Source organism: Lepidochelys kempii, chromosome 23 (genome assembly GCF_965140285.1).
Source record: "Lepidochelys kempii isolate rLepKem1 chromosome 23, rLepKem1.hap1, whole genome shotgun sequence".
NCBI lineage: Eukaryota > Metazoa > Chordata > Testudines > Cheloniidae > Lepidochelys > Lepidochelys kempii.
In genome coordinates, this window is record NC_136402.1 from 12,038,528 (window position 1) to 12,182,706 (window position 144,179).

The 144,179-nt window shown below is 43.5% G+C and overlaps 1 protein-coding gene and 1 non-coding gene across 8 annotated transcripts; one reads left to right on the top strand and one right to left on the bottom strand.

Moving 5' to 3' along the window:
- The first annotated feature begins 1,662 nt into the window (after positions 1 to 1,662).
- On the top strand, positions 1,663 to 76,169 carry LOC140902055 (butyrophilin subfamily 1 member A1). 7 transcript variants are annotated; one of them, XM_073321696.2, is made up of 27 exons: positions 1,663 to 1,864; positions 6,967 to 7,064; positions 8,763 to 9,113; positions 25,662 to 25,946; positions 26,612 to 27,040; positions 33,175 to 33,450; positions 37,820 to 37,888; positions 38,480 to 38,500; positions 40,205 to 40,225; positions 40,839 to 40,859; positions 44,844 to 44,864; positions 45,186 to 45,206; positions 46,352 to 46,372; positions 47,300 to 47,320; positions 49,178 to 49,198; positions 49,666 to 49,686; positions 54,882 to 54,902; positions 56,281 to 56,301; positions 61,405 to 61,431; positions 64,048 to 64,080; positions 64,992 to 65,012; positions 65,748 to 65,768; positions 68,480 to 68,500; positions 69,595 to 69,615; positions 70,686 to 70,706; positions 73,673 to 73,699; positions 75,562 to 76,169. In XM_073321696.2, exons 2-27 carry the CDS (start codon positions 7,001 to 7,003, stop codon positions 75,960 to 75,962), a joined length of 2,298 nt encoding a protein of 765 aa, XP_073177797.2. In that variant the 5' UTR covers positions 1,663 to 1,864; positions 6,967 to 7,000; the 3' UTR covers positions 75,963 to 76,169. The 7 variants fall into 7 exon arrangements, with proteins under 7 accessions (XP_073177797.2, XP_073177792.2, XP_073177794.2 ...); XM_073321691.2 differs by having other exon boundaries at positions 37,823 to 37,888; XM_073321690.2 differs by lacking the exon at positions 1,663 to 1,864 and adding an exon at positions 4,879 to 4,957.
- Positions 76,170 to 92,417: 16,248 nt separating this feature from the next.
- Positions 92,418 to 111,982, bottom strand: LOC140902056 (uncharacterized). Its single transcript, XR_013634929.1, has 3 exons — positions 111,841 to 111,982; positions 98,645 to 98,753; positions 92,418 to 92,652 (listed from the first exon to the last, which is right to left on the bottom strand). It is a non-coding gene; the product is annotated as an uncharacterized LOC140902056 (transcript).
- Between the last annotated feature and the right edge of the window lie 32,197 nt (positions 111,983 to 144,179).

Genomic DNA, 144,179 nt, shown 5'->3' on the forward strand with positions numbered 1-144,179 from the left:
CCCCTCCTGCATCATGAACTCCCCAGCCCTCACCCCTGCACCCCCTCCTATCCCCAAACTCCCTCCCCCTTCCCACACACCCCCTCCTGCCTCCAAACTTCCTCCCAGAGCCTGCACCCCAGTCCTTCACACTCCATCCCAGAGCCTGCACCCCAGACCCTCCCCACCCAAACTCCCTCCCAGAGCCTGCACCCCCACCCCCAGCCCAGAGCCTGCACCCAAACTCTGTCCCAGAGCCTTCACCCCTCACCCCCTCCTGCACCCCCAGCCCAAAGCCTGCACCCAGCACCCAAACTCCATCCCAGAGCCTGCACCCCAGACCCTCCCCACCCAAACTCCCTCCCAGAGCCTGCACCCAAACTCCGTCCCAGAGCCTTCACCCCTCACCCCCTCCTGCACCCCCAGCCCAGAGCCTGCACCCAGCACCCAAACTCCATCCCAGAGCCAGCACCCCAGACCCCCCCAAACTCCCTCCCAGAGCCTTAGGCAGGTGGGGGGGCGGAGTTTGGGGGGCGGGTTCTGGGCACCACCAAAACTACAAACCGGCCACCCATGCGAGTCCCACCCCCAAAATCACTTGTTGTTCCTCCCACCCCAAAAAGTGCTAATTGATCCTACCCCCATAATCACTCACTTTCCATCCCTCATCCCAAAATCACTTACTGCCCCCCATCCACAAAAATCAACTCCTGCACCTGCCACCCACACAATGTGGCAGCTGCCCTGACCAGTGTCTATCTCCCCCTGGCTATTGCTATCCCTGGTGCCAGGACCTGGGTGTGTCTTGGCTCTGGGCTAGGATCCCTACAGGGGGCAGATGGGGGCAGGAATGTTTGCATGGTGTCAGGGGTCTGCATGGGCTGTATCTGGGCAGGGGCTGCTGGGTATGAACTGGCCCTTGCATCCTGCGGGACCCGGACCAGAGCAACGGTTGGAACCAGCCCAAAGACACGTGGGGATGGGTGGTTCCATGGCAGCTGGCAAATGGCAGTTGGTTGGGGGAGGGGCTGGTGCCTTAGCCCAGCCCTGGGGGTGATGGGGGAAGGGCTTGTGCCTAAGTCTTGCTCTCGGGGTGATGGGAGGGAAGCAGCTAGCTACTCTGCCTTGTCCAGAGGGTGACGGGGGGAAGAGGCTGTTGTCTCAGTCCAGCCCCAGGGGTGACGGAGGGAGGGGCTGGTGTCTCAGCCCAGCCGTTTTACTTTTCACTAATGTCAATATTATGATCATTGCATAAAACAGCTTTGCTTATTTTGGGTATTTGGAAATAGTAAGATTGACTGTACCCACTCTGATAACAAAATTTGCTACTATAGCACAGTATGAAGGGGTAACATCCTACTGGATGTGATGTGACATATATTATGATTTAGTTGGGGATTGGTCCTGCTTTGAGCAGGGGGTTGGATTAGATGACCTCCTGAGGTCCCTTCCAACCTTGAGATTCTATGATTCTATGATTCTGGTATGTTCTTGTAGTGGTCAGTCTATTAACCCTGCTGTCTTGGACAAATTACAATTTTGTTAACCAAAGCTTATCTACATAAATTCCCCTTGTAGTTTCAGGTGAATAAAGAGTTAACATTCCTGTTCTAACAGCGTTGTACTTTGTACTTTGCATAAGGAAGTAATTGATATTTGAGTTCCTTATGTTTGTGAAGTCTTTTGGGGTGAAAAATACTTCAGTAGCTGTAAATTGTTACTACATGGCCTGATTCTTGAAGGCTCACTCATAGGGACTTCCGTACTTCTACTATGCTCCCTCTTTAAATAGGATCTTATACAAGGTGCGTGACTATCATCTGAGTAGCAATTCAATCAGCATTTCTGGGGAAAGAAATGCAGCAAATTTACAAGACAATATAAGGTGAGTTTGAAGATGAATTTTTTTTCTTTGAAATTATTTTTGTGTTTGTGAAAAATTCTTATCTGAGCTTTCTGCCCCTGCTCTGCCTCTTTTCCCGAGGCCCCCACCACTCATTCCTCTCCGCCCCTCCCCTGTCACTCCCCCTTAAGGCAGGAGGGGGCAGAAAGGAGCAAATGGCAGTTGGGAGGTGCTTGGGGGAGGAGGAGGAGAGGAGTGAGTGGCGGTCTGGTGGAGCCTTGGGAGCGGAGAGGCGCAAGCGGCAGGCAGGTGGGAGGGAGAAGCCTTGGGGAAGGGGGCAGAGAGGAGCGAGTGGTGGTGGGGGGCCTTGCGGGAGGAGGCAGAGCAGGGGTGGGAAGAGGTGGAGTGGGGGCAGGGCCTCGGGGGAAGAGGCTCAGTGGGAGCAGGGCCTCGGGTCGGAGAGGGGGTGGAGCATGCACCGTCAAAAACAAAAGTCAGCGCCTGTGTATTTGAGATCAATGGAAACTAAATCCCTTTATAATATCTGAGCAGAAATAGTAAAAGAATAAGCACAAATTCCCCAACCGAGATCTAGAGAGACCACTTTGGGGAATGTCAGGTTATGTCTATATAAGCCTCGTCCCGCAAAGGACCAGAGTACTACTAATTTGCTCTTTTACTTTTTCATGGGAACATTTTTCTGTTAGAAACTTGGCTGGGACAATTGGCACATTTCACATAGTCCAGAAGAGTCATTGAATGGTGCTAAGTTTTTGTCACCCACAGCTTGGTCTGCTTTTGATCTATGCTGCCACTGACATTTTGTGACCCCTTCCCCCATAATTTCCTGCAATTGTGAACATTTAAATTGATACATATAAAAATGTTAAAAACCTATAATTCTGCAAAACTCTGAAAATTTCAATAGATAAAAATAGAATAAAGTAATTAAAAATAAACATTGATATTATACATCAAAATTATTTTAAAAAATTGAATTCTGCCAAGTCTAGCCCTAGCTCTGCTGTCCACCTCCCCATGCTGGCCAGCCACAAAATAAAAAACATTTAAAATGAATCAGTGTTTCATTTCTTAGTAGCTTATTTCTGACAGCTATTTTCCTAAATGGCCCATTGTTATTCTGGACTGCTGGTTAATTAAGGGAATAAATACAATGTTCACCAGGATGTCTCACTTATACTGGGATTTTATATAAATCTGGGGCTTTATTATACTTGCTTGAAATATTTCCCACCGTTAAGAAATAAGAAATTTTGCCATGTAACCCTGTTGCTGACCCTCCTGAATGTAATAAAAGATAAGCAAAATCTGAACAACAGGTGACTATTTGCCCTCTCTGAGAGTCCAATTCTGCCGTGTAAGTGTTCGGAATCAAGAAATCACAGTATCTTGCCGCAATGGTCAACTAAAGATGATGTCCAGCAATACACAGCCTTCTCTACTTCTACAGCCTCCTCCCCACAATAGTATTTAATGCCAAGATATTATCTTAGGGCCTGATTCTGCAACCCTTATTCATTGTCAAGTTCTATTATAAAGCCTTTGTATGAAATATAGGTTCAAACTCTGAGAAATGATTCTTTAAAAATGGTCAGACTCCATATTTAGTGTCTCTCAATGACTAGTGAAAATGTGTTCTGTCTACAAGTAACCAGGTGCTCTGCAAACTCAGCATGAACTCTGAAAGTCAAGCTGGGCTCTTGCTGTTTCATGAATGATCGGCAACGAATATTGACACTGAAAATTCAGTTTATAGTTCTGTTGCTGATGCATGAACCAGAAAAAATCCAACTCAAAATGTACATGTTAAATTTACCCTGGAAATCAGATGAAAAGCTGTTAGGTCACAGAACACAGGTGTTTCTTGCATAACACCTTTCTTAATAGGCAGCACACTAGTGTCTATATTAGCTGCAGTATTTACAGAATTGTTATTGTATAAAACATTCTCTACATCATAGTGTCCCACCTGCTAACTGGCACAGAGGCCAATAGATGGGAAGATATGACTTGCTCACAGTCTTCAAGTATGTACAGGAGAAAAAGATGTCTGATAGTAGAGGGCTCCTTAATTTAGGATTAAAAAATCATGAGACCTACAGCCTGGAATCTGAAGATGGACACATTCAGAATAGAAATAAGGTGCATGTTTTTAACAGTGAGGGTAGTTAACACTTGGAACAAATTACCTAGGGATGTGGTGAATTTTCCATCACTAAAATAAGACTGGATGTCTTTCTCAAAGAGATGCTACAGCTCAACCAGAAGTTATCAGCTTGATGCAAAAATTGCTGGGAGAGGTCCTCTGGGCTTTCATACAGATCAGAGTAAATGATCTCAGTAGTCCCTTCTGGCCTTGAAATGTAGGAATTTTCAGATGTGCATGTACTCTTACCTGAGTAAGGGTATAGCAGGAGTCCCTACTGGGGGACTAGTTTGTCTTTAAGGATTAGGGAACCCTTCACTTCATCTTTTGCTGGATAGTTTGTGACAGTCTGACTGCACCTTGGACTTTAAAAGTAAGAGGTGGGAAGTGGTTTAGGGAAGCAGCCTCAGGGCCCTCCTTGATGTCATTTCCACTCCTAGAGCCCTGGGTTGGAGCCTGCTAGAGAGGGAGGGCCCAGGCTATCATACCAGGCAGCTGTGAGCAGCTTTCCCTACCCCCTGAGATAAGGGGAACAAGGACACTGGAAGCCCTGCAGTAAGAGTGTGAGGGACTACAGCCACTCCAACAGATGCCTTGAGATCTGTGGGAGGGCCCCAAGTTGCTGGGACATTTCCATGTTTGCAAAGCCAAAGCTTAATCACCTCTGAGGGCTCACTCATCCTTATCCTTATGGGGGAGATTGTGCATTAAGACAATTCATCATTGTCCTGCACATTGTGTAATCACATACACCCATGTACAAATCTTGGTGATCTGTGGATTCTGGGAAGCAGGAGGGGGTAGGATGCAATCTACACACAAACACTGATGGCATTTTCTTTCATTCACCTTTAGTCCCCTCCCTCACATGTTTCCTGAGTGCTTTTTCATGCCCTTTGCCCACACCTGCTTTTTATAGTCCAACGGATTTTGGCGGGCTTATTTGTGTCTGCTGAGAGAATTCTGAGGTGAGTACACAGATCTGCTGTATGTGAATGTCATTTATAATCCAGATAAGTGATTTCTAAAATATGTTTCTTATATTTATGTAGCTTTGGGATTTTAAAAAGTTACTTCTTGTTTCTGGAGCAACTGGAATGACTAAGATTAAAGTTTAGATGCATTGCAGGGATGTTTTCGTAACTGAAGCTATGAAAAAATTGCAATTCATTCATAAAACAGTGGTTTATAATTGGAAGGAGTTCTGTGCAAATACAGAGTTTGGACCAACATTTATCTGTATTCATTGGATCTTGCTGAATGGGAAGATGAGAGAAATAGATACTAATTTCCTTGTCACATAATGTTTGATTTAGAGTTGTAATGCTAAGGGGAGGTAGGCACTTCACTATTTTATTTTATTTTTTTTCAAGAGAGGAAAGTTGTAACCAAAACCACTCTCCTTTTGCTATCGGAGCTTTAAGGCAGGAATCTGCTCTGAGGGAGCTGTGGAGATGGCAGAACTAGATGTGTCTTTAGAGCTGTCAAATACAAAAAGGACTTTCATTCTTAACAATAGATTATCACATTGGAAAGTATATCTTGGTGTAAAATATACTACTGCATGTGCATGGGATGGGCAGGCAGTTGGTGAAAAGAAGAGGGAATAAAAAGGGGCTTGTGAATTTTTCTTCTTGCGTTGTGTTTAACTGGAGGTGCTTCAGAGGAGGAGATGCATATTTCACAGGATTAACAGCATTGCTCTACTGGTAGTTGGCAGTTGTCTTTGGAGCATAAAGGGGGAAGGAATTGGGAAAACAAACAAATGGGGAAAAAAAAAAACCTTAACAGTTTTTTGGGGTCAGTTGGATTATAAAGTGTATATAGGAAAGCTTTAAAAGAGACTGAAGATCAGAGCTGGTCAATCTCCCCCAATTTTTTTTTCTATAGGAAATTTTGAACAAATATATTTCATTTGAAATGTTTTAATTTTTAATGGAAAAATTCAGAATGAAATAAAATAAATTTGTTCAATTTCTATAGAACATTCTGTTTCAATCTATGGTTTCAGGCACCACAACATTCAGATTTTGCTTTTTCCTTTATTTTGAGTTCTGTTTTTCTCCCTCTTTCTGTCCGTTTTCTCTTTTTTACATTGTTACACTTCTGTCCTTTTTGTTTTCTGTAAATTTTCCAAAATTGGAGAAGTTTTGCAAAGTTACAGAGTGCAATAAAAAACAACACAGGAAAAAATATAAACAAGCAAAGAAACCCTAGACCTCACTCAGTCAATCTATTGCATTCAGTGGCAAAAAAGGAGAAAAGAGAAAGAAAGTGGAAGAAAAAGAACTCCAAATGCCTGATTTTTTTAAAGATGTTCTGGTTATTAAGAACTGGAAGATTTCGACTTGAAATGAAACAAAACAAAATATATATTTATTATCCCTCAGGATTACATCGTGAGGATTTTTTAAACAAATAGCCTTTTTTTGATTTTATGATTTTTAACCATAAAAAGGGGAAAGCTAGTGTCTAAAATTTATCCCCATGAGTCACCAATAAATCCTGACTGCAAATTGGCTCTGTCATTAGGCACCTGTTCCTTGGTGCCTAATTACAGCGATTCTTCACATCGCTCACCTAGGCCTCTCCCACTGGCTTGTTTAAACAAGGAGCCACTTAGTACGTGGGCTTTTGGGAGTCTCTAACTCTTAACTCCTGAAGTCTCCCTGGGCTGCATAGGGAGTCCCCCAACATTTGGGGAGTCCTCTGATGCAGAGCAGGAAACCTGCAAATCCTGAGAACCCTGGGTCCCAGGCCTTGGTGCCATCTATATGGCAGTGCCATCCTAGAACCATGGATCCTGGAAGCCCAGACTCTCCTGAAACTGGTGAGGTGTGCTGTTTCCGTGAAATATTTTGGTATTGACAAATCAACATTTTCTGATGCAGCCCCATTGTAGAAGAATTCCTGACCAGCTCTAGTTGTGTGTAAACCTCATGCCACAGTTTGTGATGTTTTCTATTTCCATTGGCAGAGAGTTGGATGGATGATATTGCAATCACTTCACAATGACTGCATGGATCAAATCAATTGCCATCCCATTTCTTTATATCATCAGCAAATGTCTTTGGGGTAAGAACATCATTTTTCCTAAGTACTGATCAGGAAATAAATTCTGTCTGTGTAATCCCTGTGTATGGAAACCATGATGTAATCTGAAGTAGGGAAACCCAAACCAAATGTGGGAGCTCTAATGGCACTGAGCTGGGATTAACATCATTGTGTGCTGGAACCTGTCTACCTCCCTGGTTGTTTTTACATGCTCTCAGGTGTATGTAAAGTCTCAGTGACCCTGCCTCATTAAGCAGGGGGAGTAACCATACATTGTCTCTGTCTGAACACAATGCTAAAATTCTCATTACTCACCCTCCTCAACCTATGAAAAAGTACTGAGAGCCATGATTAGGATGAAAGCACAGTGACACTGATGCTTAGATGGGAATCATAGAATCATAGAATAGAATCATAGAATACCAGGGTTGGAAGGGACCCCAGAAGGTCATCTAATCCTACCCCCTGCTCAAAGCAGGACCAATTCCCAGTTAAATCATCCCAGCCAGGGCTTTGTCAAGCCTGACCTTAAAAACCTCTAAGGAAGGAGATTCTACCACCTCCCTAGGTAATGCATTCCAGTGTTTCACCACCCTCTTAGTGAAAAAGTTTTTCCTAATATCCAATCTAAACCTCCCCCACTGCAACTTGAGACCATTACTCCTCGTTCTGTCATCTGCTACCATTGAGAACAGTCTAGAGCCAGGACATTTACCCTGTCCAGGAGTATTGTTTGGAGAAGTCTAAAATAACAGAATGGTTGTTAGTATTCCAAAGTGACAGAAAAATTGTTACACACAGACACACACACACTTCACACAATGGTGGCCAGGTACAATTGCTTTTTCTGCACGCAAGGATTTCTCCCTCCTACTTCTTACAGAGGCACAAGCCACCCAAAGGGTTGGGCAGAAAGCAGGACAATAACTAGGCTTAGATTTTTTATCATTAAATGCTGATAAATGTTGATTTCTCTGTATGCACACAAGCTGATGAAAAATATTTCTATCGCTGCAAACTATTCAGAGATACAAAGTAAGAAATTGGAGTTTGATTTCAGGCTAAACTTTTGATATATTCTGTTGACAATTATGTTTTAATGCTTATAAGCTTTAACTTTTTGAATCACAGAATATACTGTCATTAAATAATAATCTGGCCTGATCCCATTGTGTGTCCCTCCATAATTTCCTGCAACTCTGAAAATTTAAATTGATACAAATACAAAAATTCTTAAAACCCATAAGTCTGCAAAACTCCTAAAATTTCAATAGGAAAAAAATGATAAAAAATAAACATTGATATTATCCATCAAAATTATTTAAAAAAATAGAATTCTGCCAAGTCTAACCCTAGCTCTGCTGTCCACATCCCCATGCTGGCCAGCCACTGAGAGGAGAACACACTGTAACATCTTCAATGATGGCACCGGTTTCTGCTCTGCCTGGAGCTTCAGGAGGGACTATGCATCCTGCACCTACCCCTCAGAAGTTCAGTCTGTGCCACCTCGTGCTCAAATCTGTGCATAGCTGAGCTACCAGTGAGGACCTCAAATGCTCTCTCCATTCTGAAGGGGGATAATTAGGTTATCATTTCTACCATGAAACATAACACTGCTGTTGTGTCTCAGTAATTGTGTCTAGTTTTTTTTGTTCTCTCAACATCAATATCAAGCTTTTGAAGAAAATCAATGATCATGATTTATTTTCTTTCTTGCAGATGGTTTTACTGTCACTGTACATGTTGATCCTGCAATTGCCTTGGTTGGACAAGGTGTGATGTTGTCCTGCCAGCCCGGAGGCCACAACCCCACTAACGTTCAAGTGCATTGGTATAAATGGGAAAGGAGCAAAAATATGACGTTATATTTTTACAATAGCACAGAAAATGGTACTGAGCTGGGCCGGGTTGGGGACCAGCACAGGAGTGACGCTCCCAGAGGACGATATGAAAATGGAATCGTTACGGTGAAGCTCTTTCCAGTGCAAGTAGAAGATAGTGGGCAGTATGTGTGTGCGGTGACAAATGATGGTGTCTATCAAGAAGCTATCGCCCAGGTGATTGTTGCAGGTAAGCATGGATATTTTCATACAGAAGTGTTGCTGGCTGTGAACAATGCTGCACTTATCACAGTGGCACTGATTGTCCATTGCAGTGCACTGTGTGTGGCCAGCTGTGTTTCCATTTAATCCTTTCCTCCCAATAGAAAGGGTTCAACGGCTGGCAAGGGAAGGAGAAACAGCATCTGTTGTAGACGAACATCCATGTGTGTGCAACGTTATGGGAGGTGGGCAGAGGCAGCGCAGGACTGGGAGTCAGGGAAGCTTCAGCAGTTTGGTGTCCATCTCGCATAGTATATGCAAATTATACCCAGTGTATGCACACAACATGAACACATCATGTACATTTTCTCTGTCTTTTTGGTAGTGGCATGTGCAATTCTCATCCACCTGCCTTGTGTGTGCTGCTGACGCACAACAGCAATAAAATGAATAAAACGCAGGGGCAAAGCTGGGCCATTACCTCCCATCACACACACATATGAATCCAGGCAGTACATTACAGAGTCTGGTGGAACTGTGAGGTCACTGTCCACCTGTGGTTTGTACACACTGCCCCTGATTCTCAGTTACACTAAGGCCCTTTTACGTGGAAATGTACCGCTGACATTACCCCTTGTACAGAGAAGGTTCTCCTTGGCCAGTGTAGTGCTGATGTAAGGGCTCTGTAGTGGCCTTGCTTCCAGACGTGGTGTAAGGGGCATGTCAGGATTGTGGGAGAGAGGGAGCAGGCTAAGGGCTGGTAGGGGTATGAGTAGTGTAATGGCCCTACTGTCAATCAAACCCCAAATCAAATCAAATACTGTCAATCAAATCAAATAAAATCAAAAGTTTGATTGACAGTAAGGCCATTATACTACTCATACCCCTACCAGTTCAGAAAACTGGTGGAGGCTGAAGCCGCAGGGGTCCTAAAAGAAAGGGGGGCTGGAAAGGGTGGCTCTGATCAGGCCTGTCTAGGTGTGGAAAGGGGTACCTTCAAGGATGCACATCAGCTCACGTGTAAACAAAAGGGTGGACAGCGCTTGGGGGATAAACAGATGTCTGCCAAAAAGTTCCAGGCCAGGGTCGCTGTAAAAATTTTAAAAAGGGCTAAAGAGGTAATGAGGAAAAAAAACCAAAACTTGTATAATGGCCCTACTGTCAATCAAACCCTAACCCCGCCTCTTGACCCATTCATAGAATCATAGAATCATAGAATATCAGGGTTGGAAGGGACCCCAGAAGGTCATCTAGTCCAACCCCCTGCTCAAAGCAGGACCAATTCCCAGTTAAATCATCCCAGCCAGGGCTTTGTCAAGCCTGACCTTAAAAACCTCTAAGGAAGGAGATTCTACCACCTCCCTAGGTAACGCATTCCAGTGTTTCACCACCCTCTTAGTGAAAAAGTTTTTCCTAATATCCAATCTAAACCTTCCCCACTGCAACTTGAGACCATTACTCCTCGTTCTGTCATCTGCTACCATTGAGAACAGTCTAGAGCCATCCTCTTTGGAACCCCCTTTCAGGTAGTTGAAAGCAGCTATCAAATCCCCCCTCATTCTTCTCTTCTGCAGGCTAAACAATCCCAGCTCCCTCAGCCTCTCCTCATAACTCATGTGTTCCAGTTCCATTTTTGTTACCATTCGGTGGACTCTCTCCAATTTATCCATTTTATCCATTGACCCCTTAGCCCCGCCCCCAGCTTAAGGGGGCCCTACCATCAATCAAACCCTAGCCCCGCCCCTTGACCCCTTAGGCCCGCCCCTTGACCCTTAGCCCCACCCACCAGAAGTCCCACCCTCATGAGTTATTACTTCCGGGGTCAAGGCCGCCACATGACCGGAAGCAAGGTGTGTCATGTGGTATGGAAAGGATTTAAGAAATCCTCAGCGGACAGCTCATCCCTAGTTATACTACATGTATGGTAGCAAGGTGTGTCATGTGGTATGGTAGTGGAATAAGGTATGGAAAATGGTTTATGGAGATGATTTTAAAATAAAACCGGTTGTTGCCCCTTTTCGAAAAGGCGACCACGTGAGACTATCTAAAACGAAAGGAGCTTTTGAAAAAGTTTATGAACAGACATTTACCGATGAGATGTTCATAGTGGACGAAGCCTTAACCAGGGGTCAGAGACCTGTATACCGATTAAAAGACTATGAGGGTGAGACAGTTACTGGATCTTTTTACCCTGAAGAATTACAAAAAGTAAACCCCAAACGAGACAGGATTTACAGGTTTGAAAAAGTTCTAGCGGAGAAAGGAAAAGGGAGAAAAAAGCAACTACTGGTAAAATGGTTGGGGTGGCCTGATAAGTTTGACAGCTGGGTGAAAGCTTCTCAACTCTGTGACATTTAGACGCAAACAACAAACAAACAAAAGTTATTCCTCCCCGCAAAGTCAGAGAAGATGAGCGACGGCGGGTTTTACATTACTTTGCCCAGCAACGCCAGCTCTGCAGTTTTTCCCCAAAACACCAGCTCGAACTTTACAATACGGCTAATTAAGCCCTTGGATCTCCGGGGTGCCTGGGAGGTGGGGTTAGTGGAAATACAATACCCGCACAGCTGGAACACTATCAACGAAGACACCCCTTTTGATGTCACCTTTGGAGATATGGCATGGAGTTTCATTCTACGACGAGGTTATTATGCGTCCATACCCGATTTACTGGATCATATGAACAGTATCATAGCTCGTCACCCCGGACTGCCTGAGATGGTCATGAACTACGACCCTGTGGATAGAAAAATTAGACTTAAATCTGCCACTTTTACTTATATGTTTTCTACCAGCGGGGAGCTAGCTAACATTCTGGGCTTGGGCCCCAAACACAGCGTCCAAAAATTCCCTTTCTCGGAAGACATTACAGGGGGTTTTAATTCCTTGTATCTGTACACGGATATCGTAGAACATCAGTTTGTGGGGGACTTTTCTGTTCCCCTGTTACGTTGTGTCCCTGTCCAAGGAAGGAACAACGAGTTTGTCACCATCACCTACCATAAACCTCATTACGTCCCTATCAGTAAACACCACATCGACACCATTACCATTGAAATAAAGACAGATCAGAACAAAAGCGTCTCATTTCGCTTTGGCAAGGTGATCATCAAGCTACACCTGCGCCCCCGGAGAGAGCGAGTTTTCTAAAAAAAAGCAAAACAGTATTATGGCGACCCCAACGTCTACAGAAACTATTACAAAGCCCAGGCGGGATACACCCTTCCCGGATATCATGGGGCCCCCATGATGTATGGGGCAGGCGTGGGTGGAATATTCCGTAGCCTCTTTTGAAAAGCCGTACCACTTTTGAGGAGGGGGCTAGAGATTATTAAACCCCACATAAAAACCGCCGCTCAAAACGTAGCTAAAGACATGGTAGGTCACGTCTCCCGCGCTGTTCTGGAGAAGGTGGGGAACACAGCTTCACAGGAAGGATCGGGGCTGATGTACATTAAAAGGAGGAAGAAGAGAAAGAGAAATGCGTCATACCCGCGACGCGCAGGTCCTCCGAAACCCTTTAAAAGAAGGGCTTTGACCCGCAGGGTCGGCCATAAGCGAAAGTCCAAGAGGAAGCCTGGGCGAAAGAGGAAACGCTCGCCGGCTGATACGAGAGATATATTTTAATCAACATGGCTTTCGTTCACTGCGGGTCTGAAGAATGCACCAAATCCGAACTAGACTTGTTCCAAATAGCCCCTACGCAGACCAGCATTAAGAAAAGCATCTACATTGAGGTGCCACCTCTGTCGGCCGTTACGGAGTCTGCCCCCATTGACTTTTTTTATAGCAGGGAATGGCATAGATTATATGGATTTAAACAACACACTGCTGTACCTGTGTTGCAAGATTGTAAAAGGAGACGGAACTGAACTCGAAGCGGACGCCGAGGTGGGCCTGGTGAATTACCCAGTGGCCTCTATTTTTAGTCAGCTGGATGTCACACTCGGAGACTGTCTTGTAAGCCAAAGCAACAACTGTTACCCTTACAGGGCCTTTATAGAATCGGTGCTCAATTACAGCAACGACACCCTCGCCACACAATTTTCCGCTGGCCTCTTTTACAAAGACACTGCCGGACAACAGGAAGACACAGACTTGGATGGCGAGAATCTAGGGTTTGTGAGGCGTGCAAAGCTGACCGCTCAAAGCAGAACAGTAGAGCTTCTGGGTCATCTACACAGCGACCTATTTTTTCAAGAAAAAAACTATTGTTGAACGGAGTGGATGTGAAAATTAAACTGACGCGCAGTAAAGATCCTTTCTGTTTAATGGGCAGCGGAACTGAAGGCTTTAAACTGCGCATTCTATCAGCATCCCTTTTTGTGAAGAAAGTACGGGTGGCCCCGAGCGTTCGTCTGGGGCACGCCGAGGCCCTGCTTATCGCTAATGCCAAATACCCCGTGGACCATGTGGGAATGAAAGTGTTTAGCATCCCTGCGGGCAGCAGGGTCAGTAACCAGGAGAACCTGTTCTTGGGACAGTTACCCAAAATGCTTGTCCTGGGGTTCGTGGATAACGATGCCTTTAGCGGAAGTTACGCTAAAAATCCCTTTCATTTTAAGCATTACGATATTAATTTTGTGGCCTTGTATGTGGATGGTGAGCAGATACCGACCAAGCCTCTGCAACCAGACTTCGAGGCAGGACGCTGCGTGAGAGAATACATGAATCTGGTACAGACGGCCGGTAAACACATGAAAGATCGTTCTCTGTTAATCGGCCGTGAGGAGTTTGCACAGGGTTACACCCTGTTTGCCTTTGACCTGTCCCCCGACCAGGAATGCGCCGATCACTATTCCCTGATTAAAACCGGGAACCTGAGAGCAGAAATTCGTTTTGGGAAGGCTTTAACCATTACCGTCAATATGATCGTGTATGGGGTTTTTGACAACGTCATAGAGATAAATCAGAGGAGAAATGTTCTGTTTGACTACATGTGAACATGGACACCGTGCAGCTCTCACGTGTCTTATCAACGGACCCTTACACGAAAAAGAATTTCTTAGACGTGTTTCCCTGCGATTGGCTCCCTGGCGGCAAGCTGTCTCAGAGACCCCTAGGTTTTGGTGGTCAACACGCATCCACACAGCCGACCGGGTGAACACTGGCTTGCCGTGTATCTGGTGGAGCGTAACCTTGGAGAGTTTTTTGACTCATACGGGCATCCCCCGAACAGTGTGTTCTTTCCTAAAAGCATTATGAAATTTTTAAACAAAAATGCCACAGACATTGTGTTTCACAACAGACAATTACAAGACCCCAGCTCCGTTGCCTGCGGCTGTCACTGCGTGTTTTTCTTACACCATCGTAGCAAGGGTTTATCTTTTGACCGGATTTTAAAATTGTATTCTAATGACTTAGTGCAAAACGATCGGACGGTGATGAATTTTGTAAAAAATAAATTTAAATACTTAGCCATGCCTAGCCTTGCTCAAAGCATGTTTCAACAAGCCCAGACATGCGTATCTTGCAACGATTTTCATAGTCATGTTACCCAATAAAGCACCCCAGGTAAGGGGTTAAAGACAATCGATGTTTGGTGTGGTTTTTAAAACAAAAAACAAAAAACACAATGACCCAATTCAGAAATGTTTTATTTAAAGCAAAACATTACCAGTTTTAAAAAAAATAGAATGAGAAAAAGATCACAAACTGAGCCATTCAGCTCTTTTAGCCAATTTTCATTTTTTAGATGGCAAAAAAGGGGTCACTGTTTCTTGGTCCACTCCGGTGTCGACGATCGAGGCCTTGAGGCGTTCCAAAAGATCTCTGTTGGTCGCGTTGCCCATGACGGAAGATGGTATGTTCAGTTCCGCCATGGCCTTCATAAACACATCCCATCCTTTAGGTACATGTCTGCTAGGAACAGAGTGCGTCTGGGTGACGGCCCTGACTAAGTCGAGCATGTTAGAACCATTAACCACAGAGCCTTTGTACACAAAAGACCCTTTATCGGTCCATGAAGAAATGTTTTTATCTTGGCCCAGCTTATTTAGCAATACTGATGCATTTTTCTTATAACGCTTATTCACGTTATCCAACACCTCCTGAGCAACAGAGTCTGAGGTCTTTGGTGTTTCGGAGGGTTTGGCAGTCACACTCTGTTCCTGTTCTGGTAGAAACAGACTTATTTTTCCTTTGTCCATATCGCTCTGCTTCACGTACGTTAGGTACCTTTGAAGCACGGTGCTGTAAAGTTTAGCCTTTTCATATTCACCTAAGTCAGTTCTTTGAAGAACAGATTTCATTTCAGCATCCAGTAAGCATGTTGCGGTCGTTCTGATATTTTCCTCTGCCGGAGGGGGAGCACTTAATTGCTCCAACTGCCGGCTGGGCACCAGGTACATTTTTTCTGCATACTCCATTATCGATTAGTTAAAAGTCCCGTTATCAGAGGGATAGCAAAACTTAACAGGGGTCCTATAAACCCCCCAGACTGCTTCACCAGACGCTTCTTTCTTTTAAGTGAAACCCTTTTATTACACAAAGTTTTTATAAGCGTGTGTTTCTTTTTCAGCACACGCACTTGCTTTGGCATTAAAGGTACGTTTCCTTTTAAGGTGTTGAGCGCTATTTCTGAGATGGCTGCTACTAGATCGTCAGAGGCTGAGCACAGTATAGCCCTTCTTTGCTGCGGGGACGATTTGCTAAGTAATTTTAAAAGGCCCAGGTTTCTTTTCACGCAGCTAGACATGTTTTCAGTCAGCACCCCCGGCTGCTAAAAAGGGGCCTGCCAATAATTCATCTCTTTTTATACTGGGCTATTGTTCTTTTTAAAGTATAAACTGCCGGCCAGTCTGGAGGGAAAAGACCAGTTCTTAGCCTATAAGCTTCTGGTGTGGAAGCATTTAAATCCACCACCAGGTAGCCATAAGGCCTTTTGGTAGCATCCTCAAAAGCTTCTAGAAAGAACTGAGCTTTGCCGGGGTACATTTGCCAAGCGAGTGTAGCAATTTGTAATCTGTCCCTGGGGTTTTTTAACAGAACCATGTATTTTGTGTTTAGGTTAATAGTGCGATTCTTCTTTCCCTGGCAAAATACGTTCTGAACTATATACATAATGCTCAGGTTCCTGTGATGCACGTACTTGGTAAAGGCTTTCTCGATTTCATCGCTTTCACTAGCGGAGTTCATCAGATCGTCTATGATAATCATGTTCACTTTATTGGTAGGAAACAAACGGTCATCATCAAAAGCATCAGGCAGACCCTCCACAAAATTGATAAAGGGGTATTTACAGAACAGTTCTTTATACAGAGGTTGCCAACAACTGTAACACCACACAATATTCTCAGGCGTAACAGACAATGTTTGTTTGGCATTATCCAATACATTTTTTATAAAGTAACTTTTCCTGCAGTTGCTAGGCCCCGCGAGAATTGCAGAAAAGGGGTGTTTCCACCTCGTATCCATTTTTCAAAAGCCGTAGGGCAGGGTTTTAAACCCTTCTCCTAGGACCCTCTTGTTGTAAATGACTTTCTGTGTTTTTTTAAGTGTTTTTGTCTCTATTTGCCACTGATTTTTGTTTCTTACAATAGAGGGTTGCTGCACCTCTATCTTTTTTGAGGGGTTCTCTCGCAGACCCGTGCAATAGTTCAGGACTAGATCTTTCAAACTGTCAAAGTTGATCTTTTCACAGTTTGCTACGTTCAGGGTAATACCTTTGACCTTCATACAAGCCTTTCCTCCCGACAGTTTATACCCGTATGTTTTTGGGCCTGCCGACACAAACTCGGTGATGTGTTGATCTGGTGGGATCTCGCTCGTGAGGTCCCCTAAATAATCCCCCAGAGGGGGATTCCAGGCCCCCTCCCTTTTCACAAATATCACCGAGTCAGTGTCGTGGTACAGGCACCGCTCTTGCAAGCCGTCTAGGAGGTTGTATAGTTCTAAGCGGGCATAAGCGGTGGTGAAACAGGCTATGAAAACATTGGTATTGCCAGAGACAGAATAACGGTCTTTTGCGTGCTTCCAAGATACACACGCTGTTTCATCGTCGATAAACTCACAGGATGAAACCTCGTAGTTGGGGGAAAATAGGTACTGAAAGAGTTTGTCGGGGTCTCTCACGATGCTGGTATTGGGTAGGTTGGTTCTTTGGCCGAATTTACCCCACAGAGAATTTAAAAACAGTTTAGCAATTTGGCGTTTAGCGGGGTTTAGCCTGATCTCATGTCGGCGTAAAAGCACGCCTTCTTTCTGGTAGAAATCGTTAACATACTTATTTTGTTTGTCTTCGTCTGTGCACCAGCTGGGATACCCTGAAGCCTCTTGTTTCTGACGGAGGTGTAATTTTATGTTCTCCGAAAAGAGTTCATCAGATTTTTCATTAAAATGCCAGATTTCATAGATTTTAGCCACCACGTACCCCTTCGCTATGGCTGCGTTCAATTCCACAGTGCACCAAGTCCCCAGGATGGCCCTCTCCTCATCAGTGTGGGTGCACGTCTCCCGCTGCATGGTTTCCGCGCAGGTTCGGCATAGCGGGAACATAAGCTTGCCGCCCACTCTGACAGGTAACAATGGGAAAAAGAGGCCTCGTGGGGGGTACACTTTAACTTTTGCAATTCCAAAATAATTTGCAAGGGGTCCAAATTTGTCATAAACTATATCGGGGTGCCCGATAGGGTAGTCTTTGGTTTTGTTTACAAAAGGGTACAAGCTGGTAAAATCATAATAGTGGATTTCTTCGCCGGGCTTAGGTTTATAATATAGACGGATGGCGTTCGTCCTCCCCCCCAAAAAGAGCATCCCTAGGCATGAGAGGTTGGGGTAACTGGGCTCGGTTTAAAAAGCTCACAAGCTCCCTGTCTGTTTCTTTCATCACCACCCACTCGTGCTCCCAAAGAGTCCTCACTACAAAACCAAGCCGTTTTAGATAGTCGGTCTTGAGCTGCGTCTTGTAATAAAGAAACCCAAAAGTTGTACCCATCATAGGGTTTTGTGCTTTTTCACAATGACAGGTGACACAGCCGTGAAAAAAACACCCATTAAACTCAAAGGCTGTGTGTACCCCGTCAATATTGGCATAACCATCTAAAAAGTAGGGACCTACTTGTAGTTCCCCACCCTGTAAAGCGTGCCGTATTTGTATATGTTCTTTTTGAGAGATATACAACAGCCACTGGATAGATGGGGTCGAATATCTCTTTTTCTGTCTGTGATAGTTGTCTGGAGGGAGAAGAGCTACCGTGTTAGGCTCCAAAAACATAAACCTGTACATAGCCATGCAGACGGATGCCAGCGTTATGTACCGGAACGGATCTATACACAGTTTTATCTCGGTGAATTTACCGGGTTCTCTCTCTACTAGATCGACCTTCTCCGTCATATTCATAATTTCTTTTCTGTATAGGATACAAGCCTGTCTCAAAATTTTTACATCCTGCTGGCAGTAATACGCAAGCTCTTTCTGCAGGTCAAAAGTCTCAGAGCTGTGGTCTTGATACCAGTCGAGAAACTCTGCTTTTTCCCTGGGCATCATGCTTTCTACACCATAGTGCTCCACACTGGGCATAGGCCCCACATAATTTTGATTTTCTAAAGTGTTAAAAAAATGTGGAAAATACCCTTTGCAACCTTCAAACCCCATCGCCTGTGGGAGCTTGCTAAGCTTCATGGGCAAGAAGTTTAAAGAGTCTATAAAACGAATGCCAAGGGCCTTAACTTCCACACACATTAGTTTACTGCCCTGAGTGATCAGTTCTATGCACATCTTTTCCTTCAGTAACTGTCTAATGCAGAAATATGCATCATAACCTTTGGAATTGTGCACTAGGAACGTGTAGTCCCAGAACTCTTTGCCAATAAAGGTCTTAACAAACATAGAAAGACATTCGTCACCCTTAAATTCCCAGGATTTTTCCGGCTTTAGGGACATCGCAAAAATATAATTGGGAGTGTGCAACCCTGTCTCCTGCATGCATTCAAAATCATAAAAAATATACTTTTCTGATGATTCGGGCTTTCTAAGGCTGTCCATAAAACAGAGGTGAACATCTACATCTCCAACGATCAAACCCTGACACTGCTTACAGCGCCTCCCTTTACACCTGTGCCGCTTGTCCACGTACGCCTGACACTTATCGCCCAAAGTTTTAGACAGGCATTCAACTTGGTTTTTTGACGCACAGTTGACATGTCTGTCTAAACACTCTTTGGACCGACAATACAGTTTACAGCTAGGACACCTCAGCTGCACACCCACGTTGTCAGAGCATGTTGCGCTCAAGCAGAGATGGCAAGAATGGTCGTGACTGTACACCGTGTGGCAAAACTCACAGTAATTTTTTGCTCCAAACAACTTTTTCACATCCAGAACCCCATAGTAATGTTCATCGTGCAACAGGATAAAATAAGTCTTAGGGTACACGGGGACCCCCTTTTTAAAAAAAACCCCAGCCACCTTTCACCGCATACAACACCACCTGTATGTTAACTCCTAAATGCTGTTCAAACTTTGCTACGTCACTGAGCATAACCTTTTTTTGATCTGACCACCCCAGTTTCTCGTGCAACTTTCTCGCCTCTGCTAACAATTCCGCATCCGTTGGTTTATGACCAGCCATGACGGCCAAGAGCCCTCCCGCAAAACATAGATTGGTACCGGTGTAAGTCAGGTCTACTAAGCATTGTCTCTTTTTATGAATAATCTGACTACTAAGGATAGAAATTAAAACTCTTCGAGCGCCCCCACCCCTATTTTTTACAACTGTCACAACGAGGCGCAACGTACCATCGAGATGCAATTCTCTATTGCTCTGAAGCAGCTTTGAGGTCTGATTTAAGAAATCCTCAGCGGACAGCTCATCCCTAGTTCTTCTGACCGAAAACAAAGGGTTAGTTAAACGACGGCTCTCTAAATGTAACTGTACGTAATCATCAGGGCCTACCCTACCATTAATGTCATCGAGAACTAGCTGTATCCCTCTATGTATGGCTTCAACAGCCTGTTGAGCTGAATTTATTTGCTCAAGATGGACAAAACGAAACTCCTCACAATACACCAACCCCCCAAATCTAGGTAATTCACGTTGCCAACTTCTCACTCTCTCCATATACACCTCTGCATTTTCAGGGTTACTTGGGGGTTCCTCTATGGAACCATCAATGGCATCTTCTACATCAGATACTAATTGAGAGTCAGACCCTGAGACTCCTCCCTGTGGGTCATTGGGAGTAGATGGGACACAATCTAGAGAACTCGCTGGGGAATTTTCTAAACCAGAGTCTGATTTTGCCTCCCCATTTTCAGACAGGCCAGTCTGAGAGCCTCCAGTAGGGGGCGTCTCTTTTTTTTTCCTCATTACCTCTTTAGCCCTTTTTTAAATTTTTACAGCGACCCTGGCCTGGAACTTTTTGGCAGCCATCTGTTTATCCCCCAAGGGCTGTCCACCCTTTTGTTTACACGTGAGCTGATGTGCATCCTTGAAGGTACCCCTTTCCACACCTAGACAGGCCTGATCAGAGCCACCCTTTCCAGCCCCCCTTTCTTTTAGGACCCCTGCGGCTTCAGCCTCCACCAGTTTTCTGAACAAAGCGTATTTTTTCCAAATCTTTTTAGAATGTTGTGGTTTTAGACCCCCCGAGGATACAACATCCATCAGTTTTCTGAATGACACATCAATCTCTCCCCAAATACTATCATATGGGGGATCTGTGACAAGCTTATGGTTTTGGGAGAATGGCTTGTCGGTCCTTGGTTTTTTATTCACAGCCCCTAGAGCGCCTGCTCCGGGTTTGTGAATGTGTGTGTTTCTGCGCACACTCAGAGCCGCTACAGCGGGCGCTCTGGGTTTGTGAATGTGGGCGTTTTCGCTCACAGTTTTCTCAGAGCTTGGTGCAGCGGTGGCCGCTGAGGAACTGGAGTTGTGTTTGCAGGGGCGTTTTTTACCAGAGTGTTTTGTTTTGTCCTTGGGTCTGACGTAAATGAGGTTTGGACTGGCCTGATGCTTCATCTGCACGCTTGTGCTGCTTTGCGCTGTTAAAGGTCTCAGAGCAGATTCCTGGTTCTTTGATGGTTCTCGGGGGGATGTCCTGGTAGCTCTCACTACAGCCTTGTCAGAGGGGCTGCACATGACTGATTGGGGCAGGGGGAAAAAAAGAGCATTTTACAAAAACATAACTTTGCCACCTCTCGCACCTGCACCTATGTATGTACTTAAAATACAAAACCTCATAAATTAACCAGACTAATAAGCAAAATATATTTACCCAGCTTCATCCATCCATCTGTCACTGATACTGGTGAATTTTTCTTTTCAGTTGTCTCTTTCCTTTTTCTTTTGAGCATTTTTACCCCCCCAGGTTTTGACCGTGCTGTAAAGCAAACCCCGTTAATTGGAAACACACCATCACCATCAGTTTGTAAAAATCACTTATGTTTTACATATACACACAAAACCCCAGCAGCTTTATAAACATACCCTTACCATCAGTTTAAAACAGTTTGCAACAAAATACTTTTCAATACCCCCCTCACCCCCACATGCTTTTAAAAAGACCCCTGGTTGTTCTGTCCCCCACCCCACAGCCATGTGGGCTTGGGGCCTTTGGCTTTTAAAAAAAAAACAAAAAAACAAGCAAAATGTTACTTAGTATTAGCCCCAAATCCCTATTCAAACTAAGTAATACCTGAAGTTATTACTTAAGTTATAACTACACTTAAAATGGTTTTTACCGTGGCCTGGTGATGAACTGCAACTTAAAGTTACTGGTTCCATTGTAAACAGATCACACTGTAATAAAGATAAACATCCTTATTTACTCAGACAGCATGGCCAAAGCATGGCATTATAGAATATATATTTTCAATGTTAAAAACAGAGAACATACCTCCACTTGCAGTCCAGCAGCAATTCAAGAGAGTTTCTGTTGAAAGAGACAGTCTCCAAGCTACCTGAGGTTTTTATACCATCCTAACTCTTTTGTTTCAAAGTAGTTAGCAGGTTGATTGGATCACTCCTCCCTAGCATTCCCTTTTTTGTGATCTGGGAAAGGGGTGGGTATAAGTTTTTTCTTTTTTTTTTCCTTTTTTTTTTAAGTTCAAATACATTTTATTTTTCCCCACCCCCTTTAGGGCCTTCTTATAGTAACCATTTCAAGTGAGGGACCCTTTGCAGATATCAATGAATGTCTTGGGACTTGTTTGTATTTTTTGGGAGGGGACCACCTCCCTTACTATGGGTGCACCCCCATCAAAATTAACCCTATGACAACCAGGATGAGTAATCACAGTCACCCTGGCTATTCAGTGAGGGGTGGGGATGGTTAAACCCATTCAGTTCAACAGAATAAGTCAGTTCTATTGTACTCAACCACATGTCTGAACCATCCCTGTTTGTTTTATTGTAAACACACTTTTAGGATTTTTTTCCCTTCCCACAACATACATTTCAGCTTTTTTTTTTTTTTTTTTTTTTGCTGTAAATGAGTCTCTCTTACACAAAAGACACAAGAGCTAGGTTCTCACAAGCAATTTTATTTTATTTAAAAGACATACAGCTCCTTGAAAACAAACCAAGATGCTCCATTAAAAAAGAAAGAAAAAAAGACTTTAAGCTCCCTTAGGGGCCAGAGACCTTTTAACAGAAATACAGATAGTCACAAAGCCCTTTTCAATAGATTTTTTTTAAAATTTATAGCTACCAAGTTTTATATCGCATCTTTGGCCCCTCACCATTTTCTAACTTAATCCTTTTAGATTTCTTACAAATAGAAATCTTTTCTTTTTCTTAAGCAGGGTTTTGTAACTTTTTGTGCGGACCAGACGGTCAATATAACGCTCTAAGCAGGCATCTTCCAGTTTGGTCATTTTCTTTAAAACATGGTCAGGGTCTCCACTGAATTGCACAGCATTTATCAAGGTCACCCCTTGTGCTAAATGTTCTTGGGTTAGGCACAGACATTGCATAGCATAACCTATGGCAATCACAGTGTTTAATAAGCTTTCCAAACACAGCTCAGCGCACAGGCCCCGGAACTTGCAGTTTATATCCACTGAAGTCCAAGTCACACAGTCATGGTGCCGCCTGGTGCACCTATGACACAGCCCTCACAATCTTCAAAAAGCTTTTGCCTAAGACAGTGATTAAGAACAGAATAAACAGCAACGCGTACAATAGTCCGCATGACTTTTTTACGCTCACAACGTGGTACTGGCTCAGTCAGTTCCATGCCAAGCCTCCTCCTAAACTCCTCATAGCCGTCATCCTCGGAGTCCTCTTCAACATTTTGTATCGGCGTTGAGCAAAAACAAGGTAGGCCCGGTTCATCTTCGCTGCTTGGTGCAATGCTGTCCAGAGTCTCCGGGTCCTCTAGAAAGGCATCATCGAACTGTTGAGAGATTTTTTTTCAAAAAAGAAACAGCATAAGCACACCGCTGCTTGGTTTTTGATTTACACAATCCCTGGTTCCTAGCCCCCGTTACACCCCCACCCCACGTCACTTCTTAAGCATTCATTTACCTGAGTCACGTCTTTTTCATTCACGTTGTCCGCTCATAACTCCCCCAAGCCGTGATCACTTTCCACCTCTCGGGGGGTGGACAACAAGAGGCCATCACGCTCATCGCGGTGCCTCACAAGCGGTTGGGTTTCAGGTTCCGGTGTATCCATCAATGGCTGGGCCAAAGGGCTCCCCTCAATCGCCCCCTCCTCCTCGGAACTCTCGCTGATGTAGCGCTTTCTCCGCGGTTGGTTGAATGATGGGATAACATGGTTTTGGTAATTAAATATTCATGGTAAATAGGCCCAATGGCCTGTGATGGGTTTTTAGATGGGGTAAGATCCAAGTTACCCGGGAAAGAATTTTCTGTAGTATCTGGCTGATGAATCTTGCCCATATGCTCAGGGTTTAGCTGATCGCCATATTTGGGGTCGGGAAGGAATTTTCCTCCAGGGCAGATTGGAAGGCCCTGGAGGTTTTTCGCCTTCCTCTGTAGCATGGGGCACGGGTCACTTGCTGGAGGATTCTCTGCTCCTTGAGGTCTTCAAACTACAATTTGAGGACTTCAATAGCACAGATATAGGTGTGAGGTCTTTTTTAGGAGTGGTGGGTGAAATTCTGTGGCCTGCGTTGTGCAGGAGGTCAGACTAGATGATCATAATGGTCCCTTCTGACCTAAATATCTATGAATCTATCTATGAATCTATGAAGGCCCTCGGGGCTAAAACAAAGTCTGAAGTTCTCACGGGGGTGGTGAAGGAGTCCATGTTTCCACGATTTCTAAAACACGCGCTCTCGGTAAAAGACAGCCTCTTCTGCCCGACGCTGGGCCTTATGGGGTGATGGTGCTGTGCTCTGACTGGCAGAGGGGTCATACGCCCCTATTCTGGGCGGTTCACCCCATCCCAGAACCTGCCCTATTTTGGTCAAATCTGCTCTCGGGCCGGCCTGATTGGTAGAGGTTGGTGGGAGGAGTTGTTAGAGGGGTCACACGAATCATTTCCGGACGGGTCACCCCGCCCCCGGAACTCATCCTAATTGGTCAAATCTCCTCTTGGTCCTATCGGAACAAAACCCCTCCTGATTGGTAGCGGAGTGTGGGGAGGAGTTGTTAGAGGGGTCACAAGACCCACTTCCAGAGAGGACACCCCCACCCCGGAACTCGCCCTGATTGGTCAAAGCTCCTCTCTGGGCGGTCCTACAGGGGCGAAACCCATCCTGATTGGTAGAGGGCAGTGGGAGGAGTTGTTAGAGGGGTCACATGACATACCTTGCTTCCGGTCACGTGGCAGCCTTGACCCTGGAAGTAATACCCCATGGGGCGGGACTTCCGGTGGGGGGCAGAGGTCAAGGGATGGGGTTAAGGGGTCAAGGGGTGGGGTGGGTGTCACATGACACACCTTGCTTCCGGTCATGTGGCGGCCTTGACCCCGGAAGTAATAACTCATGAGGGTGGGACTTCCGGTGGGCAGGGCTAAGGGGTCAAGGGGCGGGGCTAAGGGGTCAAGGGGCGGGGTTGGGGCTTGATTGATGGTAGGGCCCCCTTGGGCTGGGGGGCGGGGCTAAGGTGTCGGGGTCAAGGGGTCAAGGGGTCAAGGGGCGGGGTTAGGGTTTGATTGACAGTAGGGCCATTATACTACTGGTATGGCTGGAGCACACTGTGCTTTGGCTATGCTCTGCTTCCCAGGGCTCATAGGGGACCATGAGAAGCAAAATGTATGTTAGAATAGACTTAAGGCTGCTCTGACTTACAATGGGCCATAGCGGGGCCCCTGAATGAGCTCAAAATATGGGGAGCAAAAAGATGGATCTCCCCTTTTCTGAAAATACTGTTTCCTTACGGACCTGCTGCCATCCTAAAAGTGAAGCTGTCACATACATACGATGTAGTCATGTCTACATACATTTTGGGATCAGCTTGTGAAGTGTTTGGTGATCTTTTGATGTGGAAATCTCTCTGTATGAATTTAAGATACTTGGAAATGCAAAATTATAGGTCAGTGTAGATTCAATAGGACATGGTGATTGTAATGATAGTGGTGATCATTCATCATTAGCACTCTTTGTTTGGTTTGTTAGCTAGTTCTTCAGCCTGTTTAACATTTTCTGAAATTGGTTTTCACTCTAGGTTTTGGATCTGCACCTCACCTAACTATAGACCATCAGCAGAATAATTCAGTCACTCTGAGGTGTACGTCCCAAGGGTGGTACCCACAACCTGAAGTATGCTGGACTGACAGCACAGGACAAAACATAACTGCTATGGCTGAAACAAGAATCCAAAAAGATGGGACAGATCTGTATCAAATCCACAGTATGCTCAGGGTCGCAGATACTGCTTCTGACACTATCTCATGCACTATAAGAAACCCCTTGCTGAAGAGGCACCTCAAAAAAGTTATTGCAATTTCAGGTAAGAGATGCAGTACTGTCAAAGTAAATATTCCTGATGTTACTTATGAAATCGGGCTAAACACATCTGCCTTGTGGCCAACCATGTCATTCAAGGCTTGCCTACATGGAGCACCAACATGCATTATTGGGGTGTGATTTCTAAAGTGCATTAATGGGTTCCACGTTAATTAGTCCATGTAGACTCGCAGCTGGTGCTCACTAAAGTTTCCCTGGTGTGCTTTACTGTATTATTGTTTGAAACAGTAATATGGTAAATCACACTAGAGAACTTTTAGTGTGCATCATCAAGGTCTACACAGAGCAATTAATGCACAACACATTGGTGCACTTTATTAATTACACTTCTGTAGTGCCCATTACCCCACTGCATAGACAAGCCTTTGGTGTAGCATAGTTAAGACCTGTACCACTCACCATTTCTTTTCAAATACTATCCTTGAGATCACCAAAGATGTAAAAGACAGTAGAGCTCTGATTCTCTTTTCATTTATCTGTGTGTATATTAGGAGTGACCCTCTGAAGCTAATGAATTTACACTATTGTAAAAACAGTATCAATAAGAGGAGAATTAGGGCTGCCTCTTTTTCACTCTCTCTCTCTTGCACATTAATATGAGGCAGTATGTGCTGCTGGTGCAAATATAACCCCCTGAACATTTTTCAGGTTTCTTTGATGTGGAGGCAGAACATGACACAATTACTACGGTAATTGGAGAAAATACCATTCTTCCCTGCCGGCTGATTACGAAACATCTGCCCCCTAGCATGGAGTTGCAATGGAGGAAAGTTGGACCTGGAAAGGATAAGATAATCTATTTCTATCTCTATGATGAAAGCAGCCCCCAAGTTAATTCTTATCCACAGAGTGACAAATGCCCAATGAGCTATTTATCTCCAAATGGAGACAATAGCAGAGAATGGCTCCGGAAGGAATATGAAAAAAAGGCAGAAGTTTTTAAAGGAAAAGAGTTTGGGAAAGGAAATATTTCTCTGAAACTGAACAATATTCAGATGGAAGATGAAGGGAAATATGTATGCTCTGCTTCAGCCAACTTGTTTCACAGAGAGATCATCACTGAAGTCTTGGTTATAGGTAAGAAAAGCCTGGAACTGGAGAAAGCAAATGTAGCAGAACTCTGTTATTCTATCTCCCCAAGAGCCAGCACGGGTTTGTCCCTTCTCTACAGCACATTTTCTATTGCTTTGTCTATTATTGCTTTAAAACTCCTAAATAATGGAGTTTCCACTTCTTCTATTGAGAAGCTACTACATGATCTAATGCATCTCACTGTGAGATCTGTTTCCTGGTTTCAGAAGTGATTTCAGACTGTCTGCTGTTAGAAAAGATACCAATAATAATCACTCTCCCCTTTACTTTCCTTTTAAAATGCCAATTCTTTCCATTTAATTAATTAATTAATTTAATTAATTCAATTAAAGGGATGTTAGAGTGCAATTTAAATTACTTTTTAATAAACCTTTTTGAAGCAGAATAATGATAATAAGCTATAACAACATACAATCAAAGAAATGTAGGGCTGGAAGGGACCTCGAGAAGTCATTATGAGAGTTATTATGGCAACAGGTTTCAGAGTAGCAGCCGTGTTAGTCTGTATTCGCAAAAAGAAAAGGAGTACTTGTGGCACTTTACAACAGAGAACAGATGTTTTTCGTTCTACACTCAGGTTGAAAAATTACATTTTATTCCATAAGGATAAAATTTTCAAAAGTGGCAAAAAGATATAGGATCTTGAGTCCCATTTTCAAAAGTTACTTAGTTGTTGTCTACGCAGAGGCACTCTGGAAAATTAATCCCAATTAACTAAAATTTTAATGTAAAGTTGTCAGGGTTCATTCCCCACTCTGAACTCTAGGGTACAGATGTGGGGACTGGCATGAAAGACCCCCTAAGCTTATTTTTACCAGCTTAGGTTAAAAACTTTCCCAAGGCACAAATTTCTCCTTGTCATAGAATCATAGAATCATAGAATCATAGAATCATAGAATATCAGGGTTGGAAGGGACCCCAGAAGGTCATCTAGTCCAACCCCCTGCTCAAAGCAGGACCAATTCCCAGTTAAATCATCCCAGCCAGGGCTTTGTCAAGCCTGACCTTAAAAACCTCTAAGGAAGGAGATTCTACCACCTCCCTAGGTAACGCATTCCAGTGTTTCACCACCCTCTTAGTGAAAAAGTTTTTCCTAATATCCAATCTAAACCTCCCCCACTGCAACTTGAATTTTGGGGAAACAGGAAGTCCAAGTCCTTGAACAGTATGCTTGTCCTTGAACAGTATGCTGACACCACCAAGTGATTTAACAAACAATCAGGGAATGGACCACTTGGACTTCCTGTTTCCCCAAAATATCCCCCCAAACCCTTACACCCCCTTTCCTGGGGAGGCCTGAGAATAAACAAGATGAGCACAAACCAGCCTTGGGTTTTTAAGACCCAAAAAACCCAATCAGATTCTTAAAAAAACAGAACTTTTTATTAGAAGAACAAAAAAAGATAAGAGAACAACTCTGTAAGATAATCTTACAGGCAGTCAGATTCAAAACATAGAGAATCCCTCTAGGCAAAACCTTAAATTACAAAAAGACATAAAAACAGGAATACACATTTCCTCCAGCACAGTAAATGTCGCAAGCCAAAACAAAGAAAACACATTTTCCAGATTACTTACTAACTTTACAGAAGTTGGAGGGCTTGCATCCTTGATCTGTTCCCGGAAAAGGTATTACACAGACGGACAAAAGCCTTTCCCCCGCCCCCTCCAGATTTGAAAGTCTCTTGTCCCCTCATTGGTCATTTTGGGTCAGGTGCCAGCCAGGTTACCTGAGCTTCTTAACCCTTTACAGGTAAAAGGACTTTGCCTCTGGCCAGGAGGGATTTTATAGTACTGTATACAGAAAGATGGTTACCCTTTCCTTTATATTTATGACAAAAGTGGATTAGTTTAATTCTGAATAGAGATGCCCATACAGGGGGTTAATGAAATTTAAGTTGCCTGAATTCAATTTGTGAACTAAGCTAAATCAAATTAAGGCCACTTCTGAATAAGAATGTCCACATGGGTTTACTGTGGTTTAACTAATTAATTTTAAAAGTTGATTCAGATTAACTCTCCTGAGTGTTCCCATGCAGACAAGTCCTTAGATACTTTGGAGACTAAATCCCATTAATTTTTCAGGAGACTTAGTCTGGGTCGACACTATAGATCTATGTCAGTATAACTATGTCACTCAGGGGTATGAAAAATCCACACCCCATGCGACATAGTTATACTGACCTAACCCCCAGTGTACACAGTGCTGTGTCGATGGAAGAGCTTCTCCCATCGATATAGCCATTGCCTCTTGGGGAGATGTATTAACTATGCCAATTAGATGTAGGAGTGTCTTCATTTAAATGCTACAGTGGCGCAGCTGCATTGGTGTAACTGCACCAATCCAGCATTTTAAATGCAGACCTGCCCTTAGGCATAGAAGTACATCATTCATCTTTGAAAGTGGGACTAAGGTGCCTTTGAAAATTTTACCTGAAGATTCTATATTATTATTTATTATTTATAATTATTGATTACAATTTGTGCGAGACAGACAGGCTAAGAAACAGTCCCTTACCCAAAAAGTTTATAATCAAATAGACAAGACAGAGAATGGGTGGAAGAAAGGAAGTGTTATAATTCCCATTTTATAGAAGGGGAACTAAAGAACTGAGAGATAAGTGGCGTGCCCCAGGTCGCACTGGAAGTCTGTGGGAGAACCAAGAATGGAGCCCAGATCATCTGCATCCTAGTCCAATGAAATCCTTAACCGTAAGCCGTAAGTATAATGTTATATTGAAATTGTCAGATTTCAGAGTAACAGCCGTGTTAGTCTGTATTCGCAAAAAGAAAAGGAGTACTTGTGGCACCTTAGAGACTAACCATCTGATGAAGTGAACCATCCACTAGGCATCCGATGAAGTGAGCTGTAGCTCACAAAAGCTCATGCTCAAATAAATTGGTTAGTCTCTAAGGTGCCACAAGTACTCCTTTTCTTTTTGCGAATACAGACTAACATGGCTGTTACTCTGAAACCTGTCATTATGTAAGGCACTGCATTTAGCCGTATGGAGTGGAAATCTATCAACTGCATGAAAAAACTTGTACAGATACAGACAGACATCATCTTCCTTTCCAAATGCAAACAGATGGACATCGTACCAAAAGGACTGAAGGTAAAAAATCCATTACAATCTACATACCACACAGACTATGCTGACAGCTTGTGCCACACGCTCTCAAAGGCATCCGATGAAGTGAGCTGTAGCTCACGAAAGCTCATGCTCAAATAAATTGGTTAGTCTCTAAGGTGCCACAAGTACTCCTTTTCTTTTTATTGAAATTGTGTGCTTAATGAATATTAATATGTGGTGTCAATAAGTATTATTGACGATATATATATATATATATAGAGAGAGAGAGAGAGAGAAATTATTTGGACACTGATGGGAGCTAAGATTTTTCTCTTGGTGGAGTACATTCTTCTTAGTGAAAACTTGTATGGGCAAATTCTGCCCTTAGTTAAACCCCTGTAGCATTACAGACTTCAGAAAGGTCATACAATGGTAAATGAGAGCAACTTCTGCTCAATATTTTCCCCAATGTGTTTATGTTAAATCACTATTAAAATAATCTACCAGCATACACACACACTTTTTTTGGTATAAAAAGGAAACTGATTTGGGCTGAAGCAGTGAACAAATATTCAGATGTCATGTTGCTGAGATCTTTCAGCAATGTGTCCTTCCTGAACATTGTCTTTTTCATCTCTCTGAACTAGAAGATGTTTTCATTGTGATAATGAAGCCTTTCTTACAGGGATAGGGGATAAACCATCTCTGCAAATGCATCAGAAGGAGACTGTATGTAGGTATAGATGTAAATCAGGAGGATGGTATCCAAAACCTAAAGTCCTTTGGAAGAATCCCAAAGGGGAAAACATAATCTCAAAGGCTAAGACAACCCAAGGGAGGATGAGCAAAAACTTTTCACAGCAGAGAGCTCTACTGTGCCATGTGTGACCTCTGAGGTTACCTGCACCATCATCAACACAGAATTAAAGATCAGTCAAGAATCAAGCACCCACCAGTTCGGTATATGTAACTTTTTATACCAAGCTATTTTTTCCACTTTGTTAGTTTTTGTTGCTAGTGTTTACAGGCTGTTCCAGGTATACAGTGGGGTTCTTGTTCTATTTGGCCCTTATGTATTACATTATCATGCCTACCAATAACCATGGAGGCTTATATTCTGAGCTGTCTACTTAAGTCATCTCTATCTCTATCCCCAACCCCTGGTCAGTTTGGACTTTGTCCTTCAGGATGCTGAATGCCTTCTGCAAGTCCAGCATCTTCTTGCAGGATCACTCTCTAGTGAGAATTGTTTGCTCCTTAGCAATTGAGGCTTCAGTTGTCAGCATGAAATTTTCTGGAGCTGCCTTCCATGAGGTGATATGAAATGTTCATATAAGAATATGATAAGAAATCATTATATAACCACATTCAATTTGAACCCTCAGTTGCTCTGGCTTAGAGCAGCCCAGGTCTCCAGGCAAAAGCAGAAGGGCAGCTTTGCTATAAACAGGGAATACTGCACAGAGGGGTTTCAGTTGTTCAGGGCATAACAATCTAGAGCCCAGACACCTTTGCTTTCGCACATCACAGCCTAAAGGGTAGTTTTAATTGCTGGTCCCTCCTGCTGGAAGGTCATCTGGTTGCAAGGTCTGCATTGCTGGCTTCTCTGGATGCGGCCAAGTTAGCTGCCAGAGTCATGGTAATGGGAGTTACCATCTGTTGCTCATCATGGCTTCAGTCATTGGGGATTCCTGTAGAAATACAACAGACCATTGAAGAGCTCCCCTTCATGGATTGTAGTTTATTTTCTTTGAAGACGGATACAGCACTGCCAACACTAAAAGATCCAAGGGCACTGCTGCAATCCCTGGGTTTGCATACACTAGCCCTGAGAAGAACATTTTTTCCTCCGTTTCAACCAAGGAAGCAGATGACATGTCTAGACAGGCAGATCAATGCATGTGGAAGCACAAGCAGCAAAGTTGTGCCATCCACCTCTGCTGCCACTTCCTTCTGGCCCACTCTCTGTCCATCCCTTCCCTACTTTAATCTAGCTGTTTCACAAACATTTTTCTCCATTTATGTAATTTTGTTTTCTGAATTGCTCATCTGGAAACTTGAACTCACTTATCTATGCGTTGATGGATCTAGATGTTATTGAAGAGATACAAAAGCAAATACACAAAACCAAAGGCTGAGAGTAGCAAATGAGTTATGATGGAATTGTAGTTTTCTCTTAGTGTGTGAAGTTAAAATTCGTAATAAAGAGATATATAAGATACTCTGGTTCAGTAGGGGCCAGGAAGGAGTGGGCTCTAGAAGAGGGTTGGAACAGATAGAGGATTCTGTAACCCTAGTGTAATATATTGACATACAGCAGGTTATGGTCATTTAACTGCAAATAGAGTCCTGTGGCAATTCCACATATTTTCTTTCTTTTCCTGCCATCTTATTAATATAACCTATTTATCTATAAGCAGAAGGTGGTAATTGCACCCCTTTCTTCCTACACAAAATGACTCCTTCATGTGCCCTTTTGCTGAACTATGCCAGGGTTAGTATGGCAGCCATCTATTAATGACAAAGAACAGCGATATGTGTCCATCTTTTCACATTAAGGCTTATTTTTGGCTTTGTTTTTTTTTTCTTTTAAAGTTTGTAAAGTGTGATGAGTTATTCAGGGTGAGAGACACTATGTAAAGGTGCAGTGATTGGGGATTTGACTGGAGCTCAGTCTTTCTCGTTGTGGAGCACATTCTGCTCAGTGTAAATATTTGAGGCAAATTCTGCCCTCCATTAACCCCATGGAGAACTGTTAGCTTCACTGGGCTTGTACAGGTATAAATGAGAGCAATACTTGAACCTTCATATTTGTTCAGGCAGAGCAAAGCAGATCTGCTTTTGGAAACAGGAAAATTATTTCCCATTGTTTCTACTGGGATTTATCTTAAATCATATTAACCAAAACATACACTCTTTGCTTTGAGATGAAACAGTGAACAAATGTGTAGATGCCCCTGAGATCTTTTCACACTGTACCCTCTCTGAGCATCTCTCGACATTGTCAGACATGCATCCATTGTGATAATGCTGCCTTTTTTACAGGAGTAGGGAATGAAACTTCTTTACAAATGCATCTGCAGAAAGTTTGCAAATATGAATGTAAATGGAAAGGGTGGTATCCAAAGCCCATGGTCTTCTGGAGAAATCACAAAGGACAAAGCATAAACTCATTGGCTGAGACAACAGAAGTGCAGGATGAGCAAAATCTTTTCACAGTAGCAAGCACCATTGCTGTGTCATGTGATACCCCCGAGATTACCTGTGCCATTGTCAACACAGAATCAGAGATGATTCAACAATCAACTGCTCAACACTTTGGTATGTAACTTTGTATGTCATCATTATTATTCCAGGAAACTTGCCCTCTTCTGAGCAAGGGTTACTGCTTTTTTTATTTGGTCTATGGGGCATCATCCTGCCTACTAACAAACACAAATCTTTACATTCTGAATCTTAACTCATCTCTATCCCCAAATAATTCATCTGTAACAAGTTAGGACTTTATTCTTCAAGATGCTGAGCATGTGTCTGTGACCTGCTCAGCACCCTCATCTCCCATCGTATCATCTTGCAGTGTTAGTTTTGATTGTGGCTGAGAATGGGTTAAAGGGGCAAACGGACTCTCTGAAACCTGTCATCTTGAAATCTATGGGACTCTAACAGATGAAGGGCTTGCAGGATGATCATACTGCAGCATGCAGTGTTTCTGATATAGAACTGCTTCTGCACTCCTCTCAGATGTGACTGCATTTCTATGATGGGTGAGGCATTTCTACTTCTAGAGGGATTTGTTCAATCTCATTCAAAGTGTTGCAGTTTGTGCCAGTCAGGATAGAATTTGGCCTTTCCTCTGTTATGAGGTCACTCAGGATGAGAGATTGTTTAGTGGGGCTTCTGCATCACCAAGGAGGGGTAGCTACATGCCAACAGTTTTGTCAATGGTCTAGGAAAGGAGCTACTGGAATAGTACATACATGTATACAGTCAGATCAGAGAGCTGCTACAACCACTCTGGCCACCACCAGTGTATTTCTTTCTCTCAGAAACACATACTCTCACACACACTGCCCTCAAAATGTAGAGCTCATCACAAACACCAATTGCTTAAACTTTTTGGGATGAATTTCTGCCATATTTATGTACCCAGATAAATGACCTCATTTTCAGAATTGTTGCGCCCATGCATATGCCATGGAAGTCTATGGGAGCAGTGTGTGCACAGCACTCAAGAATATCTGCTTTTATTTTGGTCTCTCTTTAGGTCCCAACTTTGAATATTTTGGTCAAACACTGCAAATCACTCATATTGTACTAGGGCTGGTCAAAAAAATTTCCATCAACATTATTTTTGGTAGAAAATTGGAGTTTTGACTAAATTAATTTTGTGTGGAAAGTGTCTGCTTCCCTCTAACTTTTTTGATGTTTTATTAGACACCCCAAACCTAATATTTTTCAGGCAAAAACTGCTGATTTTTTAACAAAATTAGGAATTCAGAATGTTCACAAATGCATTTGTGAATATTTTATATCTGAGCTTCAGCTTCCACGGTATATTGGTTAAAAAACTCAGGTGGTATTGTTTGTTACGTGACTAGATTATTCATGAGACAAGGTGGGTGAGGTAATATCTTCTATAACACCCTCTGTCTCCCCGGTTACCTCCTTTAGTGCCAGTCTCCTTACAGGTTTTCATGGACATGCCTGGGTTCATCTGGATCCCGCCTCCAGCTCAGTAAGGTGTAGCTTCTTTGTTTTCTTCCTGTATGAACTTATTTGGTGGTGCCTCCACCCCCTCACACATTCCTGCATTCCTGGCAGGGTCACCAGGGCAGCTAAGAAGGAACATTCTTACCACAGAGTAACTCCCACTTACATGCCAGATAGCTGGAGTCTCCCAAGAAATAACACAAATGCACAATATATTCAACAAAGTAATTATATTAAACAGGAAGTAAATATAACATAACTGGGTAAAACCCTACTCTCCAGGTCACAGGTGCCCATACTGATAATACCCATGAATTCCCACAATCAGACATCATTTTTTTTATCCCCATACTGATAATACCCATAAAAATTAGTGTTCTGTTAGTATGTGTACTTTGTAGGGGCCTCTGATGACCTGTGACCATGATATCTTCTGTGCAGCAGCAGTTAGCGATTTGGCTAACTGGGCTCAGTGCAGCCCAAACGACTCACATGTGGGATAAGGCAGTAAGTCCCACCATGTGTTTAACAGGCAGCAGGTAGTGAAATCTCCAAACCCTTACCCCCTGGCTTGAGGACACAGTTCAGGGACTAGGGGGTCTCCCAAACAATCTCCCTGACTATCTAACTAAAGGATGGTGCACTCACAACTCCATGAATGATCCTCAAGTTCAGAGCTGGATCTGGCCTCCTCAGTCACAGCAGAGGGGCTGATGATCGCTGCTGGCAGGAGTTGGGGTGCTTCTGGTCCCAGGATTTCCCCTCACCACAAAGGGGTGCAATGCTCAAGGTGCAGATTACAACAACTCTGCTAAAATCCCATCTAGTCCAACCCTCCTTTTGAGCAGGGGGTTGGACTAGATGACCTCCTGAAGTCCCTTCCAACCCTGATATTCTATGATTCTATGAAATCCTCACTTAAGTCTCCCACCCTAGCACTCAGACACACTTAAAGCAGGAGGCAGCCCTGAACCATCAGCCAGAGCAGAGGTGCCATGTGGTGACTGCTTTTCCCTAGGGAGCTGAAAGGCTAACTCAGCCTGGCTAGGTGGGAAGTTTTCCCAACAAAACTGTATAGACCTGGAGTCACCTTGAAGAGGGAAAGGGCCAAGCTGTGGGATTTTGCTGCCAGGTGCCCAGATGCCAGTTCTCGGGGGACTCTGCATGCAGGCCTGGGACTCACCAGCCCCCACAACTAGTCCCGCCCTTTCTGTGGCTGACCCCAGACTCCTCAAAAATGGTTTCTACTCTCTCCAGGGGAGGGCATCTCACTTCCTATGTGTAAGGTTAGCTTTTTTCTCTGGGCTTTCACTTGTCAGTCATTTGACTCTTCCCCCTCCTTTCTCTCAGACACTGCCCCCTCCTCTAAGCAGGCAGACCTGCTACTCTTCCCACGCCGACAGGGCTCCTGTTGCTCTAAATAGTGTCTCCCTCTTGGCTGCCAACAGACTCTGAATCTGCCCTTGGCCCCCATTCCTCTCAGGGTCAGTGCTTTTCCCTGAATTACCAGGACACAGAACCCCAGGAACCTAGGTAAGCGCCTTGGTGGTTACACTTTTATTGTACCATCTTCTCTTGGTGAGAGTTTTCGAGCTCCATAGAGCTCTTCCTCAGACCTGTCTCTCTCACCAACAGAAGTCGTTCCAGTAAAAGATATTACTCACCCGCCTTGTCTCACTAATTTCCTGGGACCGACAGAGCTACAACACTGCATAGATGATTTTTGTAAAGTAACCAGCACAGGGTGTATTTTTGAATATGACAAGTGGTTCTGAAATTCCAAACACACTTTATAATAAATATAAGAGAATTCAGCTTTAAAATTTGTTTTTCCTGAGTATTCATACTAACTTGAAAGTTCTCAGAAAGGAAACACAAGAGGGTTGAGACCATGGCCAAATTCAAATTAGTCTTTAAATTTGAACAAATACATGTGAAATATTCTTCACAAGTCACTCATCTTTAGTGATAGCCCATCATAATACCAAAGATAAATAGGCTTGGTAGAATTCGATTTTATTGTTTTATAATTTTGACGTATAATAATGCTAATTTTTAAGCATTTTTTTATTTTTATCATTTAAATGTTCATAGTTATGCAAAATTATGGGTTTTAAGGGGTTTTTAGATGTTTACCAATTTAAATTTTTACAGTTAGGGAAAATTATGGTGGGTTCAGACAACAGGGGGTATCAGACAATAATCATTTAATGACAGTAGATATTGAAATTCAAAAAGATAAAACTTTATAACCACTAAAATACAAATTGTGAACATTGTATGTCAAAATATACAAAGTAAGATATCCTTAATTCAGACTCTAATAAATTCTCAAGCAACATTTTTCTTTCTTTGCCTATTTATACATTTTTATTATTATTGGTAGAAATGTTTTCCCTCAGTTTGTTTGTGGACGGTGAAACCGAAGTTTATTGACATTTATCAATAAAAATTGAATCCTTCCGAACCTAAAGACTAGCTACGTGGCAATAGACATTTGGAAGAGACACTTTCCATCATGAGAGTCAGGTCTCACACAAAACCAGAAGAATGATAAATATTCTAGATGAGGGCCAAGTTCACTATTAAGTGAATTGGAGGTTATTAGAATACATAAGATTGGGAATGCAGTTGTGTGTGAAGGAAAAAAGAAACATTCTGGGACTGGCTGTTTAGCTCATTTATAAGCTTAATGTAAATGTTCACAGTGTAGTCTGATAGAGCATTAGCAACAGAAAAGTAAGTACATGTATTTTGGATTTTGTTGTAATTCCCTGAGATGCTGAAGGCAGGCCTCTATTATTCCATATGAAATATATTCTCTCTCATTCTCTATCAAGGTATAAAGAGAACCGTACTTGAGAGAATGAGAAAAAAGTTCATCATTGTTTAGGTCCAAAACTGTAACACCTAGAAATACCTCCCATGTTTGAGGCTATTTTTTTACATTGTGGTGATAGTAACATGTTCTATCTTTCAGTAGGTTTCTTAATCTGTATCTTGCTGTTTATTGCTGTGACTGTCGAACATTTTTTTGGAAAATGCAAAAGTAAGTTAACTTATTTTTTTTTGTTTTAATTTGCATAAGGTGTACATGTTTAACAGTGAGGGTGATTTAGTTGGAGATTGGTCCTGCTTTGAGCAGAGGGTTGGACTAGATGACCTCCTGAGGTCTCTTCCAACCCTGACATTCTATGATTCTATGATTAATCATTGGAACAATTTACCAAGGGTTGTGATGGAGTCTCCATCCCTGACAATTTCTAAATCAAGATTGGATGTTTATCTAAAAACTCTGCTCTGGGAATTATTTTGGGGCAGTTCTCTGGCTTGTGTTCTACAGGTGATCAGACTAGATTATTAGAATGGTCTCTTTTGGCCTTGGGGTCAATGGAAAAACTGTCATATTGCAAGTGAATGAGTTTAATTTTCCTTGAAAGAAACAAGGAGAAGCTGACTGAAAACAGCAGAGAGAACACAATGCTGGTCAAATTTGCTGATAGCAAAACTACTGGATCCAAATATCTGTCCTCATGAACCTCACTGAAGGTGGCTAATTTTTGATGTTCATGATGTTTAAAATGCAATTAATGAATCTGAACATGAACTAAGTACATTGATCAATATTAATCTTTTACAGGCCAGTTCCAGAATGTGATTGGTGAGTTTGGCCTCATTTCTAAGCAGTTACACTCAGATTTTGTTTCTATTTTCTATTTGGTTAATTGAAAAAATGTATTTCCTATCATTTCAATTCTCCACACTAGTTGCTTAATAATCCACTTTGCAAGAGGAACTAACAAACAATCAAAACACAAAAACCCTTTCACTGTAGGGCTCAGATTTTGAAAATGCTCAGTTGGGTGAAAGCTCATTTTACCCACATAAATAGTCCATTGGATTAAGTGGACCAAATACAGGTTTTACTTAGTCTTTAATGGCACAATACTCTTTTTCTTAAACATTAAGAACATAAGAACGGCCGCACTGGGTCAGACCAATGATTCATCTAACCCACTATCCTGTCTTCTGATAGTGGCTGGTGCCAAAGAGAATGAACGGAACAGGGCAATTTATCAGCATTACCTGTTGTCCAGTCTCAGCTTCTGGTAGTCAGAGGCTTAGGGACACCCAGAGCACAGGCTTGCGTCCCTGACCATGTTGGCCAATAGCCATTGATGGACCCATCCTCCATGAACTTATTTATGCTTTTGGCCGTCATCCCCTAGCAATGAGTTCCATGGGTTGAGTGTGTGTTGTGTGTTTGTTTTAAACCACCTGCTGCCTATTAATTTTATCAGGTAACCCCTAGTTCTTGTGTTATGCAAAGGGGTAAATAATATTTTCCTTTTCTCTTTCTCCACATCATTCATGATTTCTTAGATCTCTGTTATATTCCCCCTTTGTCATCTCTTTTCCAAGCTGAACAGTCCTAGTCTTTTAAATCTCTTCTTGTATGGGAGCTGTTTCATACCCTTAATCATTTTTATTGTCCTTCTTTGCACTTTTACCAATTTTAACATATTTTTTTTAGATGGGGTGACCAGAACTGCACACAGTATTCAAGGTGTGGGCATACCATGGATCTATATAGTGTCATTATGTTATTTTCAGTCTTATTATCTATCTCTTTCTTAACAGTTCCTAACATTCTGATAGCTTTTTTGACTGCTGATGCACATTGAGCAGATGTTTTCCAAGAATTATCTATGCTTTTGAGAATTTTGCCTGAATTACATCTGAATAAGACTTATGGATTTGGCCAATGTGAATTGAGGGTGCTTAGTACCTCACAGAAGCAGGCAGTAACACACAGAGCTATCGACATAAGCTACCTACCTAATCTAACTCTTTCTTTTTTTGCAAAAATATTTTTTGCACATCTTTTTCTCCTCCTCCCTTCTTTCTCTGTGTTTTGGCTGGGAAAGCTACATTTGCTCTGGAACCAGTGATATCTGAGGCCTTCTCACCTGCTTCAGAGGCAGCTACTTGGTCTTTTTACAGCAGCTGGGAGCCTCATCTGCTGCCCTCACAAGTTCAACATGTATGGTTGACCAATTCATGGTTGATCTGGGAGCCCTCAAGAGAGATCTTGCTGTAAGGTTGACAAGTGTATTCTGTCTCCTCTTGTGTACATATCAAAAACTTCCTTAAAGATGAGCCTTGATCTGGAATTTGACTCAGGATTTTATGGGGTGCCAATGTGAAGTACCAGGGTCATGAGATCTCAGTGACCGGCTTTGTTTCAGTCTTCTTCAGGATCACACCTAACCAAAACCCATGACAAGTTGCCCACTATACAGAACACTTGTTTACAGAAGAAGGCAAAAATATGTATTTATTCAACTCTGTCTTTCCATTGCAGACCAAGTGCAGAGGGTAAGAGGTAAGTTAGTATTGATTTATGTAGCCTTCTAAGCAGGCCAGTGTTAAATAGTACGTCTGATGGAACTGTGTGTACTTTATATTTATTGACAAGAGCACAACTCTCTCTCAGTGTAGTCCACTGTACTGCACTGGTGAATTTCATCCCTATTGTAATTCCAGTGAAGTCAGTACAGTTAGAACAAGGAAGGATTAGGTTGCAGCATTTTTTTCAGAGTATTTGGGATATTCCTATTGGAACAAATGTAGTGTCATTAATTCCCAGAAAGAGGATAACTATGAAGGTTGGATTTCACCTAACCTTTGCATAGTGCTAGATATGATAGGAGCCAGATTTCAAATACAGCATGAACCTGGATGAAGATGTTATGAAAACAGTGATCCTACACTGTGAAGAATAGATAATATTGCTTGATGGTACAAGAGATAGTGAGAGAGTGAAATAGTGGTTATATATGTATAACATAACACAAGTATTAAAGATTAAAGACTCTGTCATATGTGGCTCATTAAATAAGCCATTCATTAAGTTAACAATTCAATCAGCCAATAGTAATGTTAACCAAATTTCCAATTACAAAATGCACATTTTGAGCTGATTTAATCTGTTGCAGAGCAATCCCACGATGACTATGGTAAGTTTGCAATGATTTCTAAGCAGTTGATCTCAGATATTTTTCTCTTTCAGAAATGTATATCCTATTTTACTGAGCTGTCTAATTGATCTAGCTGCCTAATCTGTCACATTTACCTAAATACTTTTAGTATTTCATGCTAGAATATAAGTCCCTCATAGCAGGCAACAATATATATATATATATATAATTGTGACGGGGCAAGGCCAGATGGGTATAGAAAAGTAGTGGGAGATACATATATTAGCTCCAGGCTAAACAAATCCCTGGTACCAGGATAAGTTAAATAGCAGCTGCTCCAGGTCAGTTAAGACACCTGGGGCCAATTAAGAACTTTCCAGAAGGCAGGGAGAATGCTAGGTTGATTGGGACACCTAAAGCCAATCAGGGACTGGCTGAAACTAGTTAAAAGCCTCCCAGTTAGTCAGGTGGGTGCAGATGTCAGGAGCTGTGGGAGGAAGTTGTGCTGTTGGAGAGACTGAGCAGTACACACCATATCAGGCACAAGGAAGGAGGCCCTGAGGTAAGGGTGAAATGGAGCTTGAGGAAGTGGGGGCTTCTGTGGGGAAATAGCCCAGGGAATTGTACATGTCATGTTTCTAAAAGGTCAGCTACCATAGCTGATACTATTAGGGTCCCTGGGCTGGAGCCTGGAGTAGAGGGCGGGCCCCGGCTCCCCCCTTTGTCCCCATCCCCAATTAATCACTGAGACTGGGAGACAACTGAGACTGTGCAAGGGAGGATAGCTTCTCTTCACCTCCCTTTCTGGCTTATGATGAAAATGGCTCAGTAGACTGTGACCCTTGTCTCTAGAGAGAGAAGGGCTACGTGGAGGGTCACAGTGAGCCTCTGAGGCTAGCGAAATCCTCCAGGAAATGCAGGACCCACGGAGACAAGGACAGAGCTTTTATATATATATATATATATATATATATATATATATATATATATATATATATATATAAAAATTGCCCATTCCCTATGTGACAGGCTGGACCCCCTGGGATGTCACCTGCTGTGCAGGGACACCACTGAGTCAGACTATTCTGCCAGTCTGGGCCCCCTTTTACCTGGTCTCACTGGGCTAGCTTTTCTAGCTAAGCACACAGGCAGGACCACACACAGCTGCACAGAGAGACAGAGATCCACTCTGGGAAGGCTCAGTTTAAGGGGCTTGCCAGTGCCAGATGTCCACCCCCCTTGGAGTACAAACCCAAAATTATATGAAATTTGCCTCTTCCCTCAATGTGGAGGAGAGTATGCACAACTTCTTGCCCCCATCCCCCAGTTAGAAATCACACAAACTGAGTTATATTGTAAACCAGAAATAAATGTATTAACTATAGAATCATAGAATAACAGTTGGAAGGGACCTCTGGAGGCCATCTAGTCCAACCCCCTGCCCAGAGCAGGACCAATCCCAACTAAATCATCCCAGCCAGGGCTTTGTCAAGCCTGATCTTAAAAACTTCTAAGGAAGGGGATTCCACCACCTCCCTAGGTAACGCATTCCAGTGTTTCACCACCCTCCAAGTGAAAAGTTTTTCCTAATATCCAACCTAAACCTCCCCCACTGCAACTTGAGACCATTACTCCTTGTCCTGTCATCTGCTATCACTGAGAATAGTCTAGATCCATCCTCTTTGGATCCACCTTTCAGGTAGTTAAAAGCAGTTATCAAATCCCCCCTCAATCTTCTCTTCTGTAGACTAAACAATCCCAGTTCCCTCAGCCTCTCCTCATAACTCATGTGTTCCAGTCCCCTAATCATTTTTGTTGCCCTTCGCTGGACTCTCTCCAATTTCTCCACATCCTTCTTGTAGTGCAGGGCCCAAAACTGGACTCAGTACTCCAGATGAGGCCTCACCAGTGTCGAATAGAGAAGAACGATCACGTCCCTCGATCTGCTGGCAATGCCCCTACTTATACACCCCAAAATGCCATTGGCCTTCTTGGCAACAAGGGCACACTGTTGACTCATATCCAGCTTCTCGTCCACTGTCACCCCTAGGTCCTTCTCTGCAGAACTGCTGCCAAGCGATTCGGTCCCTAGTCTGTAGCGGTGCATTGGATTCTTCCATCCTAAGTGCAGGACTCTGCACTTGTCCTTGTTGAACCTCATCAGATTTCTTTTGGCCCAATCCTCCAATTTGTCTAGGTCCCTCTGTATCCTATCCCTACCCTCCAGTGTATCTACCACTCCTCCCAGTTTAGTGTCATCTGCAAACTTGCTGAGGGTGCAATCCACACCATCCTCCAGATCATTAATGAAGATATTGAACAAAACCGGCCCCAGGACCAACCCTTGTGGCACTCTGCTAGATACCGGCTGCCAACTAGACATGGAGCCATTGATCACTACCTGTTGAGCCCGACAATCTAGCCAACTTTCTACCCACCTTGTAGTGCATCCATCCAGCCCATACTTCTTTAACTTGCTGACAAGAATACTGTGGGAGTATTTTAATAACAGGAGTATTTTAAGTAGTTAAGGAGGTAGCAGACAGAACAGGGCAGATTACTAAGAAAATAAAACAGAGCATGAAAACTAACTTAATACACTAAAGAAACTGGTTGCATGTAAGGTCTCACCCTAAATGTGATTCTAATAATCTTATTCACAGGCCTGAGACCCTTCCAGCCTGCGTCCAGTTGTTTCCCCCAGTTCATAGAATCATAGAATATCAGGGTTAAAAGGAACCTCAGGAGGTCATCTAGTCCAATCCCCTGCTCAAAGCAGGACCAATTCCCAATTTTTGCCCCAGATCCTTAATTGGCCCCCTTAAGGATTGAACTCACAACCCTGGGTTTAGCAGGCCAATGCTCAAACCACTGAGCTATCCCTCCCCTGTCTTAGTTGTTTCCAGCAGTCATCTTGGGTGGGGTTGCAGGGGAGAACTGATGACCTGGATTACCTCACTTCCCACCCTTAAATAGGATTTGCATAAGGCGGGAGTCCTTTGTTTCCTAGTTTGACACACACACCCCAGCTTCTCCTGGAAAAGTACAGAATTCAAGATGGGTTCCAGTAGCAGGTGACATGATCACATGCCTCTGTAGGGCCCCTGTGGCCATTCTTCACAGGCTGACCCACAAGTTCACTGGAAGACTAAGGTCTTTTACAGTCCATTGTCTCTTGCTGATGGACCATCAGCACTGTCCGGCTTTTTCATTATTGTACCTGAAGTGTTAGTAGGGGGCGTCATCCAAAGTAGCATAGTTGAAATATAGACACAGAGTCAATATTCCTAATTGCAGATACAGAAATGATACATGCATACTGAATAGGATTATCCTATTTGTGTATTATAACCTTTCAAATGATACCTTACAAGAGTTACCTTGCATAAAACATATCTTAGTTATGTCGTATTCCTACCACAAACATATTTTCGTAAAGAATATGGAGTATAACTATGCTTCCAGAGTAATGCAAATTTATAAGAATCCTTCTCGTTGTGCCAGTATCATCCTGAACTCATTCTCCAGCTTCAGAAGACTTAAAAATTTTCTCCAGTCATCAGTGGGACAGACACCACTGAATAATGTAACTGTCCTAATGTGCATCAAGACAATACCAGGGAACTAGATGTAAATAAGATTGCTGACAGTTTCATCCAGAAAGTTACAGTGAGACATAATGTCTTTAAATTGGGACGTTAGTGAAAACAGCTTGTAGGTGATTGCAATGGTTTTAATATAATGTAATTCATGATAATGTAATTATGTAGTTCATAACAATTTAATCATTATTAAAATAGTAATGATATCAGTGATAGACACATTCAAATAATTAGAATAGGAAAGAAGTATATAAATATGCTGAAAATAGCCTCCTCCCAAAACTGGCAGAGTATACCACCACCCTGCTCAGCACACACACCCCTTCAATAGCACCCACCGGCCAAAAAAAAAAAGTCAGTGCCTATAGAAAAAAAAAAAAAAACCTCTTCCATTATTCACATCTGTGTCATTCCTTTTCAGACCGACTACGGATAGAAATGGGTAAGTTTGACTTGATTTATGTAGGTTTCCACTCAAGGAGAAAGGGATGGAGCATATAATGGAATTACAGGTGCTTCATATTTGCTGATCAAAGCAGTGCTCCCTTTCAGAGCAATCCACTGCACAGCGGTGGCCAAGTCCATCTCTGCTGTGACTTCAGTAATGTCAGTGTAGTTACATCAGGGAAAAATAGGCCCCAGGGTTTTTTCTGCAATCTTGTTATAATCACAGCTAACAAACCCCTATCCCAACTCACTCCCTCCTCCCATTTAAATCTCTTTTTTTTTTTTTACTAAAGAAAACTGTGTACTTTCTTTTTAGATCAACTGCAGAGTGAAAGGGGTAAGTTTACATTGATTTCTGTAAGCTTCTGCTCAAGCTACCAAGACAAGGAAAAGTTATTGAAGCTGCTTTGGTCCCAGAATATTAGAGCGACAAGGTGGGTAAAGTAAAGTCTTTCATTGAACCAACTTCTGTTGGTGAAAGAGACAAGCTTTCAAGCTTACAGAGAGCTCTTTTTTTTTTTCAGATCTGGGAACAGCTCTGCAGAACTGTTTGTCTCTTTCAATGACAGAATTTGATCCAATAAAAGATATTACCTTACCCACCTTTTCTCATTAAAAAAGCAAGAATATATTTGTGAAAATGTGTTTGTTTAGCTGAGATAAAATAAAGTGCCCATGTGCAAGCTGTGAGCGCCCTGCCAATTATTTCAAAATACAAAATCAGATAAAAACTTCACTCCTGTCTGACAACACCTCAACATATTGGTGAGCTCTGAAGCATGCTCTGAAAGTTTGGAAATCCAGGTTATTTCAGACCTAGGTCGGGAGGGTATTCCAAAGCCCCAGGAACTTTATATAGAGCGCTCTGCCACTAGCAACTTTATATTAAGGAGATCTAGCCTCAGCTTCTTTGCTGATTGCAGCTGTGGCATGACATGAAGGAACTGCATGTGATATATATTCATTATCTAGAGTGCTGCTCCATGTCAGTGGAGTCTACTACACAGCAGTGGCCAAATTCATCCTTGTTGTGAAGTCGGTGCGATTTACATCAAGGATGAATTAGATGACAGTTTTTGCAAAACTCCTGTTGGAACAAATGTTAGTTTATTTAATTCTTAGCAAGAGGGCTAATCTGTAGAGTGGATTTCTGCTAATCTTTGCATAATCTGCTAAACTTTGATCATATGAGAAGCAAATATTAAATACAGGTGGGATTGGTAATTAATGCAGTGACCATCGTATGTTGTGAAAAAAATATTTTACATTTTCTTGGAAGACCTGAGAAAGAACCAGTGATGACAGGCTGGGAGCAGCAGGATGGTGGTAAAATATATACATAGCACAATATATTTGGCACTATGTGGGTCATTGAATAAGGTTTATTGGTGCTATTCACAAAGTTAAAAATTCAGTCAGCTAAATGTATTGTTAAACGTTCAAGAACCAAAAATAATAATAATCTAATTTAATCTGTTGCAGTCCAATTCTGTAATGATTGTGGTAAGTTTGCACTGATTTGTAAGTAGTGATTTTCAGATTTCTTTTCTGCTTTGCAATGTATATCCTATATGTCTAAACTTTCTACTTATCTACTTACCTACTCTGTCTCATTTACCTCAAAATGTCCAGCAGTTTTATTTCTAGAGTGTCTGATCACCTTACAAATCATCATTCTGATAAAGTGTCTCATATTGTCTATATGCCTCCCAGAAACTAGCAGGTAATAATTATTAAACATTTTTTTGCAAATTTCCTACTCTTTCCCTTTGTTTTCCTTTTTGCAGCTGTGGGAAAGCCAGGCTAAATGAATGGGCTGTCCACTTGCTCTGCATTTTGAAAACTGTGACATGATTATCACAGTTCAGGGCAACTCTCCCTGTATTACCCCTCTGTGGTCTCTTGAGGGCTCATCAGTCATCACCTCTCTTGGACAGAGATATGTGTCTCTCTCCCTCCTGACTGGGGTTTGTCAAGGCTGCACAGTTCCCTGCCTACAATGTGATATCCCCAGCAAGCCAGACTGCCTAAACTGGCCTGCATCTGTACTTTGCTTTCTCTTCAAAGTCTATGTGCAGCTGGAATTGCCAGCAGGCACAAGTTACCACGTAGCTTTTTATATGCAAACATATTTCTTTGCAAGGTGAAAGATTTACAGAGAAAACAGTGCAGTAAGATATCCCAAAGATATTTTAGGAAATTGCCATATCTGTCGCAATGATATTCATGGGTGACTGGTATGAGTAGAGGATGCAGGGTGAGCTAATTCCTTATCCATCAGCATCCTGTGACCATTACACTTTTCCTGCTGTCTTTCTATAGCTCCCATCTAACAGCCACCTCTGCCAAGTTATACTATGTAGAAAACATTTGTTTACAGGATAGAACAAAAACTCTGCTGTTACTCAAATGTGTGTCATTCCTTTACAGCCCAACTACAAGGGCAAATTGGTAAGTTTGGTGTGTTTGGGATGTGATATCACCTGTTTTCTTTGATCTGTGGGCTGCAACCTTAAACAGTTTAAGTTAGTTAACATAATAAAGTTTTTTGTTTGTTTTACATTTCTTCTTGTTTTCAGTAACCCAAATTTAATGCACAGATTAACTTAATTTGTTTACAGTGTAGTAGGGGCCAAGTCTTTTATAACACAAGCTATACTTTTGCAATCAATTCTGTGAGCAGGGCCTGCCTCTTGCTCACAACTTAACTTTGTGTTATAGCAGCAAGATTTTAACTACTTTAGCCCAGGCCTCATACCAGGCCTCTTATATCTGGTCTTATGTCTGACACATGGGCTTATGTTTCAGGACCTCTTCCTACTCCACCTTCTATTGATGCAGAGATGGAGCTGATGATGGACTTATATTTGCTTTATATTTGCTGACCGGAGCACCCCTCCCTCACAGAATAGTCCACTGCACAGCCATAGCCAGAAGTATCCCTGCTGAAAATGCAGAGCTTCTAGTGCACTCTCACACTTATTTAAACCTAGGGTTTCCAGATGTCTGGTTTTTGACCGGAATGGGTCGAAAAGGGACCCTGGCGGCTCTGGTCAGCACTGCCGATCAGGCCGTTAAAAGTCCAGTCGGCGGTGCTGTCTAAGGCAGGCTAGTCCCTGTCTGTCCTGGCACCACGCTGTGCCCTGGAAGCGCCCAGCAAGTCCAGTTCCTAGGCAGTGGTGCATGGGGCTCTGTGCGCTGCCCCCGCACTCCCATTGGCCAGGAACCACGGCCAATGGGAGCAGGGGAGGGCCGTGCCTGCGGGCGAGAGCAGCACCCAGAACTTCCTGTCCCCCCCTCTCCTATCCCCCCCCTGCCTAGCACCCGGACCTGCTGGCCGCTTCCGGAGTGCAACGCGGAGCTGGGACAGGTAGGGACTAGACTGCCTTAGACCTGCTGCACTACTGACTGGGTAAGCCTGTGCCCCAATGCTGATCCCCTACCCCGATCCTGAGCACCCCACCAAACCCAGAGACCCCTCCTTCACCCCAAACCCCTCATCCCTGGTCCCACCCCAGAGCCTGCACCCCCAGCTGGAGCTCTCACCCCCCCTGCATCCCAACCCCGAGCCCCATCACTGAGCCCCCCACCAAATCCAGAGACCCCTCCTGCACCCCAAACCCCTCATCCCTGGCCCCACCCCAGAGCCCGCACCCCCTGCCTCAACCCACAGCCCCCTCCTGCACTCCGAATCCCTTGACCCCACAGCCTAGAGACCCCTCCTGCACCCCAAACCCTTCACCCCTGGCCCCACCTTAGAGCCCCCAGCCCAGAGCCCGCACCCCCTCCCACACCTCAACCCCCTTCCTCAACTGGCAGCCCACTCCTACACTCCAAATATCTCAGCCCGCACCCCCAGCCATAGCTCTCACCCCCTTCCACACCCCAACTCCCTGCCCCACCCCAGAGCCCCCGCCCACACCCTGAAGCCCTCATTTCTGGCCTCACCCCAGAGCTCGCACCCCAGTTAGAGCCCTCACCCCCTCCCAACCCCCTTCCCCAACACAGTGAAAGCGAGTGAGGATGCGGGAAAGCGAGCCACAGAGGGAGGGGGAATGTAGTGAGCGGGGACAGGGCCTTGGGAAGGGGCGGGGCTAGGATGTTCAGCTTTGTGCGATTAGAAAGTTGGCAGCCCTATTTAAGCCCCAGTCTTGAATTGGGCCTTTCTAAAAAATAAAGAAAAAAAGTTGCTGTCTTTTTATAACTCTCACCTAACAGAATCTACCCCCTCTGAACCTCTATAAAAGAATTATTTTGAAGAAGAGGGGAATTTATTTTCTTACTCAAATAGTTGTCATTCTTTTGCAGATCAACAACAGAGAGAAATGAGTAAGTTTTCATTGATTTATATAGCCTGCTACTCAAGCAAAGGAAAAAAGAGAGGATATATGGTGGAATTGTGGATGCTGTGTATTAGTTGTTTAGAAATCGGTTCTCTCTGAAAACATTCCACTGCGCAGACATGGCTAAATTCATCCCATCTGTAACTACAGTGATGTCATTGTAGTAACACTCGGGTAAGTTAGTCCCTAGGATTTTGAAAAACTCCCAACATATTTTTTTCCTGAATTTGTATTCAGACGTTTGCAGAGGGGGGGAAACTATTTCATTAGTCATATGTGCAATATTGCCAACAGCCTCCTAACCACCTGCAGATTTGAGAAGGAATTTTTAGGAGCTGCATGTATTGAATGTCCAGCAACAGTGAATTGTCCAGAAGGACCTATTGTATTCAAGATGCTTGAAGAAAAGGGGAAAATTATGTAATTACTCAAATGTGTGTCATTCTTTTACAGATGAGCTTCAGAGACAAAGGGGTAAGTTAGCACCGAGTTGTGCAGCTTTCTACTCTTGAGAAGAGAGAGGATATTGGTTAGAAATGACTGTATTATTGTTGAAGGAACCAAGGGCAGCAGTGATGAACTGGAGGGAGATTAGTGAAGTTTATCGCAGCTGGTAGTTGGGTTACATTGCTCATATTTCGTCAGACGATTGTTAGGAGTGGCTGTTATTTGTGCTGTATTGGGAGTGTCAGATTGTCACAGGAAGCTACAGTTTGTTGCCATTTTTGGCACATCTGCTGGGAAATCTATGAGCTTCTCCTGGGGAATGTACTCTCAAGGGGGATGGGCTTCCCAGCTCATGGAGGAGATAAAGTGTGCTGCCTGGAAACTACACTTTGAAGCTAAAGCAGGTTCTATCCATGGGATCCTGGACCATCCACTGAGAGATTCTTCTCCTTCAAGTGTACTCTGCATACTCTCACTCATGAGAACTCTCCAGACCAGTGCAGCCCTGAACAGTAGAGTTCTAGCCAATCATAGCCATTGAAGTGCTCATTCACCTCCCTCACCCCTCCCCTCAGTGAACTTGGAGCATTCCAGGGCTAGGGTACAAAAGGGGCAGTGAGTTCCTTCTCACTGTGACCAGATGAATAGTTTTATGTGGAGCTCAGGAATACTTTTGTGGTATGATTGGTGGCTAGCATTAAAACGTAGTTAATCAAATAGGAATGAGTTAGCATTTAGTAGTAGGAGATTAGATAGTTACTTGAATGGAATTGAAGAAGAAACCCAGTTTCAAAAGGTGTGTATCTTATCTAGCGGTGTTCCCAGCATTAGATACAACATGTTTAGGTGAAGGACACTCACCCTCCAAGTGTTCAATTTGCTTTACATTTTACCAAGAGAGCAAAGAAAGAAAGACAAAATAGGCTTCAGGCACTTAAACGTTGCAAGAAGCACTGTCTCCAAAACCATCTTGAAGTGGGACAGGACAAGGTTAACTCAACTGTATATCCTATATTTCTAAGTCTAAACAGAAGTCCCTAAATCATCCATTATGTAGCAGAGCTTTTTTTAAGAAAATACTACTCAGTATGTGTCCAGTTCTGCAAACTCTGAGTTACATGAGGTATCTTTCTCCACATAAATAGTTGCTTTGAAGATAATTGGCCAAATACAGAATTTTGTAAGTTGTTAGTCACATAGAACATCTTTTCACATCCACACTTCTACCTGGGTAAGCCTTGAACAAGTATTTTAAGCTGCAACACAAATCTGTTTCCCTACTTAATGTTCTTGAATATTAGATTCATACATTTTAATCTTTTACATTTTCTGTAATGATTTGCCATATTATATCAATTTGTCTGTCTACAGATATAGAACATACTGATGCTTACAGTATCCAAGCACCTTAAAAATAATCACTTGTATTGTATAAAGTCCCGTATGTTGTCTAAATTTCTCCTTCCACCCCTGGAAGGGGATGGCACATCCCTGCCTCCTGTTCACTACATGTTTGTTCGATAAAGGTAATAGTGTTGATAACTAGACTTCTGTACGGTGTTTGATTTGTTTAATCCATTTGGATTAAAATACTAGATCAATATAAAATTAACATGACGCATTACATGGATTTAAAGTGACTAACTCATAGGTCTCCAAATGTAACTGCAAACATGGAATCCTCACAGAGTGGGAGTGCTTGTAGTGTGGTCCCACAGGGATTGTGTTTTGGCCCTACTCTATTTAACATTTTCACGAATGATTATACCAAAATTAGCAGCGTAGTGACATCTTCAAGGGCAGAAGGATGGGCTAGCTGTCTCCAGCACATACCTAGTGTTTCAGATGGGATCGTGTGTTGGGTAGATAGGCCCTCACACTGCTGTCACTGCCATGATTACACTTTTATTTCTAGTACACTAGCTCAATCACAGCCAGTGTGGGCATACACCTCCTGGCTCTAGTGTAGACATACCCTGAGAGTTACATAGACTGTTCTCTTTATACATCCTACTGTATTTTCCTACTTTATTTTCCACTGCATGCATCTGATGCATTGAGCTTTAGCCCACGAAAACTTATGCTCAAATAAATTTGTTAGTCTCTAAGGTGCCATTAGAAACATAGATAGCTGGGTATGTGATGATTGGGAGAACTGCATGGTGACTTGTCTGCCTGGTGAGAAGGTTGTGGATCTCTCAAGACATCTAGATAGACTTACATGCAGTGCTGGGGAGGAGCCGCTGGTCGTGATACATGTAGGTACCGATGACATAGGGAAGTATAGAAGAGATTCTGGAGGCCAAATTTAGGCTGCTAGGTAAGAGATTGAAGTCCAGGACCTCCAAGGTAGCATTCTCTGAAATGCTTCCAGTTCCACGCACAGGGCCAGTTAGACAGATAAAACTGCAGGGTCTCAATGTGTGGATGAGATGATGGTGTAGGGAGGAGGGGTTTAGATTTATTAGGAACTGGGGAAACTTTTGGGAAAGGGGGAGCCAATACAGGAAGGAAGGGCTCCACCTAAACCAAAATGGAACCAGATTGCTGGCACTTAAGAAGGTCGTAGAGCAGTTTTTAAACTAAGGGCTGGTCGAAAGCTGACTGGTGTGGAGGAGCATGTGGTTCGGGGAGGATCTATTAATGGAGATCCTCTATATCCTAGTAAGGAGGAGAGGATGGAAGATGATAAAATACAGGTAGGATCTGATGAGAAACAGTCAAATGAAAAAGAGTCTCATTCAAGCACATCATGTAATGGCAGACAGCTAAAAAGTGACAACTTTTTAAAGTGCTTATATACAAATGCTAGAAGTCTAAGTAATAAGATGAGTGAATTAGAGTGCCTTGTATTAAATGAGGCTATTGATCTAATAGAACATAAGAATGGCCATACTGGGTCAGACCAAAGCTCCTTCAAGCCCGGTATCCTGTCCTCTGACAATGGCCAATGGCAGGTGTCCCAAAGGGAATGAAAAGACAGGTTATCATCAAGTGATTCATGCCCTGTCAGCCAATCCCAGCTTCTGGCAAACAGAGACCAGGGACACCATTCCTGCCCATTGTGGCTAATAGCCATTGATGGACCTATCACAGAAACTTGGTGGAATGAGGATAATCAATGGGACACAGTAATACCAGGGTACAAAACATATCGGAAGGACAGAACAGGTCGTGCTGGTAGGGGAGTGGCACTATCTGTGAAAGAAAGCTTAGAATCAAATGAAGTAAAAAATCTTAAATGAACCAAATTGTACCATATAATCTCTATTGATATTAATTCCATGCTCTAATAATAAGAATATAGCAGTAGGGATATATTACCAACCACCTGAACAGGACGGTGATAATGACTGTGAAATGATCAGGGAGATTAGAGAGGCTATAAAAATAGAAAAACTCAATAAGGGGGGATTTCACTATCCCTACACTGACTGAATACATGTCACTTCAGGATGGGATGCAGAGATAAAGTTTCTTGACACCTTAAATGACTGCTTCCTGGAGCAGTTAGTCCTGGAACCCACAAGATAAGAGGCAATTCTTGATTTGGTCCTAAGTGGACCACAAGATCTGATCCAAGAGCTGAACACAGCTGGACCGCTTGGTAATAGTGACAATCATATAATTAAATTTAACATCCCTGTGGTGAGGAAAACACCACAGCAGTCCAACACTGTAGCATTTAATTTCAGAAAGGGGGACTACACAAAATTGAGAAAGTTAGTTAAACAGAAATTAAAAGGAACAGTGCCAAAAGAGAAATCCCTGCAAGCTGCATGGAAACTTTTTAAAGACACCATAATAGAGGCTCAAACTAAATGTATACCCCAAATTAAAAAACAGCAAGAGAACCAAAAAAGTGCCACCATAGCTAAACAACAACGTGAAAGAAGCAGTGGGATGTACAAAGGCACCCTTTAAAAAGTGGAAGTTAAATCCAAGTGAGGAAAATAGAAAGGAGCATATACTCTGGCAAATGAAGTGTAAAAATATAATTAGGAAGGCCAAAAAAGAATTTGAAGAACAGCTAGCCAAAGACTCAAAAAGTAATAGCAAAAATTCTTTTAAGTACATCAGAAGTAGGAAGCCTGCTTAAAAAAAAACAAAAAAAAACAGTGGGACCTCTGGATGATTGAGATGCTAAAGGAGCACTCAAGGATGATAAAGCTATTGCAGAGAAACTAAATTAATTCACTGCATGAGTCTTCATGGCTGAGGATGTGAGGGAGATTTCCAAATCTGAGCCATTCTTTTTAGGTGACAAATCTGAGGAACTGTGCCAGATTGAGGTGTCATTAGAGGAGGTTTTGGAACAAACCGATAAACTAAACAGTAATAAGTCACCATGACCAGGTGGTATTCACCCAAGAGTTCTATAGGAACTCAAATGTGAAATTGCAGAACTACTAACTGTGGTTTCTAACCTATAATTTAAATCCGCTTCTGTACCAGATGACTGGGGGATAGCTAATGTGACGCTAATTTTTAAAAAAGGCTCCAGAGGTGATGTCGGCAATTACAGGCCGATAAGCCTAACTTCAGTACCTGGCAAACTGATTGAAACTATAGTAAAGAACAAAATTGTCAGACAGATAGATGAACATAATTTGTTGGGGAAGAGTCAAACTGGTTTTTGTAAAGGGAAATCATGCCTCGCCAATCTACTAAAATTTGTTGAGAGTGTCAACAAGCATGTGGACAAGGGGGATCCAGTGGATATAATGTACTTAGATTTTCAGAAAGCCTTTGATGAGGTCCCTCACCAAAGGCTCTTAAGCAAAGTAAGCTGTCATGGGATAAGAGGGATGGTCCACTCTTGCTGAGGCCATGAAGACACCCCACACTCTGCCTGAGGGACACTCACACCCCCTGCAGAGCACCCAAGGTTTCTCTCTGCCAATATGGAAGAAGGGCTCGGACAAGCATAGAGCGCTGCAGTCCTTTACCTGGATCTCAAAGTCCCTTTAGCGCCACACTTTTTTCCAATTCCACATAAATATCTGTTAGTGATGATTCCTCATCCAATCCTTAAGCCATCCTTCCAAAACATTTTTCCAGCTATCTATCAATTTCTCAAGCTCTTTTTTAACTTAAGTCATCACTGATTTTGCACGATGTAATCCATTTACTGGGTAATTATTGATCCATGGTATCAGGAAAAACACTGAAGAAGAGTTTAAAAGAGTGTAGTGATTGATGGATTCTTTTTTTCCCCCCAGCTGCAATGAGGAATGAATTAGGTGAGTGAAGACCTATGTACACACTGGATGTTGTTCCCACTCCCCTTGCTTGTATATCGGGGGAATGGAGCCATTTCTCCTGTCTGCCTTCCCTTTCCCTGGCTGCCTCTGAGAGGGAAGGGTATCCTAACGGTCCACTATCTTCCCCTCCCATAGCAGGGAATACAGCAGGTCCAGGCAGACCCATTGCATCTCCCCACACTGCTCACACATACCAGGCAGCACGGGAGCTGTGGCCTTTGCCCAGTTGTCTGTCTGAGCCTGAGGGGTGGGGAAGACCCACTGTCTCCCTTAGAGCCCCATGTGGGGCCCAAAACACTTAGGGTTATGCAATGTTCTCCAGGGGTCAAATATTGCCCGTTGTGTGGTGTCTCTGTCCTCAACAGCGAGGAGCAAATTCACTCTTTTCTCTGCCCAGGAGTGGGTCACATTACAGAAAGTTGTAGCATCTGCCATTCTGTGAAAAAGAGAACACAGATGGCCAGGAAACTTTATCTGAAGCAGCAGTTGATGAAACAAGGCAGGAGTCCTGCATAGGCATCAGGACCCTCTAGTCTTTGCATCTAATTGCCCTCATCTGCCTTCCACCTCTGAAGTGATGGAGGACAGAACCTGGGGCTCTGATTCTCCTTTAAAAAGGGAAAGAGGTCATAGAATTTTTCAGGAATCACCTCTTTGAAATAGGAATGACAAGAAAGATTGGGGGAAAGGAGGATTTGTCATATTACTCCTCGGAGACAACCTGCACAAAATCAGAATGACCCCACCTCTAAGGATCCATGCAAAACTCACCTCATAGTCTGCTTTTTCCAATAGCTCTCAACACCTGCATATTTAGTTTGATATATTGATAATGTCATGAAAGTTTTAGCAGAGAAAGTATAGTATATTTTTGCCTGGTTTGAAAAATGACCATTCCAATATAATTGCAACATTTCTTGTTCAGAAGCCCTACCTAAGCAAATCAGTAAGTCTGCCCTCATTGTGCATCAGTTATACGCAGATGGATGAGGGAAATGTTACCTGTTCATGTAACATGTGCAGTCCCTGTGCCTCTTTCACAGAACAAATGCAAGGAGACATTGTTAAGGTTCCATTAGGCTACCCAATCATGTGGGGGCAGAGTAGGTGTTTCAGGGAAAAAACCCTAGCTTTACTTAATCTAAGACTTGACCATTGATAAGAGGGACGGTCCTCTCTTGGATTGGTAACTGTTTAAAAGATAGGAAACAAAGGGTAGGAATACACTGTCCATTTTCAGAATGAAGAGAGGTAAATAGTGGTATCCCCCAGGCATCTGTACTGGGATCAGGAATGGGCCCCTAATTTAATAACAATAAAGTGCATTGAAAAGTGTCCTTTTTTTTTTCTTTTGCAGCCCAACTCAAGGAAGATAATGGTAAGTTAGCTGTGATTTCTGCAGTTTGGAGATGGAGGGGTCAGTCCTTGTTGAATAGGCAGGTTTTCTTTAACTCCTGAGGGGTCAGAATCTTTCTATTTTTGCACTGAGCTGAGGTGAGTGAGTTTTCCAGTTGGGACTCAGGGGAATTAGAGCATTTTTCAATTGGAGGGTTGTCTCATTGCTTGGTGAGCAGTGTAGTTTCAGACTGAGGCTGTTGAGAGGAAAGAAATGTTAATTAACCCAATTTTCAGACAAAACAAACACAAAGAGGAGACACCAGGGGTCTTCTCATTTTGCAAGCAATGGCAGGACAGAAAGGGTGAGTTTGCTTTGATTTCTGAGATGATCACACAGAGTGGGGTTTTTATCAGGGAAATGGTTAGCAGTCAGTTCTAGATGGCACCCAGCAAACCATGGTAAGTCTTCAACAACTCTAGGGGGTTTGATACACTGCCCCGAGGGGAATCCCTTCAGAGTGAAATGCTTGGATGGGAAACTTCTGCTGGGAATTTCAGGGGCCTTTCACTGTATCCCACACTAATGAGGGGGTTCTCCTATCACACAGCAGAGTGGTGGAATGATTGTAAATCCCAAGAGTCCAATAGAACCCAGGCCTCATACAGAGAGGTCTTGTGCCTTTCTGCCAGAAGAGTTTCCTGGATGCCCCTGAGATTCCAGACCTGGTGCAATAACAAGCAGGTCACAATTATAGTCTCTCCCTTACCACGGATACTGGACTACATCTTGAAACTCAAAAAATCAAGCTCAATTAGAATGTATCTCAAAGCTATCATGGTCTTCCATCACCATTCGGTTTTCACACACCTAGTGACAAAGAGATTTCTCACAGGTCTTTGAAATCTATAGCTGGAAGTACAAGACCCCACTCCACCTTGGAATCTCAATCTAGTTTTACGCTGCCTAAGTGGTCCCCCGTTTGAACCTATGGCAACCTGCTCCGACATACATCTATTGATAAAGACAGGCTTTCTCATGGCCATCACATCTGCTCAAAGAATAGGGGAAACGGGGGCCCTCATGACATAGATTCATAGATATTAAGGTCAGAAGGGACCATTATGATAATCTAGTCTGACCTCCTGCACAACGCAGGCCACAGAATGTCACCCACCCACTCCTGCGATAAACCTCTCACCTATGTCTGAGCTATTGAAGTCCTCAAATCATGGTTTAAAGATTTCAAGGAGTAGAGAATCCTCCAGCAAGTGACCCGCACCCCATGCTACAGAGGAAGGTGAAAAACCTCCAGGGCCTCTTCCAGTCTGCCCTGGAGGAAAATTCCTTCCCAACCCCAAACATGGCGATCAGCTGAACCCTGAGCATATGGGCAAGATTCACCAGCCAGATACCCAGGAAAGAATTCTCTGTAGTAACTCAGATCCCACCTCATCTAACATCCCATCACAGGCCACTAGGCCTATTTACCATGAATATTTAAAGAACAATTAATTGCTAAAATCATGTTATCCCATCATACCATCTCCTCCATAAACTTATCGAGTTTAATCTTGAAGCCAGATAGGTCTTTTGCCTCCACTGCTTCCCTTGCAAGGCTATTCCAAAACTTCACCCCTCTGATGGTTAGAAAACTTCATCTAATTTCAAGTCTAAACTTCCCAATGACCAGTTTATATCCATTTGTTCTTGTGTCCACATTGGTACTGAGCTAAAATAATTCCTCTCCCTCTCTGGTATTTATCCCTCTGATATATTTATAGAGAGCAATCATATCTCCCCTCAACCTTCTTTTGGTTAGGCTAAACAAGCCAAGCTCCTTGAGTCTCCTTTCATAAGACAGGTTTACCGTTCCTCGGATCGTCCTAGTAGCCCTTCTCTGTACCTGTTCCAGTTTGAACTCGTCCTTCTTAAACATGGGAGACCAGAACTGCACACAGTATTCCAGGTGAGGTCTTACCAGTGCCTTGTATAACAGTACTAACACCACCTTATCTCTACTGGAAATACCTCGCCTGATGCATCCCAAGACTGCATTAGCTTTTTTCACGGCCATATCACATTGGCGACTCATAATCATCCTGTGATCAACCAATACTCCAAGGTCCTTCTCCTCCTCCGTTACTTCTAATTGATGCGTCCCCATCTTCTGACTAAAATTCTTATTATTTAATCCCTAAATGCATGACCTTACACTTCTCATGATTAAATTTCATCCTTTTACTATTACTCCAGTTTACAAGGTCATCCAGATCTTCCTGTATGATAACCCAGTCTCTCTCTAAATTGGCAATAACTCCCAACTTTGTATCATCCGCAAACTTTATTAGCACACTCCCACTTTTTGTGCTGAGGTCAGTTATAAAAAGATTAAATAAGATTGGTCCCAAAACTGATCCTTGAGGAACTCCACTGGTAACCTCCCTCCAGCCTGATAGTTCACCTTTCAGTAGGACCCGTTGTAGTCTCCCTGTTAACCAATTCCTTGTCCACCTTTCAATGTTCATATTGATCCCCATCTTTTCCAATTTAACTAATAATTCCTCATGTGAGACGGTATCAAATGCCTTACTGAAATCTAGGTAAATTAGATCCACTGCGTTTCCTTTGTCTAAAAAATCTGTTACTTTCTCAAAGAAGGAGATCAGGTTGGTTTGGCACGATCTACCTTTTGTAAAACCATGTTGTATTTTGTCCAATTTACCATTGACCTCAATGTCCTTAACTACTTTCTCCTTCAAAATTTTTTCCAAGACCTTGCATACTACAGATGTCAAACTAACAGGCCTGTAGTTACCCGGATCACTTTTTTTCCCTTTCTTAAAAATAGGAACTATGTTAGCAATTCTCCAATCATACGGTACAACCCCTGAGTTTACAGATTCATTAAAAATTCTTGCTAATGGGCTTGCAATTTCGGGTGCCTTTAATATTCTTGGATGAAGATTATCTGGGCCTCCTGATTTAGTCCCATTAAGCTGTTTCAGTTTCGCTTCTACCTCAAATATGGTAATATCTACCTCCATATCCTCATTCCCATGTGTCATGCTACCATTATCCCTAAGATCCTCTTTAGCCTTATTAAAGACTGAGGCAAAGTATTTGTTTAGATATTGGGCCATGCCTAGATTATCCTTGACCTCCACTCCATCCTCAGTGTTTAACGGCCCCACTTCTTCTTTCTTGGTTTTCTTCTTATTTATATGGCTATAGAACCTTTTACTATTGGTTTTAACTCCCTTTGCAAGGTCCAACTCTACTTGACTTTTAGCCTGTCTCACTTTATCCCTACATGTTCTGACCTCAATAAGGTAGCTTTCCTTGCTGATCCCTCCCATCTTCCACTCCCTGTATGCTTTCTGCTTTTTCTTAATCACTTCTCTGAGATGCTTGCTCATCCAGCTTTGTCTACAACTCCTGACTATGAATTTTTTCCCCTTTCTTGGGATGCAGGCTTCCAATAGCTTCTGCAGCTTTGATTTAAAGTAATCCCAGGCCTCCTCTGCCTTTAGATCCATAAGTTCTTCAGTCCAATCCACTTCCCTAACTAATTTCCTTAATTTTTGAAAAGCCATCCCCCTCGAAAAAAGTAGAAAAGTTTGGATCCATTAAGATAAAAATTCTCATTTCTGTCAAGGCATTTCCAGTGCAGATTGTCACTGAAAATGTTACAGCAGTGTTTTATCTAAACAGGGAGAGGTTGGCCGGGGTGGTGGTGGTGGTGGGGGGGGTGATTTCAGTCCATCCTTTCCAGTCCTTACATTTCAAATGTAGCTACGCACATAGCTGGAGTCCACAATCAACTGGCCAACTTCTTCAGCAGGAGGATCTAGCTCAATCCCAATTGGTCTTTCAAGAACAGTGTGCTCAGACCCATCTTTCGGAGGTAGGTTATTCCTTTTGTTGACCTATTTGCAAGGAAAGAGAAGAGAAAATGTCACCAGTTTTGTTTCTGAGCAGGGCACAGTGCAGGTTTTATTTTCGAAGCCTTGAGATTGAAATGGACCCAAGGAGTAATAAATCTGTTCCTCCCAATTCCTCTCCTGACATGGACAGATGTCATCTTTCATCCTGGCTTCTGACTGGATAGACCAAAAAGAGAGAACATGTCTCGATTCAACAAATCCTGCTCAGTAGAAAGTCGTCAAGAGGATCTGCTTACCTGGCTATGTGGAAAGGTTGGATCCATCTTGGCCTCCTTTCATGGGGTATAACCTTTGGAAGCAAAGGTCTAAGATTTAGGCATGAGCACATGAGGAGACTGCTGCACAGGTTGCCATCTCCTCACCTCGCCCAGGTGAGCTGTGACGCCTCCTCCACCTTCCCTTGTTCACCATTTTCAGTAGTTCCAGGACTGATGAATCGGGTTGGAGATTCACTGCAGATTCCACTAGAGGAGCTCCAGGAATCCAGACAGAAACTGTTTGGGTAATCTGCAAATGTCACCCCTTGCGTGAGTGGCTCTACTCGTGAATGAAGCCCTCCCAGATCATGGAAAAACCGTCAGGCAGGCTCCACCAATGGCACTGCTGTTGTTCAAAGGGGCTGATAAAAAGTTGGGGATTCCAATGAAAGATTCTCAGGTTTTGTTTTCACTCCCTGCACCTAACTCTTTTGTGCTCAAAGCTGTACATGAATGTGGCAGACAGCACCATGCTAAATCAATCCCATAGGACAACTGAAGAAAGAGGGTGTCCTGGAGATCAATCTACTTAGCTTAACAAAAACACAGGGTGACTTGATCAACTTCTGTAAGTAGGTAGATGGGGAGCAAATAGTTGGTAATTGGATCCTCAATCTAGCAGAGAGAGGTCTAACAAGATCCAATGGCTGGAAGTGAAGGTAGTGAAATTCAGAGTGGAAATAAGGTGTAAATTTTTATCAGTGAGGGTAATTAGCTGTTGGAACAATTTAGAAAGGTTCGTGGCAGATTGTACATCAGCGATAATTTTAAACTCAAGATTGGAGATTTTCTTCAAAGATCTGCTCCAATTAAGTCAAAAGGTGTTTGCCATTTTCTTTGGTGGTGGTGGGATTGGGCGATGGGAAGATTTGAGTGTGCAGATCTGAGAAATACACATATGTTTAGTCAATAAGAAATGTTGTTTTCTTTCCCACATTCAGAAAGGAAAGCAGATCATTCTCAGGCAGGTAAGATTTCTCCTGTCCCTCCTAATCCATTTGCAAGAGTTTTCTTTTTTCACAGAACAACTTAATATTTACATTGTTTCCTCAGTAAACCTGCTTTGATTTCTTGCCAGTTTCACTCCCCTGCTTGAAGTCCTGTGCAGACCATAATAAAACATCTTCAGTATTTCTAAAATATACAGCCAATGATTTTCTAACTCAAAAGGGTTTGTACCAACACAGGATAACTCTATTTGGACCTCATCCTGACTAGTAAAAGTGGATAAATCATTGGACAGCATATTGGTTGCTGCCGAGGGACCAGTGATCCTGTCCTGATTACATTCAATCTGGGGAAACACAGGGCATTCTTAACCAGTTATGCATATATTTCAGGCTTCACATGGGCTAATTTCCCAAAACTGAGGAAAAGTATAAGCAACATTGCTTGGAAGGGAATAGTTAAACAGAAAAATGTGAATGAAAATTGGCAGTTCGTCAAGAAGAGTCTAGAAGCTGGCCAAAAAGCCATGATTTGAGAATCACAAAAGAGGGCAACTTGGGAAAAAGGGGGAATAGATACCAATTTATATAGAAAACTGATATGGGAAGCTGACAACATTATGGAAAAATCCATGGCTGGCTGGGATAGGGAAATGAGAAGAAGAAGGAGCTTTTACAGTACATTAGGAATAGAAGATATCATAACGACAGTATATGCGCGTTCATAAGCCGAATTTTTTTAGTAAAAAAGGGAAGCATCAGAGAAGGGGGTCGGCTTATGAACGGGTATAGAGAGGGAGAGGTGGGACACAGCCCCTCCCCCCAACAGAGGGAGCAAGGAGAGGCAGCACAGCGAGCAGAACCAGAAGGGAAGTTGCGGGGTCAGAGTCCGCTTCTGGCCACGCTGCTCTCCCCCCAGTCTCTGAAGCAGCTGCAGCTCCGGGGCTGGCAGGCTGCTGCTGTGCCGCCCAGCCCAGTCCACCAGAGCAGGTTGCGGCCGTGCCACCCGGCCCAGCCCGCTGGAACATGCTGCGGCCGCACCGCCCGGTCTGGCCCACTGGAGCAGGTTGCGGCCGCACTGCCCAGCCTGCCGGAGCAGCACCAGCCAGGCCAGAGACATCCTCCCCTGGCCCTCCCCAGATAAGGTGGGAATTAAAGGGTCGGCTTATGAATTATAGGGTCAGTTTATGAATGGGTCATAAAAAAATTCCATTTTTACTTATCCACCTTGGGGGTTGTCGGCTTATAAACGAACTGGCTTATGATCGAGTATATACGGTATGCTATTAGCTCATTACTTGATTGAGATGATACAAGTTTTTATAATGATGAAAAAAGGGGAGCCACCTGGACGCACCTCTGCTTAGGAGCCGGAAGGACATGTCACTGGTTCCCGGGAGCTGCCTAAGGTCAGCACTACACGGCGCCCGCAACCTGAACCTCTTCCCATGCCCCAACCCCCTGCTCCAGACCAGTGCCAGCACCTGCACCCCGACCTCCTCATCTCCATTCTCACCCCAGAGCCTAGGCCCCCAACCAGAACCCTCAGCCCCTCCCATACCCGAACCTCCTGCCCCAGGCCTGCCCCCCCCAATCATAATCCATCCAATCCCCTCGTCTCCAGCCCGGAGCCCCCCTCCTGCACCCCAACCCCCTGCCCCAGCCTGGAGCCCCATCCCATACTCTGAACCCATTGGCTCCACCCCCCCAGTCCGGAGCCCCCTCCTGCACCCCAAACTCCTCAGCACCATCCCCACCCCAGAGCCCGCACCCCCAGCCCGGTGAAAATGAGCGAGCGAGTGAGGGTGGAGAAGAACGAGCCCAGGAGGGAGGAGGGATGGAGTGAGTGGGAGCAGGGCCTCAGAGTAGGGGCGGGGCAGAGGGCAAGGCAAGGGAGTTCAGTTTTCTGCTATTAGAAAGTTGGCAACACTACAGAGGTTGTGGGTCAGGGAAGAGAAAGAAAAGAAATCCTAACAATGCTATTGGCTCATTCCTAGATGGAGATTATATAACTTTTTATAATGATGCAGAAAAGACAGCCTGGGGACTTGGAGTCTGGAAGCCCTGGGATTCCTGGCCCTTGGGCACTCCACTCCCTTGGGCACTCCACAACATACAGACCCTGGAAGCCCACGATCCCTAGTCCTGGGACTCACTAAGAGGTTTCAGAAGAGAGCAACAAGATGATGAAAGGATTAGAAAACATGTCTTATAGGGATAGACTCCAAGAACTCAATCTATTTAAAAAGAGAAGGGCTTACTTGATCGCACTCGACAAGTATTTACCTGGAGAGCAAATATTTGAAAATGGGCTCTTCAGTCTTGCAGAGAAAGGTCTAACAAGGGCCCATGGGTGGAAGGGAAGCTATTGAAATTCAGACTAGAAATATGGTGTGAATTTTTAACAGTGAGGGCATTTAGCTATTGAAAAAATGTACCAAGGTTTATGTCAGATTGTCCATCTCTGGTAATTTTAAAATCAAGATTCAGTGTTTTTTTAAATGATGTATCCTAATTGAAGTCAAAATTTCAGTGGTTGTGGGATTGGGCGATGCGAAGGTTTCCGTGTTGTGTGCATGTGTAAACCTGAGAAATACACATCTATTTTTCAGTGATAAATGTTGTTCTCTTGTCCAGATTCAGAAAGGAAAAAAGATCATTCTCAAGCAGGTAAAGTGTCCCCTGTCCCTCCTCATCCATTAGCAAGAGTTTTCTTTTTTCATAGAACAACTGTATATTGTTCCCTGAGTAAATCTGCTTTGTTTTCTTGCCAGTTTCACTCCACTGCTTGAAGTCCTATGCAGATTATAAAAAAAATCATCATCATCATCATCATTAATTATTATTATTTATTTATTTATTTATTATTTATTATTATTTTAGGGAGGTGGATTAACTACATTGACAGAGAACCCCTTCCATCACTGGAGGGAGTGTCTACACTGAAGTGCTCCGGTGGTGCAACTGCAGCTGTGCTGCTGTATCATTTCAAGTGTAGACAATCCCTTCTTAAACCAAACAGGAAGGAAGGAAGGAAATGCATGTATGGAAATGATTCTTCCTTGAAACAGAAAATGGACCACAACTCATTATCTAAAGAGTGCCACTGCTTCTTTCATGGCTGATGTCATTTTGAATTAGATATGAACTGTGTGTTACCACTGGAATTTTTCAAATTGAGACTGCATGATTCTTTTAAAGATCTGCTCTAGTTCAAACTGGAATTATTTGGGGGCAGTTCTCTGGCCTGTGTTATACAGGAGATCAGACAAGATGATCACAGTGATACCGTCCCGCCTCGGAATCTATGACTCTGTATTTAGCCATGCTGCTAACTAATGGGAAACATGAAGATTCTAGGGGAAATGATTGTTATTTAAAAAAAAAATTAGAGTCTACTCTTTCTTCTGCATAAGCATACGGGCACGAAATACCAGCCCAATAGATTGAATGGCTGGTAAAGGCTCTGTGATATTTACAAACCAGTTTTGATGGTATTTAAAAGGATCCCAATCCATCTCCTCAGTTCGTACAGAATAGACTGAATTTTTGATCTCCTTCTCTCCATTCTATTTTTGCAGAGCACCTAGAAGAGGAGATGGGTGAGTGCGTCTAGTTCAGGGGACACTGACAGTCAAAGAGCCAAACCCTATAATCTCACCATGGGTTCAGACATCCCCAGCAGCAGCAACAGCAGGGATATTATATTTCCACAGGCTGGTGGACTGGAAGAAGGAGATCCAAGCAGGGAATCTCTAGCGCCCTTGTATATCATGGAGCTGAGCCCTCACTAGCTTTCTGCAAAGAGGATCAAGGGCAGCCTAAACCTGAGCAAATATGTAAACTGCGTAAACTGAACTTACCCTCAGCATCAAAAAGCTCTGGATGGGGAGTGCGGCAGGACAGAGCTGCTAGAGCTGGGCCTGAGCTATAATAGCTGAGGCCATGAAGACACCCCACACTCTGCCTGAGGGACACTCACACCCCCTGCAGAGCACCCAAGGTTTCTCTCTGCCAATATGGAAGAAGGGCTCGGACAGGCATAGAGTGCTGCAGTCCTTTACCTGGATCTCAAAGTCCCTTTAGCGCCACACTTTTTTCCAATTCCACATAAATATCTGTTAGTGATGATTCCTCATCCAAACCTTAAGCCATCCTTCCAAAACATTTTTCCAGCTATCTATCAATTTCTCAAGCTCTTTTTTAACTTAAGTCATCACTGATTTTGCAAGATGTAATCCATTTACTGGGTAATTATTGATCCATGGTATCAGGAAAAACACTGAAGAAGAGTTTAAAAGAGTGTAGTGATTGATGGATTCTTTTTTTCCCCCCAGCTGCAATGAGGAATGAATTAGGTGAGTGAAGACCTATGTACACACTGGATGTTGTTCCCACTCCCCTTGCTTGTATATCGGGGGAATGGAGCCATTTCTCCTGTCTGCCTTCCCTTTCCCTGGCTGCCTCTGAGAGGGAAGGGTATCCTAACGGTCCACTATCTTCCCCTCCCATAGCAGGGAATACAGCAGGTCCAGGCAGACCCATTGCATCTCCCCACACTGCTCACACATACCAGGCAGCACGGGAGCTGTGGCCTTTGCCCAGTTGTCTGTCTGAGCCTGAGGGGTGGGGAAGACCCACTGTCTCCCTTAGAGCCCCATGTGGGGCCCAAAACACTTAGGGTTATGCAATGTTCTCCAGGGGTCAAATATTGCCCGTTGTGTGGTGTCTCTGTCCTCAACAGCGAGGAGCAAATTCACTCTTTTCTCTGCCCAGGAGTGGGTCACATTACAGAAAGTTGTAGCATCTGCCATTCTGTGAAAAAGAGAACACAGATGGCCAGGAAACTTTATCTGAAGCAGCAGTTGATGAAACAAGGCAGGAGTCCTGCATAGGCATCAGGACCCTCTAGTCTTTGCATCTAATTGCCCTCATCTGCCTTCCACCTCTGAAGTGATGGAGGACAGAACCTGGGGCTCTGATTCTCCTTTAAAAAGGGAAAGAGGTCATAGAATTTTTCAGGAATCACCTCTTTGAAATAGGAATGACAAGAAAGATTGGGGGAAAGGAGGATTTGTCATATTACTCCTCGGAGACAACCTGCACAAAATCAGAATGACCCCACCTCTAAGGATCCATGCAAAACTCACCTCATAGTCTGCTTTTTCCAATAGCTCTCAACACCTGCATATTTAGTTTGATATATTGATAATGTCATGAAAGTTTTAGCAGAGAAAGTATAGTATATTTTTGCCTGGTTTGAAAAATGACCATTCCAATATAATTGCAACATTTCTTGTTCAGAAGCCCTACCTAAGCAAATCAGTAAGTCTGCCCTCATTGTGCATCAGTTATACGCAGATGGATGAGGGAAATGTTACCTGTTCATGTAACATGTGCAGTCCCTGTGCCTCTTTCACAGAACAAATGCAAGGAGACATTGTTAAGGTTCCATTAGGCTACCCAATCATGTGGGGGCAGAGTAGGTGTTTCAGGGAAAAAACCCTAGCTTTACTTAATCTAAGACTTGACCATTGATCAGAGGGACGGTCCTCTCTTGGATTGGTAACTGTTTAAAAGATAGGAAACAAAGGGTAGGAATACACTGTCCATTTTCAGAATGAAGAGAGGCAAATAGTGGTATCCCCCAGGCATCTGTACTGGGCCCAGTCCTATTCAACATATTCATAAATGATCTGGAAAAAGAGGTAAACAGTGAGGTGGCAAGATTAATTTTGCAGTTGGGATTCAGGGGAATTTGGGCATTTTTCACTTGGGGGTTGTTTCTCTGTTTTACAGGGTTGTGGTGGGGATGTCAGATTGGGGCTGTTCAGAGGAAAGAAATGTTCATTGACAGAGCAAAAGCAAAGATAGAATAGGGGGTGCGTTGTGATGGCTCTGGTTTTGCAAAACAATGGCAGGAAGGCAAGGGTGAGTTTGATTTCAGAGACAATAACTCAGTAGCTAGTTCCAGATTCCACCAAGCAACCCTCTGTGAATCTTAAAAAAAAAAAAAAAAACCACTCTGTGAGGTTTAATACATCCTCCCAAGGAGAACTCCCTCTGCTGGGAGCTCCAGGATCCTCTCTCTTGGATGTTTCCTCAGAAGGGGAGTTTATTGCCTCACAAACAGCGTGTGAAAGACTCTGCTGCAAAATGAATCCTCGTAGTCAATTTTCACAGTGGAGAGAGGTAAACAATGGGGTTTACCAAGGGACCTGCTAATGATCTGGAAATGAGAGTGAACACTTAAGTGGCAAAATTGGAGATGATACAAAATTATTCAAAATTATTAAGAGTTACAAAGAAATCTCACGGAACGGGGGGACTGGGCAACAAAATGGCAGATGAAATGCATGGTTGGTAAATGGAAACTAATGTACATGGGAAAAAATAATCCCACTTATACACATATAACGATGGATTCTAAATTAGCTATTACAACTCAAGAGAGATTTTGCAGTCACTGTGGATGGTTATCTGAAAACTTCAGGAAATGGGCAGCAGTGGTCAAAAAGGTTAACAATAGGTTAGAACCGATTAGGAAAAGTATAGAAAATAAGACAAAAATTGTCCTAAAGCCACTATCTGAATCCATGGAACACCCATAGCTTGAATACCATTTCCAGTTATGCTAGCCTCATCTCAACAAAGATATATTAGAGGTGGAATAAATACAGAGAAGTGCAATAGATATGGTCAAGAATTTGGAACAGCTTCTATATGAGGAGAGACTGAAAAAAAGTAGGGCTGTTCACCTTAGAAAAGAGGTGGTTTAGGGGGAATACCAAATGGGTCTATAAAATCATGAATGGTGTGGAACCTGCTTGATAAACCTGCTTGATTCATAAACCTGCTTGAACTCTGTTGGTACATAGTCAGGGTGGTCATAGACCACACCGCCCTTGCTGAATACTGAATACCTACACAAATCAGCCGTACTGAATACAGCTGATTCATGCTCTTCATGGTGTTAGTAAATCAGGTATCCAACTGTTATGTTCTCTTTCTTTCAAATTCGAAACAACAAAACTGCAAGTGGTGACTGATAAAGTTTATTCTTTTGCAGAGCAACTGCAGAGAGAAATTGGTGAGTTTGTGTGGATTAGTATCACCCTGTTTTTATTTCCCAGAAGTATAATGTATGTCCTGTATTTGTAAACCTCAGTATCACTCCCTAAATTATCCATTACACATCAGCAGGCTCCAAACGGTCAGTTCTGTGAGGTATTGTGGTCTGTCAGTGTAATCCCATTGAAATCAATGTGCCAAGTACAGAATTTAGTCAATCTGCAGCCTTGGACTTGAAGGCTTATACCTACATTAAGGCTAAGTAGGAACACCGTAAAGACTTGCTTCCCATTGAATGTGGAGTACAATTCACGGTCTCTAGATTAACATTCAAAACTTCCCGTAAGATCTCACCTTCTTATCCGAGAGATGCTTCTCCTGCTATGACTATGATCCCCACTGATACCTACTACATTCCACTTGTGAGACAGAACATGAACCTGTATGGTAGCTGGATTTAGACTACAGAACTCAAACCTGCACAATATCAGAATGACCCCACCTCTAAGGATCCATGCAAAACTCACCTCATAGTCTGCTTTTTCCAATAGCTCTCAACACCTGCATATTTAGTTTGATATATTGATAATGTCATGAAAGTTTTAGCAGAGAAAGTATAGTATATTTTTGCCTGGTTTGAAAAATGACCATTCCAATATAATTGCAACATTTCTTGTTCAGAAGCCCTACCTAAGCAAATCAGTAAGTCTGCCCTCATTGTGCATCAGTTATACGCAGATGGATGAGGGAAATGTTACCTGTTCATGTAACATGTGCAGTCCCTGTGCCTCTTTCACAGAACAAATGCAAGGAGACATTGTTAAGGTTCCATTAGGCTACCCAATCATGTGGGGGCAGAGTAGGTGTTTCAGGGAAAAAACCCTAGCTTTACTTAATCTAAGACTTGACCATTGATAAGAGGGACGGTCCTCTCTTGGATTGGTAACTGTTTAAAAGATAGGAAACAAAGGGTAGGAATACATTGTCCATTTTCAGAATGAAGAGAGGTAAATAGTGGTATCCCCCAGGCATCTGTACTGGGATCAGGAATGGGCCCCTAATTTAATAACAATAAAGTGCATTGAAAAGTGTCCTTTTTTTTTTCTTTTGCAGCCCAACTCAAGGAAGATAATGGTAAGTTAGCTGGACAGAACCTGGACAGAGCTGGACAGAACCTGGGGCTCTGATTCTCCTTTAAAAAGGGAAAGAGGTCATAGAATTTTTCAGGAATCACCTCTTTGAAATAGGAATGACAAGAAAGATTGGGGGAAAGGAGGATTTGTCAAATTACTCCTCGGAGAGAACCTCGAGATGTCCACAAGAACATGCTACGCAGGGTAGTAGTGGGCAATTGTCCTACATCTGCCTGGTCCTGGGTGGGAGATTTCCAGTACCATTTGATTATATCTGGCATATGGCTGTCGAGTCTGATCCCTATGGACGTAGTTGTGTTACTGCCATTTCAAGTGCTTTCAAGCCCGCAGACCTCTGTAGCAGTTGCCAAAAAGGCTTGATTTGTTTGTCCACGCCAAGAAGGCGAATGGCATATTGGGCTGCATTAATAGCAGCATTTCCAAGAGATGGAGGGAAGTGATTATTCCCCTCTATTCATCACTGGTGAGGTCACTGCTGGAGTATTACATCCGGCTTTGGGGCCCCCACTACAGAAAGGATGTGGACAAATTGGAGAGAGTCCAGCGGAGGGCAAAGAAAATGATCAGCGGGCTGGGGCACATGACTTACTAGAAGAGGCTGAGGGAACTGAGCGTATGTAATCTGCAGAAGAGAGAGAGTGAGGTGGAGTTTGATAGCAGCCTTCAACTCCCTGAAGGGGGAGTCCAAAAAGGATGGAGCTTGGCTGCTCTGAGGGGTGGCAGATGACAGAACAAGGAGCAATGGTCTCAAGTTGCAGTGGGGGAGGTCTAGGTTGGATATTAGGAAACACTGTTTCACTAGGAGGGTGGTGAAGCACTGGAATGGGTTGCCTAGGGAGGTGGTGGAATCTCCTTCCTTAGAAGTTTTTAAGGTCAGGCTTGACAAAGTCCTGGCTGGGATGATTTAGTTGGCGTTGGTCCTGCTCTGAGCAGGGGGTTGGACTAGATGACCTCCTGAGGTCTCTTCCAACCCTAATCTTCTATGATTCTATGATTCTAAGTGCATATATGGAAAAGTGTCCTTTTTTTTTTTTTTTTTTTTTTTTACAGCCCAAGTCAAGGAGAACATGGGTAAGTTGGCTTTGACTTCTGCTGTTTGGATGGGGAAGGATCAATCATGTAGCCGTTAAAGTCATTGGAGGAGGAAGGGTTCCTTTAACAGCCTAGGGTCATGATCTTTTGCTCTAGCAGTAAGCAGGAGGGGAGTACCTTTTGGCAACTGGGACTGAGCAGTTAGCGAATATGTAAAGTGCATAAACTGTACTTACCCTCTGCATCAGAGAGCTCTGGATGGGGAGTGCGGCAGGACAGAGCTGCTAGAGCTGGGCCTGAGCTGTAGTAGCTGAGGCCATGTAAACACCCCACACTCTGCCTGAGGGACAGAGAGAGGACAGTGTCCCCCCGGACCTGGGCACTGAGAGTCTCTGCAGAGCACCTAAGATTCCTTCCCCCCTATATGAAGAAGGGCTCAGCCAGCTCTGCAGTCCCTTACCTGGATCTGAAAGCCCCTTGAACTCCACATTTTTTCCCAATTCTACATGAATATCTGTTAGTGATGAATAATCATCCAAACTTTAAACCATCCTTCTAGTACATCTTTCCAGCTATCTAGCTATCAGTTTCTCTAGCTCTTCTTAAGTTACCACAGATTTTGCACAGTGTTATTCATTTCCTGTGTAATTGTTCATACATGGTAGCAAGGGAAACACTGAACAAGAGTTTAAAAGGCTTTCCTTGTTTCCTTTTTTCCAGCTGCAATGAGATAGGATTTAGGTTAATGAAGACCCATGTACACCCTCTCTGTTGTTCCCACTCCCAATGCATGGATATTTGAGAGAGGTGCCATTTTCCTTCTCTCTCTTCCATATCCCTGGCTGCCTCTGATAGGGAAAGGGATCCTGACAGTCCATTTTCTTCCCCATCCATAGCTGGGAATAAAGCAGCTCGAGGCATACTCGTTGCATCATCGCACACTGCTCACACATACCGGGCAGCATAGTAGATGTGGCCTGTGCCTTGTTATCTGTCTGAACCTGTGCGTTGGGACAGACCCACTGACTGTCTAAAAGTCACATGTGGGGCCAAAAACACCTCCGTAGCCACAGCTGGCGTGGAATTGTACTCAGTCGGCTAGCCCAAGCCAGCATGGTCACACTGCTACTTTTTAGTGCACTAGCTCAGACAGAGATGGCGCGTGCACATCTCCCCATGCTGGGAGTTTCACCTCCTAGCTGCAGTGTAGACATACCCTTGGAGGGAATTGTACTTCTATGTCCTGCCTAGTAGGAGCTGAACAGTTGAGAATACAGCCTCTGGCAGCCTGAAACATTGTACGTGTGGATGGCAAGGTTCATTGTCTGTTAGAGTGAGAGGGGAATGTGTAAGAGGGATGTCAAGGCTGAATCCCAACTCTGTCACTCCGAGTGCAGAAGTGGGGCCCGCAAGGATTTTAAAAGTTAATACGGGCCACTCCAGGCTTGTATTAAAGTCCTAAGCTTACTGCTTTTCTCTGACCTTGGCTTGGTAAATGCTGCCACCACCCAAATGCCACAAAACCCACTTTGAACCGAGGAAGGAGCACTTGGGAATTCCTCCCTGTGAGGTGCCCTCAAGTCCTTTCACACACCCCTCTGGGGAAGAGCTGAGAAAGAAAACAAAGGAAATTAGCTATGCCTACCAGCTAATCAAATAACATGTACAAACTTCTTAGGACACCAAAAATCCAATCCTGCTCTTAAAAAAGGTACATTTTATTAAAAATAAAAAGAAAGGAAATACATCTGGAACTTATACTTTTGCTAGATTTTAAAAGAGCAATTCCAAAAATCCAGCACCCAAAATCGCTTTCTTGGGAGTTCAGCTTAAAGGTTACAAGCAAACAAAAGGTTGCAGAGTAGCAGCCCTGTTAATCTGTATCAGCAAAAAACCAGGAGTACTTGTGGCACCTTAGAGACTAACAAATTTAACAAACAAAAGCATCTGGGGTTAGCATGGAGGAGTCCACAAGCCAATAAGAAATAAAAGAAATAACCCTAATCATATCTAGCTAAACATTTTGATCTACTTACACACTGAAGTTCAGATAACTAGTTCTAGGCATGATCTGATGATTTATAAGCATACCTGGCTTAGCTGCTTATAGCATGGCTGCTCTGACCCTTCAGCCCAGAGAGAACAGATAAAAGGAAAGTTTCTTTCCCAATTTTAAAATGTTCTACCTTCATATTGGCTCTTTTGGTCAAGTGCCCACTTTTTTTTTCTTTCTGGGGGACTTTTTAACCCTTTACAGGTAAAGCAAGTAAAGAATAGTTAGCAAGAGGGATTTTACAGCTAACTGGCTCGCTGGATGTCCATCAAAGGGAGCTTCCCCCCGGCCCCCCGCATTTATTTATTACAAGGGAGTTAGAAACAGATCAAAGCTCAGGAGAGCAGGTAACATGGTGAGGTGACGGTTTGGCTGGAGGTGCAAGACAGACAGGACAGATCTCAGCCAGAGCAGGATTCCTGCCCTGGTTTCTAATCTCAGCTCAGAACAGCCCATGTGTGTGTGACAGAGAGAGAGAGAATGACCATTCAAGTGCCATTATGTCTATATTAACTCGGCAAAAGGAATTGCCCCCAACTGCATCTGGAATCCTCACTTGCTCTCAGGCTTGACCTTTCCTATTGCCAGCAGAGATGACTGGTACCTGCTGATAGTGGGAGGACACAATTTCAAGGTTTGCCTCCTGCTAACAACTTGAGTCACGCTCCGCCAGGCATGCCCCCCCTTACCCTAAGAGGCCCCTTCCCAGCTGTTTGCTGTGCCCTCTTCCCTTGACTGCAGCTTGCAACTTGCCAGCTCCAGGAGCTGCTGCACAGGGACAGCATCTAGCCAGCAAACCCTGGCAGAAATTGGAGGTGGGGGTAGGAGGGGGGCACATGATCCCGCATCCCCCCCACACGCACACACATCATCTTTGGCTGCTGGAGGGAGAAAATCTATAGTCAATGCCTCTCTTAATCCAATGTCCGTTGTTTTCTTACTTTTGTTTCAGAATGGAGAAGGGTTCGGAACAATTCAGGTAACAGAACACACAGCACATGGATGGAGGTGTTAATACTGTGGTGCTGGGTGCAGTGGGAGAATCTCAATGCATTAGAATCTTTTCCAATATTAAAGAAATCATCATATTTGCTACTATAATCAAACGAGAAACACAAACTGTTCTTATCAGAGACAGCTCCTAAGGACCTTACTCCCCAGCTCCCAAACTGGTTACAAGTCCTGAACCTAACTTTATTTACACAGATTTCACACCACTGTGACTCCATTGACTTGTATGGAGTTACTCCTGAATTACAGCAGTCAGATCAGAATCCACCCCAGTGAGAGATTTCCTTGAATAAGGATTGAGGGTGTGACTTTCAAAAAAAACCTAAGTGACTTCAGAGCACAAATCCCAGTTCACCTGGGTGTAATTTTCTCACTCCGTGCCCTATATACCTCCACCCTCAATTCTGTATTCGTTTTCCCTCTCACTGAGGTCTGTAAACTTTTATCAATCCCTGGTGCTTCCCTGCCTAATAATCTGCCCTCTGCCCCAGTTATTCAGTGAGGTTTCTACTCCCAGATGAACTTCATTTGCCTTGTGCCCCCCTCCGGCAGGCCAGCTACCCTCTGAAAGTCCTGTGCTTCTAAGTCACTTTGGCACAGCTCCTCCAAGATAATGATACCAATGGGAGGTAGGCACCTAAATACCTTTGAGGAGTTGGGCCTTAGTGTTTACTTGGAGCGGGGTTTTCAGAAGTGCCTAAGGAGGCCCTCAGGATTTGGGCCACAGTGAAGGCACAGATGATGTGGTGGCAGGAATGGGGACTGCAATGAGAATCAAAATGCAGTGGAAGTGGGGATCACAATGGAGATTGCAGTGGTGACAGGCCTGGCCAGGACGCGACGAGGTTTATGAGGCATTTGCTAAGTGATGAAGACAGTGGTGGGATCGTTGCTCTGGTGATAACGGAGACTGATGTTGATGTTGTTGATTATAATAATTATAGTGAGAGAAGATTAAAATGATACAGGGATGAGGAAGGGCACAGTGATGGTGATCTGATGATGAAGATAGTGTAGATAATCATTTATATGTTATAGCAATTTTCTGCTGACCATCTCAGAACTCTTTACAAACAATAAAACACCCTCTAGCACCTGATGAGGTTGGCACCATACTGAGCTTACTGAGGAGTAAACCAAGTCTCAGAGTTTGTGACCTGACCAATCTCACACAGCAGTAGAGCTGGGAACAGAACCTACCGGTCCTGATTCCAGGATTCATTACTAGATAAAACTTTATTTTAATGGGTAAAATACAGTCTATTATAATGTGTTTTTATTTATGTGCATCTTATTTATTTACAATGATAGTAATAGGGGTATGTTGACATGACCAATGTTTGAGTTCTTAATAATCCAATTGTGTGTTTCATGATGAACTTCTCATCATAGTTAGCTGTCATAGGAAAAATATTTTTGCTATTCTTCACACACACAATATCCCATAATGCTAAACACATAGTGGACCTGATTCAGCTCTCAGATACAATGGTGATGATGTACTTTGCTGGCCATTAGTTTAAGTGAAGTTACTCTAGATTTACACTTGTGTAACTGAGCTCAGAATCTATCCCAGTTTGATAAACAGTTCAGGGTTACTTTTATTTTTGGGCAAATATCAAGCAACTCTCATTTCCGAAATAGTTCAATGCAACATTGAATTGGTCAAGTCCTGCAGTCCTTACTCAGGCAAAACTCTGATTGAAATCAGTGGGAGCTTTGCATGAGGAGAGGCGGCAGGAGAAGGCTTGTGGTGTATATTTTCCTCCTATTCCAGTTTATTCTGGCATTATAGGAGTGGTTCTCAGAAAGAAAACTCTCTTCCTGTAGATGACATCACTCTTGACGCAGACACAGCGCACCCCAACCTCTCCATTGCTCCCAATAAGAAGAGTTTGAAACATGAAGCCCAACCTCAAAAAGTTCCAGCAAACGCAGAGAGGTTCGATTCAACTGTCTGTGTGTTGGGTTCTGAAGGATTCTTCTCTGGAAAGCACTACTGGGAGGTGGAGGTTGTGAGCAGCACTGACTGGGACCTGGGAGTGGCCAGAACATCAATACAGAGAAAAGGAAAACTTTCCTTGTCCCCTAAAGAGGGATTCTGGGCTCTGGGTCTGAGTGGGAGAGATTATTGGGCAAAAACAGACCCATGGACCCGGGTCATGGTGCAGAAAAAGCCCCAGAAAATTGGAGTTTACCTTAGTCACCAAGACAGGCAGGTGACTTTTTAAAATGTAACTGACATGTCTGTGTTGTTCACATTTAATGATTGTTCATTCTCAGGAGAGGTTTATCCATTCTTTAAAAATTCACACAAAGAAACAACAATGAGAATTTGCTCAATTAAAGAGGAATAAATATAACATGGCACTGATGCTGATTTTATACTGGTGTAACTGAAATCAAGGTTTTCACAAATGTATTTTGATGTATAAAAAGCTGGGTTTTTTTAAATGTACATTGTCATGGTGTCTTCATTATATATTTTTCAATAAAATGTTTTCATTTACGATTAGTTTTTTGCTTGTGACTTTTGTCCAATATAATATTTGACTAGCTTATTAAAATCCCAGTGTTTCTGGGGCATTTGATGGGCAGGTGTTAAAAAGAAGAAAACACCATCCTTTCTCACACTTTCCTAATTGGCAGCTTCACCTCCGAGGCAAAATAAAAAGCTTCTCCCTGGAAAACAGAAGCTCAGATTTCGTTTGGTTGATTGCATCACTCTCCTCTGGGTACCTGTAGGTGCAGAGCAGTTTGTCTGAACCCTCTATCCCCATAAATGATAAACAAGCTTCAATGTTTTTTCCTTATATGCTCTTTTTCCTCCTTGGAAAACTTGCTAAACTTGAAATATTCCTAAACTATATTCCTAAACATCCATCTTGCTGTAGCTGGTGGCTCCTGGACGTGCTACTCAGCTGCTTCGACCCCAGAGACCCTCTGGTGAAGAGAAGCAGTATTCTCCCTAAGTGCTGCTATGGAAAAAGTCATTTTGAAAACTACTATGGGTCCAATCCTGAGAATTGCTGAGCTCTCTGGCCCTCATAGAATCATAGAATATCAGGGTTGGAAGGGACCTCAGGAGGTCACCTAGTCCAACCCCCTGCTCAAAGCAGGGCCAATCCCCAATTAAATCATCCCAGCCAGGGCTTTGTCAAGCCTGACCTTAAAAAGCTTCTAAGGAAGGAGATTCCACCACCTCCCTAGGTAACGCATTCCAGTGTTTCACCACTCTCCTCGTGAAAAAGTTTTTCCTAATATCCAACCTAAACCTCCCCCACTGCAACTTGAGACCATTACTCCTTGTTCTGTCATCTTCTACCACTGAGAATAGTCTAGAACCATCCTCTTTGGAACCACCTCTCAGGTAGTGGAAAGCAGCTATAAAATCCCCCCTCATTCTTCTCTTCTGCAGACTAAACAATTCCAGTTCCCTCAGCCTCTCCTTATAAGTCATGTGTTCCAGACCCCTAATCATTTTTGTTGCCCTTCGCTGGACTCTCTCCAATTTATCCACATCCTTCTTGTAGTGTGGGGCCCAAAACTGGACACAGTACTCCAGATGAGGCCTCACCAATGTCGAATAGAGGGGAACGATCACGTCCCTCGATCTGCTGGCTATGCCCCTACTTATACATCCCAAAATGCCATTGGCCTTCTTGGCAACAAGGGCACACTGTTGACTCATATCCAGCTTCTCGTCCACTGTCACCCCTAGGTCCTTTTCCGCAGAACTGCTGCCTAGCCATTCGGTCCCTAGTCTGTAGCGGTGCATTGGATTCTTCCGTTCTAAGTGCAGGACCCTGCACTTATCCTTGTTGATAAGCTTGTTGCAAAGCTCTGAAGAAAATGAATAGCTGAACTGACAGCAACTGCTTCACATGATTGGGTCAGAGTGCTCAGCATCTTACAGGACCAAACCCTATGTTCTGTATAACACACACACAAATGTACTGAAGGGAAACTCATACAGTGCTCTTCCCCATCCTAAGGCCATCACAACTGCCCAGAGGTATGTGAGATTCCAAGGTAATGTTACACATCACAAGTTCTTTAAAAACTGGGCTCAGTGGGTGAGTTAAAGCTGGAGTGGAAGCTCTATTCTGGAATTGCTTTATTCATCTTTAAGAGGCTTACCTCAGGCCTCATCTTGTGGAGGCATGGTCCATAGCAGAGCTCCCACCATCAGGGGAAGTGGCAAGCAGCCTGGTCACTTAGAATGGTGCGGCTTTGTCCCCTGCTGTGGCTGGAGAGATCTGGAGAAGCTCCTCTCAGGACCTGTCTGTCCTGCTGCCAAATTAAACTCCATATTGCTAACACTGACCTCCTCAGCATTCCTCCCTAGTCCATCACTCTCATTCCTTTCTCCATTCCTGGTATTAACTCTTATGACCTGACTCACAACCTTGGTGTTATGTTCATCTCTTTCTGTTGACAAAGTTTGTCTGTTCTTTCGCCACAACAACTCAAAACTTCATCTCTCTCTTCCTATCCCTATGACTAAAATGCTTCTCCAGTCCTTGGTCAACTCATGCTTCCACATCTCCCCCAACATCCTCCTCTCTGATCTGCCCAGCTTGCACCTCACATCCCAACTTTCATTTAAACTAGAGCAGCTAAAGGCATTTTCCTTGTAACGGATCCACAAGATCGGTGCCATCACCCAGGTTCTAAACAGTGTTTGACGGGACCCTTTCTGCGTGTCTGAGGCCTTAGGGGTCCCACTCTTCCCTTCAGGGTAGGCCACACGGCCTCAATGCCTCCCAGACTGAGCCTCTGGGTTCCAGCTCTCCTGCTTCACACCATGAACTGTGCCCAAAGCGTCCAACTGTGATCGATTCCTGGTAGAGATTTGCACACTCTTCATTCACCCATGCAACTTAGCCAGTATTTTCAGTGACACCCAAGCTGCCTTTTCAAAAAGGTTCAGGATTTATTAGCTGCCACACAGCATTGGAAGTCCTTAAGTTAGCACACAGAAATAAGGATTAAAGCATCGTCCATTCTGGTCAAGCCACAATACACCAGCCAAGCTGTAAGGAACTCCATTTTCAGTCCCCATCGCTCTCTCTCTGTTTTCCTTAGTAAGTCCCAGTAGAGAGCCCCACCCACCAACTATTTGTTCTCTCCTGGTCATGGCTCAGTCTTTTGTTCTCCAGGCAGGGCCACGGTAAGTTCACAGCCCCTCAGGCTGGAGTATCTTGCTGTTGAGTGTCAACTGATGAGTCATTGGAGCTTGTATGATCTGTCTGGACTCCTTGCTGATCTGGGTAAGGTTCAACCAGTTTCTTAACAACTCTGTTCATTCCACTCAGACACAGTCCTATGTTATTTAATCTGTCGGAAAACAAACATACTCTCCCCCCACGCTGGGTAGCAATGCAAAATATGAGGGAAACTGAGGCACCCATCATATTCACAAATATATTTTTTAAATTCCCACATTGTCCATTCCTCTCCTGCCCTGAGTCATACAGCCCTACCTGTCAGTCACCTTCTTTAATCCCTCCATTGTCTTCCTGTCACCCTTACATCAGGATCACACTTTTCACCCACATCTTCAAGGATCTCCACAGTTCAACTACATCCTGCTTTCATTTCCCACTATTCCCCCTCTTACTTCACCATGACTCCCACCCCAACACTTCCTGTTTATCCTTCTCCTTCTCTTCTCTTTATGGCTTCTTTCATGCTTCCCCATATTCCTGAAGCTCCCTCTTCTCTTCAGGAGGAATGAAGACAAGATGTGTTTTCTTGCAAATTTCTTCTTATGTAAAATTCCTTCAGCAAAATGCTGTTATGTACCAATCTGCAAAAAGAACCACATGCTCACACAAACACACTGTTATATTATCTGATAGAATCACCAGCAAGCCCGGGGGCTGACTTTTGGTTTTCCCTGTGGTTGTTCCACCCCGGCTCTGCCTCTTCCTACCCCTGTTCTGTCCACTCCCCTGAGCCCTCCCTGCCCACCCGCCGCTCACTCCTCTTAGTCCCTCCCTCCCCTGAGCTCCTCTCGCCAGCCTCTGGCTGATCCAGGGCCAGCCCTGAGACCCACCAAACAGCTGATCCGCCACCAGCCCTGGGGCCCACCAAACAGCTGATTGGTGGCCAGCCCTGGGACCCAAGAAAGTAATGTGGCTAGTGGGTGCTGAGCACCCCCAATTTATTTTCTTTGGGGGCTTGAGCAATGGAGAAACCCTGGAGTTGGAGCCTATGCCAGCAAGGACTCATCCACAGCATAGTGTGTCTGACTATATTGTTTTCTCCATCTATATAAACCCAAGACGAGGAAATCACTTAGACACAGGCAGATGAAATTCAATCTTGAGAAGTGCAAAGTAATGAACATTAAAAAATGTAATAACAACTATACATACATAATGACAGGGTCTAATTTAGCTGTTACCACTCAAGAAAGAGATCTTAGAGTCATTGTGAAAAGTTCTCTGAAACCAACAGCTCAATGTGCAGCGACAGTCAAAATAATCGAACAGAATGGAACCATTAGGAAAAGGATAGGTAATAAGACAGAAAATATTTTAAGGCCACTATTTAAATCCATGGTACACCCACACCTTGAATATTGTGTGCAGTTCTGGTCATCCCATCTCAAAAAAACAACATTAGGATGGAAAAAAGTCAGAGAAGGGCAACAAATATGATTGGGGGATGGAACAGCTTCCATAAGAGGAAAGATTTAAAGGACGGGGACTTTTCAGCTTGGAAAAGAGACGTCTAAGGCGGGACATGCTAGAGTTCTATAAAATCATTAATGGTGTGGCGACAGTGAATAAGGAAGTGTTATTTACCCCTTTACATAACATACGAACTGGGGTCACCCAATGAAATTAATAGGCAGCAGGTTTAAACAGAACAAAAGGAATTACTTCTTCATACAACATACAGTCATCCTATGGAACTCATTGCCAAGGGATGTTGTGAAGGCTAAAAGTGTAATAGGGCTCAAAAAAGAATTAAATAAGTTCAGAGGGTAGGCCTATCAATAACTATTAGCCAAGATGATCGGGGATGGAATCCCATGCTCTGGGTCTCTCAAAGCCTCTGACTGCCAGAAGCTGGGACTGGATGTCACGGGATGGATGACTTGATACCTGTTCTGTTCATTCTCTCTGAAGCATCTGGCATTGGCTACTGTCAGAAGACAGGATATTGGACTAGATGGACCATTCATCTGACCCAGTCTGGACGTTCTTATGTTTTTACAATTTTAAATTTACATTGCTCTTTTCTTCAATGGGCCTATTCATATGCTTAAAGTTATGCATGTGCTTAAATACTTTGCAGGACTGGGGTCTTCAACTGTAAACTGTTCTCAACAGGAACCACATCTTCCTAAGTGTTTGATAACACTGATCCCATAGTTAATACTTAAGAAATAAGTATTGTTACACAAAACAGGTAAATAGAATAGAATTGAAGGTACAGATGGATTGAAAGATATAAAATAAATTTATATCACACTTATTTCTAAATATATCCAGTGACTGCACTAGGAATGATTTTCTTTTCACATATTGATCTTCTGAAAAAAAATATCATCTCTAAAATTTATAGAAAATAGGTTGACTGAACCCACTCCAGTTTATCAGCATAGCTCCGAGCTCTTCTGAAATCTCCAAAGGGAAAGAACAATGAATATCTTGCAAATCTATCAAAAAGTGAAATACAGTGGAGTTTAACATCTCTGCTGTCTTCCTACCCATGTGTTTATAGCACGCTCGTCTCCATTCTATTTGAATCTAGTTAATGTATGAACAATAATTATAATGTTCATTGCAAGAATAACTGTTTAATTTTGATAGATTCATAGACTCCAGCCCCAGAAGATAACACTGTGATCATCTAGTCTGACCTCCTGTGTAGAACAGGCTCCAAAACTTCTCCAAAATAATTCTTAGAGCAGAGCTTTTAGAAAACCATCCAATCTTGATTTAAATATTGTCACTGATGTGGAATTTACTCTGAGCCCTGGACAATTGTTCCAATAGTGCAGTAGTCTCACAGTTAAAAATTTACACTTTATTTACAGTCTGAATTTCTCTAACTTTAACTTCCAGCCATTGGATCATGTTGTACCTTTCTCTGCTAGACTGAACAGTCCATTCTTAAATATTTCTTCCCAATGTAACTACCTATAGACTGTGATCAAGTCATCTCTTAACCTTCTCTTTGTTAAGCTAAACAAATTGAGCTTTTTGGGCCTATCACTATGAGGTGTGATTTATAATCCTTTAATCATTCTCATGGCTCTTCTCTGAACCCTCTCCAATTTATCAACACCATTGCTGATTTGTGGGCACTAGAACCAGACACAGGATTCCAGCAGCAGTTGCTCCAATGCCAGATAGAGAGGGAAAAGAGCCTCTCTGCTCCTGTTCAAGATTCCGCTGTTTATGCATCCCAGGATAGCTTTAGCCCCTTTTACCCATACTGGGTGCTCATGTTCAGATGATTATCCACAGCCACTCCCCTGGCCCTTTAAATCGCCGTCAGTCAGAGCTCTGCTGCCAGAGTTCTGGCGTAGCGGCGGCGGCCAGGACCCTGGGGCTCTGGTGGTGATTTAAAGGGCCCGGGGCTCCGGCTGTGGTAGCAGCAGCAGTCAGGAGCCCCAGGGCTCCAGCAGCAATTTAAAGGGCCCGGGGCTTCCAGCGGTGGCCAGAGCCCCTGGCCCTTTAAATCACCGCCAGAGCTCCTGGACGCCGAGGCCGCTACTGCTACCATGGGGGTCCAGCTGTGATTTAAAGGGCCCGGAGCTCCCTGCCACCACAGCCAGAGCCCCGGGCCCTTTAAATTGCAGCCGAAGCCCCAGGGTAGCAGCGGCAATGTAAAGGGCCTGGGGATTTAAAGGCCCCGCCACTTCTGGTTGAGCCCAGCCGCCCCACCCCCCGGTACATACTAGTAAGTACGTACTGCATACCAGTAAGTCCCTTTAGTTACTTTCACCTCTGCCAAGTAATCCAGATTGTTCTGAACCACTGACCTGTCTTCTTCATTATTTACCACTGCCCCAACTGTTATGTCATTTGCAAACTTGATGAGTCATGATTTTATATTTTCTTCCAGGTCACTGATAAAGATGTTAAATAGTACAGGGTCAATAACTGATCTCTGTGAGACCTCACTGGAAGCCCATTGGCTTGATGACAATTCCTCATTTGCAATTATATTTAGAGACCTATTAGCCAGTTGATAATCCATTTAATATGTGCAAAGTTAATTTTATATTCTATTTTTTAATCCAAATGTTGTGTGGTACCAAGTAAAATGCCTTATAGAACTCTAAGTAGATTATGTCACACTATTACCTTTATCAACCAAACTTGTAATCTCATTACAAAAAAAAAAAAGACATCAATTTAGCTCGACAGGATCTATTGTCCATAAATCCATATTGATTTGTATTACTTGTCTCAGCCTCCTTTAATTCTTTATTAATCAAGTGTTGTATCAGCCGCTCTATTATTTTTCCCAGGATCGATGTCAGGCTGACAGACCTATAATTACCAGGGTCATCACATTTACTCTTTTAAAAAATTGGTACAATATTCACTTTCTCCTGGGCTGATGGAAGTTCCCAAGTGCTCAAAGACTTATTGAAAACAAAAGAATTCATCTTACCCAGCTCTCCTGACAGTTGCTCTGAAGCAGAACAGTACTCCAGTCACTGACACTCATTTTTCTTTCTTTTCTGATACTGTTTTTAAAAATCTGACAGCTCTGTATAAAGGATGTTCAGGGAATGGGGCTCAGTCACACAACTGTTATTTGTGCAGGTAATTCTTTAGCCATGCTAACGATCCCATTAAAGTCAATGGGATTTATCACGTAAGTAAAGGCTACAGAACTGGGCCCTATTCTCATAAGAGTTTTGCATGCAGGAAGAGTGGCAATAACATGACTATGTAAGCTGTGTTTCACTGGGAGCTGGGCACCTGTTTCCCTTAAGCTCACTGGAAATATCACAGGCTAAAATGATAGAGGCAGTGAAATATTACAATGACCACTATGTGCTGTGACAGTCAAAGACATGAAGTAGCTAGCAATATTGGTTCACTTTATTATGTAAATACTTCTCCAGCTGTGCATTAGCCAATTTATATTCAATTGTCTGCATAGAAATCCCCTGCTTCACTCAGCCCTTTAAATTGCATTCAGCCAAAAGTAAGTACTGGAGTCTGTTTATCGTAGTTGGAGTGTCAAGCACTTTATGTAAGTTACTGTACCTGTATCATAAACACAGGCACCATAAAGAAGTTTTGAGTTCGTATCTTAAACATCATCAAAGAATGAAAATGTGATCATGCATATTGTGTTCTAGAGCTGATCAGCAAGCTATTGATGAATAAATTATTTGCTGAATATTATTCATCCATTTAGGAAAGTGAGTGATAAATGACAAAAAATCACACTCACAAATAAAACTACCAAAATGCATCAAAAATTATCTATTGTGACTCTATTAGCCAGCTCTCCTGTATACTATTATTGAGTCCTCCCTCACACTTATTGTGTGAAAGGGAAGTACAGGGTTGAATGTGTTGACTTGTATGATTGTTGTCTCTCTCCTAGCACTGATGCAAAAACTAAATGAGTCAAATTCGCCCTTTGTGTAATTCCAATGACTTTAGTAGAGTTAACACATGTATAACCTCTTAAAAAAATAGCACTACTTATGATAATCTCAGCATTATGGTTAGCATAAAGACAAAATATTAGATATATGAATCTATCTAAGTATAAAGATATTGTCATAAGGAAGACAGAATATTATAATGATTTTACAAGTGTGTATGTATCACCAGTGCCTTCTGCTGAATGGAATCAGAACTGTTCAACTCTCCCTTATGTCTAATAGCTATTAAAGACTTCTGTTTAGATGAAGTGTTAGGGGCCTATGCTATAGGGAGAGTAGGGCATGCGTACCATGTCTGCTGTTGTCATGAAGATTAAATTGACTGTGATGTGCAAGACAGTAACAAATTTGAAGTCCTTATTAGAATAATAAAATATCAGGGTTGGAAGGGACCTCAGGAGATCATCTAGTCCAACTCCCTGCTCAAAGCAGGACTAATCCCCAATTTTTGCCCCAGATCTCTAAATGGCCCCCTCAGGGATTGAACTCACAACCCTAGGTTTAGCAGGCCAATGCTCAAACCACTGAGCTATCCGTCTCCCCTGACCTCCCCCCAAAATATAAATGACATTTGATAGTCATAGAATATCAGGGTTGGAAGGGACCTCAGAAGATCATCTAATCCAATCCCCTGCTCAAAGCAGGACTAATCCCCAATTAAATCATCCAACCAATTTTTGCCCCATATCCCTAAATGGCCCCCTCAAGGATTGAACTCACAACCCTGGATTTAGCAGGCCAGTGCTCAAACCACTGAGCTATCTCTCCCCACTGAAGACCAGAAGCCCCTTAGGGCAGAGTCTGTGTTTTTGTTCTGTGTTTGTACAGCAGCCAGCACAGTTGGGGGCCTTGGCCATTACTGGGGGCTCCTAGTGTTACCATAATACACCTAATAAATAGTGTACAGTGCCTAGCACAGTGGGGCCCTAGTCAGCTTCTGGGACACCTAGGTGATACCATAATTATAGAATCATAGAATATCAGGGTTGGAAGGGACCTCAGGAGGTCATCTAGTCCAACCCCCTGCTCAAAGCAGGACCAATCCCCAACCAAATTATCCCAGCCAGGGCTTTGTCAAGCCTGAGCTTAAAAACTTCTAAGGAAGGAGATTCCACCACCTCCCTATGTAACGCATTCCAGTGTTTCACCACCATCCTAGTGAAAAAGTTTTTCCTAATATCCAACCTAAATCTCCCCCACTGCAACTTGAGACCATTACTCCTTGTTCTGTCATCTGCTACCACTGAGAACAGTCTAGAGCCATCCTCTTTGGAACCCCCTTTCAGGTAGTTGAAAGCCACTATCAAATCCCCCCTCATTCTTCTCTTCCGGAGACTAAACAATCCCAGTTCCCTCAGCCTCTCCTCCTAAGTCCTGTGTTCCAGTCCCCTAATTATTTTTGTTGCCCTCCGCTGGAATGTCTCCAATTTGTCCACATCCTTCTTGTAGTGTGGGGCCCAAAACGGGACACAGTACTCCAGATGAGGCCTCACCAATGCCGAATAGAGGGGAATGATCACGTCCCTTGATCTGCTGGCAATGCCCCTACTTATACATCCCAAAATGCCATTGGCCTTCTTGGCAATTAAGTAGTCTCAGGAAGGCAGAAAAGTTTGTCAGAACAAATCCTTCACAACCCAAGACTGGGACACTGGGGAGTAGGACGCTCTGGGGTCCCCATCTATCTGCAAGCGTTTACAACTGGGTAGTAGCAGAAGTATCAGCATTAGCAGATTCACCCCATCTACTGGAAGAGTGGGTAGTTGTTCTCTGAATACAAATTATAAGTAATCAATTTCTGCTATTTTGCTTCTCCAAAGAGATTGAGATATGGGTTCGATCTGAAGTGTCATATCTGTTTCTGTGACCAAATTCTTTAAATATAAAAACTCTAAAATCAATTCTGAGGGAGTACATTTAGTCCTTAAAAGAAATGTGCATTTTATAGATGCCTACTTACTAAGGCCAGAAAAAGATCATTGTGACCATCTAGTCTGACCTCCTCCTGGGTCATGTCTTGCTGCTGTATCTAGTTCTGCATCTCCTAAGGCACTCACCCAGAATCAAATCTGTAAATCTGGTTCATGCTTTTGTATCAGAGAATATTTTAACATCATGTCTAGATCAGTGGTTCTCAAAGCCAGTCTGCTGTTTGTTCAGCGAAAGCCCCTGCCGGGCTGGACCAGTTTGTTTACCTGCCGCATCCGCAGATTCAGCCGATTGCGGCTCCCACTGGCCGCGGTTCACCGCTCCAGGCCAAAGGGGGCTGCGGGAAGGGCGGCCAGCATGTCCCTTGGATGGCACCCGCTTCCCGCAGCCCCCATTGGCCTGGAGCAGCAAACTGCGGCTAGTGGGAGCCACGATCGGCTGAACCTGCGGATAGGGCAGGTAAAACCCCCTTGGACTGCGCCGCTTCCCGCAGACCCCATTGGCCTGGAGCAGCAAACCGCTGCCAGTGGGAGCCACAATCAGCTGAATGTGCGGACATGGCAGGTAAACAAACCGGTCCGGCCCAGCAGGGGCTTTCCCTGAAAAAGTGGCGGACCAGCTTTGAGAACCACTGCTCTAGATGATTTTAACTGGTTGGTTGGTTTGTTTATTTGCTTTGCAAGACCACTCCTGAGGGGAAATGGTAAGTATGTTTGTTTCTGAAAAATCTGAGAACAGCTCTACAACCAGAGGGATATTGATGTTGCCGTTCCTTGGGAAATATTTTCAGTCTTTATTTTTTGTTACAATGTGTTTGACCAACACAAAACCTCTGCTCAGGGAAGATACATTTTAAGGCTCCATCTCCTGAGATGCTGTGTCCTCAGCTCCCACTGTTTTCAGTGAGAGATGTGGGTATTCCCCATATCACAGTACCGATGCTTTGAGCCGAGTTTTACTCACCTTATTCACAAGAGTACTCTTTAGAGTTGGTTGAAAAGTCAAGGTTTTTTTCCCCTTCAAAAAAAATCAAAATAAAACACTCCATTCCAGTCTCAATGAACATCTTTATTTTATTTCAAAATTTCCTGACCAAAAATCAAATGAGATTTTCCTGAAAAACAATATTTTCAGTGAAAAATCAGGAAAAATATGGTTGAAAACTTTTTTTTACCAGATCTAACATGAACGAGAACAGGATTTAACCCTTAGTTCATTTAGTTTTCCAAAATAAAAATGTGTATATTTCAATATTGGCTTTCCTTGTCAAAGACTCTCGGGGAGGGCAGCAGTGAATCTGTGCTGATTTTTTTATCCGTTTCACTCACACTTAAATTGTAGAAAATAGAAATATTATAATTTCTGAAATGAACTCTTCCCCTCCCATGATTACAATCGGTGCATTAAAAAATTCATTCTGGTTTTAGCAATATTCTCTAGATGTAAATTAGGGAATACTGCTAAGTCTTGTAGATGTAAGGGAAGCTAAAACCAATAGGGTTTCTGGAAGACTATAAGGTGTCAAACACTGGGCAAGGGAGGAAGGAGTGTTATTTATTTGTATGTTCATTTTCTATAAAATAAGAACAGCCATAATGGGTCAGACCAATGGCCCATCTGGCCCAGTATCCTGTCTTCCAACAGTGGCCAGTGTCAGGTGCTTCAGAGGCAATGAACAGAACAGGCAATCATCAAGTAATCCATCCCATATCATCCACTTCCCTACTTCTGGCAATTAGAGGTTAGGGATGCTCAGAGCATGGGGTTGCATCCCTGATCATCTTGTCTAATAGTCTTTGATGGACGTGTCCTCCATGAACTTATATAAAGTACTTTCTTGAACCTTGTTACAGTCTTGGTCTTAACAACATCCCCAGCAACGAGTTTTACAGGTTGACTGGTGCGCTGTGTGAAGAAGTACTTCCTTTTGTTTCTTTTAATCCTGCTGCCTATTCATTTCACTGGGTGACCCCTGGTTTTTGTGTTATGTGAAGGGGTAAAAGAAACTTCCTTATTCACTTTCTCCACACCAGTCATGATTTTATAGACCTCTATCATATTCCCTCATCGTCGTCTGTTTTCCACACAAAGCCTGGGAAACAAGCAGGGAGAACTGGAGGTCCTGGCAAAGTCACGGAATTATGATGTGATTGGAATAACAGAGACTTGGTGGGATAACTCGCATGACGGGAGTACTGTCATGGATGGGTATAAACTGTTCAGGAAGGACAGGCAGGGTAGAAAAGGTCTGGGAGTTGCACTGTATGTAAGGGAGCAGTATAACTGCTCAGAGCTCAAGTATGAAACTGCAGAAAAACCTGAGAGTCTATGGATTAAGTTTAGAAGTGTGAGCAACAAGGGTGATGTCGTGGTGGTGGTCTGCTATAGACCACCAGACCAGGGGGATGAGGTGGACAAGGCTTTCTTCCGGCAACTCGCAGAAGCTACTAGATCGCATGCCCCAGTTCTCATGGGCGACTTCAATCATCCTGATATCTGCTGGGAGAGCAATACAGCGGTGCACAGACAATCCAGGAAGTTTTTGGAAAATGTAGGGGACAATTTCCTGCTGCAAGTGCTGAAGGAACCAACTAGGGACGGAGCTCTTCTTGACCTGCTGCTCACAAACTGGGAAGAATTAGTAGGGGAAGCAAAAGTGGATGGGAACCTGGGAGGCAGTGACCATGAGATGGTCGAGTTCAGAATCCTGACACAAGGAAGAAAGGAAAGCAGCAGAATACGGACCCTGAACTTCAGAAAAGCAGACTTTGACTCCCTCAGGGAACTGATGGGCAGGATCCTCTGGGAGAATAACATGAGGGGAAAAGGAGTCCAGGAGAGCTGGCTGTATTTTAAAGAATCCTTATTGAGGTTACAGGGACAAACTGTCCCGATGTGTAGAAAGAATAGTAAATATGGCAGGCGACCAGCTTGGCTTAACAGTGAAATCCTTGCTAATCTTAAATACAAAAAAGAAGCTTACAAGAAGTGGAAGATTGGACAAATGACCAGGGAGGAGTACAAAAATATTGCTCGGGCATGCAGGAGTGAAATCAGGAAGGCCAAATCACACCTGGAGTTGCAGCTAGCAAGAGATGTTAAGAGGAACAAGAAGGGTTTCTTCAGGTATGTTAGCAACAAGAAGAAAGTCAAGGAAAGTGTGGGCTCCTTACTGAATGAGGGAGGCAACCTAGTGACAGAGGATGTGGAAAAAGCTAATGTACTCAATGCTTTTTTTGCCTCTGTCTTCACGAACAAGGTCAGCTCCCAGACTACTGCACTGGGCAGCACAGCATGGGGAGGAGGTGGCCAGCCCTCTGTGAAGAAAGAAGTGGTTCAGGACTATTTAGAAAAGCTGGATATGCACAAGTCCATGGGGCCGGATGCGTTGCATCCAAGAGTGCTAAAGGAGTTGGCGGATGTGATCGCGGAGCCATTGTCCATTATCTTTGAAAATTCATGGCGATCCGGGGAAGTCCCAGATGACTGGAAAAGGCTAATGTAGTGCCAATCTCTAAAAAAGGAAAGGAGGAGGATCCTGGGAACTACAGGCCAGTCAGCCTCACCTCAGTCCCTGGAAAAATCATGAAGCAGGTCCTCAAGGAATCAATTTTGAAGCACTTGGAGGAGAGGAAAGTGATCAGGAACAGTCAGCATTAATTCACCAAGGGCAAGTCATGCCTGACTAATCTAATTGCCTTCTATGATAAGATAACTGGTTCTGTGGATGAAGGGAAAGCAGTGGACGTGTTATTCCTTGACTTTAGCAAAGCTTTTGACACGGTCTCCCACAGTATTCGTGTCAGCAAGTTAGGGAAGTATGGGCTGGATGGATGCACTACAAGGTGGGTAGAAAGTTGGCTAGATCGTTGGGCTCAACGGGCAGTGATCAATGGCTCCATGTCTAGTTGGCAGCTGTTATCAAGTGGAGTGCCCCAAGGGTCGGTCCTGCGGCCGGTTTTGTTCAATATCTTCATTAATGATCTGGAGGATGGCGTGGATTGCACCCTCAGCAAGTTTGCAGATGATACTAAACTGGGAGGAGTGGGAGATATGCTGAAGGGTAGGGATAGGATACAGAGGGATTGGGCCAAAAGAAATCTGATGAGGTTGAACAAGGACAAGTGCAGAGTCCTGCACTTAGGATGGAAGAATCCAATGCACCGTTACAAACTAGGGACTGAATGGCTCGGCAGCAGATCTGCAGAGAAGGACCTAGGGGTGACAGCAGACAAGAAGCTGGATATGAGTCAACAGTGTGTCCTTGTTGCCAAGAAAGCTAATGGCATTTGGGGCCATATAAGTAGCATTGCCAGCAGATCAAGGGACGTGATCGTTCCCCTCTATTCGACATTGGTGAGGCCTCATCTGGAGTACTGTCCCGTTTTGGGCCCCACACTACAAGAAGGTTGTGGACAAATTGGAGAGAGTCCAGCGAAGGGCAACAAAAATAATTAGGGGACTGGAACACATGAGTTATGAGGAGAGGCTGAGGGAACTGGGATTGTTTAGTCTGCAGAAGAGAAGAATGAGGGGGGATTTGATAGCTGTTTTCAACTACCTGAAAGGGGGTTCCAAAGAGGATGGCTCTAGACTGTTCTCAGTGGTAGCAGATGACAGAACAAGGAGTAATGGTCTCAAGTTGCAGTGGGGGAGGTTTAGGTTGGATATTAGGAAAAACTTTTTTACTAGGAGGGTGATGAAGCACTGGAATGGGTTACCTAGGGAGGTGGTGGAATCTCCTTCCTTAGAAGTTTTTAAGGTCAGGCTTGACAAAGCCCTGGCTGGGATGATTTAGTTGGGGATTGGTCCTGCTTTGAGCAGGGGGTTGGACTAGATGACCTCCTGAGGTCCCTTCCAACCCTGATATTCTATGATCTCTAAATATCGATAATACTACTCATCTGCTTCCAAGGAGTTTTGTGAGGATTTGTTTATAAAGCCAGATGGGTGAAGTTCGTTCCCTCCTATGCGGAGAGCCAACACAAGACCTACGTGACACTCAAAATAGGACTTAAGTAGAACTTAAGTGACTTAAGTGGTGTATAGGCATTATGTGAGCCCTCTACACTGGGTTGATTTCACATAGATAAGTATCATTAGTGTAAAAAGCCACTTGCATTTTGGAAGAGCAAAGAAAAGCACCTGACAGGGGAGACCAAACATCTAACACTGTTCATTATTATTATTATTACTACTGTGTTTTAACTGTAGTCTCTTAAAAGAACCAATACCTCCTCCCACCCCACTGTGGAGAGGGTAAACTGGGTGGAAAAGGCAACAGGAAAAGAGGTAGATTTTGCCTGCAGTGTGACTTTGTGGACAAAGCACTGGACTGGGACTCAGGAGAAGTGGGTTCTGTTCCCAGCTCCGCCACTGGCCTGCAGGGAGACCTTGGGCAAGTCACTTCCCCTCTCTGTGCAGGGAGGAGGTATTGGTTCATATTCTCTGTGTATATATAAAGTCTGCTGCAGTTTCCACGATATGCATCTGATGAAGTGAGCTGTAGCTCACGAAAGCTTATGCTCTAATAAATTGGTTAGTCTCTAAGGTGCCACAAGTACTCCTTTTATTTTATCAGTGTATCTCAAAAGAGAGCAATATCATTATCCGCATTTTACGAATGGGGAAACTGAGGCACAGGGAGGGGAAGTGACTTGCCCAAGGTCTCCCTGCAGGCCAGTGGCGGAGCTGGGAACAGAACCCACTTCTCCTGAGTCCCAGTCCAGTGCTTTGTCCACAAAGTCACACTGCAGGCAAAATCTACCTCTTTTCCTGTTGCCTTTTCCACCCAGTTTACCCTTTTATATGTTTCTTCCTGTTCTAATCCTACCCTGTGAGCTCTCTGGGGCAGAGACTGTCTAGTTTAGTTATTTGTACAGCATCTAACACAATGGGGCCCTTCTAACAGTATTAGGGCAGCATCCTTTTGAGTTATGTGAGAAGCTGTGTTCTGCCACATTCTTATATCGATAATAGGGACACAAGAGCCTGATGGGACATGACTCTGGGCAGAGAAGCAGCTCCAAGGTTAAAGCATGATGCATAGGGCTCACCTGAGAGGAGAATGACAGATTTCTGTTCTGTTTTCAGCAGGCTGTTCTGGATAACACAGCTGATTTCTCCAGTTTCCTCTCCCAGGATGGTGACGTGACTCAGAACACTGAACAGAAGTTCATGATCCTGCTCTGTTTTGGTCACAGGCTGCAGATCCTGCCCATTCTTTGTAACCCAGTGGACTTCAGGGCTAGGGAACCACCCTGTTGACCTGCAGGCTAGTTCAATCTCCTGGTCCTGGGGACCCAGCACGTCGATGGACACGGAAGCAACAGCTAAAACAAGATGAGAAAGATTGGGAAGGGACTATCCTCAGGGAAACAGCATTGTCCCTTTGTTATGAATTTATTTTAGGACACTGTCCCAGTTTCTGTGTTTTTGTTACTGGAGTTCAAATAAATTCTTCACCTGCTCCTCCTGGGAATTCCAGATCATGACGAGTCTCCACAATAAATAGCAAGTTGTATGGCTGCCTGGCCTCCAAAATGTCACATGCCAATGCCAATACTCAGGCCAGGTCTACCCTCAAAAGTTAGGTCGACCCAGCTTCATTGCTTAGGGGGGGTGAAAAATCCACACCCTTGAGTGGTGCAGTTAAGCTGATTTAACCCCAGTATAGACAGAACTAGGCTGATGCAAGAATTCTTCTGTCAACCTAGCTATCGCCTCTCGGGGAGATGAATTCACTACAGTGATGGGAGAACCCCTTCTGTTGCTGTAGTGTGAGTCTACACTGAAGCACAGACAATCCCTTAGACAGGGATCTCAGAGGGCTGGGCTTGTTTCTCCGCTCCCTAGTCCCTGCACTTGGGGCAAGAATGGAAGAGAGAAAGGGCTTTAAACCACCTTCACTCTCTCTGTATTCTGGGGCCAGGTAAGGCCGGTCCAGCCCCCTGGTGTAAGTTAGAGCAGCTGGTCCCCATGGGCCCTAGTAAGCAGAGGACATCCATGGTGCATTGAGCTCTTCCCAGGTGCCTAACACATCCCAATCTGCCCTTCTGTTGGAGGCTGGGTGCTGAGTGGGTGCAAAGCCATTAAGCCAGCCAGAGACCTGCCCTGGGCCTATTCTCAAGGGGCCATTTCTGCCCATTTTAAGACCCCTTTACATTGATAGTGCAGCATAAGAAGTCCTTGGTGTGACTGAAAATCAGGTCCAGTGTTTCATATTCCATGTGTTTAGGGTTCAGTTGCTCCATACAGGCACAGTTTAGAGTAAGGGGCTGGTGGGGAGTTGTCCTACGCCAGAGCTCCTAGGTGTACACAGCCTGCTACATGCAGCTTGCAGCCCCTTGCAGAGCGGAGCAGTTCCACGGGCTGGTTCATGTGAGCTGACTTCAAAACTCTCTGAAAGAAGCAAACCTAAATGAGGGAGAGTCCACACTGCAACTGGAGGAGTGATTGCAGCTCAGTTGGCATTCCAGTGCTAGCTTGGATCGAGCTAGCATGGGTAAAAAGAGCAATGAACACATGGTGGCATGGGATTTGGATGTATAAACCCACCCTGAACTCTGGGTACATATTCACATTCCTAACTCACACAGGAGTTCATGCAGCTGTGTCTTCAATGGTATTTTTAACCAAGCTAGCTAGATTCAAGCTTCCTACCTGAGCTCAATCAGTCTTCCGACTGCAGTGTAATCGTACCCTGAGGGTTTGTCCAGAACAAAACTGAGGGTGTCTGTAATAGACATGAATTCCAAGCAGTGGGACAGGAATCTATCTTCATAAATTTAAGAGTGGAAATACTCTGCAAATATGCAATTGAATGCTTTTGTTATTGTTTATTAAGGATCTAAGATCATTCTTATTGTTAAGAACCTGAGTTTCGCAGGTTATATTGACTCATAGCATTGACCAAGGAGGAGTTACAAAGAATTACTGACCAGCTAGACTGGGAAAGGAGAAAATTCAGACTGAACATCAACACAGGGAAGACAAAAAAATATGGCAATTGGAAGACAAGAGGAAGAGATAAAGATCAAAGGTGGAGACAAAGAACTAGAACAAGTGAGAAAAAGTGAGGATTAGTATCAAAGCATGGGAATTGTGAAGATGAAGTAAAAAGAAAAATTGGACTAGCTGTTACTGCATTTGGAAAACTGCAACATCTGGAAGCCTCAATACATTTCAATAACAAAGAAACTCTCGTGCCGATACTGCGCTGCAGATTGGAACGCTGGAGTATGAGGAAAGCTAACAAACAGAAGACATTGCCTGCAGAAATGAACTGGCTGAGGGGTATACTGAGAGTTTCAAGACTGCAGAAAATTTTAAAAAATGAAATGAGAAGAAAATGTCTGGGACAAGAAACAACCCTGTTACAGAAGATTGAAGAAGGATAACTGTGATGGTTTGGATATGTGTCAGGAATGGGCCTAAAAAGGATACCATATTGTCAATACATACCAGAGTGCAAGGAACTTCCATGGCATGCATCCGATGAAGTGAGCTGTAGCTCACGAAAGCTCATGCTCAAATAAATTGGTTAGTCTCTAAGGTGCCACAAGTATTCCTTTTCTTTTTGCGAATACAGACTAACACGGCTGTTACTCTGAAACCTAGAAATAGAGGAAGACTGAGAATGCACTGCGTAGATACAATGACATAGAACAAAAAGAGAAAGGAAGCCATGAAGCTGGTTCAAGACAGAAAGTGGTGGAAAGACATCACCCAACCCTAATCATAGCTGCTGAGCTGACAGATGGGAATCAAAGAAGAAGAATGAAGACACATTTTGTTATTGCACCATCAGTGTACAAGACATTGTATAACAGATAAAACATACCAAATAATTAGAGCAGTGGTTCTTAACCTGGGGTGCACGCACCCCCTGGGGTTGCGAAATGACCTTTCTGGGGGTGTGAGACATGCCAGATTTTTTTAGAAGGTAAATAATTGAAAACACAAATTAAGCACAGGCACATAAGTACAACTACTTTGTTTCATCCATCCTATGTATTTATTAACATTACACATTTTTTAAAGATTACAGTAATATACAAACAGGTTTAAAGAACTGACCTATTTCAACCATTTTTGATAAGAGGTGCGAGAACATATTTTGAGAACCAAAGGGGTGAAGGCTGCAGTAAAGGTTAAGAACCACTGAATTAGAGCCTCCCTGGGAGATCTTAGGGCTGCTCTATGAGAGCTTTTTTCCCCATTTTTTCCCAATGTTCTAATAAAATATATTTTCTTTTCTTTTTTGCGGGGGGGGGGGGGGAAGTGCTGTCTGCTTTTTTTTCCACTTTTCTCCTTTTTCAATGGTAAAATTGGAAAAGAGGGGAGAGAATGAAGAAAGGCAAAAAAAAGAAAAGAAAAGAAAAGAAAAGAAAAAAGAAAAAGGAGGGGAAAAAATCCCAAACTGATAATCTGATGGGGAAGGAGGTCTGTTGAAAAAACATAAATTTATTGTTGGGAAAAGGACATTTTTCTATTGAAACAAAAGTTTCAAATCAAAATTTCAACCCTGTGTTTGCCCTATTCCAGCCATCAGCCACCAGCACAAATGTCTAAATATAGACAAAAAGAAAAGGAGTACTTGTGGCACCTTAGAGACTAACCAATTTATTTGAGCATGAGCTTTCGTGAGCTACAGCTCACTTCATCGGATGCATCCGATGAAGTGAGCTGTAGCTCACGAAAGCTCATGCTCAAATAAATTGGTTAGTCTCTATGGTGCCACAAGTACTCCTTTTCTTTTTGAGAATACAGACTAACACGGCTGTTACTCTGAAATCTGTAAATATAGACAGAACATGATGTCATTTCCATTAGTGCTGTGTATCCAGTTTAAAACTGGGATAAGCTCAACCAAGCCATATTGTGCGTGTGGCGGGGGTGGGGGTGTTTTTGTCTATAAAAGGGCTTTGCACTGGTCATCTTTCCCCGATGGCTAGAATTGGAGCAGATCCCCAGAGCAGACCAATCATACCTCGTACTGACCGCAGATCCATAATGAACTGAGCATCTCACTGGAGAAACTGGGTGTCAAGTTTCCTTCCCCACTCTGAACTCCAGGGTACAGATGTGGGGACCTGCATGAAAAAAACCCTAAGCTTATTTTTACCAGCTTAGGTTAAAACTTCCCCAAGGTATAAACTATTTTACCTTTTGCCGCTGGACTTTATTGCTGCCACCACCAAGCATCTAACAAAATATAACCGGGAAAGAGCCCACTTGGAAACATCTTTGCCCCCAAAATCCCCCCAAGCCCTATACCCCCTTTTCTGGGGAAGGCTTGATAAAAATCCTCACTAATTTGCATAGGTGAACACAGACCCAAACCCTTGGATCTTAAGAACAAGGAAAAAGCAATCAGGTTCTTAAAAGAAGAATTTTAATTGAAGAAAAAGTAAAAGAATCACCTCTGTAAAATCAGGGTGATAAATACCTTACAGGGTAATCAGATTCAAAACATAGAGAATCCCTCTAGGCAAAACTGTAAGTTACAAAAAGACACAAAAACGGGAATATACATTCCATTCAGCACAACTTATTTTATCAGCCATTTAAACAAAACAGAATCTAACACATATCTAGCTAGATTGCTTATTAACCCTTTACAGGAGTTCTGACCTGCATTCCTGCTCTGGTCCCGGCAAAAACAACACACAGACAGAGAGAACCCTTTGTTTCTCCCTGCTCCAGCTTTGAAAGTATCTTTTCTCTTCATTGGTCATTTTGGTTAGGTGCCAGCGAGGTTGTCTTAGCTTCTTAACCCTTTACAGGTGAAAGGGTTTTTCCTCTGGCCAGGAGGGATTTAAAGGTGTTTACCCCTCCCTTTATATTTATGTGGATGGTTCTGTGGATGAAGGGAAAGCAGTGGATGTATTGTTTCTTGACTTTAGCAAAGCTTTTGACACGGTCTCCCACAGTATTCTTGTCAACAAGTTAAGGAAGTATGAGCTGGATGAATGCACTACAAGGTGGGTAGAAAGCTGGCTAGATTGTCGGGCTCAACGGGTAGTGATCAATGGCTCCATGTCTAGTTGGCAGCCGGTATCAAGTGGAGTACCCCAAGGGTCGGTCCTGGGGCCAGTTTTGTTCAATATCTTCATAAATGATCTGGAGGATGGTGTGGATTGCACTCTCAGCAAATTTGCGGATGATACTAAACTGGGAGGAGTGGTAGATATGCTGGAGGGGAGGGATAGGATACAGAAAGACCTAGACAAATTGGAGGATTGGGCCAAAAGAAATCTGATGAGGTTCAATAAGGATAAGTGCAGGGTCCTGCACTTAGGACGGAAGAATCCAATGCACAGCTACAGACTAGGGACCGAATGGCTAGGCAGCAGTTCTGCGGAAAAGGACCTAGGGGTTACAGTGGACGAGAAGCTGGATATGAGTCAGCAGTGTGCCCTTGTTGCCAAGAAGGCCAATGGCATTTTGGGATGTATAAGTAGGGGCATAGCGAGCAGATCGAGGGACGTGATCGTTCCCCTCTATTCGACATTGGTGAGGCCTCATCTGGAGTACTGTGTCCAGTTTTGGGCCCCACACTTCAAGAAGGATGTGGATAAATTGGAGAGAGTCCAGCGAAGGGCAACAAAAATGATTAGGGGAGTGGAACACATGAGTTATGAGGAGAGGCTGAGGGAGCTGGGATTGTTTAGCCTGCAGAAGAGAAGAATGAGGGGGGATTTGATAGCTGCTTTCAAATACCTGAAAGGGGGTTCCAAAGAGGATGGCTCTAGACTGTTCTCAATGGTAGCAGATGACAGAACGAGGAGTAATGGTCTCAAGTTGCAGTGGGGGAGGTTTAGATTGGATATTAGGAAAAACTTTTTCACTAAGAGGGTGGTGAAACACTGGAATGCGTTACCTAGGGAGGTGGTAGAATCTCCTTCCTTAGAGGTTTTTAAGGTCAGGCTTGACAAAGCCCTGGCTGGGATGATTTAGTTGGGAATTGGTCCTGCTTTGAGCAGGGGGTTGGACTAGATGACCTTCTGGGGTCCCTTCCAACCCTGATATTCTATGATTCAATGATTCTATGACTCTGGGGCTAACAAAGAGTCTGAAACTGGCAATGTGCTGAGAACCTGCTGTGAGATGCCAAGCTCAGTAGGAGCTGAGAGCACCCAGATGCTTCCAGGACCAGATCCCCAAATGCCTTCTGAATCGCCTGTTTGTGTCTCAGTAACACAAACAGAAACATTTTCTCTGCTGAAACACAGATACCAGCAGGGGTTTCGTGCAGGTTTAGGGTCTCTCTCTCCAGGGATTTTGTGCTGCAGAGAAGTGTTTTACCAACAATGCTTTTACCTGAAAAGGGAATCGCTGCTAGGAGTATGGCACAGAACAAGCAGCTGGAGAGCTGTCCCCGTAGCTCCATGCCTCTGGTAGCTCATGTGGGAAGAGTCACGGAGCTGATCTGAAATGAGAGCAGCAATCAAAATAGACACAGATGCTCAGAAATACAAGACACCTGATTTCTCGTTATTCCCCCTTGAAATACACCAGTCTGTTCCTTCCCTTCCCCTGTGTCACTGTACATTGCAGGGAAAGCTGAACAATATGTGAGGGTGTCACTATGTGTAGCCAGTGTGAGGGTGAGTGTGTGGGCTAGATCACATGAGAATCTTTGCTGTGGTGGAAGGGACACTCACTGTCATAGTCCTAGTGCTCCGGGAGGGCAAGGCCATGTGATTCCAGCACCACTGCTGTCCAGATGTGGCACAGAGCCTGCCCTTCTCCAGGGCTGCTGGAGGCACTGACTCTCCCTGAGGCACAATAGGCCGAGATGCGGGGCATGTCTAGGCTGCAGGCATTGCCTGTGAGTTCTTTAATCTCGCTAGTTCGAGTCCTCGAGCAGTGAAGCTGCAGCAGCACAAGCTTCAATCCAGGCTGTACAAACCAAGGAGCCCAGAACCCAGGATAATTACTCCCAACCGGTGCTGCTGTAGCTTCACTGCTCCAGGGCCTGTGCTAGTGAGGTTATAGCTAGCTCAGGCATGTCCCCTCGAGCTGCAATCACAGCCAGTGACTGCACATAGCCATACACTTAGCTGCACCCTCTTCCGACTGGACGTACTTTGGTGATGTGGCAGTTGGGAGAACAAAGGAGTCAGTTGCAACTCCCTAATTCTGGGACCAGTTCTATGCCAGCTCCGGGGCTGCTCCTAGCTATGGCCCCAAAGGGCCATTACATCAGATCAGTTTAACCAGAGTTCTGTCATGCTCAAGACATGGCAGTTCATGCCCCTATGCCATACAGTGCAGGAGCTGGGGTGGCATGCAGGCCAGCAACATAAGCTCTAAGCCAGAGGATTTACTTCCCTACAGAGAGGAAATTCTCAGCTAGGGATATCCAGCAGTTTTCCTGCCCCTTTTCACTCATCGGAGTCTGCAGGATTCCTGTTACCATGGGCTGTGCCTTAGGGTATGTCTACACTGCAGTAAAACGCCCTGCAGCACAGTGATGGCTGGGGTTAGGTTGTGGGGCTATAGATTTCAGTGTAGACGTTTGGGAACAGACTGGAGCCCAGGCTCTGAAACCCCGCGATGGGGGTGTTTTTCAGACCCCCAGGCTCCAACCTGAGCCTGAATGTCCACACTGCAATTTTTAGCCCCGCAGGCAGAGCCCAGCGATCCCAAGTTAGTTGACCCAGGCTCTGAGACATGATGCTGCAGGTTTTTTATTGTAATATAGACATACCCTTAAAGACACAAGTCACTAAAAAAAAAAAAAAATCTACATAAGCCATCAGCCCAAAAGGGCTTGTCTACATGGGGGCTGTGTGTGGCTGTCTGAGGAAGATCGTACTGCTGAGCTCAGCCTTCTTTTTCCATGGACACTGTGGGCTTGACTCATGTGGGTTGGTACCCTACACTGTGAACAATCCAATTGAACTCAATGGCCAAGAGTTTCTAAACTGAGTGTTGATTTTGGGTGTCCAGCTTGAGAGACCTTAAGAAGTCCTGATATTCAGAGTGGGGCTCCTCAGCTCTTTCTGAAATTCAGGCCCTTCAAGGTCTCTCAGATTGGGCACCCAACATGACTAGTCCATTTTGAAGCTCTTGGCTAGGGAGAGCACAGGTAGAGTGTTTCCTCATAAGCAGAATTATTTTTCAGAGTCAACATAATGATATACTGAAAATGTGAGAGCACCTCTTATAGGCACCAGTTCAGCAAAGTACCCACAGAAGTCCTTTTTAAGTTCAGCATGTGCTTTTCTGAAAAATGATGGTTTGCTGAATTGGAGTCATTGTAAAGGCACATGGCTCTTCACGCCATCACCCTAGTCAGGAGAGAAAGGCAGAAAGCAAAATACAGTGCGGTTCTTATCATGCATTGAAAACTGTATTAAAAGAATTCTCAGGGTTTTCCTGGTCCTGCTTGCAGGCAGCGGGTTCTGTATGGAAGCATGGGATCAGAGTCAGTGTGCAACCAGCCAGCCTCGGCTAAGGTTGGGTGAGTTGTGCCTCTCTGTTTTTTAAGAGAGCAGCCTGCTTTCTCGCTCTCTGGTTTTGGTTCTTGTGTGTTGTCCTTCTGAATTCTAAGCAATAAAGTCATGTATGCTGCAACCTTCCAGAAAAAAAGTATGTATGTTTTTATCTGGCTCCTGGTATATATGATGTGAACTTGACAGTTCTTCAAGTGAAGCAGTTTCCATTTGAAATAATATGTGAAAGCTTTCAGTCCATTTCACTGCAACGTGCTGCAGAGAGGGACTTTTGAGGGGAATCAGAGATCTTAGATGGGAGCTTTATGTTCTGCTGGCTGTGTAATTGTATTTTTTTTTTTTTTTGTAATTTATGGCCAAGATGCCGAGATCCTTGGATAGGCACCAGTTTTATTTATTTTTATTTTATTTTATTTTGGTCCCTTGAAATTACTTATGCTAAACAATCTGTTCCATTTTGTATTAATTTGTGCCATTCATTACGTTTTCCAGATCTGATGAAGAGCTCTGTGTAAGCTTGAAAGTGTTTGATCTCTCACCAAGAGAAGCTGGTCTAATACAAGATGTTTCTTCATTCACATTGGCTCTCATATCCTTGGCTAGGCACATGTTTATTTTATTTTATTGGAAAACATGGAAAACATAATCCCAACTATACATATAAAATGATGGGGTCTAAATTAGCTGTTACCTCTCAAAAGAGAGATCTTGGAGTCATTGTGGATGGTTCTCTGAAAACATCCACTCAATGTGCAGCAGCAGTCAAAAAAGCTACAGAATGTTGGGAATCGTTAAAAAAGGGATAGATAATAAGACAGAAAATATCATATTGCCTCTATATAAATCTATGGTATGCCCACATCTTGACTATTGTGTGCAGATGTGGTCGCCCTGCCTCAAAAATGATATATTGGAATTGGAAAAGATTCAGAAAAGGGCAACAAAAATTATTAGGGGCATGGAACAGCTTTGATATGAGGAAAGGTTAATAAGACTGGAACTTTTCAGCTTGGAAAAGAGATGACTAAGGGGGGATATGACAGAGGTCTATAAAATCATGACTGGTGTAGAGAAAGCAGATAAGGAAGTATTGTTTACTCCTTCTCATAACACAAGAACTAGGGGTTACCAAATGAAATTAATAGGCAGCAAGTTTAAAACAAGCAAAAGGAAGTATTTCTTCACACAACGCACAGTCAACCTGTGGAACTCTTTGCCAGAGGATGTTGTGAAGGCCAAGACTATAACAGGGTTAAAAAAGAACTAGATAAATTCATGAAGGATAGGTCCATTAATGGCTATTGGCCAGGATGGGCAGGAAGACAGGATACCGGGCTAGATGGACCTTTGGTCTGACTCAGTATGGCCATTCTTATGTTCCTATATTCTTATTTTAATTTAAAGCTAAATTTAAAAAACAAACAAAACAAACAAACAAACAAACAAAAACTTGTCCCTTTACAAAGCAGTAGCAGAATTCAGGGCCTGGCAGGACACTTCCCCAATTACAGGACAAATCAGTGATACTGTTTATTTACAGGAGAAGGAGGACTTGTGGCACCTTAGAGACGAACCAATTTATTTGAGCATAAGCTTTTGTGAGCTACAGCTGGGGACAGGTATTAATACTTGGTGGTATGGGCCCCTTGGTGAGGGCCTTACATGCTGATGGCACTTCCTCCTCTCTCCACTGTGGAATATCAGAGCTAATGTTGATTCCATTAGGAGTCTAGTTACAGGCTGCTGAGCTGAATTCACTTTGGGCTAATGGTGCACCAGCACTGAGGCTCCCCTACTACAAGCTGAAATCACAAAAGAGCTGAACTGACTAAGAGCTGAAATCACTGAGCGTTGTGTTAAGTAATGAGGGAGCCTGAAGATATATTGTGGAGCAGTTTGCGGGACGGCTGGAGCGGCTTGTGGACCGGCTGGTGGAGCAGTTCATGGGACAGCGGGAGCTGCTTGTGGGACGCTGAGCGGTGCGGAGCCGAGCAGTTTGTGGGGCAGCAGGTGGAGAAGAGCGGAGTGGCTCGTGGAGCGGATCAGAGTGAAGCCCTATGGAGCTGCAGGGCAGTCAGCTTCAGATCATGTAAGGTGCCCCTTACCTCTTCCCCCCTACGTTGGGAGGTAAAACTTTGCAGATGAACTTTTGAACTCTGGGGCTGCCCTAACCAGGGACAGAGACTTTTGGGTCTGTCAAGGTTCCTCCCCCACTCTGAACTCTAGGATACAGATGTGGGGACCTGCATGAAAACCTCCTAAGCTTACTTTTACCAGCTTAGGTTAAAACTTACCCAAGGTACAAATTAATTTTATCCTTTGCCCTTGGATTTCCACTGCCACCACCAAACTTTAACTGGGTTTACTGGGAAACGTAGTTTGGACACGTCTTCCCCCCCCCAAATCCTCCCAAACCTTGCACCCCACTTCCTGGGAATGGTTTGGTAAAAATCCTCACCAATTTGCATAGGTGACCACAGACCCAAACCCTTGGATCTTAGAACAATGAAAAAGCATTCAGTTTTCTTACAAGAAGACTTTTAATAGAAGTAAAGGAATCACCTCTGTAAAATCAGGATGGTAGATACCTTACAGGGTAATTAGATTCAAAACATAGAGAATCCCTCTAGGCAAAACCTTAAGTTACAAAAAAGACACACAGACAGGGTTAGTTATTCTATTCAGCACAGTTCTTTTTTCAGCCATTTAAAGAAATCATAAACTAACACATACCTAGCTAGATTACTTACTAAAAGTTCTAAGACTCCATTCCTGTTCTGTCCCTGGCAAAAGCAGCATACAGACAGACCCAGACCCTTTGTTTTTCTCCCTCCTCCCAGCTTTTGAAAGTATCTTGTCTCCTCATTGGTCATTTTGGTCAGGTGCCAGCGAGGTTACCTTTAGCTTCTTAACCCTTTACAGGTGAGAGGATTTTTCCTCTGGCCAGGAGGGATTTTAAAGGGGTTTACCTTCCCTTTATATTTATGACAGGGTCGTTGGACTTTTGGGACTTTGGGGTGATTTTAGGTTGCTGGACTCAAGAACCAAAGGGAAAGGACATGCCCCAATTTGCTTGGGGTGGGTTTTTTTTTTTTGCTCATGGGTTGTGTTATGAATCCTGTTGGTGATGTTTCCCCAACAAAATGCCACATTGTTTCTCTCTGTTATTAAAAGGCTTTTTGCTACACTCAGACTTTGTGCTTGCGAGAGGGGAAGTATTGCCTCTTGGAGGCGCCCAGCGGGGGTGGTATATATTTGTCCCAGGTCACTGGGTGGGGGCTTGAGCCGGTTTTGCATTGTGTTATTGGAATGGAACCCCTATATACTGAACCCGGCTCTTGTTGCTGCCAACTCTGATGGGCAGAAGGTTTGCAGCTCACGAAAGCTTATGCTCAAATAAATTGGTTAGTCTCTAAGGTGCCACAAGTACTCCTTTTCTTTTTGAGAATACAGACTAACATGGCTGCTACTCTGAAACCTGTTTATTTACTAAATGTACATGAGTCCTGTTCCTTTGAACCATGTGGTAACAAACATATACAGACCACTCCCTCCTGCAGAAATCTCTGGCCAGGCACTCCTGCCCTGTACGGACTGGCAGCTGTCTTAGGCCTCTGTTTCTCTCTCTCCAGCCACACTGCTTCATAGACTCCTCTTTCTGCCCCAGCCCAAGTTTTTTACTGTGAGAAAGCCGAAGTGTGATAAATCAAGTGGGGTGGGGGTAGCTCCCTTTTATGGACAACCAGCCAGCCAGTAGCTATAAAATACCTCTTAGTAGCTGTTCTCTAATTGCTCTACCTGTAAAGGGTTAAAAAGTCTCACTGCTATGCATAGGTAAAAGGAAGTGAGTGGGCACCTAGTCAAAAGAGCCAATGGGAAGGTTAGAACTTTTTAAAATTGAAAAAAAGACTCCCCTTTTGTCTGTCTGTTGTTGTTCTCCCAGGGAGAGGTGGATAGGGCAGCAGCGACGCTGTAAAAAGTTTGGGCCAGGTATGAAAAAATAATCAGTATCATACCTAGAAACTACTCATTTAAAACCCCAGATATGTAAGTAGATCAGGAAATGTCCAGGAAGATGCGATTAGGTTTATCCCTTTTATTTCGTTATGGCTTGTGGATTCCTCTGTGCTAACCCAGGTGCTTTTGTTTTGCTTGTAACCTTTAAGCTGGACCTCAAGAAAGCTAGTCTTGGTGCTTAATCCTTGTAGTTGCTCTTTTGAAAATCTAGCAATAGTCTGAGTTCCCAGATGTATTTTCTTTCTTTTTTATATTAATAAAATTTACCTTTTTTAAGAACAGAATTGGATTTTTGTGTCTTAAGAGGTTTGTGCACATGTTGTTTAATTAGCTGGTGGCAACAGCTGATTTCCTTTTTTCCCCTTTCTCAGCTCTTCCCCGGAGTGGGGTGAAAGGGCTTGAGGGTACCCGACAGGAAGGAATTCCCAAGTGCACCTTCCTGGGCTCTCAAAGGGGTTCTGCACTTGGGTGGTGGCAGCATCTACCAATCCAAGGTCAGAGAAAAGCTGTAACCCTGGGAGTTTAATACAAGCCTGGAGTGGCCAGTATTAATTTTTAGAATCCTTGTGGGCCCCACTTCTGCACTCGAAGTGCCAGAGTGGGAAATCAGCCTTGACACCTAGTCCAGGGCTGCTCACCTGGCAGGATGAGCCTGAACATCCACCCGCCTTTTGTGCTACCATGCTGAGGCCATATCTACTCTACAGGGACTATAGCGGCATAGCTATGGCCTACAGATGCAGCCTACATGGACAGAAGGGGTATTTCCATCGCTGTCAGAGCACCACCTCTCTGAGCAATGGTAGCTAGGTCAACAGAAGCATTCTTCCATTGACCTAGCTGCATATAGACTGAGGGTTAGGTTGGCATAGTTACGGCACTTAGGGGTGTGGATTTAGCTGTGACAATCTGAGTAAATTTCCTAGACCTGAACAAGACCTCTGGGTAAGATGAAAAACATGTCTTTCTCTCTCTGGATTTTTCACATCCCTGAGCACAGTTGCCATATCAACCTAAATTTTAAATGTAGACCAAGCCAGAGACACAAAGCCATGTCTACATAGAGACACTCGGGAAAAATAATCTGACTGAATTTTTTAAGTGGAATAGTTAACTCACATTAAATCCCAATGTAGATGCTCTTATTCAGAATGCAAATGGCTTTACTGTGACCTTAATTTGGTTTAATTAAGGCCACATTAATTATGAATGAGAGCATCCACATCTGAGTTTAATACAGTTTAACTAATTCACCTTCTTTCACCCCGTTAGTTAATTCAGAATAGTTTCCCTGAGTGTCTGTATATGTGCAAGCCAAAGAAGAGCGCTCTGACCACACAGAACCATAATAGCCCACTGGGGGAGGTTACTATGTGATATCTTCTAAGGGGAATTTTGTGTTGGGGGTTATCCATCAATGACTGTAAAGTACTAGCCATTTGCACATTTCACCATAACAATATGCACTGTTTCTTTCTTAGGCAGACAAAACAAACAAACATAATTTAGCCCCAAGTCTAGCCTCACTCATTTCTGAATAACACCATGATATCGCTTCTCTGTAACTCAAACAGTTAGTATGGAAGAGCAGATAGCACATTTGCTGAGTTTATCTGTATCGGTTGTTTATTCTGGAGTGCCTTTGAAATTTGGTTTTGTTAACATCCAACCTATGTGTTAATTTTTCCCAAAATATTTCAAGGTCTATTATTTTTAAGAAGCAAAGCATTTTCCACTCACACTGTTTTTACACCAGCCTAACAACATTGGTGATGGAGTTTCTCCTGGTAAATGAAAGTTAGAATCAGGCCATGAAGCAGTAAAAGGTACAAGGCCAAATTCCCCCTTTAGCTACAACTGTTCAACTTAAGCAAAGTCAGTGGGTTTGGATAGTTTTAAATGAAGGCAGATTTTGGCCCACAGAGTCCATATTACAACCAGTCTCTATACCTTGTTTCCCAGGTGACAGCAGTGACCAGAAATGCCTTCTTTCGTCTTTGGCTGGTCAAGAGATTGTGGGTAAAATTTTCAAAAGCATTTCACTGATTTTATCCAAAGTTCCTCATAAATATTATTTTCACCAAATAGTTTGATAAGCTCTATCTATATGAAGATCTGTATGGAGCTGCTACCCAGCTAATAATTATGACATGACAAAATATGAAACTATACAGGATGTGTAAGCTTCAATGCTTCTGAGACTTGAGGTGGAAGGTCAAGGGGGGATTTTAATGTGTCTATGGCCTTGTCTTCACTTGGGAAAAGGTATGTTGTAGTGCAAGTTAACTAACATTTTAAAATGCTAGAGTAGACAAGGTGGTTGGGTTTATCTTGACTGGCTAATACTACAACTGCCATGTCTATGTTTAGGATTCTACTACTTGTTAATTAACGTGTGTTAGACACCTTTTTCCTAGTGTAGACATGATCTGAATGACTTAGAAGCATGTTTCCTTGATTATTTAATGGGACTTGATCTCCCAGCTCAAATAGATGTTTTTGAAAATCCCAACCAATTATTAATGAACTGATCCTGATTTTACAAATATATTCCATTAATCTGTGACTGTATTTATTATTTCTTAAGTATTTACCAAATAAATAAGAGTAACCTGTTTCAGCCTATGACCTGTCTGTGACTACTCATTATTCATGGTGTATGATTGGTCATCAGTTGGTATTGTTTCTGATTTCTGGTTGGGTGACAGAAAGTTTTTAAACAGAAGAATTTCTGCTGGAGGGATAGCTCAGTGGTTTGAGCATTGGCCTGCTAAACCCAAGGTTTTAAGCTCAATCCTTAAGGGGGCCATTTAGTCATCTGGGGCAAAAATTGGGGATTGGTCCTGCTTTGAGCAGGGGGTTGGACTAGATGACCTCCTGAGGTCCCTTCCAAGCCTGATATTCTATGAATAATAATAAATAATATGATGACGGCTCCAATGTTCTCATGATTATGAAAATAGTGAATTTTGGATATGACTTTTCATCTAAATAATTATTTGTTCTAAAATATAACTTTTGAGATCTGTGAACACTCTCAGGAATATCTGGAAGCTGTCCTAACAAATAACATAATCCCATGAGTGACAGCAAACTGAGCACAGTGCTTTTATCCACAGAAATATTTAGGAAGATTTTTTATTTTAAATATTGGACTGCTACATATTATTACAACACAATCTTTATGAGACAATCAGACAGAGACCATAGAATCATAGAATAATAGAATCATAGAATATCAGGGTTGGAAGGGACCCCAGAAGGTCATCTAGTCCAACCCCCTGCTCAAAGCAGGACCAATTCCCAGTTAAATCATCCCAGCCAGGGCTTTGTCAAGCCTGACCTTAAAAACCTCTAAGGAAGGAGATTCTACCACCTCCCTAGGTAACGCATTCCAGTGTTTCACCACCCTCTTAGTGAAAAAGTTTTTCCTAATATCCAATCTAAACCTTCCCCACTGCAACTTGAGACCATTACTCCTCGTTCTGTCATCTGCTACCATTGAGAACAGTCTAGAGCCATCCTCTTTGGAACCCCCTTTCAGGTAGTTGAAAGCAGCTATCAAATCCCCCCTCATTCTTCTCTTCTGCAGGCTAAACAATCCCAGCTCCCTCAGCCTCTCCTCATAACTCATGTGTTCCACTCCCCTAATCATTTTTGTTGCCCTTCGCTGGACTCTCTCCAATTTATCCACATCCTTCTTGAAGTGTGGGGCCCAAAACTGGACACAGTACTCCAGATGAGGCCTCATCAATGTCGAATAGAGGGGAACGATCACGTCCCTCGATCTTCTCGCTATGCCCCTACTTATACATCCCAAAATGCCATTGGCCTTCTTGGCAACAAGGGCACACTGCTGACTCATATCCAGCTTCTCGTCCACTGTCACCCCTAGGTCCTTTTCCGCAGAACTGCTGCCTAGCCATTCGGTCCCTAGTCTGTAGCTGTGCATTGGGTTCTTCCGTCCTAAGTGCAGGACCCTGCACTTATCCTTATTGAACCTCATCAGATTTCTTTTGGCCCAATCCTCCAATTTGTCTAGGTCTTTCTGTATCCTATCCCTCCCCTCCAGCATATCTACCACTCCTCCCAGTTTAGTATCATCCGCAAATTTGCTGAGAGTGCAATCCACACCATCCTCCAGATCATTTATGAAGATATTGAACAAAAGCGGCCCCAGGACCGACCCTTGGGGTACTCCACTTGATACCGGCTGCCAACTAGATATGGAGCCATTGATCACTACCTGTTGAGCCCGACAATCTAGCCAGCTTTCTACCCACCTTGTAGTGCATTCATCCAGCCCATACTTCCTTAACTTGCTGACAAGAATACTGTGGGAGACCGTGTCAAAAGCTTTACTAAAGTCAAGAAACAATACATCCACTGCTTTCCCTTCATCCACAGAACCAGTAATCTCATCATAAAAGGCAATTAGATTAGTCAGGCATAACCTTCCCTTGGTGAATCCATGCTGGCTGTTCCTGATCACTTTCCTCTCATGCAAGTGCTTCAGGATTGATTCTTTGAGGACCTGCTCCATGATTTTTCCAGGGACTGAAGTGAGGCTGACAGGCCTGTAGTTCCCAGGATCCTCCTTCTTCCCTTTTTTAAAGATTGGCACTACATTAGCCTTTTTCCAGTCATCCGGGACTTCCCCGGTTCGCCACGAGTTTTCAAAGATAATGGCCAATGGCTCTGCAATCACAGCCGCCAATTCCTTCAGCACTCTCGGATGCAACTCGTCCGGCCCCATGGACTTGTGCACGTCCAGCTTTTCTAAATAGTCCCTAACCACCTCTATCTCCACAGAGGGCTGGCCATCTCTTCCCCATTTTGTGATGCCCAGCGCAGCAATCTGGGAGCTGACCTTGTTAGTGAAAACAGAGGCAAAAAAAGCATTGAGTACATTAGCTTTTTCCACATCCTCTGTCACTAGGTTACCTCCCTCATTCAGTAAGGGGCCCACACATTCCTTGGCTTTCTTCTTGTTGCCAACATACCTGAAGAAACCCTTCTTGTTACTCTTGACATCTCTGGCTAGCTGCAGCTCCAGGTGCGATTTGGCCCTCCTGATAACATTCCTACATGCCCGAGCAATATTTTTATACTCTTCCCTGGTCATATGTCCAACCTTCCACTTCTTGTAAGCTTCTTTTTTATGTTTAAGATCCGCTAGGATTTCACCATTAAGCCAAGCTGGTCGCCTGCCATATTTACTATTCTTTCGACACATCGGGATGGTTTGTCCCTGTAACCTCAACAGGGATTCCTTGAAATACAGCCAGCTCTCCTGGACTCCTTTCCCCTTCAAGTTAGTCCCCCAGGGGATCCTGGCCATCCGTTCCCTGAGGGAGTCGAAGTCTGCTTTCCTGAAGTCCAGGGTCCGTATCCTGCTGCTTACCTTTCTTCCCTGCGTCAGGATCCTGAACTCAACCAACTCATGGTCACTGCCTCCCAGATTCCCATCCACTTTTGCTTCCCCCACTAATTCTACCCGGTTTGTGAGCAGCAGGTCAAGAAAAGCGCCCCCCCTAGTTGGCTCCTCTAGCACTTGCCAGCAATTATTACCAGCGATTAGTAATAATAATAATAATAATTAATAATAAAATAAATAAATTAAATAAAAACAACAAAGATTTGATTTAATAGAACACCAACCAGCAGAAGATTTCAAGCACTTTAAAATGGTGGATACATTTTATCATTCTTATTTTCCATCTGGTGGCAACAAAGGCTGAAGCTGTTAACTTGTGACTTGCCCGAAGTCAAAAAATGAATAATCAGAAGAGATGGACTATAACCTCTGCACAGAGGTGGATGAAGATATTTGAGGCCCTGGGCACAAAGAACATTTGAGCCTCCCACATCGTCCCCCTGCCATGGGGCTCTACCCCCTGCTCCTTCTTTTCCCCACAAGGCCTCGCCACCTGGCCTGGCCGGAAGCTGGGCTGTGGTAAGAGCTGCCCAGAGAGCTTGGGCCACTGTCAGGAGCCCTGAACCCCCCACCTGTTCTGAGAAGTGCGCCCTGGCGGCAGGGACATAGGCCAGGAGCTTCTCTTGGGCCTCCCAAACTCCCACCCAGGGCAGGTGGAGGGTCAGGGGCTCCCCACAGCTATACAGGTTCCCTGGGTGACTCTTACCACAGCCTATGGCAGTGGTCCCCAAACTGTGGGGCATGCCACCCGGGAGACACAAAGAAACATTCAGTGGCGTGGTGGGGGCCATCTCTGCACTGGGGGGGAGCTTGGGCCAGCTCCAGGTGGGAGGAAGGGCATGGCGCTCTGGCCAGCTCTTATGTTGCCAACCCTCCAGGAATGGCCTGGAGTCTCCAGGAATTAAAGATTAAACATTAATTAAAGATTATGTCATGTGATAAAATCTCCAGGAATACATCCAGCCAAAATTGGCAACCCTAGCCAGCTCCATGCCACATGGGGGCGGGGGACCTTCTGGCCAACTCTGCTCAGTGTGGGGGGGGGCTTGAGCCCACTCCATGTCATGTGAGGGGTAAGGGAGAGGGGCTCAGGCAAGCAGCTCTGCCAGCTCTGCATGGGGGCAAGGGGAATAGGCTCACCCTACCACAGACTCCATCTTCTGGCAGGGCCAGGGGACAGGTCCTCAGGGGGAAGAGGAGGAACAGGACATAGGGAGTGGCGGGGAGGAGGACCAGAGGGTGGGACCAAAGTTCTGGTGCTCTTGCGGGGCCCCCAAATTGTCCAGGGCCTATGTGGTAATCCACCACTGCCTCTGCATCCTATATTATAGCCTCCTGTTCTATTTGCTAGTAAACCCTCAGACAGATCAACCAACCAAGTAAAAAAGGAAAATGTCAAGAAGAGGTGACAGATTTGTTCAAAGAATCATAATTTATCTTCCATTCTTCCCACTACGAACTCAGCTATAGATTCCAGCCACCATTCTCCTCAATGTGCTCCCCAAGCCAATGAGTGTGAATGGTCAGAACTCCCCTTACGTTAATGCAGCCCCACCCATCAACACAAGCGGAGGATTTGGAATTAAAGCAGAGGCTCTTACCTTTATTCAGAAAACTAAACTGGACCACAGTCTGGAAGGTTCTCCATCCCTCAGTGCCAGATGCGGGGGCTCCAGTGTTAATAAAACCAAGGCTTTAAAATGGGATTTGACAGCATGCCTGCGCGGAATGGATCGCACACTTTGAATACACTGAACAAAGGGACTGAACTCTGACCAAGGAAAGTGAAAACAAAAAGAGTAGGTTAAATATTAACTCTCCTGTTGTTCTACCTGAAGTGTATGTGTCTTTTTCAGGAAAGGTCGCCCAGAACCCTAAAGCTATATCAGTGCTTAGATGGGGATGCATTTTGTGTCTCTAGCAAACACACATTTCACAAACCACATTAAAACATCCTCAATACTGGAAGTTACATACAGACATGGAAATACCAGGCTGGGCAATATTGAAGAGAATTGAAATTCACCCCATCTCTATCAAAAACAGATCAATAAATTAGAGGGAGATAATCCCCTCCTCCCCTCCCTAAGAATCTCCACAGAGTTTGATGAGGTCTGGACACTCTGAATAGCCAGCAAAGAAGGTTCATATAAGTTCAAAAAGTATAGTGGGGAAACATGGACTGGAATATGAAAAGCAATAGCAGAGGGTAATAAAAGTAGAAAATTGAAATGAATGGATATGGCAGTGAGTTGGCTTAGACAATATGCCATGAAATTGGCAGAGCAATTCATAGAAGACACAAAACAATTAGAAGAAGAAATAGAGCACTGGAAAGCACAGGGACAGAATAGAAAATGAGGAGCCGCTGTAGACAATCTGCAAAAAAGAGAAGTGCCATCCCCCACTATAAATCTTGTCTGGCAACAGCAGACTTCGGGTAATTGTACAGTGCCTGAAGAATGAGGACCGAAATGGAAAAATGTGGCCTGATCAAAATTAAAAGATGGAACATGGAATGATTGGAATGGTTGCTGGAATGGGGACATTGGGAATGACCCAGACCAAGAGCCACCAAGCAATCCATGGGCAGGGGGCACAATACTGCCACCATCACTGTATGATGGGAGCCAGGTTCTGGTAAAACCTAAACCGAGACCTAGGCTGGTGCCTGTCAGAATGGGAGAAATAAGTGCACAGGAGGGAGAAGTAGCAAACAATCTTTTCACTAGATTGGTAAATCAGATTAAGGAGAAAATGGAGCAGTTAACAGAGCATATTTGCAGGCAGGAGGTGTGACTTGATTGCAGGGGAGTGGATAAAAAAGAATTTCAATGTCAAAAGTGAAGAATGAGCAGGTTAAAACCCAGAATTGATGCATTAACTCATTGAGTTGCTCAGAAATGGTTAACTGCAGCAGCGAAGGGCACTCCCGCAATCCATTTGGCATGCAGACAAAAGCAAGGGACACTGGGGGAACAAATTCAGGTTTTGCAAGAGCAGGTAACAACTTCCACTCTCCTCTCAGAGCCAGGATAAACACCAGGGGTGTGGGTTCCCAATCTTGGACTTGGACTTGGTTAAAGTCTTGGAAAATCAAGGTACATGTGTTTCTGTGGGAGAGCTTTTCAACAGCTATAATTATATTTGTATTCTGTTAGAACCTCGAAGCCCCAGCAGAGAAATAGTCCAGGAAGAGCCTACCACCATTGCTCTAATTCAGAAGTTTTTGCTAAATAATTTCCACAAATAATTTTTGGTATGTTGATTATTCATGAGCAGTTAATTGCAAGTATTGGATATTCACACTTCTAGCTGTGAAGCAGAAATCCCAAAGCACAATGCAGAAGGCTTGTTCTCATTGTGTTTCCAGCCTCATCCTAAAACCAATCATACTGGCAATTTCAAGAAGACTTTAACCCACGAAGCCCCACACCTAACTCAGAGCTAATAATTTAATCTTTTTCAAATGTTTTTACATACTGCTTAAGTTTTCCTTTATATCCTCTCTCAATTTGCTAACTGGCTGCTGCTGCCTATAGCTTCAGATGACCTGACAGAGTTAATTAATCTCTTGACTCAGATCTCCCTCCCTTTCTAGGTTGCTTTCTCCCTACACACACCTTTCTTCACTTCTGCCCTCTCTTTGTTTTAAAAGTTAAAAGTTATACTTGTTACACAAATCTCCATCGCAGAAAAAGTCAAAGCAACGACAAACAAGCAAAGAGAAAGCCAGGTAAAAGCTTTAGTTTAAATAAGTCCAGTAAATTAATTATGGACTTGGAACAGCTAGAAATACTCCTAACTTTCTTGAAGATATAGTTGACAAGCAATAGAGATGTTAACTCTTCTTCTCATTCTAGCCATTAATTAATACATGAAACATGGGTATTTTTTATTTTCATATAGTCGCATTTTTAAAATAAAAGGAATATAAAGTGATGGAAACTGCCTTAAGTTAACTAAATTAATACAACAAAGTGGGCAGATAACTTAAGATGAATTTGTATCAATTCTTATAAAAAGTTTTAAATAAAAAGTTAATAACTCACTTATTTAAATGTTTAACTCTTTTGTTTACCTGCCTGTTTTCTAACTTTAATAACTTAGCTCTTAATGCCTAATCTTGTATAGTTCTAAATACAATTCTGGTACCATTCATCTTTAATTGAAAGTTTGTCCTGTATGTCATATATATTGTCTTGTGTCATATATTGTGTGTTTCATGTGACTACCTTTTTCTTAAATTTTGTTGCAAGAAAAGTCAATTTTATCCTTTTTTAAAAATATAAGTGGTAACACTATTTCAATGCTATGATTGAGGTGTAATCATAATATTATTAATAACCATTTTTTTTGCAAAAGCCGAAGTTATAAATATTTGTGCATATAATTTTGCCCCAACGAATAACGCAATTGCAAACAAAAATAATTCTCTTTTATTAATCAAAGTTTTTTATTCAAAGGAAAAAAATGTAAGGGGATCCTCAACATTAATGAAAAATTTCAGAGTAACAGCCGTGTTAGTCTGTATTCGCAAAAAGAAAAGGAGTACTTGTGGCACCTTAGAGACTAACCAATTTATTTGAGCATGAGCTTTCGTGAGCTACAGCTCACTTCATCGGATGCATACCGTGGAAACTGCAGAAGACATTATATACACAGAGACCATGAAACAATACCTCCTCCCACCCCACTCTCCTGCTGGTAATAGCTTATCTAAAGTGATCATGAAGTTGGGCCATTTCCAGCACAAATCCAGGTTTTCTCACCCTCCGCCCCCCCCCCCCACCACACACACACAGAAACTCACTCTCCTGCTGGTAATAGCCCATCCAAAGTGACCACTCTCTTTAAAATGTGTATGATAATCAAGGTGGGCCATTTCCAGCACAAATCCAGGTTTTCTCACCCCCCCCCTCCAAAAACCACACACACAAACTCATTCTCCTGCTGGTAATAGCTTATCCAAAGTGACCACTCTCCTCACAATGTGTATGAAAATCAAGGTGGGCCATTTCCAGCACAAATACAGGTTTTCTCCCCCCACCCCCATACACATACAAACTCACTCTCCTGCTGGCAATAGATCATCCAAACTGACCACTCTCCTTACAATGTGCATGATAATCAAGGTGGGTCATTTCCAGCATAAATCCAAGTTTAACCAGAACGTCGGGGGAGTGGGGGTAGAAAAAAACAAGGGGAAATAGGCTACCTTGCATAATGACTTTGCCACTCCCAGTCTCTATTTAAGCCTAAATTAATAGTATCCAATTTGCAAATGAATTCCAATTCAGCAGTTTCTCGCTGGAGTCTGAATTTGAAGTTTTTTTGTTGTAAGATAGCGACCTTCATGTCTGTGATTGCGTGACCAGAGAGATTGAAGTGTTCTCCGACTGGTTTATGAATGTTATAATTCTTGACATCTGATTTGTGTCCATTTATTCTTTTACGTAGAGATTGTCCAGTTTAACCAATGTACATGGCAGAGGGGCATTGCTGGCACATGATGGCATATATCACATTGGTGGATGTGCAGGTGAACGAGCCTCTGATGGTGTGGCTGATGTTATTAGGCCCTTTGATGGTGTCTCCTGAATAGATATGCGGGCACAGTTGGCAACGGGCTTTGTTGCAAGGATAGGTTCCTGGGTTAGTGGTTCTGTTGTGTGGTATGTGGTTGTTGGTGAGTATTTGCTTCAGGTTGCGGGGCTGTCTGTAGGCAAGGACTGGCCTGTTTCCCAAGATTTGTGAGAGTGTTGGGTCATCCTTCAGGATAGGTTGTAGATCCTTAATAATGCGTTGGAGGGGTTTTAGTTGGGGGCTGAAGGTGACAGCTAGTGGCATTCTGTTATTTTCTTTGTTAGGCCTGTCCTGTAGTAGGTGACTTCTGGGGACTCTTCTGGCTCTATCAATCTGTTTCTTCACTTCCGCAGGTGGGTATTGTAGTTGTAAGAATGCTTGATAGAGATCTTGTAGGTGTTTGTCTCTGTCTGAGGGGTTGGAGGAAATGCGGTTGTATCGCAGAGCTTGGCTGTAGACGATGGATCGTGTGGTGTGGTCAGGGTGAAAGCTGGAGGCATGTAGGTAGGAATAGCGGTCAGTAGGTTTCCGGTGTAGGGTGGTGTTTATGTGACCATTGTTTATTAGCACTGTAGTGTCCAGGAAGTGGATCTCTTGTGTGGACTGGACCAGGCTGAGGTAACTACAATAACCAACTCATTAGAAGAAAAGGAGTACTTGTGGCACCTCAGAGACTAACAAATTTATTTGAGCATAAGCTTTCGTGAGCTACAGCTCACTTCATCGGATGCATTCAGTGGAAAATACAGTGGGGAGATTTATATACATAGAGAACATGAAACAATGGGTGTTACCATACACACTGTAACCAGAGTGATCACTTAAGGTGAGCTATTACCAGCCGGGGGGGGACCTGTTGTAGTGATAATCAAGGTGGGCCATTTCCAGCAGTTGACAAGAACGTCTGAGGAACAGTGGCGGGTGGGGGAGGGAGGATAAACCTGGGGAAAGAGTTTTACTTTGTGTAATGACCCATCCACTCCCAGTCTGATTTGTGTCCATTTATTCTTTTACTTAGAGACAAACTGGACAGTCTCTACGTAAAAGAATAAATGGACACAAATCAGACGTCAAGAATTATAACATTCAAAAACCAGTTGGAGAACACTTCAGTCTCTCTAGTCACTCGATTACAGACCTAAAAGTGGTAATACTTCAACAAAAAAACTTCAAAAACAGACTCCAATGAGAGACTGCTGAACTGGAATTAATTTGCAAACTGGATACAATTAACTTAGGCTTGAATGGAGACTGGGAGTGGATGAGTCATTACACAAAGTAAAACTATTTCCCCATGTTTATGCCCCCTCCCCCACCCACCACTGTTCCTCAAACGTTCTTGTCAACTGCTGGAAATGGCCCACCTTGATTATCACTACAAAAGGTTCCCCCGCCCCCGCTCTCCTGCTGGTAATAGCTCACCTTAAGTGATCACTCTCGTTACAGTGTGTATGGTAACACCCATTGTTTCATGCTCTCTATGTATATAAATCTCTCCACTGTATTTTCCACTGAATGCATCTGATGAAGTGAGCTGTAGCTCACGAAAGCTTATGCTCAAATAAATTGGTTAGTCTCTAAGGTGCCACAAGTCCTCCTGTTCTTTTTGCGAATACAGACTAACACAGCTGCTACTCTGAAACCTGTCATTAGAGAACATTTAAAAAAGAGAGAAAAAATTGCCTCACCTTATTATTAATAAACAGCTAACTGGCATTGCCCTCAGTGTATAACAAAAAACTGTGGTGAAATGGCAATATATGAAATTGTATAGACGAATTCCCTGTTAGTACTAGTCATAATTTTGGGGTCAGTAACACTGCACCCTAACTAAGGCACATGTTGTTCAAAACAGTCTTGTTCAGCATCTGGTTACCAATATTGAATTTTGACGTAGAAATAGTTGATAAATTTGTTCCTGTCTATTCAGTCGGTCACCTGGAAGACAGCATCTACAAAAACCGACTGGATCTACATCAACTACTGGTGTAATATGGAGCAATGCAAACCGAAAGAGCATCACACCATGGCTTGTTCAGCCAGAAATGTTGTTGACTCTGCAACTTATTGTGTGTCCACAATGATTCAGGCCAATCCAATGGAATAGCGAAGCTAGCTGCTCCTGTCTCCTGCCCAGCGAAACTTACCAGATGGTAACAATCAGCAGAAAGGATAACTTATAACATGGATGGACAGTACTGTGTGGTAACTAATTACAAGAAATGTATATATGAAGACCTCATTTGTGATGTCACTACTCCAAATTTCTGTTTTACTCCTCATATACATAGCACTGTGGGACACACTCATAATGCCTATCCCAGTATTTCTGAGCAACTCTAAGACTACACCTCTCAACTAAAGTCCCAGACCTAACATTGCCAGGCCCAGTATATGGGACTAAAACTATTGACGGAAGGAAACTGTGCACAGGTTGTACGAGGGAATGTGCAGACCAAAGGACAGATGGGGCATGAATGTGTGGATAACACAAGGTGGCCATATAAAAGTGGTTAGCCCACTGGGTCATGTTCAGTCCATGCATGATGCTGTTCCAGGATGATGGGTAAATCTCCTCCCCATAAAAAAAGACAAAAAGTAGGGGATGTAATAGAGAGAGAGCCTGGGGCCTGGTGCAAGACCTGAGGCTTGAACCACAGTCAGCAAGGCCATGCTATGAGCAAACACCAGGGCCTATCATAGAGCAGTCGCATGCTGACAAGTTCACTGTCCGCTATATGAACTTGGCAAAGCTACTATTAGCATTGCTAAAACACAGGCACTCGTAAGAAGTACTAGTCACTAGATATTAACATAAATATGTTTCAGGAGGCTAGCACAGATACACCCCAACCTTGCACAAGATAAGATGGTTTGACAGAACAATGAATAGGAATGTTTTGTCTGAAACATCATGAACAAGGTACAAGGGAAGGTAACAAACAGATGCCATGAGGCATGTAAGTCTTTGTTTCACCCCAGATATATCAAGGGACACCCCTTGATTCTTCGTACTGGCTTAGGGGATGACTTTACACTGAATGTGCTGGTACATTCATGAGCATACATGCAGTATGCCCATGCAGTGTATGGAACACTGATAAAGTGCTTTTTAGATATTAAAGCTGGCCGAGCCTTTTTGCCCCCGAGCCAAGCCTGTGGTCTTTCTGGGTAGCACTGTTGAGGTTTGCTGAACCAACTCTCTGTGCAGGACTGGGATAGCACAGAGAGAACAAACATGCACAACAGCTGACAACACAATTCAAACTGTGAGCTGAGTGTAACAGATGCAGTGATGCAAGTGATGTATGTGGACAGCTTGAAATGAGATTTGATGGGGGCAAACTGTCCCCATTCACCTCAGTGCGTTTTTATCTCTGAAACCTAGTGACAGTCATTTAAATGTCATCATTGTTAACTATTTCACTGCTGGTCAAAGCAAACAGGAAAGAAATAGGCTCATCTTGATTGTAGTCTGTAAATACCTACACATGGAGAAGATATTTGTATGGAAGCCCTTTCACCTTGCAGATAAAGGCAGAACAAGATCCAATGACTAGAAATTGAAGTTAGAAAAATTCAACCTGGAAATAAAGTGCAAATTTTAAAAAATGAGAGTAATTAACCATTGGAACAACTTCCCCAAGGATATGGTAAATTCTCCCTCATCCGGAGTCTTTAAAGCAGGACTGGACTTCTTTCAGACAGATTGGTTCTAGTTCAGCTACAAGTTCTTGGGCTCAGCGCAGGAATCAGTGGGTGAAACCCTCGGGCTTGTGTAAGGCAGGTGTTGAGACTAGATGATCATAATGGCTGTGCTTGCAAAGAAAACACTCACCGTGAGACCCGAGTCTTACCGATGCACCAATATACGGTGCCATGCTGGGAAAACAGGCCCAGCACTATTTCTCACATGCTCCGGTAACGGTAAGCTGCACCTTGTGAGCCCAGCCCTAAGTAAGTTCTGGTCTACACCAAAAACACACATTGACCTAATTTCGTTACTTAGTGGTGTGAAAAATTCACACCCCTGTGCAATGTAGTTAAGCAATCATAAGCCCCAGTGTAGACACTGCTAGGTTGATGGAAGAACTCTTCCATGGACCTAGCTGTCACCTCTCAGAGAGGTGGATTTGCTACGATGGAAGAACCCCTCCGTCATTGTAGCAAGTGTCTACACTACAGCTTTGCTGCTGTAGCTCTTGTAGTATAGACACACCATAAGAGATGAGCCAGAGTTACCCATGACCCCAGGCATGGGCAGCATGTGAGTGCCCCCTTAGGGGAGACTACCCATATGGTCCTGCCCCCTACCACACCGTCCGCCGCAGCCCCAAGTGCCCACTCCCCCCACACACATGGCAAGAGAAGCCCTGGCCGAACCGCCCGGCGCCCCTGGTTGGCACCAGCACTGAGCTGCCAGGCCCCCCCAGTACTGGCCCCCAGCACCAGCTCACCGGCCGGCCTCAGCATCGGCTCCAGCGCCAGCCCAACACCCGCCCCCAGTGCCACCTGCTGACCTCAGGCCAGCAGCAGAGCTGAGCGCCTGCTGGCTTAGACACCAGCATCTGGGAGACTGTGGAGCATGGGAAGGGCCAGGGCTCGGTTTAGGGGAAGTTTAGCCTCCCTCGGCCTATTATACCATGCCCCCAGGGAGCTCAGAGCCCCAGGATGCACCCAGGCTGCTAGGTCCATCACCAATCTCCAGCCCTGGTGGCTCTCCCAGAACTAGCCCTGCTCTGCTGATTGGTGTGGAAGTGGGGCCGCATCCCTACTTTTGCCCCAATAATAAATGTAGTAAGCATGGGTGGAAAACAGTACATATTTCTTCAGAAACCCCAGGGAAGCCAGACAACTCCACTGGCCCATTCTCACCGTGGGGTTTGAGCCAGGGCCATGCCAGCCACTCTGCATATCTTTGTATTGCACCTCATTTCCAGGGAGGGAGGGAAAGCAGGCTAGGGACACAGGGCTGGAATACAACCTGGTTCTGATTCAGCCCAATATTGCCTCCCTTCCACTGCACATCTGTGTAATGACTAGGTAGAATCTGGCTCTAGGCAATGAAATTATTGTGATGCTAAAACATGTCAATGACAGAGAGCAAGGGGCTCCCCAGTATCTAGCAGGGCACCTCAGCTGGCCTGACCAGCTCAGCGAACCCCAACTCAATGTTGTCATAATCTGTGTCTAAAAGGTGTGATGGAAGGTGCCATATATAAACTGGTTACACACTGGTCCCAAGAATCATTGCATGGTGTGTGTGTATGGGGTGCATACAAAGAACTATGAGTATGGGCTGGAATTGTGTTCTTAAAATGTGTTTGGCAAGCAATGCATGAACCCAGTCTGCCCTAGCCAAAGGAATGGTTTTTTTTGCTTCTGACCAGCTGGGTTACCAGGCAGAGACTATCAAGATGCAAATAACGCAAACAAAGCTATCAAACTATCAAGTGGGGGAGTAGACAGAATGGCATCTACACCCCAGCAGGTGAGGTAAACTTTTTCTGGGCTACTTTTCAAAGACTACATTGTACAGGTTTACTGGACTATAAAAAGAAGGGGAGAGAACCCCATGGTTATCCTTCCCTGGAGCAGTCAAAGATACCAAGTGCAATTGGCTCTGTGTTGGACCATGGCTAAGGACTGGCCAGCCGTGCTGGAAGAAGTTCTGTAGTGAGAAATCTACTTTGAACAAAATATTCTTATTTGTTCAGTTCGGTTTTAGTCTTAGAAGCATATTTATAATTTTGTTTGTTTTTTAACCATTTCTATCCCAACAAGAACTAATGGGTAGAAGCAGAAGCCAGACAAATTCTAATGAGAAATTAGGCAAAAAAATAATAATAACAGGGACAGTGATTATTGGAACAAACTCCCCCAGGGAACTGGTGGATTGTCCATCTCTTGAAGACTTCAGATTCAGACTGGATGATTTCCTGGAAATTACTTTAGCCAAATAAATGCTGTTGGGCTTAATTTGCAGTAACTGGGTGAAATTCTATGGTGGGTGCTATAAAGGAGGTCAGACTAGGTGATCTAATGGTCCCTTCTGGTCTTCAACTCCATAGGTATGTCTACACTGCAGTTAAACACCAGCAGCTGTCCTGTGCCGGCTGACTCAGGCTCGCAGGACTTGGGCTTAGGGGCTATTAAATTATGGTGTACATGTTCCAGCTTGGGATGCAGACAGAGCTCTGGGACCCTCCCACCCTATAAGGTCCTAGAGCCCAGGCTCTAGCCTGAGCCCAGAAGTCTACCCTGCAATTAAACAGCCCCACAGCCCAAGCCCCACAAGCCTGCATCAGCTGGCACAGGCCAGTGCGGGTTTTTAATTGCAGTGTAGATATACCCTATAAAAGTCTTATGTCCCGTCCCAATGAACTCTGTACTTTGTCATTACAAATCACTGAAATGAACAAAGACAAATTAATTAATATGAACATTATTGATTTTATTATTAACTCTTGCAAGAAAAAGCAGGCACAACTTAGTCTTTGCCAGCCGATTGTGGTTTCACAATGATAGTGTGGAGTTACAATACATGACAGAGAGACAGATAATGTGACATGGTAATTCATATATGACATTTCTTGTGCTATTAACTGTTATTATTTATCTTTATTAAGTACTTAATAATCCCAAGCAGGTCAGCACCCCATTGTGCTGGGCACTGTGCAAACACACAGTAAGAGACTGTCCGCGCCCCAAACATCTTACAGTCTATACAATTTAGTGATTTCAGTTGAATTTTTTATAGCTCAGACATTGATTTTTTTTGTGCCATCAAGATTTTCAGAAGACAGTGCCCCTGTGTAACTAATACTCACTGGTTTATGCAACGGACTACGGCCTATTGCATGGCTGCTATCCTCTCTCTTACAAGCACAGGGGTCCTGGGAAAAAGGTGTGGAGACACCCCAGTCTGGCGACCGTCTCCAGCAAGTCTTGAGGCGAGCACCCCAGAATAGAAGGTGTGACACCCGTTCCAGTGGCACAGCATGCACCTGGCTCTCTCACCCATCTCCAGCCCTGGCGGCTCTCCCAGAACTAGCCCTGCTCTGCTCTTTGGTGTGGAAGTGGGGCTGCATCCCTACTTTTGCCCCAATAATAAATGTAGTGAGCATGGGTGGAAAACAGTACATATTTCTTCCAAATAGTGCACCCCTTCCCTTGAAACACATGAGTTCTTACTTAAAATAATGCCCGTGCCCACATTGATAGACAAGCTTCAATAGGGACATAGCCAATAATTCCGCCCTTTGCTAACAACTGTACTGAACAACAGAGGGGAGAATTATTGGCTACATCTCTAAAGCAAATTAACTCTCATAGTGAGCATGGACATATTTTAAGTAAACATTCATGTACTTCAAGGGAAGAGGAGCACTATATGTATAGAAAGTTAAACAATTTGACATTTCCAAGTTTCCATTTTGCAAGGTGCAAAATGGACCATTTGGGGTTTTTTTATTATATTTCTTGTGATCTGTTTTATCAATTTTAATGCAAATTCTTACTGAAAAGGTTATTAAAACCCAGTTTTTGAAATGTAACATTTTGCTAACCTCTTTGACTAAAATTTTGAAAATCAGAGTGATAATGTCCACAGTCTTGTGAAAAAATTTGCTTTTATAAAAAGGCCATTTTTTCTCCCATGCACGCAAACATTGTTTGAAATATTTCACTCAGCTCTAATTAAGAAGGGCTTCAGAAGCCCAAAGCTGTGGAATTTCTCTGTACCAAACAAAGAGAAAAACTCATGCTCCAGTAGAAGTTATCTCTGTCCCTGGCTACCTGGACTTCCCCAGGTGTGACAGTGTCAGGACACTGCCCCTGCTTCCCTGTTCCCTCAGTTACTACTGGCTTTATCGCCCTCTTTCTTCTCTTCCTGACACATCAATGCCATGATTGCAGGCCTTGCTCTGCAGCAGATCCCACAGCTTTTTTATGGGTCTCTGTTGAAGAAGTGATGGCTGGGGAGCTAGGAGCCTAGAGTGGGTCCTTTGCTGGACCATGAGGGGGAATACAGGTGAAGTTTCCCTGAACTGCGACATTTACAGTAACAAACACTTGTTCTGTGTCAACAGTTTGCCTTTACCCTAGAAAATTCTCAAGGTCAGGTCCAGCCCAAGTGCAGTGTTGGGTGAGGAGCAGGACAGGGGCTCAGCAGAACTTAACCCTTAATTAGTGAGGGGGCTGCTACGTGGTTCCCTACGGCTCAGCACCCAGCATGCACCCAACATGTCCTGAGACCTTTTCACAATGTGCACCCGAGTTACTCCTCTCTAGGAGCTGTCATAAGGCCTAAGAGGGAAGAAAAGAGCTAGGTATCTTGGGTGTGAGGTGCAGCCTGCAGGGTGGGTGCAAAGTGGGTATGCCCAGCATCACACAGGAACTCTGTGGCAGAGGCAGGGATAGAATACAATTATCCTAGGCAGTATTCAGTAATCTGTAATCCTTTCTCTTTCGGTCATCCCCTGTCTCGTTCACTCATCTCCCTCCAACTTTTGCAGCAGATGAGGCCTGGGACCTGCAGACAACGGCATTACTCACTACACAACCCTGAACCACTGAGCACTTGGTAACAAATGAGGCAAGAGTCCCATGGAAAATAATAGGATCTTTTAAAGACTGTATTCTGATGCTTATGCACAAGAAGGCCAAATTATGTTTAACCAGGCAAATTTAAATCTCTCAGTTCCTAATTTTGTGTGCTTGATTTTGCAAAATTATTGTTCTTTTAATGCAGGTTTTTGTGTGTAATTTCCTATTATTTTTTGAAAAATCAAACAAAACCAAAATCAGAAATTCCATCCTGTGGCATCAGATACACATCCACCTGAGTCACGAGCAGGGTCGGAACCTCTAAATCCACCCACAATTGCACTTCTCCACCCCAATCCACCTCCTCATCAGATCTGTCTCCCCTGCTCCCACTGGTTCCCTGTCCCAGTCTCCTTGCCCAGGTAGTCCCAGTTTTGCCCTCCCCAGCTCCTCATCCAATCAATTTCTCCCACCTCTGGCTCTCAATACTTTCCCCTGTTAACCTCCCCATCCCAGTCCCCGATGTAATAGGCATGAAGAAAATAATATTGATTATATATGAAAATATTTACTATTGACTTACACTCAAATATGTTACATTTGTTACAAGGAATATAACCACTTGCCAAAACTTTACATCAGTCTGTCTCCTGTATTACCTTTTGCAGCATCCCTTTTTCTGTTTTCTAAAAGCAAAGAAAGAGACACTATCTGAACACTACAAATAGTTCAGCAGTTACCTACTACTTACAACCCTAGAGCCCAAGGCTATGTCTACACTATGGACCTCATAGCAGCATGGTTGTACCTCTGCAGCTGCGCCGCTGTAAGGTCTCCTGTGTCTCTGCTCTATGTCGGTGGGAGAGAGCTCTACAGCCGGCATAATGAAACCTCCCTCAATGAGCAGTGGTAGCTATGTCGGGGGGAGAGGGTTTCCTGCCGACGTAGCACTGTCCACACCAGCGCTTTTGTTGGTGAAACTTGTGTCAGTCAGGGGGGTGTTTTTTCACACCCTCACAGACAAAAGTTTTGCTGACAAAAGTGCTAATGTAGACAAAGCCTAAAACACGCACACATGTGGTAGTAAGAGGGAGGTTTTGTTTTTTTGTTTTTGATTACACAGGAACTCAATACTATCCAAAGGAATTCACCTGGGAAGGCAGGGAATTTGGTACAGGACAGATTCTAGGGGGCCAGGTTTGCAGTTGTTCTCTGTTATCTCTTCTGTACCAATATAACAAAAGGCAACGTCGAGACAAAGAAAATAAGTGTGTGTCTAGGCTGGCTGCGAGCCCCTTTGCAATGACATAAAATGTGTGAAATGAGTAGTTACTCAGCTTGCCTTGGCACAAGTTTACAGGTCAAACACTGCAGTCCTGACTTGGGGGAAATTCCCCTTGATGTCAGTCTCAATGAGGACTGCAAGGGTTTATCTTTGTATTAGTAAATCTGCTGTATGAATATGGCTCAGTTTGGAAAAGTAGAAGTAAGATTTTCATACCTGAGCAGCAACGATAATAAATGAGGAACGGAGTGAGGATGAAGAGGGAAACAGTCACAACGGCAAGGAGAATGCTGAACATTAGCACCAGTTTGGGCATGTCCAGGTGTTCTTTGGAAAAAGACAAAACAATATGCCCTGTAGTTAGTGAAAATCTCCATCACATTTGCCCTGCTTTAGAAATGTCTTTTCATTTTAAACAGAGAAATGAATTCTAGGTGGCTCTGGGTAATCGGTAATCTAGGTGGCTCTGGGTAATTTGGTTGACTTTGACCAAAATTACAATTATTTGACAACTGAAAGAAAGAAGGCAGGTATGGGTTGTGAAGAAAACAAGGAGCACAGCATATAACAACAGCTTTTTCTTATACATTATATATTAATAATAATAATAGTAATAACTATTATTATTGTTGTTGTTGTTGTAAAGCATAAAGGCCTCCAGCTGTGATAAGGACTCGATCAGGTCTGGTGCTATAAGGTCACATAGCATGAAACAGTTCTGCCCCAAGTAGTCCATAATCTAAATAAAGCACAATATATGACACATAATGTTGCATGTTCATCCTATTTTTTAAATCATTTGGTGAATTATTTGTGGTGGTCAGATATAAAGTACCTCATACCATACATGAAGCAATGTTAGGGCATAATGAGGAAGGAGGGGTGGGACTTGTTAAGACCCAGCTGGCTCCAAATCCCACAAAGAACAGGTCACCAACTGTCTACTTGCAGAGTTACTCAGGTTTAACACAAGGTGTGATTTTAAATTGGTGCAAAAGACGTGGCCTGGTCTATGTTTGAAAATTAAGTCGGCTTAATTAAAGTCGGGGTGTGAAAAACCCTCATCACAGAGCCGTGGAGTTAAGCCGACCCAAGTTCCCACATAGACAGCACTAGATCGATGGCAGAATTCAGTTTACATGGAAGGGCCACAGCGGCAGCATTTACAGCATAGATAAGCCCTAAATGGCCTATTTCAGTTTAAACCAGGCTTATTTCAGTTTGACTTATGTCTGTTAATGGGAGATTTATGAAAACCTTGTTGAGTGATTGATTTTTTTGGGGAAGGGGAAGGAGGTAGATGGAAGTGGTACCCCATAGTGGGTGCATATTTCCAGCATAGAGACATTCTGTCCTAGAAGGGAAGAGTTAAAATCCCAAACTGAACTTACCCGGTGAAGTGTGTGGTGAATCTGCAAAGGAATAACAGACATTTCATTGGGTGCACTTTGCTTTCCAAACATGAATCATAGAATCATAGAATCATAGAATATCAGGGTTGGAAGGGACCCCAGAAGGTCATCTAGTCCAACCCCCTGCTCGAAGCAGGACCAATTCCCAGTTAAATCATCCCAGCCAGGGCTTTGTCAAGCCTGACCTTAAAAACCTCTAAGGAAGGAGATTCTACCACCTCCCTAGGTAACGCATTCCAGTGTTTCACAACCCTCCTAGTGAAAAAGTTTTTCCTAATATCCAATCTAAACCTCCCCCACTGCAACTTGAGACCATTACTCCTCGTTCTGTCATCTGCTACCATTGAGAACAGTCTAGAGCCATCCTCTTTGGAACCCCCTTTCAGGTAGTTGAAAGCAGCTATCAAATCCCCCCTCATTCTTCTCTTCTGCAGGCTAAACAATCCCAGCTCCCTCAGCCTCTCCTCATAAGTCATGTATTCTAGACCCCTAATCATTTTTGTTGCCCTTCGCTGGACTCTCTCCAATTTATCCACATCCTTCTTGTAGTGTGGGGCCCAAAACTGGACACAGTACTCCAGATGAGGCCTCACCAATGTCAAATAGAGGGGAACGATCACGTCCCTCGATCTGCTCGCTATGCCCCTACTTATACATCCCAAAATGCCATTGGCCTTCTTGGCAACAAGGGCACACTGCTGACTCATATCCAGCTATGAGATTGGATCTGCACAAACAGACCTTGAATCCAGGGTGCCCTGTTGAATTTTGCATGGGCATAGGAGTCCGTCCCCACAACCACATGCAGGATTGGGTCTTTGGGTTAACAAAGGCATTTTAATAATACTGGGTGAATAGATGAAACATGCAAACACAGAGCTGGAAGGAGATCAAAGTCCAAGGATGAATGGCTGCCACTAACATGCTCTCAAGCATCAAGCAAAGTGTCATGGGCATGAAAGTGGGATGGGGTTACTAATGGTTTGGCATGCTGTCATAAATCTCATATTTTCTACCTCCACACATCTGGCCTTAAGTGGGATCAACTGAAAATTACATGTAGAGGTTGAAATATTGATACAGTTTCAGATTTTAAATTCTGGTTTAGAATAAGGTTACAAAGGAAATTCTCTTTTTGCCAATCTTTGGACGGATTTATCTCTCCAGAGGATGTGGAAGCAAATCAATAGACTATTTAAAATGTGTCCCAAAGAGACCAATACTGACTCAATTTAGCTATTCAACAGCTCGGCCAGTAAAAAATATTTAAAAAGTGAGAGCAATTCATGAATGCAAAAGTTCCTTAAAATATAAACTCCGCTAAGCAGAGATCATTAACCGGATGGTGCACCCAGTCAGACCAATGTCTCTGTCTGTAAGGAGCTGAACAAAATCACTGGATCCATCACCTGTTTCTGTGTGTGTGAGTGAGAGAGAGAGAGAGAGAGAGCAAAATCTGGTTCCGTACCTGAGCAATGGTAAGTGAGGAAGATGGTTCCGATGATGATGAGAGCGAAGAGGGAAATTACAGCAGTGGTCAGGAGAATGATCTCAGCTAGCAGCAGTTTAGACTGCTCTATGTTTTCTGGTGAACAAGGCAAAAGAATCCCCTGTAGTTACTCAAAATCTGTAACATATATTTGCATAGCTCTGGGAATACCTTTCTGTGCTAAATATAGAGAATATTTCTACATTGTTCCAGGTATTTCTTGTTTATTTTAAGCTAAACCATGATTATAATTATTTAACAAATGCAAAAAACAAGGAACTCTTGGACTTTGCAGAAAGCGAGGAGCACAACACCACACCATTTTCTTTTTTTCTCTCATTGGTCTTATTGTAATTATTATTAAATACGCAGGTACATTGTTACCGAAGAGTTAAGGTTGCCCAGTTGTGACTCATGCCCTTCCATAATGCAGAGTGGTTAAACTTAACCTCTGAAAACCAGGTAATACAAAGCTAAGGTGCCCCATCTCTGCAATGCAACCTTAACTCTGCCCCTTGGAGCAGACAATAGGGAATGATAGAGTAAGGGGTTGGGGTGCACTAATAAGTATATCTGAGGAAGTTCTACAAGACTGCGCAGTTGTTTGTATTGTGCTCCACGGATTTGAGCTGCCTGCATTCACTCCAGCTGTGTTCGCTGTGTCGGGTGCAGCTGTTTGGTGGAGGGGGTAGTTGGGGCAGCCTGGCAGAGCTGTCACTGTGGTATGAGGAGGGAGGCATGTGTATCTTGAGAGACCCAGTATGCTTCATTTCAGCACTGCATTGTGTAGGCGGTATCAGTAGCAGGGCGCAAAGGTCTTCTTGCTAGGGGGATTGTCAGCAGTCTGATGACAACTTGGCAGTGATCTCCAGGGCTTAGTAAGGGCTAAGTGAAGAAGGAATCCTCAGAGCAATGGGGTCATAACATTTAACAATGCTGGAGTGGTTTCTGTGGGCTCGGTGTGTGAGTGGAAACAGATGTAGGTGGTAGAAAGGGTCAGAAATTTTCCAAGGCAATATTTTTCCAATCAGAAAATGCCAACTTGTTAAAATAAAAATATGCTGTAGGAACATCTCAATTTGGACAATATTTTGTGCCAGCTTACCCACCTCCCAGTTCTTGGGCAGTGCACCAGGCTTGCTGTCCTGGAGCCAGAGCCCCCGGCTCTAGCTTCCAGTGCCCAGCCCCAGCCCAGAGCAGCTAGGATCATCAATTACATGGAAAGTTGTCAGCTCTGGGCTGGAGAGTGCTCAGTTGCTCTGTGGGGATGGTGCATGCACAGCCTGGACTGCACTAGATGCTGTGATGGGATGGAGCATGCTCAGTAAGGATGGAATCTCTGCAGATTTTAGTGGCTACATTCCAAAAAATCTCTACTGAGCATGTGCAAAATGAATTTTTTCACAAGTTTATAATGTGGCCAAATTTGGGTGGATTTTCACAGGAATAGCAAAGGGCATGTCCCTGATTCAAAGACCATCCCCCCTGCCAAATTTCAAGTCCCTGTTCCAAAGCATGAGGGCAGTAGAGTCTCAAATAAAAAGTTGAGAGAATCTCTTTAACATTGCAAAACAATGTATTTCCCCTAGCCTGGTTCTCAGAAATGGCTGAACCATTTTGGGCAAAAAATTTCAGCCCAAGGCAGACACCCAGCATGGGAAGTTTCAGCCCAAATGGTTAACGTTTCGAAAATTTGGTAACTGCAAATAGGGTCTTATAATCCGAAATGTTGGGCCACCTTAATAATGGATGTTGCTATCAGACCCACCTACAGTGTTGTAGTAGCACTTGGATTCTATGAATCTATGAATGTCTAAGTCCAAAAGGGATCAATGTGATCACCTCATCTGACCTCCTGTATAACACAGGCCAGGGAACTTCCTCAGAATAATTCCTCAAGCATAGACCAAACCAGAATAGTGGCTGCATTGTGCTGGCCTCCCCATACACACATAGTAAGAGACAATCCCTCCCCAAAGAGCTCCCAATCTAAACAAACCTCAGTGTGTAACGTCTTCCCCAACATTTGAAAACAGAACATGAGAATTATTAGCGGTGATCAGATATCAACTACAGACTCCAACACCCACATAAAGCAGCTCTGTGGCCTAAGGAGGAAGGAGGGATAGGTAATGGTGCTGCACCAGGACCTTTGTGACTCCATGTCTCCTGATGAACAGCTTGTGAACTGGGTGACTATAACCTGTTCTCAAACACTTCTCTGAAACAGAATCCAAGGCTAGAGTCAGACAAGTCCTGATTCTTTGTTGTTCATGAACATTAACAGGAGTGCCATCCTTGCCATGTGAGCTTCCACATGGTTAACTTTGCTTTCACACCAACCCACATTTGTTTAGGGTTAGCTTTTGCCACTTGTGAAGGAATAAGGGATACCATTCCTTTGGGGTCAGAGGCCTGGAGCTGGCCTGGCCTGGCATCTGAGTAGCCTTGCCCATTGCACCTGAGAAAAGGATGGAACTTAATTAGCTGACCCTTAAATAAAGAGAGCAGCAGGAAGGGGTGGATGAGAAGGAGCTGGAACACCCTCCAGGAAGTTGCGGGGTGAGAGGGACTGCAACTAGAGTTACTGCTGAGGGGAACTGCTCCAGAAAAGCAAACAGACAAGAGGAGAGACTAGCTGGGAGCTCTGTATTGCTGAGGGTCTGAGGTAAAAGCCAGGAAATCTGTGACTGGAATCACTGGTGTGAGAGATGAATTTGGGAGAAAGGACTGCTATGCTTGTGCAGACTTTGAAATAAGAGCATGCAGGGATTTGGTCATGTTTTGTTAATAAGGCTCAACTAAACAAACTACCCCAACTGAAAAATAGCTTCCCTGGGTTCCTTGAGAAAGCTCCATCAAATTAACCTAGGAAGAAGAAATTTTATTCCAATAGGAGGAGAGTGCTATCAATAGTTCTAATTCTTTACTCCTCACTCATATGGGGTAGTGCCTTACTCCACCAGAAGCACAATTGGCAGAGACTCACTCTTAGCTTTGGTACACTGGGAGTAGGATGACCAGAATCCTGATTTTATAGGGGCAGTCCCAATATTCAGGCCTTTGTCTGATATATGTGCCTATTACCCCTCAGCCTCTATCCCCATTTTTCACACTTGCAATCTGGTCACCCTAACGAAAAAGAGGTGAGTTTTAATTTACGTTTTGAAACAACTCATAGAACCAAGTGTAGACAAAACCAGCCATATTTACTCTAGGGCTAATCATGACCTGTTAACATGTTCTTAAATAGATCTGATTTAGTCTACACTAGTTGCTATGTGCAGTTTAACAAGGTGTTACTTAAATGGGCTAGTTACATTTTCTAACAATTTTTTTTAAAAAAAGATTTATTAATCTGTGAAACTACTGGTTATCCTAAATATTTGTCTGTTCCCCCCTCTTCTATATATAAACAAATATGTTACACTTGCCAGAACTTACATCAAGCTGCAGTATGAGTAAATACTTTTTTTGGATTCTTTACTTCTGTTTCCGTAAAATGAAAAACAGGTCATTTATGACATTTACAGTGGGATAAAAAGAGTTTAGCAGTTAGTTGCTACTTAGAACCCTGGACCATTAAAAATCAACATAGCCTATTGGTAGAGAGTTTTAAATAAATAAACACAAGAACTCCATGATGGGTATCTAGATCCAGAGCTAAATTTCATGACTCAAAAGCCAAAACACTGGATCCAAACACCCTTGTGTGTTTGTGTGGGAGCAACTGAAAATCAGGATTCAAATTCTGGAGCACATCTCTGATAATCCTTTGTAAAACTGACAAGTCGTGGATCAAATGCTGCAGCCCCTAAACAACAAAATTCCCCTTGATGCCAACGACTGAGTAAGAGCTGCAAGATTAGCCTTATACGATAAGTACAGAGAAAGTGAGGCCATGAAGAAGGAAGGTTTCCATACCTGTGCGATGATAAATGAGGAAAGCAATCCCAATGGCTATGAGCATGAGGGCAAGAACAAGAATGTCCATGAGAATCTTGTCATCTAGCACCAGTTTAGGAAAGTCCATGTTTTCTGTAGAACAAAACAAAAATATGGCCTGCACTTTCTGAAAATATCCATTCCAGAGATTTTTTTTCTGCTCCAGAAATGTTTTTTTTTCCATTTAAATTATAGAAAATGGTTTTAGGTTGTGTGTGTGTTTGTTTTTTTTGCTGAAACCACAATCACAATTATTAGGCAAATGAAACAGAGACTCAGGCTTTCAAGAAAACAAAGAGCACAGTGGCATAAGGGGAAAGAGGGGTGAGACATGTTGCCGTTTAGAACATAGATTACTTCATTTTCCTTGGAAGCACAGTTCACAAACTGTTAAAGCCAGAAAAATCCAGTCATCACCTGTTCTCAAACAATTCCCTGAATTATAAACCAAGGTTTGATAAGTGTTTGTTCTTTGCAATTCACAGACTCTTGTGGAAGTGCAGTACTTTCCACAGAAACATCCTGATGGTGAACTTTGCTTTGATCAAAAACAACATTTGTTTAGGGCCAGATCATGCCACCCTTACTCTGCAAGTAGCTCCACTGGCAGAACTTGGCCCTTATGCTTTGCTTGTGTTGGGATTATGAAATGTGGTAGAAAAGGTGTTATCTGGCAGGCTTTCATTGACATCACCCCAAGTACCTCCTGTAGACAAAGACCCTAGTGTGATGCTGTGATGCTGTGTAACTATTTATTATGGATATTCTAAATAAGTGGCTGATATACTCGTCCAAACTTTATGCTAGAAAGTATATTCCTATTGTCTATAAACCAAAAGGGGAGAAAGTAGGTAAATTCTCTGACAAACCAACTTTGCTCAGGGAGAAACAGAGGTGCCCAAGCAACAGGATAGCCCTATAGAAATCCAGGAGCATCCATACAAACAGTGATCATCACCCAAGCAACTAACTTTGAGGGCAGTCACCTTTCCAACTTGGACAAGCAGTTGGAGTAGGTGAAATGGACTCCCTAGGAGACAAAGAGACAAGGTGGGTGAGGTAATATCTTTTTAAAAAAAAGGAGTACTTGTGGCACCTTAGAGACTAACCAATTTATTTGAGCATGAGCTTTCGTGAGCTACAGCTCACTTCATCGGATGCATACTGTGGAAACTGCAGAAGACATTATATACACACAGAGACCCTGAAACAATACCTCCTCCCACCCCACTGTCCTGCTGGTAATAGCTTATCTAAAGTAATTATCAAGTTGGGCCATTTCCAGCACAAATCCAGGTTTTCTCACCCTCCGCCCCCCCACACACACACAAACTCACTCTCCTGCAGTTTATTATTATTATTATTAATAATAATAATTAATAATTAATTAATAACAATAAAGATAATAAGTAAATAAAAAGATTTGGGGGTCCATTCAAAAGCGTCTGACAGTACAGATTTGGCCCGCTGTCTGCCTATACCAGGTTATATGGGGAGGAGGGTGAGGGGACTAGGAGACTGGGCAACCTTCTTTAACTGGAGAAGGGAAGTTAATGCAAGATTCTGCTGTAATTACAAAATATTAAATATTTAATAGTGCATTCCATATGATCTGCTTGCATGCATGTTATAGAGGGTGCACAACTGGTTGAAAAACTGTACTCAAGGAGTAATTATCAATGGTTTGCTGTCAAAATGGGAGGGCCTATTTGGCGGAGTCCTGCATGGTCAGTCCTGTGTCTGATAGTATTCAATATTTTCATTACTTACTTGGATAATAGAGTGCAGCGTACTCTTATAAAATTGCAGATGACTCCAAGCTGGGAGAGGTTGCCAGCACTTTGGAGGGCAGGATTAGAATTCAAAATGACCTTGATAAATTGGAGAATTGGTCTGAAATCAACAGGATGAAATTCAATTAAGACAAATGCAAAGTACCACGCTTAGGAAGGAAAAAGCAAATGCACCAATGCTTAATGGCGATTAACTGTATAGGTGACAGTACTCCTGAAAAGGATCAGGGATTTATAGTATTGAAAATGAGCCAGCAATGTGCAGTTATAAAAAAGGCAAATATAAATCTATGATATATTAACAGGAGTGTCATATGTAAGACACTAGAGGTACTTGTTCCACTCTACTTAGCACTGTGGAGGCCTCAGCTGGAGGACTGTGTTCAGTTTTGGGTGTCACACTTTAAGAAATATGTGGACAAATTTGAGAGAGTCGAGAGGAAAGCAGCAAAAATGTTCAGAAGTTTAGAAAACCTCTGTCTTCACGAACAAGGTCAGCTCCCAGACTGCTGCGCTGGGCAACACAGCATGGGGAGTAGGTGGCCAGCCCTCTGTGGAGAAAGAGGTGGTTAGGGACTATTTAGAAAAGCTGGACATGCATGTGTGATTGCAGAGCCATTGGCCATTATCTCTGAAAACTCGTGGCGAACGGGGGAAGTCCCGGAAGACTGGAAAAAGGCTAATGTAGTGCCAATCTTTAAAAAAGGGAAGAAGGAGGATCCTGGGAATGACAGGCCAGTCAGCCTCACCTCAGTCCCCGGAAAAAATCATGGAGCAGGTCCTCAAAGAATCAATCCTGAAGCACTTACATGAGAGGAAAGTGATCAGGAACAGTCAGCATGGATTCACCAAGGGAAGGTCATGCCTGACTAATCTAATCGCCTTCTATGATGAGATTACTGGTTCTGTGGATGAAGGGAAAGCAGTGGATGTATTGTTTCTTGACTTTAGCAAAGCTTTTGACACGGTCTCCCACAGTATTCTTGTCAGCAAGTTAAGGAAGTATGGGCTGGATGAATGCACTATAAGGTGGATAGAAAGTTGACTAGATTGTCGGGCTCAACGGGTAGTGATCAATGGCTCCATGTCTAGTTGGCAGCCGGTATCAAGTGGAGTACCCCAAGGGTCGGTCCTGGGGCCGGTTTTGTTCAATATCTTCATAAATGATCTGGAGGATGGTGTGGATTGCACTCTCAGCAAATTTGCGGATGATACTAAACTGGGAGGAGTGGTAGATACGCTGGAGGGGAGGGATAGGATACAGAAGGACCTAGACAAATTGGAGGATTGGGCCAAAAGAAATCTGATGAGGTTCAATAAGGATAAGTGCAGGGTCCTGCACTTAGGACGGAAGAACCCAATGCACAGCTACAGACTAGGGAACGAATGGCTAGGCAGCAGTTCTGCGGAAAAGGACCTAGGGGTGACAGTGGACGAGAAGCTGGATATGAGTCAGCAGTGTGCCCTTGTTGCCAAGAAGGCCAATGGCATTTTGGGATGTATAAGTAGGGGCATAGCGAGCAGATCGAGGGACGTGATCGTTCCCCTCTATTCGACATTGGTGAGGCCTCATCTGGAGTACTGTGTCCAGTTTTGGGCCCCACACTTCAAGAAGGATGTGGATAAATTGGAGAGAGTCCAGCGAAGGGCAACAAAAATGATTAGGGGAGTGGAACACATGAGTTATGAGGAGAGGCTGAGGGAGCTGGGATTGTTTAGCCTGCAGAAGAGAAGAATGAGGGGGGATTTGATAGCTGCTTTCAACTACCTGAAAGGGGGTTCCAAAGAGGATGGCTCTAGACTGTTCTCAATGGCAGCAGATGACAGAACGAGGAGTAATGGTCTCAAGTTGCAGTGGGGGAGGTTTAGATTGGATATTAGGAAAAACTTTTTCACTAAGAGGGTGGTGAAACACTGGAATGCGTTACCTAGGGAGGTGGTAGAATCTCCTTCCTTAGAGGTTTTTAAGGTCAGGCTTGACAAAGCCCTGGCTGGGATGATTTAACTGGGAATTGGTCCTGCTTCGAGCAGGGGGTTGGACTAGATGACCTTCTGGGGTCCCTTCCAACCCTGATAGAATCATAGAATCATAGAATCATAGAATATCAGGGTTGGAAGGGACCCCAGAAGGTCATCTAGTCCAACCCCCTTCATCCACAGAACCAGTAATCTCATCATAAAAGGCGATTAGATTAGTCAGGCATGACCTTCCCTTGGTGAATCCATGCTGGCTGTTCCTGATCACTTTCCTCTTTTTTTTTTTGAGGACCTGCTCCATGATTTTTCCAGGGACTGAAGTGAGGCTCACTGGCCTGTAGTTCCCAGGATCTTCCTTCTTCCCTTTTTTAAAGATTGGCACTACATTAGCCTTTTTCCAGTCATCCGGGACTTCCCCGGTTCGCCACGAGTTTTCAAAGATAATGGCCAGTGGCTCTGCAATCACAGCCGCCAATTCCTTCAGCACTCTCGGATGCAACTCATCCGGCCCCATGGACTTGTGCACGTCCAGCTTTTCTAAATAGTCCCTAACCGCCTCTATCTCCACAGAGGGCTGGCCATCTCTTCCGCATTTTGTGATGCCCAGCGCAGCAGTCTGGGAGCTGACCTTGTTAGTGAAAACAGAGGCAAAAAAAGCATTGAGTACATTAGCTTTTTCCACATCCTCTGTCACTAGGTTGCCTCCCTCATTCAGTAAGGGGCCCACACATTCCTTGGCTTTCTTCTTGTTGCCAACATACCTGAAGAAACCCTTCTTGTTACTCTTGACATCTCTGGCTATCTGCAGCTCCAGGTGCGATTTGGCCCTCCTGATAACATTCCTACATGCCCGAGCAATATTTTTATACTCTTCCCTGGTCATATGTCCAACCTTCCACTTCTTGTAAGCTTCTTTTTTATGTTTAAGATCCGCTAGGATTTCACCATTAAGCCAAGTTGGTCGCCTGCCATATTTACTATTCTTTCGACTCATCGGGATGGTTTGTCCCTGTAACCTCAACAGGGATTCCTTGAAATACAGCCAGCTCTCCTGGACTCCTTTCCCCTTCAAGTTAGTCCCCCAGGGGATCCTGGCCATCCGTTCCCTGAGGGAGTCGAAGTCTGCTTTCCTGAAGTCCAGGGTCCGTATCCTGCTGCTTACCTTTCTTCCCTGCGTCAGGATCCTGAACTCAACCAACTCATGGTCACTGCCTCCCAGATTCCCATCCACTTTTGCTTCCCCCACTAATTCTACCCGGTTTGTGAGCAGCAGGTCAAGAAAAGCACCCCCCCCTAGTTGGCTCCTCTAGCACTTGCGCCAGGAAATTGTCCCCTACGCTTTCCAAAAACTTCCTGGATTGTCTATGCACCGCTGTATTGCTCTCCCAGCAGATATCAGGAAAATTAAAGTCACCCATGAGAATCAGGGCATGCGATCTAGTAGCTTCCGTGAGCTGCCGGAAGAAAGCCTCATCCACCTCATCCCCCTGGTCCGGTGGTCTATAGCAGACTCCCACCACTACATCACTCTTGTTGCACACACTTCTAAACTTAATCCATAGACTCTCAGGTTTTTCCTGCAGTTTCGTACCGGAGCTCTGAGCAGTCATACTGCTCCCTTACATACAGTGCTACTCCCCCACCTTTTCTGCCCTGCCTGTCCTTCCTGAACAGTTTATAACCATCCATGACAGTACTCCAGTCATATGAGTTATCCCACCAAGTCTCTGTTATTCCGATCACGTCATAGTTCCTTGACATCACCAGGACCTCCAGTTCTCCCTGCTTGTTTCCAAGGCTTTGTGCATTTGTATATAAGCACTTGAGATAACCTGTTGATCGCCCCTCATTGCCAGTATGAGGCAGGAGCCCTCCCCTCACAGACATTCCTGCCTGTGCTTCCTCCCGGTATCCCGCTTTCCCACTTACCTCAGGGCTTTGGTCTCCTTCCCCCGGTGAACCTAGTTTAAAGCCCTCCTCACTAGGTTAGCCAGCCTGCTGGCAAAGATGCTCTTCCCTCTCTTCGTAAGATGGAGCCCGTCTCTACCCAGCACTCCTCCTTCATGGAACACCATCCCATGGTCAAAGAAACCAAAGCCTTCTCTCCGACACCATCTGCGTAGCCATTCGTTGACTTCCACGATTCGACGCTCCCTACCTAGGCCTTTTCCTTCCACGGGGAGGATGGACGAGAACACCACTTGCGCCTCCAACTCCTTTATTCTTCTTCCTAGAGCCACATAGTCCGCAGTGATCCGCTCAAGGTCATTCTTGGCAGTATCATTGGTGCCCACGTGGAGAAGCAGGAAGGGGTAGCGATCCGAGGGCTTGATGGGAGGGGGAAGCCAAATACACTATAAAGTAATTATGAACTAGAAGTGGCATAATAGTAACATCCAGAAATAAGGTTGTCTATAATTTTCTATTAGAAACACCTGTTTGCAGTTGCTTAGAACTGTGCCATTTCTTTTCCCCTTTCAGAATGGAATTTTCCATGACTGGTGACTGATATGTCACATTTTTATTTAAAGTTTGATTAGTTCAGCCATTTTCAAAGCACAAAGTTAGTGAGAAAAATGTATGTTTGTTTTTCCCAGTATGCCACTAATTTTTAACAGCTCTAGGCCTCAGGATACTGGATTAGGAACTTGAAACTAGATGTGAGTGAAAAATGGATTTTTAAGTTTGCTGGCAAGACTGAAAACCTAAAAAAACATTTTGGGTTAAAAATGAAGAGTTTTTTAAATAAAAAAATAATCTTGGGTTGAACGTAACAATTAGTTCAACCCAAAATGAAATGTTTCATTTTGATTCTGAGCATTTTTAATTAAATAAAATTAAAGGAAATTTCTAAACAAAAAGTCATTTTGAATAGTATAATCAAAACATTAAAACAAATTAGTTCCCTTTTTTCCCATTTTTTCCCTGAAACATTTCAGCAAAATCTACACAAATTCATTAAATGTTTCAGTGCCACTGAATATGTATTTTTTGCCTACAATACAAAATAACAAATTTTTACCTGGATCTATCTGAAATCCTGTAGGCAGATAGCCCTCAGGTCACAGTAGTATCTTTTGCAGCCTGTGTGAAAATGTGTCCAGATCTGGCTGAATTATCAGTTGCAAAAAATCTCCATTTCCCATGTGCTTGACGTATCTGAAAATTCACTTTTGACCCATTGTGCTGCATTTGCTCCCAGACCCTCCTGAGCCTCCTTTGTCGTTCTAAAATGACTGCAAAAGTCTCAGGTATGATGGCTCCTCCTGCCACTGTTGTGAGTTTGCTCTATCAACTATTTTGTGGCAGGAGGAAAAAGGACACTGGACTGGGTGTTAGGAGGGCGTGATTTCTAGTCCAACCTCTTCCACTGACTGACCCAATAATTCTCTGCACTTCACAACCCTTGTTATTTAGGAAGCAATGTATGTAAACAAATATCAGTCCCCCAACACCACCGACACATACAACATTTTATAGCAGTGGTAACTGAGGATCAGAAAGGTGACACAAAGTTATTTCTGACAGAGCTGAGACTAGAACCCACAATACTGAGACCCAGCATTTTTATTGTCCAGCACATGGGTGCACATAATGGAATTTAATAAGAAAATAACATTATGAGATTAAGATTGCAATGTCCAACACTAAAAATGCCAGAATTAAGGTTGTCTTTGCAACCTGAGTTTGCTACTTTGTGTGCATGCATTATGATAGACTTTAATTACATAATCAATGTTATGTTTACAGCATACAAGCAGTGAAATTAGATTTTAAAAAAACCCATAAAATACTTTTCCTGGAAGATTGCAATGTAACACTACTTTATTTCTTAGAATCTTGAACTTTAACATGCAAGAACCAAAACTAGGGAGAGACAAAGCAGCCTGCTCCCTTAGGCAGCGATGCAAAACTTACACCAGCTTGCTCTAGGTTTGTTCTTTGCAGACTGACCACTGAAGATGCAATTGGACACTTCCCTATAGAGCCCCCTAGCCTGCAAGCAGGACCAGGAATAACTCCTGACAATTTAAAGTGATAGCCTATCCTTTTAACAGTTTTCAATACACCGTAATCCCATAGGCTTTAATACACCATAATCAGATTGGATGATTCAGTTGGGGATTGGTCCTGCTTTGAGCAAGGGTTGGACTAGATGACCTCCTGAGGTCCCTTCCAACCCTGATATTCCATGATTCTATGGATAGTGTTTTCCCCCTAACCTAATTCTCAGAAATGACTGGATCATTTTTACTTAAACTTTCTAAAAATAGTTTAACCTGAAGCGGAAACCAAGTAGGAAAATTTCAGCACAAACCGTTAAAGTTTGGAAAACATACAAGCCACTGGGGGGGGGGGGAGAGCAGGGGAAAGCAGGGCTTTGTAAAGGAAAGTTAGACAATGTTAATTAAAGTGCCATTGCCAGCTCTTCCTGTACTTAAGACTAAGTAGATACATTGCAAAATTTGCTCCATTACACATATTCTCATGTGATAAGGAGATGAGAAGCTTTAAATTAACACTGACTGCAGGTTAGAGTATAAAGTTTCAGCATACCCTTTCCCCTAACAGCTTATACAGTTGAGAAACAAGGTAGGTGAGATCTGATCTGTCAGACTAGGAAGCAGGACTAGGGAATTCTGAGGGGAGACTGGGTGAGGAAAGTGGTCAGTGGAAGCATGTGACTAAAAGAACTAGGCAGAGGAAAAGACGGGCTAGTGAAGGAGAAATAGAGCTTCAGAATAGGTTTGCAGAGTTGGAAAATGAAGAAGGGGCTCAGCAGGTAGTCACTGAAGGTGACAGGGCAAGGAAGAAGAGAAGAGCAGTTAGTCCTATAGGAAAAGGGGAAGAGTTAATGGAGATTACACCAAATATGAGCCCTAGGAGGATACAGGATGGGTTAAAAAGGATTACAAGGGAGAATGGGAATGGAAAGAACTTGCAGCCAGAGGGAACAGGGGAGAGACTGGAGAATAGCACCGTCACTAGGAAAAGGCAGGTCTATGTGATTGGGGACTCTTTACTGAGAAGAATAGATAGGCCTGTAACCAGAGCTGATCCAGAAAATAGGAGGGTGTGCTGTCTTCCAGGTGCTAAGATATGGGATGTAGACCTGAGGTTGAAAAGGATTCTAAAGGGAGCGGGAAAGAATCCCCTAATTATCCTTCATGTGGGAACAAATGATACGGCTAGATTCTCGCTGGAAAGTATTAAGGGAGACTATGCTAGGCTGGGGAGGACGCTTAAGGAAATTGAGGCTCAGGTGATCTTTAGTGGGATTCTGCCTGTTCCTAGAGAAGGGCAACAAAGATGTGACAAGATTATGACTATCAATAGATGGCTTAGGCAGTGGTGCTATAAGGAGGGCTTTGGGATGTATGGCCATTGGGAGGCATTCATGGATAGAGGACAGTTCTCTCGGGATGGACTTCATCTGAGTAGGGAAGAAAATAGACTTCTAGGATGGAGGCTGGCACAACTGATTAAGAGAGCTTTAAACTAGGAATTTGGGGGAGATGGTTGGGAGATGTCCAGGTAATCTCCACGCCAGAATTTAGCATAGAGTGGAAAGAAAATGAAGTAAGAGTGGATACAGCTGTAGGTAGGAGGAAGGGCAGTGTAGATACAAGTCTAATAAGTTATACTGGTAGTAAAATAACCGTGCCTAATAGGGTACAGAATGTGAGTGAGGCCAAACAGCAAAAATTAAGATGTTTGTACACTAATGCAAGGAGCCTAGGTAACAAAATGGAGGAACTAGAGTTACTGGTGCAGGAAGTGAAACCAGATATTATAGGTATAACAGAGACCTGGTGGAATAGTAGTCATGACTGGGCTACAGGTATTGAAGGGTATGTGCTGTTTAGGAAAGACCGAAATAAAGGTAAAGGTGGTGGAGTAGCACTGTATATCAATGATGAGATAGAATGTAAAGAAATAAGAAGCGATGAAATGGATATAACTGAGTCTGTCTGGGCAACAATTAAATTGGGGAAGATAACTATTAGAGCCTCCCCTGGGATAGTGCTTGGGGTGTGCTATAGACCGCCGGGATCTAATTTGGATATGGATAGAGCCCTTTTTAATGTTTTTAATAAAGTAAATACTAATGGAAACTGTGTGATCATGGGAGACTTTAACTTCCCAGATATAGACTGGAGGACGAGTGCTAGTAATAATAATAGGGCTCAGATTTTCCTAGATGCGATAGCTGATGGATTCCTTCAGCAAGTAGTTGCTGAACCGACTAGAGAGGATGCCATTTTAGATTTGGTCTTGGTGAGTAATGAGGACCTCATAGAGGAAATGGTTGTAGGGGATAATCTTGGCTCAAGTGATCATGAGCTAATTCAGTTCAAACTGAATGGAAGGATTAACAAAAATAAATCTGCAACTAGGGTTTTTGATTTCAAAAGGGCTGACTTTCAAAAATTAAGGAAATTAGTTAGGGAAGTGGATTGGACTGAAGAATTTATGGGTTTAAAGGTAGAGGAGGCCTGGGATTATTTTAAATTAAAGCTGCAGAAGCTATCGGAAGCCTGCATCCCAAGAAAGGGGAAAAAATTCATAGGCAGGAGTTGTAGACCAAGCTGGATGAGCAAGCATCTTAGAGAGGTAATTAAGAAAAAGCAGAAAGCATATAGGGAGTGGAAGAAGGGAGGGATCAGTAAGGAAAGCTACCTTATTGAGGTCAGAATATGTAGGGATAAAGTGACACAGGCTAAAAGTCAAGTAGAGTTGGACCTTGCAAAGGGAATTAAAACCAATAGTAAAAGGTTCTATAGTCATATAAATAGGAAGAAAACAAAGAAAGAAGAAGTGGGACCGCTAAAAACTGAGGATGGAGTGGAGGTCAAGGATAATCTAGGCATGGCCCAATATCTAAACAAATACTTTGCCTCAGTCTTTAATAAGACTAAAGAGGATCTTAGGGATAATGGTAGCATGATAAATGGGAATGAGGATATGGAGGTAGACATCACCATATCTGAGGTAGAAGCGAAACTCAAACAGCTTAATGGGACTAAATCGGGGGGCCCAGATAATCTTCATCCAAGAATATTAAAAGAATTGGCACAAGAAATTGCAAGCCCATTAGCAAGAATTTTTAATGAATCTGTAAACTCAGGGGTTGTACCGTATGATTGGAGAATTGCTAACATAGTTCCTATTTTTAAGAAAGGGAAAAAAAGTGATCCAAGTAATTATAGGCCTGTTAGTTTGACATCTGTAGTATGCAAGGTCTTGGAAAAAATTTTGAAGGAGAAGGTAGTTAAGGACATTGAAGTCAATGGTAAATGGGACAAAATACAACATGGTTTTACAAAAGGTAGATCGTGCCAAACCAACCTGATCTCCTTCTTTGAGAGAGTAACAGATTTTTTAGATAAAGGAAACGCAGTGGATCTAATTTACTTAGATTTTAGTAAGGCGTTTGATACTGTGCCACATGGGGAATTATTTGTTAAATTGGATAAGATGGGCATCAATAGGAAAATTGAAAGGTGGATAGGGAATTGGTTAAAGGGGAGACTACAACGGGTCCTACTGAAAGGTGAACCGTCAAGTTGGAGGGAAGTTACCAGTGGAGTTCCTCAAGGATCAGTTTTGGGACCAATCTTATTTAATCTTTTTATTACTGACCTGGGCACAAAAAGTGGGAGTGTGCTAATAAAGTTTGCAGATGATACAAAGCTGGGAGGTATTGCTAATTTAGAGAAGGACAGGGATACCCTACAGGAGGATCTGGATGACCTTGTAAACTGGAGTAATAGGAATAGGATGAAATTTAATAGTGAGAAGTGTAAGGTCATGCATTTAGGGATTAATAACAAGAATTTTAGTTATAAGCTAGGGACGCATCAACTAGAAGTAACGGAGGAGGAAAAGGACCTTGGAGTATTGG

What these genes read in the sequence shown, in the direction of transcription:
- LOC140902055 (XM_073321696.2), top strand. Translation starts at nt 7,001, where the DNA reads ATGACTGCATGGATCAAATCAATTGCCATCCCATTTCTTTATATCATC. An exon ending in CCAGTTCCAGAATGTGATTG is followed by an intron (nt 38,501 to 40,204) that starts GTGAGTTTGGCC and finishes TTTCCATTGCAG; the next exon opens with ACCAAGTGCAGAGGGTAAGA. An exon ending in AAGGGTTCGGAACAATTCAG is followed by an intron (nt 73,700 to 75,561) that starts GTAACAGAACAC and finishes CTCTTCCTGTAG; the next exon opens with ATGACATCACTCTTGACGCA.